General features: G+C 42.9%; 8 protein-coding genes across 11 annotated transcripts; 7 read left to right on the top strand and 1 right to left on the bottom strand.

Annotated features, from left to right (window-relative positions):
• The first annotated feature begins 67 nt into the window (after positions 1–67).
• Positions 68–7,664, top strand: LOC146628109 (netrin-4-like). 2 transcript variants are annotated; one of them, XM_085357583.1, is made up of 10 exons: positions 68–372; positions 500–1,047; positions 2,676–2,948; positions 3,720–3,846; positions 4,062–4,250; positions 4,882–5,089; positions 5,210–5,322; positions 5,470–5,538; positions 6,201–6,374; positions 6,787–7,664. In XM_085357583.1, exons 1-10 carry the CDS (start codon positions 261–263, stop codon positions 6,927–6,929), a joined length of 1,956 nt encoding a protein of 651 aa, XP_085213709.1. In that variant the 5' UTR covers positions 68–260; the 3' UTR covers positions 6,930–7,664. The 2 variants fall into 2 exon arrangements, with proteins under 2 accessions (XP_085213709.1, XP_085213708.1); XM_085357582.1 differs by having other exon boundaries at positions 325–1,047.
• Positions 7,665–9,161: 1,497 nt separating this feature from the next.
• On the bottom strand, positions 9,162–14,712 carry LOC146628108 (methionine aminopeptidase 2-like). The gene is made up of 11 exons (XM_085357581.1): positions 14,538–14,712; positions 13,714–13,827; positions 13,437–13,499; positions 12,796–12,898; positions 12,325–12,486; positions 11,967–12,148; positions 11,624–11,718; positions 10,908–11,004; positions 10,703–10,806; positions 9,582–9,697; positions 9,162–9,465 (listed from the first exon to the last, which is right to left on the bottom strand). The coding sequence occupies exons 1-11, from the start codon at positions 14,680–14,682 to the stop codon at positions 9,213–9,215; spliced, it is 1,434 nt and encodes a 477-aa protein (XP_085213707.1). The 5' UTR covers positions 14,683–14,712; the 3' UTR covers positions 9,162–9,212.
• Positions 14,713–15,392: 680 nt separating this feature from the next.
• LOC146628107 (uncharacterized protein C3orf20-like) lies at positions 15,393–22,494 on the top strand. Its single transcript, XM_085357580.1, has 16 exons — positions 15,393–15,449; positions 15,530–15,624; positions 15,740–16,176; positions 16,498–16,536; positions 16,629–16,728; positions 17,466–17,672; positions 17,808–17,957; positions 18,106–18,220; positions 18,970–19,095; positions 19,173–19,244; positions 19,456–19,627; positions 19,909–20,128; positions 20,842–20,922; positions 21,011–21,368; positions 21,495–21,611; positions 22,183–22,494. The coding sequence occupies exons 1-16, from the start codon at positions 15,393–15,395 to the stop codon at positions 22,492–22,494; spliced, it is 2,658 nt and encodes an 885-aa protein (XP_085213706.1).
• Positions 22,495–23,665: 1,171 nt separating this feature from the next.
• LOC146628106 (FYVE, RhoGEF and PH domain-containing protein 6-like) lies at positions 23,666–38,295 on the top strand. The gene is made up of 20 exons (XM_085357579.1): positions 23,666–23,678; positions 24,309–26,130; positions 29,127–29,265; positions 29,529–29,596; positions 30,866–30,896; positions 32,431–32,582; positions 33,063–33,219; positions 33,328–33,415; positions 33,947–33,997; positions 34,126–34,184; positions 34,276–34,347; positions 35,071–35,139; positions 35,432–35,515; positions 35,617–35,696; positions 35,866–35,968; positions 36,091–36,237; positions 36,331–36,519; positions 37,800–37,928; positions 38,021–38,160; positions 38,259–38,295. The coding sequence occupies exons 1-20, from the start codon at positions 23,666–23,668 to the stop codon at positions 38,293–38,295; spliced, it is 3,630 nt and encodes a 1,209-aa protein (XP_085213705.1).
• Positions 38,296–47,716: 9,421 nt separating this feature from the next.
• nr2c1 (nuclear receptor subfamily 2, group C, member 1) lies at positions 47,717–56,224 on the top strand. Of its 2 annotated transcripts, none has more exons than XM_085357577.1 (14): positions 47,717–47,803; positions 50,041–50,175; positions 50,332–50,565; positions 50,709–50,787; positions 50,902–51,081; positions 51,163–51,313; positions 52,841–52,937; positions 53,161–53,348; positions 53,691–53,844; positions 53,956–54,077; positions 54,315–54,457; positions 54,818–54,955; positions 55,046–55,151; positions 55,378–56,224. In XM_085357577.1, the coding sequence occupies exons 2-14, from the start codon at positions 50,104–50,106 to the stop codon at positions 55,547–55,549; spliced, it is 1,836 nt and encodes a 611-aa protein (XP_085213703.1). In that variant the 5' UTR covers positions 47,717–47,803; positions 50,041–50,103; the 3' UTR covers positions 55,550–56,224. The 2 variants fall into 2 exon arrangements, with proteins under 2 accessions (XP_085213703.1, XP_085213704.1); XM_085357578.1 differs by lacking the exon at positions 47,717–47,803 and adding an exon at positions 47,969–47,996.
• A 3,651-nt stretch (positions 56,225–59,875) lies between these two features.
• Positions 59,876–72,798, top strand: LOC146628104 (transmembrane and coiled-coil domain protein 3-like). Its single transcript, XM_085357576.1, has 4 exons — positions 59,876–60,089; positions 70,776–71,749; positions 71,953–72,088; positions 72,357–72,798. Exons 1-4 carry the CDS (start codon positions 60,006–60,008, stop codon positions 72,660–72,662), a joined length of 1,500 nt encoding a protein of 499 aa, XP_085213702.1. The 5' UTR covers positions 59,876–60,005; the 3' UTR covers positions 72,663–72,798.
• A 9,776-nt stretch (positions 72,799–82,574) lies between these two features.
• Positions 82,575–102,695, top strand: ccdc136b (coiled-coil domain containing 136b). Its single transcript, XM_085359354.1, has 9 exons — positions 82,575–82,742; positions 89,239–89,556; positions 93,717–93,791; positions 94,343–94,645; positions 95,641–95,758; positions 96,218–96,494; positions 96,578–96,709; positions 98,367–98,479; positions 100,522–102,695. Exons 1-9 carry the CDS (start codon positions 82,691–82,693, stop codon positions 100,532–100,534), a joined length of 1,401 nt encoding a protein of 466 aa, XP_085215480.1. The 5' UTR covers positions 82,575–82,690; the 3' UTR covers positions 100,535–102,695.
• Positions 102,696–104,996: 2,301 nt separating this feature from the next.
• LOC146628102 (filamin-C-like) lies at positions 104,997–129,050 on the top strand. 2 transcript variants are annotated; one of them, XM_085359352.1, is made up of 47 exons: positions 104,997–105,821; positions 108,101–108,349; positions 109,856–109,953; positions 111,120–111,270; positions 111,709–111,827; positions 113,296–113,373; positions 113,483–113,645; positions 113,734–113,934; positions 114,099–114,215; positions 114,871–115,008; positions 115,174–115,300; positions 115,402–115,538; positions 115,644–115,837; positions 115,927–116,040; positions 116,140–116,283; positions 116,462–116,585; positions 116,859–117,019; positions 117,112–117,202; positions 117,330–117,499; positions 117,624–117,741; positions 117,828–118,090; positions 118,187–118,784; positions 118,952–119,125; positions 119,884–120,046; positions 120,204–120,532; positions 120,626–120,749; positions 120,917–121,073; positions 121,153–121,342; positions 121,439–121,462; positions 121,575–121,816; positions 121,919–122,018; positions 122,112–122,252; positions 122,377–122,505; positions 122,600–122,773; positions 122,894–123,058; positions 123,198–123,401; positions 123,483–123,635; positions 123,728–123,850; positions 123,971–124,219; positions 124,324–124,593; positions 124,698–124,835; positions 125,014–125,129; positions 126,019–126,151; positions 126,274–126,450; positions 126,559–126,777; positions 127,254–127,475; positions 128,405–129,050. In XM_085359352.1, the coding sequence occupies exons 1-47, from the start codon at positions 105,446–105,448 to the stop codon at positions 128,590–128,592; spliced, it is 8,235 nt and encodes a 2,744-aa protein (XP_085215478.1). In that variant the 5' UTR covers positions 104,997–105,445; the 3' UTR covers positions 128,593–129,050. The 2 variants fall into 2 exon arrangements, with proteins under 2 accessions (XP_085215478.1, XP_085215479.1); XM_085359353.1 differs by lacking the exon at positions 114,099–114,215.
• The last annotated feature ends 12,175 nt before the right edge of the window (positions 129,051–141,225 follow it).

The following is a 141,225-nucleotide window of genomic DNA, read 5'->3' as shown; positions in this document are numbered from 1 at the left end:
GGTGCTAATCTCTTCATATTCCCAAATGTCAATGAAAACTCTCCACAGCAAAGTTGAATCCTGAGGGGTGGAGTGGAAATAATTGAAGAATAATGCGTGCCGAGGATTGGGATGAAGTAGTCCAAGCTAAGCCTGCAGAGGATTTAAACACGACAAAAGGCGGAATTAAACTCAGCATTTCTAAATGTCTGTTGTAGCAGTTTTATAACAGGGAAAGAGGACGTTATTAGCAAATGGGCATCCTTAGATAAAGCACTTGAATGCGCCTTCTTGCCTTGTTTTACCTTATGCAGACTTACAGCGCAGTCAGGATGAGGCTGTGGATTCTGCTGCTCATTTTCCCGGTGAGCGCATCCTCTCCTCTGTTAGCCGGTGAGTATGAACCTGCTTGGTGTTTCTTTTCAGTGTCATTTAAGAAAGTTGTTTAACTGTTGGAAAATGCTAGCTGGATCTCCAATTACTAATATCCCAAAAGTAAACACACACTTTCTCTCCCCAGTAACGTCTAAAGCCAGGGATCACCGCTGCTCTGGACGAGCCTGCAACCCCCGCATGGGCAACTTGGCCCTGGGTAGAGTGCTGAGCACTCGGTCGGTGTGCGGCTTCAACTCCTCGGAGCCCTTCTGCTTCTACAGACAGACCTCCGCCCCCCGCAGCAGCAGGGGGTCTTGCTCGGCGGCAACGTGCAGCCGGTGTAACTCTGCCATCCCCAGCCAGGAGCACCCTCCATCTGCCATGAGCGACTCCTCTTTCCGCCACCCTGACACCTGGTGGCAATCTGCGGAGGGGGTAAAGGAGGAGACGCTCCAGCTGGATCTGGAGACGGAGTTCCTCTTCACCCATTTGATCCTGGTGTTCCGCTCCCCACGCCCTGCTGCCATGGTGCTGGAGCGCTCCCAGGACCGTGGACGCACATGGAAGACCCTCAGATATTTTGCCAGAAACTGCGACGAGACGTTTGGCCTGGTGGAGGGGTCACCAGTTGGCGAGGGTGGGGCAACTTGCACCTCCAAGTATTCAGGAGCTTATCCTTGTAGCAGAGGAGAGGTGAGTGTTGTCCTGAAATCTGAGTTATGTGCTTATGGAGTTATGGAACGTTTCGGATTTACATATCTAATCAAACAAGTCATCTGAAGTCGAATCATTTTGAAATAAGCCTTGAAAAGGGGAGAAGAGTGATGTACTGTAGCTCTGACAGAGATCTGGAGGGCAGATCTGGAGTGTCATTTCTGAGATATGGCAGTGATCACATCAGTGCTGCCAGACATCCCAGCACTTCACAGCAACTGCTTCACCTTTGTGATTTATTTATTGGCACTTTATTAGCTGCTATCACACAAACTACCAACCAAACAGTTGACCAAGCTTTGTAAACTAATCTCCCTCTCATGGGCCGTGCCTTCAAGGCCTCAAGCTGCTGTGATATGCACAGCTACAATATCAGAGTTCATTTTGACACTTTTTTTTTTTACACACACAAGCCATATGCTGCCTTACCACCAGCTATGTTTCATTCACAGATCGACTCTCGCTGGACTGAGTAAAGATTTGTTTTGCTCTAAATTTGCCTAAGAACATGTTGGGAGGTTCTGGTTGGATAACACAATGAATATATGGCTGATCTCATAATTGCAGTGCATTTGCCTGAAGTGTGTGTGTTGCCAGTATGTGAGCTCTGCTTCTCATCCTTTATAATTAGCGTCCCTTCTTCTGCTAACACTCAAAGAAGCCCTGAAATGTTAATTGTTGAAATGAATATTTAGAGTCAACCTTTTTTTTGTTGTTGTTTGTTTTTGGTAAAGAGATGAAGTAAAACGTGCTCCTTATAAATCAGCCTTTTCAGATTGCACATCAGATTCTGTATATTTACCAAGTGCGTGGTGCCACAGTGTTGCACAACCATTCTGACACAGCAACAAGTCTCTCTCATGCTCATGACTTGTACAAACCTTAGCAAAGTAATCACTCCCTCATTTTCAGCTTCATATTTCTATTCTTGAGGTTCTCTAGAGTTCTCATTGTCTCATGCTGGGCCTCGGTACGAGCTCTCAGTTTGTTTGCTGTCCTTTAGTTCCACTCCCTCAAATGGTTTCTGCAAGCGTGCCCCTTGCAAACAGACGGTTTAAACAGCAGGTGACTGTGTGGGTTTTGAAGGAAAAGTGACAAAATTCAAGTATGCTTCCAGAAAAACATATAATTCACTTCCAGTTGGCTCAACATGTTTAAAAATAATCTATATGGGCTGGAAAGGAAAGGCCATTTGGAGAGGATATTGTAGTATATAGTGTATTTTATACACAGACTTGGTCCATAGATATTAAAAGTGAATGTTTTGAGCCTGTGATAACTTCCTTCTCCTCTGTGTGACTCACAGTTTTCATCCCTGTTCTTAGAATTCAGAGGCGGGCTGAGATTATTCGTCTAAACAATCAACATTTAACAAAATGTAACGAGGGAGAAGAAGAACCATACACTGATGTTCACATTTAAGCTACTCATGTATTGCTGTAACAGCAGCTGTAGCACAAGCGTGTGAGGAAATCCAGGCTGGTGCCTGCTTTTACAAACTTAATTTATGTTTGGTCATGATCCGTCAGTGCATCTAAGATTGTTTTTTTAATACTTGTTAGAGAGGTTTTTGGAGGTTTTCACATGTGCTGCCCTTCATCCTCCAGGTGATCTACCGAGCCTTGTCACCCTGGCACTCAGTGGATCCCTATGGCCCGGCTGCTCAGGACCAGCTCATGGTCACCAACCTGAGAGTCCGTCTGCTGCAGATTCAGCCGTGCCCCTGCCAGGCCAAGCATCCTGGTGCCTCTGCCCTCCCCACGGATCATTACGCCATCTATGATTTTATAGTCAAAGGCAGCTGCCTTTGCAATGGACACGCCGACCACTGCGAACCGGCCCGTGCCCACCTTTCTGGCACACAGAACATCAGCAACATGGTGAGCACTCATTGAGCTTGAGTTTGTGAAACGGTTTGCAGGTACATGACAACCCACTAACAAAAATGCCCCGTTGTGAGAATGTACTCAAATGTTGTGTCACATTGAAATCTGCTGATGCCCCCAGTTTGTCTCGAGGTTTGTGATGTGGTTTGGGTTTGGGGTTTTGTTCCCACCACTCCCTCGTTACCCAGCTGTGTGCTGGTATGTGCTGCTGAAGTGGAGGGCTGCAGTGAAGACTGAATATTAAGCCACAGCTTTACCTACCATTACAGGGATTTAAGGGGGTGGAAACCTTAATTATGGTATTCGGCCTAATACTTTAACAGCCCATAGTCTCAGTCATGTTATTCTCTTAACTGTAAGTGGAGAATAGAAACAATAGTTTATTGCCAACACAGCCTAAGAGGTGTAGACATGTTGCACAGTGTGTAATCACTGTCAGCGTGCATTTAGATGCCACTATGTTGCGATACTTAAGAAGGAGGTTGGTTATAAGTACATTAGGTGCTTATTACAATGTGCATGGTTGTTTATGTGCAGCATCAATTTTAGAAAATGGATCAACAATGACTCCAAAATACACATTTATTTAAAATGGCTATTATTGTGTATAATTAACTATAAACAGCTAAATTAACAATTTCAAATTGGTCACATGACACATGAAGTCATAACTGATCTCTAAGCGATGTTCCTTTAGTGCATGCAGATACAATAAAACGCTCAATAACTGTTAAATTCTCACTGTCTGGTGCGTTTGTCCGGCAGGTCCACGGCAAGTGTGCCTGCAGACATAACACGGCCGGCGAGCACTGCGAGCGCTGCGCACCTCTCTACAACGATCAACCCTGGCAGGCCGCCAACGGCATCACGGGGACGGCGCACGAGTGTCAGAGTGAGTGATGGGGCGAGAGAGTGAGATGCATCGTAGGACACGCGGCTCGTTGGCTTATCGGGAAAATTAATTTAGCGTCATAAATCACACGCACACCTTTTAGATGCTGATGCACCGCTTAAAGAGTGTCACTGGGGTTCAAAGTTGAGAGGTGAGCTGATTAAAGCGTCACACTTGAATGTTTCTTTTCTTTTCCCACGCTCGTCTGAACAAAGAGTGCACGTGTAACAGCCACGCCAGGAGCTGTCACTTCAGTCGAGGGCTGTGGCTCGCAACGGGGCGACGGCGTGGCGGGGTGTGCGACGACTGCCGCCACAACACGGAGGGCCGTCACTGCCAGAGCTGTAAGAAGGGCTTTTACAGAGATCCCAGCCGACCAAAAATGGCACCTGACTCCTGCAAAGGTAAGACCCCACAGTGTGTCTTTGTTTTTTGGCCTTAAACCAAAACTTTAAACTCTATTTGGAGCAACGCCAGCTGAAAAGTCCAACTAAGAGTTGCAGAATTTGCTATTTGGAGGGTTTTGATTTTTCTTTTTTACCCTCTGGATTAAAGCACATTGATCTCCTTGATAAGGGGATTTTGCTCCAGCACCTTCCTAAGTCACTGATGAGACACAAAGCAGACTTCCAGCCCGCTCCTTAACAGGAGTCTCTGTAATTCTTGCTTAAGTTGCATTCGAGGTTTCAGAGTGTGGCTGTAATTGCAAACAGTGGAGGAATGTCTCCACGTTTTTCCCCATTGTTGCCCTTCCATCCTTCCAAGCATTCTGCAACATTCTTTCTTACACAAACTAGAAATGAAAAAAAAAATCAATCTGTCATGTCAACGAGCCTTCAGACAGCGAGCCGAGGGAGTCCTTCACTGTTTGTTTTTGCTGCATCTGCTCAAAGCACACTGACTACATAACATACTTCCGACTTGTTGCTTGTAACGAGTGCAATGATAAAATACAGCTGATGTGGAAGTTCAGAAGTGTTTGCTACAGAGATGTTAACACGCAGTTCTCTTGTTCTGTCACTCTCTCCTGCACAGCCTGTTCTTGCCACCCTGTCGGCTCAGTCCACTCAGGTGGCAGCACTCTCTGCAACCCTAACACCGGGGAGTGCACTTGTAAGCCCGGTGTCGGAGGCTCCTACTGTGACAGCTGCATGACGGGATACTGGGGGCTTAATGAATACGGCTGCCGTCCGTGTGACTGCACGGGGGACTGTGACCCCTACACTGGTGACTGCATTTCTGGGTAAGAGCCAAGACTCAACCATATGTATTAATGGAAATAAATCAGGTGATTTATGCTGGGGAGTTTGAGAGCATACTGGGTTATTAACTGGCTCTGACTGGTTTTACCTCTGCGGCACAGCTCAGATGTGGAGGTCTTCTATACAGCCAGTGGCCACATGGGACACAGCAGCAAATATAGTGAGACGGCACTCTTTAGGGTAGAGGAGCTTTTCTCTGCACTGCACCACTCCGGTGAGTCACAGGTCACATCACGCCAAACACTCTGCGTGCTCATCGGCCCACATAGATGCAAATAAGGCTGCTTTCATCTAACAATCTATACTTCACGGTGAAATTATGTGTATTAATCTTGTTATCTGTTTGACTTTCATTTTCCAGAGAAATGTGAATGCATAGAGGTAACCCTTGGCAACCCTAAACTCTTCTGTGCTGCAGAGTTTGACTATGGTAAAAAAAATGTTTACATTTATTGTAAACCTGTGAGAGTCAATCTTAACAATCTGAATGATTTATAATGAAATGCTTGATGTCTTGAGGCCAGGATAGGGTTAGGGTCTCATATTTTAAATCATTTTTGCACATGACCTGTGGACAGTGTCAAGATAATCAGGTCCTGTCTCACAGGGAGCACACAACAGGACAAAGTCCGCTTCAGACGTGCTCTCCTGACTTGAAGTGATCAGTTTGGGTTAGGTGAGGCTGCTACCTGGAAAGAATGTGCAGAAGGCAGGACATATGACACCCGATGGCTCAGGGGGGAATTCACTAGATAATTACCTTCACCTTTGATGCAAGACACCATGCAAATCAGTAAAATTGGACATCGTGTGGACTTTGTCTACGGAGCTAGCAGGTTAAACATTTCATGCTTATGTCACATCTGACTGACCACAGGTACCACCCCATATCTTAAATTACATGCCTTAAAAAGAACATATTTTCATAAATGTGAGGAAATGTTCCTTCAGAGCCAAAAAACACATTAGAAAATTCTAATTAGAGTCTTATTAGTACTACTATTAGTCAACACTTATATTCTAAACGATTAGAATGTTTCTCACATGGTTATTATTTGTTTACTTCTTTTGGTTGTTTTCTTGCCTTGGCAGTACTGGTGGCAAAGGTGATGTCAGCCCACGACAAAGGCTCTCACGCAGAGGTGAAGGTCAAGGTCAAGAAGGTGTTGTATCAGAACCCTCAGATGAAGATCCAGAGGGGAAGTGTTACCCTTTACCCAGAGTCCTGGACCACCCACGGCTGTACCTGCCCCATCCTCAACCCAGGTCAGCTGCAGCCGGCTCCAATGAGAAACTTTATTGCTCACGATGCAGAAGTGTATAATTAGTCGACTCTTGAGTGCACAAGAGTGCCGGCTTTGTGCAGAGTGAAAGATCCCTGTCGCCTCTCACAGAGGCTTTGAGTGAGTGCCAACATCCAAGCATTACTCATTTAAATTGGACATTTACAACTAAAAGATTAGACACACTTCTCTGTTATGAGACTATTTCACGTCTAACACTCCACAATAATCGCTTCTGCTAAGCTAGCCAGGGAAGCGCGGTAATTAACTTGTTATAGCTAAATGATGTACATTTCCATAGTCATTTTTTTTCTCTTTTTTCTTCACCCTGCTGTAGTGGCATTCTCAGCAGATCTGAAATACATTATTGCTTTTTTTCCCCTTCTCCAATATAGGATCTGAGTATGTGGTGGCTGGTCATGAAGACTGGAAGAAAGGCCGACTTATTGTTAACACCAAGAGCTTTGTTAAACCTTGGAAGGCAAGCCTCGGACGCAAACTCCTCCACATCCTCAGAAAACACTGCGGCCACTGGTAGGGAACCGCCGAGAAGTGCAGTGGACGCAGCTGGCAGCAGGACTGTCTGAATTAGGCCTCACTTGGACATGAAAGTGAAACCGCTGCCTATTTCTTTTTTTTTTTTTCCACGGTCCATGGTCTCAGAACAAAAGGGGGGAAAAGCTATAGGACTGAGGTTGTGAACCTGTGATAAAAATAAGCATGTGAGAGCAGATACCTTCCAGACTACAGTCACTGTAGGATCAAAGAGAACAAAGCAGACCGTAAAAACCTTCATCCGCACAAAGCTGTCTGAATTGTATTCCTGTTATGCTGTGCCTCAGCTCATAAAACTTTCAAGATTATTTATAAAGCAGCAAGAAGTGCATATTAAATACTCAATTATACTTCATTTCCTGGCTCGATTTCCTCGCTGTCGGAGCTCACGAGCCAAAAAACAGTCGCGTCCTGCTGTATCCACTTTATGGAAGACTGTTTACTTTGAAATTTCGCAAAGGCACAGACTGAATGATCCGTGTCGTCACACAGATATTGCCGATAAATCATGAACGAGTAAACATCAGGCAGCGTGTGTGGAAGAGTACATATGCTAGATGTCCTTGGTGGTGAGTCTGGGACTGTGCAAGTCAGAACAAGTAACTCCGGGATGAAGGGAGAGGATGAAAAAACATTAAAGGAATCAGACGGCTTAAATCTGAGCAGCTCCACTTTACTCTGGGCCACTCGCCCCCCTGCTGACTGATGAGAACAAAACCCTCTCTGCATACAACAGGCTAAAACACTTGGGATTTGTTTGCTCTTATAGCCAGCTCGCTACGAAAGGATTTCACCTTCTTTGGAAGACCTGCTTCCACATGAGGAGGATTCGCTTGACAAGACCTCCCTTAAGTCAGCCCTGCAGGAGGCGGTGCGTGTTTGGGTGTTGCAAATGCTCTCTGAACATATGCTTCTCTTTTTGGCCTGTGACTCCTGCTGCCTCAAAATAAATATGTATTAAAAGCCGGGGTATTAATGGACATCACAGTGTATCAGATCCGGAGTCCACAAGCCACTTTAGAGCCAGCCCCCGGTTAAGAATAGGCCTGGTCTGCTGTCTCCAAGGAGAAAGGACAAACTTTATGAGGGGACACGATGCATTCCTCAGCCATAGCATCACCACCCATGCCCTTGTCTGAAAGACTTTGCCAAAATAAGAGAAATGGGCTGGAAATTTTCTTTTAGAGGACAAGGTGGTGATTTTTTTTTATTTTTTAGGGTGAATGAATGTGCTCTGTCGTCATCGTGATGCTTGCAACGCTGTTTCTGTGTCCTGTCCGTTCTGTTTCATCTAAACTGCATAAACTAAACATCAGTGTGCTCATTCTTAATGCTTCTGGGAAAAATCGGTTTCATTCCTCGGTCACATTATGCAGAAGCACCAGGCTATGAATAAACAGCCTGATGTGCCTTACTGCATCATCTTCACCAGCAGAGGTGGCTGACTGATATTTAACCCATGTTTGAGTACCGCCCTCCGTTGGTTAAAAGAGAGAAATACACATGTACGTGGTTAAAGTTTGACATCATTTGACATTTTTGCTTACTAGCTAAGAAAAGAGGGAGCAATATAAGTGGAAACAATAAACATTCACTGTTGTAATGTTTATTTTTGGTCAAACTCTTTCTTAAGACGGAGGTTCTTCCTCAGGTTTCAGCACTGCAGCACAGCCTGCATTAGGTTTTGGAGTAGTCTTCCTAATAAACTGTAAAACTGCTGTGTATCGGTGATGTCTCTAGAGCTGCCAGAGAGCTCCATGAACTTGAATGCAGCATTGGATGCAAGATTTATAACAATTTATTTCTTATAAAACTGCCTCAAATTAAAATAAAGCAAAGAAATGTAGAAGTATAAATATTTGATAGCGGTTCCGTTTTCCTCACATGAGCTTAACAAGGCAATAAAGCACAGCATGTTCAGGCAAGGTGCGAGCACCTAAACCTCCTTTTTTTTGCATGATTCTTTTGCATAAATCTCTTTTGCATATTACCTAAAAGCAGCACATCAAAAAAAAGCTAAAATGACAACGCTGAATCAGTTAAAGATATGCCCTTTTTACTATTGGCTTGATCCTTTGGAGAGAGAGAAAGAAATGAAACAAAACTATCTCAGCTAACTTCATGAGAGTCTTTTTTTTTTTTTTGCTAAAACAATTATCTAAAGGTATTCAAGCACTGGAAATTTAGGTCAGAGAAATATTGCATATTTGCTGTCAGTCTGAAGAAGTCTGTCGTCTCCTGGTTCGTTGTGGATTTTGGCGCATGCTTAGTAGTCGTCGCCCCGGCTCACCACCTCTTTGCATGTGGGCCTGAGTAGGATGGTGTGCTCATACTGGGCGGTGTAGCTGCCCTTGATGTCGCAGAGAGGTGGGTACGGGTCTATGATGCCAAGGTCGCACAGATTCTTCAACGCCATGAGGTACTTGCTCTCTCCCAGGCGGTCCAGCCAGCGGCGGCAGAATGCCAGAGTGCCAAAATTCTCATTGATCACGTTCAGCAGATGTTTAGCCCTCGGAAGTCTGCGGTGTTGGTGGCGACACGGAAAGAGAGGTGAGAGAAACGTGACAAACTGGAGATCGAAGAAAGCCACCGTATAAAAACATAAAGCACGAGGCGATGAGGTGAAAACAGAAACCTTATTGGCACGTGTCCCACGTTGAAGTTTTTCATGTAATGCGAGCACTCCATGTCATCGTGGACAGCACCTCTTCCAGTGCTGCCAAATGTCTCGATGGCATAAGCTTCACCTTCCTGAGAAGCAGCAAAAGAAGCAAAAAGAGACGAGGACTTTAAAGTGCAGAAATGAAAGACTGTTAGAGCAGGGCAGGTGTCATTGAGCACTCATAGGACAAAAGCACTTTAGAGGGAGGAGGGGAGGCTGAGAGCAAATTTAACAAAAACCTCAAGTTGTCAGCCGATGACATATTCGTGTGGAGTCTATTAAAGGGCGGTAGTGCTCTTTTCAGCTGTTGATTGGTCGGATCTCACTGGCACTTTGCTTCTCTATCAGCACGTGACTGCTGTCGGAGTCCCCCGTGGTACGAGCTGATAGCACTGAGACGCCCTTTCTCGCTGCACCGATAATCAGTCAAAGTGCTAGCAGTCCCCGTGGCACACCCAGCTGCCACTCTCTGATCACAAAGAGGGTAATTGCCCTTTTACACCAACACACTTTAGCTAAAAATACAATACACAAAGCTGCCACATCAGCATCAACCCCTCCTCAACTCTCCTGGAACCATCAGGTGAAAGGCTTGACGCAGCAACTTCCCAATTAAAATGCCCACTTCTGTCCAAGATAAAACCCCAGCCATGCACCACAGCTGTGCAGCCAGGCACAGGCTCACTTTAGTTCCCTGCATAATGCGAAGCCGTCTTTCTCCTTGGCCCCGTTAATGAACTCTTGATGCCCACGATTGAAACGAGTGGCTGGTGTGCTAACACGTGTTGCAACTCGATGGGGCCGCTAATTCCATTAAAAAGTGTAATTAGGGTGCTTAGGAGGGTGACCGAGAAGCTGTTAAAGCGGCGAATTGGAACATTTCTCCAGACCCCGTCGTAACCCTAACCAGCCACATGTTCGTCCAGTTGCACTTAAGAATTAAAAAGGGTCCATTTGCATTCACGCAAGGTCAGTCAGGTGGAAAAGGTTTAATTTCAAACGCTTTAGTAAAAAAAAAAAAAGAGGTCTGCAGTTTTTTAATTTGGGCCCCACAGTCTAATCCACGTGTAATCTGTGGTAAATGGTGTACAAACCTCCATCCTTGTGGCTTCTCCACCTTTTACGATAGGGACCGTCTTCCCTGAGTGTATCCTGTATTGTCCAATAGAGTGGCCGTTGAGATTCCTTACCGGCTTCACTGTCAAGAGAGCGGCACACAGAGGGTTTCATAAACAGGAAGCAGCTCTAAGCCTTGTTCGTGATTAAAAAGGATGAAGCATGGCATCATTTTTATTTTACCTTGATATGTTTTCCCATCTATCTCCACTTCATAAGACTCCATCACCTCCTGAATGGTCTCGCCAACATCGCACAGGCGCACATCAATTCCGGCGAACTGGGACAGATCAGAGTTTGCACACACACGTCAGTAAATAACACGCCATCCATCGCACACTGAAGGTCTGGAGAGTAAGAATCACATCCCACTTCTTTTTTTTCTGATTTTTGAGGGGGAACTAACTCTGAATAAGTGAATCGTATACTGACAGCCTTTAATATATCCAGTCTGAGCATCATCAGGTAACATCAGGTACCAAAGTAGTCACATTTAAGTGAGACATCATCTTTTTCCAGCCACATGTTTAATAAAAAAATATAAATTATTGTTTTTTTGCGTTATGCGCTGTTCAGTTGCTGTATATCCATGCATTTCTATTTTACACTTGATTGCTTTTATGCTTTCTCACTATAAGATTACATCAGATTTTAACCGTGTGTCCCCTGCAGCTGGCAGGAATTCAACAGCGTGCACATTTTATGTCACCCTGAATTATTACACGCCACTGTACGTTATGATTTGTGCCGTTATTTCAGAGTTATCGTCACCCGTTATCACAGTTGCATTTCAGACTAGATATGAATTATAACCTAAACTGTGATCTGGTTTGATGATTCTCGTTTTTTTTCATAAGTCTTTGTGTAAGCACGGTGCATGGGAGGACGGGCCCTATTACCCTGATGCCAGTGTTGGTTGCGTCTCTCACAGCCTCCAGCAGTCGGTCGTACTTTGGATTGAAAGTGACGGTGAAGGCACAGTCTATTATTCGACCTGAAAATACCAAACAGTTTGGTTAGTGCCGGCAGCGGCTAATTATTTTCATTTTTTTGCACTTTTTTTTTTTTTGCAGAAACATTCAGCATGTATTCATCCAGAAAAAGAGGACGTTAATTAACTTATGAGAACAGTTTATTCCAGGCGGCCAGAATCATAAGGCAATCATCACTCCACCGTGCCAAATGGGGAATGGGAGACCGTAACTTGAAAAAGCACTTAAAAAGTTATTAGCGAGCTCTCACCGTTGATGTGCGTTCCAAAGTCAATTTTGCAGACGTCGTCGTAGCGCAGCACAGTCGGGTCTCCGGCGTTTGGGGTGTAGTGGGCTGCGCAGTGGTTGATGGAGCAGCCTGTGGGGAAAGCCAGGCCCGCCTTTAACTCATCTTCTTTGATGAGCCGCCTGGAGCAGTCTTCCAGCTTCTCACTGACAGAAGCAGAAAGAAACACAAAGAGGCAGCAGATGTTAGAGAGAAGCCAGGTAAAACATTCAGAGGAGAAAAGGTGGGAGCAGATCCTCCCTTTCTTTCAAGGTCTTAATCACATTCTCATCTTCTCAGACCATATCAATAACTCTCAAAGACAAATCAGCGTGTTTCTCACCAGATCTCTATCATGGTCATCCCTGGTTTGATCCAGCTCATGACATACGCACGGACCTGCCGGTGTGCCTCGGCCGCCTGCCTGAAATCATTCCACATTTCCTCGTTAGCCCTGTCCAGGGCCCGCTTCTCCTCGCTGGTGGTCCGCCACGCTGCGCTGCGCCTGGGGGTGGGTGCAGGGGAGCACCACGGAGAGGAGGCACTCATTATTTTCTCATTATACAAATGTTTGTAATGAGGCTATGACACATGCTCCCTGAAAAAAACACTGCACAGGTGAAAACAGTGCTGATATTTTTAACTGCAGCAAAACATACTAAAAAAAAAAAGAGAATGGATTTACATCTTTACTGGAAACACGATCAATTAGTATATTATAGCCTGTATGGATAGGCGGAAAGTGGGACCTAAGTTAAATGTAGGAATGCCACACAACGGAAGACGGAAGGAACAACGTAGAGGTCACACACACCCGTCTTTTGATGGGGGATATTCACACTCCTCTCCCTTTGGAAAGTCTCCGTTGGGATACAGCTCACAAATAGGGACTGAGGGAGGGTCAGTCTGTCCCTTCACTGTGGCCCAGATACAGAAAAGGCGGAGCAGAGGAAAAAGCAGCAGGAGAGGGGAAATAAAACACGTTAAGAAGTTATGAGCCCTTGTGCTCATGACATTGATATTTTGACTTTAAGAGAACAATGCCTGGCATTCTGGTACAGAAAGAGAATTACAGTGCTGGGGAAGTCATTCATATCGTCCTGTCTGAACAACATGCAGTTTTGTCCGACTGCATGTTGCAATACTGACGACTAATGACATGGATTTAAAAAAGACAAACTGCTGTTGTGCTCTGTTTGCAATCATCTGGTGTTCCAAAGCGCTTTCAACGCAGTGACGTCTGTTTTCGAATACACGCCGATGCTCATACACAACCGCAAAGATTTTACTGAACGATCTTTCAATGCTATCAAATGCTACATATCTACTTAATATCTTAAGTGTGCGTGTGTTTGCTTTTTAAATGAACAAACAATAAGAAAAATCCTCTTGCTGAGTGAAGAATTTAAATTCTTGGTGCATTTTGGTGCGCTACGGGAAAAAAAAATAGCTTACATCCTTTCTTCTTCTTCTTCTTCCTCTTCTTTTTTCCAGCTGAGTTCTCTCCCTCGTCCCCATCTGTTGAAAGCATCATTAGTTTCAATACAGTTTGCAAAGTGAGAAATATCGACAGGCGTTTGGGCACAATTCCCGGAGTGCTACTGAAAATCAAATATCACATTGCAGATATGATCAGCTGAATTTCACAGTGCACTTTCTGGGACTTGAAGTCCAGCAGCATGACCGCTGCAGACAATGATGCTGATAGTGGGCGGCTGTAATAAGAAGATACCTTCTTCTCCATCCTCGGCCCTTTCTTTGTCCTCCAGCGTTTGCTGTTCCAACTGTTTTGTCACATCACCAACACCTCCGGCGTCTCTATCCCCCTCAGCCTCGCTTGTCCCTGCTGCAAAGTCACACAATGCCGTGCATGCATGTGCAGGTGAACATGCACGTGCATGCACGCACACACACATACACAGAGGGAGTAAATTATCTGTGGTTCAGAGTCCATTCAAGAAAGTGCATCTACCATGATCTGAACTTGGCAGGATGTGTGAATAATTTCTTGCCTTGAGAAGTCAGTATCCTCAAGGGCATATGCAGCTTGCAGCATTATGACATTTAGCCCTTCATAGACAGAGCTGTGAGGACCACGCTTGACTTAGGGCAGCTTCAGCAACTTAACCTTTTGGGATTTTACTGCTGATGAAGCAGTAATGCTGCAACTGGCAACATGTCATCGTATTGCACTACAACTGTGGGTCTATTACATAATTTCACGCAGATTATGTGGAGAATTATAGGATCAAACATATTTAATCTGGGCAAGTTACATTTATTCCCCTCATATCTTCAAGTGACAGCTTCCAATCCATTTTTGACGTTACATTTCATTTTCGGAGTCTGTCCCGTTTCCAGATGAGCGCCCTCAGCTTCAGCAGCAGCCGCTGAGAGTTGGGACATCTGGACAGGAATACCCTCTGACAGGTTGAAAAAGTCTCATGTCCAGTACACTTAATGCTCTGCACAACACCGAGCAGTAAGGGGAATATTTTTTTTTTTTTGCGCTATTTTCTTTAAAAGGATCCTCTAACCGCAAAATGCGCTCCTTACCTGGCGCTGTGGTTCTGCTCCTCTTCTTCTTTCTTCTTTTTTTCTTTACCGATTCCGAGGCGTCCGCTTCTTCTCTTTCCTCGTTCAAGTCATCCCCATTGAGAAGTTGAGGCTCCACTTCAGCCTGGAACTGTAGCTCCGCCATGATCAGCTGCTAAGAGACGAAGTGACGCATAAGCTGCTGGGAGCCTCCAGTGGTCAAAGCAGAAAAGTGTGCTGGAGGGAGCTTCAGCCAATAACGAGCTATTAGACGATCTCTATGCAACAACTTAACCAGAACAGAAGAAGACGATCCTCCTGTGCGCCAAGCAGCAAAAAAAAAAAAAAGAAAAAAGAAAAAAAAAGTTTCAATCGTCATCAGATTTTTAGAGTTACATTGTTTGGACTCACAGTTCCTGTGATGCTCAGATGTATGTGACAGTCCTGTCCCGGTGTGTGGCCTTTAAAAGCTGCACTGTGCTGGACTCATCACTTTCTCCGATCGTCCAGCGGCTGAGTTTCAGGTTACCTGGCAGCCCAGCGCACACCTGACTGCTACAGCTCCTCAGTATCAACCTGCGCGCCCTTTCTTTCTCTTTGTGTGTCCACATTGCCAAACGCTCGACACCTTATCTGTTATTGAGAGTAACGTATTGTTGTTTGCACTGTCACAGATTCAATTTGATGCCCAGAGTCGATCATTAACGTGCGTAACGCGAGAAGTGCGTATCCAAGCAACAAGGCGAGAACATGAACAGAGAGGGGGGTATTTGCTGGAGTGAAATGTTGATCTTGAAGCACTTTTTCTCAGCTAGGTTACTTTTGCTTTGCTGCAAAGAGATACAGTGTGGGGGATTTCTCCCTTTGTAACGGGAAATGAGTTCTTCTGGTGGGACAGAAGGCAGACGGGGGCCCTTTTATTTCTTTGATCAGGTGAGGTGAGGATGCGTTTTGCTGACTGTGTAGTTTAAAAGAAAGAGCACAACTTTTACCGTCCACTTGCCTCTCTGCAGCCAGCAGGACGAAATCGAGTTAAAGGAGAGCGAGGAAACATTTTACATTTGAGTGTGATAAATGGAGGAGCACAATTCGAGGGCAGGATACGAAGGTAATTAGAGGCTTGCACATTCTGACAGAGATGATCTGCTGTGGGAGCATCCGAAAAAAGGAGGAGGAGAAGGAAACGTGGTTTACTGTAAATAACCTGTCTTATTTTCTCATAGTAATCTGGAGGAGAACGAGGGAAGGGAGGAAGAAGGCGATAAACCTGGCACATCGTCTGCTTTAACCCTGAACGGTTCGATCGAGGCATACAAGCAAGCAGCGCCTCAGTTATTAAATGAATTGGCTCGCCTGCTTTGGCAGCATAGGTGGGCTGATGAGAGGCGTCTTCCTCACGGGGTTGTAAATATTCTGAACTGCTCCTGGCACGATCTGACTGCAGGGGCGCTGCGTTCAAGTCCCAAACTGACTGACAAGCTACCGAAGTCTGTGGGCTCCCCGAAGCTGCAGCAACCTCCCCGCCAGGTGTCAGCCAGCGGCCGGGAGGAAACGGCAGAGGAGAACCCGTGCGCAGCAAGAAGTGCTGGTTTCACAGGGAGAAAGTCGCGAGCCAAACTAAACCCACATGTGAAAAAGAGCGAGCCAAGATGCAGTAGAGGTAAAAGAAATAATTTCAGGCACATTTCTGTGGCCATAAAAACACTACAAGGGAAGATAACATACCAGGAAGGTATCCATCTAATCCCCCCCCCCAAATTGGACCTTTCCAACAGCCCATACTTGTTCAGTCTTCTTTTGTGAGGCATGTAGAAACTGAGATGTAGCTCTTGTTTTTTTTTTGTTTGTTTGTTTGTTTGTTTTCTTTTTGCAGTTTCTCTGAGCATTGCACTCTGAGTTTGGAGTGCATTTACGTGAAATTCCTTGGAAATTGTATTATAATCCTTCTAAGACTAAGTTTCACATTCTTGCTCTTAAACAGCTCGCAGCTCCACAGCAGCCACTCCCTCCATCTCATCCAGTAAGTGTAAACATGCAGGTATGACATGCAGCTGCAGCACTGCGTAGATGACTCTGTCACTGCCTCCGCTGTGTCGTGTGTTTTGTGTGCAGGTTTGATCGCTCAGCCTAATCAGGCCTCCAGTGATGTGCTGAACAGGATCAGTTTGTATCAGTGGGTGGTGGAGAGACTGCAGGGAGCAAAAGATCCAGAGTGAGTTGTCAGCGTCTGTTTCTGCATTAATAGCATTTGCATTTCCAAATGATCAGATCCTGTTGGTCGGCTGATCTGATGAATCCATTTTGATTGAATTTCAGGCTATTTTACATTTGGTCATCAGTTACTGAAATCCTTATCTGGTTAAAGCAATATAATCCAGTACTTTCACATGCATTGTTTAATATACGTTAAGGTCCATAGGCTTTTGGACAGTGACACATTTATTTGTAATTTTGCCTCTGTACACAACACAGGGGATCTGAAATCAAACAGTCAATATGTGGTTGAAGTGCTGACTTTTAGTTTTATTTCAAAGGGTTTGACAAAGGTTGCACATAAACTGTTTGGAACTGTTTGATGGTCAAATGAGGTCGATTCCCTCTTTATCTCATGACTAATTGGGCAGATAAAAGATCTGGAGTTGATTTCAAATGATGCAATTGCATTTGATAGTTTTTCATTTAAATTCTCAATATGAGGTCCAAAGAAAGGTCAGTAAAAGCAAAGGCCATCTGAAGATGGGGAAAAAACAAACCTATCAGAGACGGAGCAAAAACTTTAGGAGTAGCAAAATCAACAAATATAACAACACCAAAAGATGACGGCTTATTTCCATGGTTCAAAAAAACCCCTTCACAACATCTAACCCAGTCAAGAACACTCACACGAAAACGACAAAAGTCACATTTGTCCAAAAACGTTTACACTTAACCGTATTTTTTTTAACGTAGAAAACTGCCAACAACTGAGCTGGATCCGAACGAACAGCTTATCCTCCGTCACTATGGGGATACGAAGGCTAACGTGACACGCAGGAGAAGAAAGGACCATCCTTCCTCTTTAGTCAACGGGATGCCACAGATACCAGAAGTGAAACAGCAGGATCCTGCCCGGCAAAAACTGCACTACAGGATCAACGATGGCTCCTCATTCATATAGTATCATCTTTTTCTCATCATGTTTATTCATAAAGATTTCAATTTTAATGAGTGTCCAGAATTAAAGGCGGATTTGGGCATATGGAAAATGTGTCACTGCTGCTGACCTTATGACCTGTAATTGTGGCCCCTCAGTTACCCATCTGGTTGCATGGCAGTGTGCCAGAGTCACTCAGGCCTGCCCTGCGGAGGCTTCTATACCAATGTGTTCACTGACAGCCAATTTCCCACCATCCTCGCGACTATTACAGCATTTGGGCGCGGGGCCGTCACGCGTCCTCTCAGGTGAGTGCATGCCAGGTGGCTTCCATTCTTTTCATTTTTTTTTTCTTACTGAAAAATATGAAGTAACATGTAAAAATACACGTATAACAAAATTCTGTTGCACATGCTTCGCCTGTTTGTTTTAAATCTTTTGTAACTGTTAATGCAGCTCGGCCGTCACAGCACTGTGGGACCAGAACGGTGGATTCGTGTGCGATATTTACGGAAACAAAACTAAGGAGTGGAGTTGGAAGCCATATCACAGGGAAAAGATTGCAATACAGGTGGGGTCTACGAATTAATCTCCTCTCGATGTTGTTGTTGCTATTCTCTCATCAATAAACTGAAAAATTCGGAGCAAAAGTAGCCAGAGACACACAGGAGGAACTGGCAGTACAGTGTGTACTTATATTTCTGGGGAGGCAGCTGATTGATTTTTTTTTATTGAATTTCAATGAAATAATAAAAACATTTTATGCAGCACTCCTCATTTTGTTAGGCAAGAATGCTTTTACATCTGAAAAACCTTTAAAAAATTACTAAGTTGAAAATAAATATGAATATTACTTTTTTTTTTAGCAAACTATCTAAATGATTTTTGGTCCCTGTGGTTTTTGCCTTTGGAATTACATATGCTAAATCATATGTTATGGTACTATAACCACAAGAGACTTGGAAAAAAATCATAAAAATATGATGGGGGAGTTTTGTTGTCAATGTTATACTTTAGGGTTCAGGATATATAATCCACTCTCATGCACATCAGCTCACTTTGTAGGGTTTCAGTGGGGTTTGCGGTTACGATGTAGCTACGGTGTAGATTTCCTACTCATGCATAAATCCCAGCAACACTAACTGTCTCTGACAGGACGTAGAGATTCATATTTTATTGTCTGCAGGGTTTCTTTGCTTTAGATTGGATCGTTTCAGGCGACAAAGACAGGAGGACTTGCTAACTCTTTATGCCACTTTGCTGTTCTTTAGGGTTTTCATTTTCTAATAACCGATAAAAGTGTTTGCTTGTCTCCTGCAGATTTCTGATCACGTGTCTGTGAGTCTGTCCAGCGGTACGTCTGCAGTGCTCACCTTCAGGTGTGAAAATGAAACCGCCCAGCTTCCGCTTTCTGCTCGGTCTCACCTTAATCAGCCAAAGGAAACAGTAAGATTACATTGTTTTTCACCTTGATATTGAGGAAGCTAAAATATTTCTCTGTAATATCAGTTCTGCATTTGCAGTCTTATTTGAAGACTCGGGAAACGTTTATCTCTGATGCTGCTCAAGACCTCCTGTATCCCCCACTGACACATGTAAGACACTTTTAATGATCAGATGATTGTGTCTGAGTGGAAAAGTGACACAAACAGTGAATCAAACAGCTGATTAGATAAAGAGGAGCAGTTAGCTTAATAGCCACCAGTGCGTTTGTGCACAAATAGTCGGTGGTTGCTGTGTATAGAGCAGCTAGCTAAATGCTTTACATAACATAATCTACCATGCGCACATAATGTTGTGTGGCAGAAGTCGGTGTGCTCTCGGGATGCTCTCCAGATGGTGAGAGAAGGGAAGAGGCAGGAGGAGTCGTCAGCACACTGGAAAAGAGGAGGTCATCCTAGCGGGACACTGATCAGGCTTCAGCAAAGAGTACACAAAACCGTGGAAGATTGGTTGGACTGTTATCGTGTGGCTGTCGGTACTTACACGCTCACAGCTTCCAAACATAGCCTCTCTAGCTTCTCTGACATTCACCCTGTTCTCCCCACATGTGATAAAACTGCAACAGCTGGTTGTAACATCAAGAAAACCTGACCTGGTCGGAGCTGCTTGGAATAGTTCAATGAAGCAAAAAGTTACAGGATCACTTTATCCTGCAAACTCGACATTATTGAATAGTTCCATGAGGATCTTGTTCACGGTCATCTGTGCAACTCTGTATCTGTGTGCATTTCTGAGTGACCTCTTCCTCTCCTTCAGGTATCAAGTGTCCTGGCTCAAAGCGGATGCCAGATGCCCCACCGAGGACCAGGCCGAGAAAAGAGGCACAGTCAGCTGCTCTGCCCTCTGTGAAGCTACCTGAACGAGTAAATGCTAACCCTGTCCAGCCGGAGGATAGCAGAGATGAGTTTCGGGAGCTTCACGGACACCTGTCGCAATCAGCCGAAAGAGCGCCGGACTTTCCCGTTGTCCTGCCTAGGTGCACGCTAAAGCCATTTCCACACACAAACTCTGAACAATGTTATGTTAGGAGGATCAGGTCAGGACATTTTCTGACATTTTCAGGAGATTTTGCTCTTCAGTCGATTTCCAAAACTGCTAGAAACAGGACACATGGCACCCGATGGTGCTCTGTAAATTCACTGGGCAAATACCTTCGCTACTCTCACAGAGATGAAATTAAACATTACACAGTCTTCACCCTGAAGATGTAGCAGTTTGAAAAACATTTAATGAGTTGGACATTTTCCTCCCGACATACAGCTCCACTGGGCGACATTTAGAAGGGCTCAGTGCTCCAGTGGATGTGTGAAAATGATGTGACATACAGCGATATTTGGATGTTTCTACTCTGGATAACTTAACCAAGTAAACACACTAAAGAGAATTTATATATATTATTTATTTATCCAGGTAAAAGTCTCATTGAGATTTTAAAATATGTATTTTTCATGATGGACTTAGCCGAGAGGCCAGCGGGGACAAAAACTGCTTTACAGTGTATGGATTACCTGCTCAACCAGCGAGTTATAACGGCACCTGCTTTAGTTATTCTTGAGCTGCAGTAACAGAAACACATTGCGGAGCAGTTTCAGTGCTTCACTTGTGCTACACTTGCACTAGATCTTTGCTGCATTATTGAAAGGCACACTAAAGAACAGTTTAACTTTTTTTTGACCTGTTTGTTGTCAGGACACCTAGAAAGCCTGAAAAGAAGGAACGTGGATTCACGCAGCTAGGACCCCTTCGGATTTACGGGAGCATCAAACCAGAGTAAGACCAGACGCTCTAGTTTGATGAAAAAAGTCAATTGCTACATGTTTTAGTAGCCTTATAAAACATCAGATTCCCTGTCTCCCAGGTCAGTTTTTCTTCCAAATAATCCCGAATTGCAGATGGCCGCCGTCACCCTCCTTCCTGCAGTGGCACCGTTCCCCCCCTCTGTCCCCCTCACAGTGTGCCCGGATCTACTCAGAGCGGCACTGCTGGGGGAAGGGCAGCGGAGGAGCTGCTGCTGCAGCACTAAACTAATGCCGGTAGTGACAGACCTGGAGTATGATGCTCTCATTATGGGCCAGCCTCCACAGAGTCAACAGATCCTTGTTGTGTGTGTGACTTGTCCACGTCAGCCTGTCGACACGCACGCAACGCTTGGCCAGGACTCGCTGGAGTATCTTTACAGGAGGAAGAACAAACACAGAACATCGCCTTGCACTCAGGTGTGAATCTAGGCAAAATAAGAGTTATGTTAGTGATACTGAGGCACATTTTCAAGGGTAAAAACAGTGTTGCTTAGAGCCAGTCAGATTCAGTAACAGGTTGATTTTTTTTTTCTTAAAATCCAGTGTCAGATGGACTCTTTTCGTGTGGTGAGGTATGAAATAGAAATGGAGAATCCCTGCTACGAATCCAAGAACATCCTGCTGCGCCAGCGACACAGAGCTGCTCCCGGCACGGTCCTGGTCAGTAAACCTACTGCAGACTTGTCCAAAAGCTGCATGCTATGCAAAGTGCACGCCTTCATGGTCCCCACTGGGTGGCAGCAACAAGCACCGCTCCACTACTTTCCCCTGATGTCCAAACATTCCTGTAAAAGTATTAAAAGTATTAAAAGTAGGAAATACAAAAGGGAGCTCTAATGACAACTGCTTCAGTGACGTTTGCTAACGTCCTTCACTATCAAACATAAAGGTCTGAGTTATAGTCACATGACACACTGTCAGCACTTAAATAATGTAGGTCAGCAGGCCCTACTCAGAAACTCTGAAAGCACATACATTACAAATAACAGGATGTGGTGTCGCATCAACGCCAATCTGTGTTGAAATCTAAAGCTTAAAAATAACCTCATGATGTATGACCTTTGTTGTGAAACGTTTTTGTAAACCACTTCTCTGCAGAAAAAAAAAAAAGCCCTCCCTGCTTAACATTTTTACATGTGGGGAGGGTAAAAATAACTGCAGTGGGGGACTGCAGAGGCGTTTTCTTCCACTTTCAGACGTGTAAAGTACTTTTTATATGCTCATGTGATAGATGTATATCAGAGGGAAGCTGCTGTTCGCGGGCTACATATGCAGCGATCACAGCTTCTCAGCCAGGGTCCTTGAAAAGCAAATCTCCAGAAGCAGAAGAGACTACAGATTAGGTCTGATTCTCCCTTCAGACTACAAGTTCAGGTATTACTCCACAATCCCCTCTGATTTGATGTCCTGTAAGCCAATGAATCAAACTGGTTATTGCATACTGGAACACATCACCACAGAACCACAAATAACAGAAGTTGGCTTTCTAAAGCTGAACACTTTACTGGTGTTCTTCCAATCTTTGCACACAGTGATTCCGTGAACACTCCTGCGGCTGCAGACACAGCACTAACCTGAGGCGACGACATCACGCCGAGCCCTTCACAGAAAAGGGAAACGGCGAAGGCAATGTAAAATTGTCATCAACATTTACGTGAAATTCGGATGGATTTCTCTGTGGAATAAAAAAATGAAACTGAAACATAACATGATGCTTGAGTCCTTATTTATATTATCAATTAAGTCTTCACTTTCCCTTCTTTAAGATATGTAACCCCTCTGCAGGGACGGGAATCACACTGCATCATTCCAGCAACAGACCAAAACGCCCTCCCTTCCCTTGTCTTGTCACACACTCGATATTCCTCCATGAAATAAAACATGGATCAGGGGCAAGAGATCTGCCACAAGTTCCTGGATTCAGTGAGTTTCGACTTGGCCAAATAAACATGGCAAAAAGCAACAACTAATCCATTATTTATATTCAATCCTTCATATTATTCACCAAGTCAAGCTGTCAGTCATCTGACTTTCTTTGTGACTTCCTGTAAATAACTAAATGCAGAATCAACCTGCTGACACAAGGAGGGAACTGATGGGAAATATATATATATTTTTCAAGTATTTCTTCCTCTGCGTAAAATATGTGTTACAAAGGAGCTGCTGGCTTCCTGGCATAATTTTGGCTTCTTAGTCATACCATTAATAATAGAAAAGATGATGTAGGAGGAAAGATATGCGTGCATGGCACCTTGCAAAATTCCTGAGCAGTCATGAGCCAGCGTTAAATCTTACTACAAGTCAGTGTTTATTGTTTCCGCGTGGAGAAGAGATTTTACAGTGTGACAACTCATAATAATGCCAATTTGTGGAAGATTTGGATGCAAAGATTGACTCTGGCCGTCTGTGGCTCCTGGGGGGCCTCTAGTGGATCGTCCTCGGAAACAAAAAGGAAGCTCGCGGCTATTGGCTGGCTACATATCGCAGAACATCAACAGCCGGTGCGCCAGAGAGAAGAACTTGTTTGCGGAATCACGTGTGCCGCTCGGGTTAAAATCAAAGAAAATGTCGATTATTTGACACATTATGAATCGACGATCTGAACTTTATCCGGATATGAAGGACTTTTGTCTTCACTGATTTATTTATTTATTTTTAATATAAGGACCGGAAAACAATAAAGAAAGAAAAACAGAAGCGAAGTGAGTGGAGCGATGATGAACTCAGGTAAGTTCCCCGTTCGATGACTTTTCTGGTTTATACGTGAACACGGTGAGCTTATAATGGCTAATCGGGAAATAGTAAATGCTCAGAGATGTACTTCTATACTGTAGTTCAGCATGTTTTTTCTTTCTATTCCTACACAGTATAAATCTCACCTGTTTAGGTTTAGCCTGCTCGGTAGTCATTTAAACAGCATAGCTCTAAATGAAGTTACATTTGATTATCTCGAGTTTTGTATTGATTTTGTTCGCAGTCAGCAGTTCAAACTGTGTCTTGTTGAACAGGGAAATATTTGAAAACAACGCCTTGAAAACCCTGCTTGTCAACAGGCTTGCCTTTTACTGCTTCTCCCACTCTTCATCTCCCACCTGCTAATCCCCCACTTTTGCGTGTTGACGCGAGCTATTAGTTGGAGTAATGTGCTGCTACATAGAGGGGCAAACATAAATCATGTGATATTTGAACCCTTGGAGAGGTTGTTTATGATGTATACCAAGGTTAGGATCAGCAGTGAAAGAAAACACAGTCATTACATTATAGTCAGGGTTACAGTCATTTAGATGTTGTTTTCCCTCAGAGGAAATAACTTTACCTCAAGTCCCAACTTCATATATTTCATTTCTCTATTCCCAGGCATGCATAAGCCACCTGTGGCCCCTAAACCAAAGCTGCCTTACTACGAAAGTCCACGGCAATCTCCTTTGATCCCTAGAAAAGGTGGCCTCTCGCAACCATCTCCTGGCACGCAGATGAAGGTGAAACCGGCGCTAGCCCCCAAACCCTGCCCCTCTAAATTCAACACTGTCTGGACGAGCCCACGTCAGACATCTGCGTCGGATACCCCCCAGACTGTAGGTCGCCTTGCTTCCCAAAATGGACTGCCGCACGAGAGCAAAAGGCCTGACTGGGATTACGTTGTTCCTATTTGTCTGTGCAGCAGTGACAACTGCACGTGCGTCAATTCTCAAGGCACCCGCAATCATAGCAGAGAGAAAATAAACAATGAATACTTCAGAACAACGAACGCCTCTCCCACCCATACTCACTATCAGTCTGTTCAAGACGAACATGCTATTTACCAAAATGTCACTGTAAATACTAATATTTCCCGTCCTAAGGTGGCTTTTCGGCCGACTTCTCCTCACAGAACGCGGGGTGATGAGGCAAATGATGGAATTCTTGACGGTGTACCTGGACAAGTACCAGAGGAAGATGCTCTCAGTGTGCCACGACCCAAACTAATCCCAGCTCCCCCTAGGAAGCCCAGTCCTATCCCTGTACCACAGAAACCCAGGCAAGCTGTTCAGGACCATAAGGAAAAGGGGGAGAAGGGGAAGGAAGAGTCTGTAAGCCAAGATGGCAGAGAAATAAACACCAAAAATGTGGCGGTGTCACCAGACAGGAAGGGCACATCATCACTGTCTGTCAGTGCACCTGAAAGTGAAAAGAAACTGCCAGCTTTTCCGTCAGTGAAAACTTGTCCCCCTCCAGCTGCTCCACCCAAGAAAAAACCTTTTCTGTCTGAGCTCGAAAAAGTACTGAGCTCGGCTCCTCAGGCAATTCCAAAGGACGTGAAAGGGGAACATCTCGATTGGGGCCGTGGCACTTATGAGATGGATTTCTCCGCTAAAAAGATTCAGAGGAAAGCAAAGGGTGATGAGGAGGAAGCTTGTGGCATTTTGCATAGTCAGCAGGCCCTCAGCCAGCCTGTTGCCACAGTGGAGAAAACTGGGATGGGTAAAGTACCTCCAAAGAAGCCCCAGAGAAAGAAGCTGCTGAATCAGAATAAGGGATCATCTGAGGAGAGAGCAGCAAGGGAGTTTGAAGGACACGGGAAAAAGAAGGAGCCGCCTCTGCCTTCCACTGACAAATCAAGCGGTAACCATCCAGCAGCTGAAGTTAATAGGCATTCTCGCTCCAGTGTGAGCAAAGCCAAGTCCTTCTCCGGCGCTGACATCATTCGCTCTAAAAAAGTACAGAAGACAATTTCTTTCCGGAAACAACCCTTGAAATTATCAAAGAGTAGGTTACCCAGGCAGACGGAAAAAGAAGACCAGTTCCCAGACTACACTCCCGATGATAATGAACGAAGTGTTGACAACGACGAAGACCTATGGCAGAACTATCCCGAACGTAAATTCTCCGCTCCATTTACTGAGTTTGAGCAAAATGTGGACGGAGAAAATGAAGGAGAAGTTGTCCCATTTGAGGACAGCCCTGTGTATGAGGAGATATCAGACTTCGCCAATGTGGAAAATTCAGGGCCATATCCTCAGGACCCCTACTCACAGCCTAAACCATGGCAGAGCTCAGTTTACACTGACCCACAGGGCTTATACTTACACCCTGACTCCTCGGAGAGCTCGGTGTATGATAATGAGGGCATTTATGAGGAGCAGGATCCATATATGTCCCTGGAGAAAGACCACCAACAGACACCAGCACTCTGTGACAGGTAGACCTGATGTACTCGACTACCTCTAAACCTGATTTATTTTTAACAGCACGTTCTTCATTGTGTCCTGAAATTTCTTTTAAACAACCATTCATCTGCAAAATATGTTTCTGATGACAGAGGGCGAAAAGGAAGAGCGCAGAGGGCCTTCGCATTGTTTGTTTTTCTAATTCCTGTCAGGGTAGTTTGACAGGTATGGTGTGCTTGCATAGCCTTGACACACTGACTTAAACTACACAAATTTAAAGTATAAACATGTTGTTATTATTACAGGCAGAGACAATCTTTAGCCAAGAAGGGAAGAATACATACTAGATCAATGCAATCCACATTTCTGTGGTTTAAGAAGCGCTTTCACAGTGTCTTTGTGTTTGCAGCTCTGCGGTTATCTGGTGTTAGGAAGACGCTAAAACGACACCTGTTTCTCTTCTTAAAGGCTCAGTTCAATAGAGTGGAGGTGATAGAATTAAAAATCTGCTGCTTAAAGAGGAAACCTTTCATCAGAACTCAATATAAGACTTTATTTTTCATTTTACAATGATTATCCGTTATCAGTCCATTATCAGGGACTACAACATCTAGTCCTTTTACTGAATAGTTAGATTTGTTTGTTTTCAAACCAAAAACCTACAATCCCAACTATAACTACCTAATGCTAAAAAGTATATATGTTTATAAAACTGTTAGTGATGTGTGCATTAGGGGAACAAAAGGAGTTTCTGGCCTTTGTTCACAAATGTGCGGGTGGTGACGTGCTTATGCTTCTCACAAAATTCCCGTCAGATTCATGAAGCGTGTCCACTGGCCAGTTTTGTTCTGTAGTGACTTAGAATAATCTGCAATCTGCATGCCATGATCAACACTAAGATGTAATGAAGAAAGTGATGATGGTGATGCATTAAGTTAGTAATAAATAAATAAGGGGTGAAGAAATGGAAACAGTAGTGTCAGAGGAGGAAGCCACAAAAACAGCAACACCTTTCAAAACTGTTTCAGATAATAGAGCTGATGATTAGTATTTTCCTGGAGACTAGGGTTTAAAAATCAGTCAAACAATAAACATAGAAAAGACTTTGCATGAACAGACCAGAACAAAATGAAGGAAGGAACGTGCGATCTATCAGCTCAAGATTAAAAAAATAAAAAAAGGCACTACACTTACTGGAAAAACAAAACGAAAAACATCCTCCAGCATGCACGCGACATTGCCAACCATCATCTTATCATTCATTGAGAAGAAGTACCTGACCAGGATAAGATATACTTAAATAATCATAGTAACTGGAACATTTGTTCCAAATGTGTCATGTGTGAAGGACGAGTTTTGTTTGGTCTTTGTATTGGTTTGTTAAACTACTATATGTTGAGTCACTGTCTACTCTTGCTCCCATTTTCTTAACATTTAATCTAATTATTGTCCTCTGTCATTAATTTAATTCTATTAGTGTTTTATTTTGTTTCTGTCATTTTGGAAAACTGTAAATAATGGCTAATGAAAGTGTTACCGTGGCACGGTGTTGTGCTGGACAGCACTGTCATCTCATAACAAGCAGCTCCTGTGTTTGATCCACGGGCTGGCCGCTCTTTCTGTGTGGAGTTTGCATTTCCTCTCCAGGTACTCCGCCTTCCTGCCAGAGTCCAAAGACATGATCTTAGGCTATTTAGTGATTCTAAACTGGCCATAGATGTGAATGTGACTGTAAATGGCTTTCTTGCAATATTTTAGTGACTTGTCCAAACAATTGCCGTCTCCCCTCCACCTTCAATCCTAAATTGAATCAGTGGAAAACGGATGGGTGAAATATTTTTGATCATCAACATTATTAGTGGTAGTTGTAGTAAAGTTTTAAGATGTGCTTTCTATTATTTGTTCCTGAACATGTTCTAACTTTGTTTGCAGATTATGAACAAATTCAGCTGAGAAAATATCACAGATTTGTGCATTAAATCTGTTTATGTACAGATTTGTGTTTGCACTGTTAGATATTGCGCCGTTTCTGCAGATCTACATACATTCATCATAAGAAGCAGATCAGTGCTAAATAGATACGTTTTTACTTTTTTGCACTTTTGTTGAACTGACCCTTTTTTATTCTTTTCTGTTTTGTTTTTTTTAAATGTTTCTGAGTTTGCGTCTTCATTGGCTCCAGTTTTTAATTTATTTTTTTTTTTCCTGTGTGTATATTCCCTGAAGTAATCTTTGTAGTAATCCTGTTAGTAGGCAAAGAATTTCACATGTCTGGTTTTGAATGAGCAGTTTTGCAGAAGTCAGCTGGATAACAGGATTACAGTTTGTGTAACTGTACACGCTGCCTCCAACAGCTTAGCATGTCGCAGCGCTTTTCAAACACTCACATGTTGGAAACACGTTGGCTCATAGCAGAGACCGCTCACTGCGAAGTACTACAGCGGTTGTAAAGGGGGCACAGACCCTTAGCTTTGTCTGCTTTCTTTCTTTGTAAGTTTTGTTCAGGGAGGTGCCTTCTGAGAATCCTCTGGGAATTGTGGCATTTTAGACATGCGGCGCATCTTTGGCACAATTTCCTGTTAGCTGTTCATGTGAAGTCCTGTTAAAACTGCTGACGATGACGGTGCCTTATTTCTGAGTTCTGTGAGCAGATGTAAAAAGATGCAGTAGGAGTAGGCTTGTGATTGTATTGATAATTAGATTTAACATTTAAAGGTGTCAAGTCCTCCCTTTCCTGTGTGCATTTCTATGACTTTTAATAATAAATGCTCCCGTATAAGAAATTCTTGGGATTAAATGCTGAGGAGAGTTTTTTTTTTTTTATATCAGAAATCTTCCTCATTCTTCTGAAATTCCCTTCCCCTCGCTCGTGTGCCATGTGTATTTTAAAGGTGTGTCAGCGCCTTTCAAATGCAGAATAAATGCCTTCAGATAGTTGTGTGTCAAGACTACCTGCCCTGTTTGTGTTTGTCGGTCCCTGTTTTGCTCTTTGACTAACACGTGTTTCTGACTTCTTTTTTTTTTACAGAAGCTCCTTTGAAAAAGACATTGTTCTTGAGGTGCCGTTTGATGATGACTTTATCCAGACCACCTCAGAAGACGAAGGCGAGAATGACAGCAGCTCTGACTCAAGTAAAGGTGACCCTGAGCAGCCAGAGGAGAAAACGGTGAGGAGCAGAAGCTGTTAGATCCTGACAGGGTTTGCTCATTGCAGGAATTTCAAGGATGCAGGCAAAATAGTCCTGCAGGGGAGAACACGCCTTCCTTTAACAAGAAAAACAAAAACATTTATAGCATCATCCTCATGCTGTTTCTAATAGATTAATATATTATTATTGCATCTTGTACGTCTGCTGCGAGCAGTGTGTGTGCTACATTTACTGTACTGTTTTATTCAAACTGTACTGTTTTTATTGATTGTCTTCATCAGACGGCGAGTGAAAAGAAGAAAAACAAGATATTCAACATTGCACAAGAAATTATGACCTCTGAGAGTGTGTGAGTGTCCTTTTTTTCCCTCATTTGCATTTCTTGAACTCCACGTGTGCACATAGTCTAGGATAATTTTGCCCAGATTTTGGGATGTCTGTCTCTCAGGTTTGTTGTGGGTTTTTGTAGATTAAAAGTTTCTCTTGGTGTTTGCAACATTAACTTACACACTGGGGGGAAAAGACTGGAGAAAAAGCCATTTAACTAAACATTTAATTGTTAAGAAGTGCAAATTCAACAGTACATCTCAGTTTTTCTACATGAAATATTAAAGAAAAAGTTCTAGTAGCTCATCATCCAGATCATCTGGTGTGTGTCTTGTATTGTTTAACTATATTATATGTTGGAATTAGTCGGACCTGCCTTGCAAGACTGCAGTTGGTCCCGAATGCTGCAGCTCGCCTTCTGATGCAAACTAAAAGATGTGAACGTATTTCCCGGTGCTTGCCTCTTTCCACTGGCTCTCTTTTCACTTCAGAACTGATTTTAAAATGTTATTGTTGATTATAAAGCTATGAATGGACAGGCTCCTGGGTATTTGTCTGACCTCTTGCAGCCTTATGCGCCCTCTAGATCTCTTAGAACAAATGATCTTTTGCTTTTAGCCATACCAAGGTCTAGGCTGGTTCACAGAGGCGATCGAGCGTTTGGGTCGTAGCGCCTAAACTGTGGAATAATCTACCCCAACACATCAGACAGGCTCCTACTGTCAATCAATTTAAATCTCATCTAAAAATACATTTGTATCCACTGGCTTTTAATACAGTATGAGAGGTACTTGGTGCTAATAATAAAAGTTACTTGGTACTAGTTATTTTGTATTTCTGTACAGCACTTTGGTCAGCGTTGCTGTTGTCATTAAATGTGCTATATAAAAAAAAAAAAAAACTACTTTGGTGTAGTATGAATGGCAGTGGGGGAGGTCTTTCTCCATAGGGAAAGCTGTAAAACGTGAAAGTACAGTTAAATGATCAAAATCTATGAACTCCTTCACATTTTGCAAAGCCTTCCAGCGGGCCTGACTGGAATCTTTGTCAGGCTGATTCTGGCCCCTGGGCCATATGTTTGACACACTGGTCCACTTGCACCCAACAGATGGTAGAGTCTTGCAGAATCTGTGTGTAAGCGCCTGACTGGAAAAAAACAAAACAATTTCCATTCACCTTCATTGTAATGGGTAGACACACATATATGTCAAAACCTCACAAAACATGATGATGTATTGTTGTATGGAGGCAGCGATTGCGTAACCATTATAACTGTATTTTGTTTTTCCAGGTTTGTTGACGTCCTGAAGCTGCTTCATGTTGTGAGTACTTCCACATGTCACCTTTTAAACAAAAGCAACCACTGTGTTTGCCATGAAAAGAGCTGTGGGTATATATTTGAGCCAGTGCTGGTCTAGTGTCGGGGCCCACATTCTCCATATGTGTTTGATTTGATCCTCATAGAAGGGCAGAATAGACTTTTCGCCGTCCTTCTGGCAATAAAAGGTTCTTATTGTAACACTATACTTGCTCTGAATGATACACAGTCGCGTTGTTTTAACCGCTGCCAAAAAAATGATCTGATTCCTATGCTGTACTTCCCCTGCAGTGTTTGCTGTGCGACAAGAAGGGAAGAACAATATTTTTTATGTGTCGTCCAACCAGTCTAACCAAGTCTTTGCCAACCCACTCTTAGATCGGTGAAGTAAAGCACTCCCTATCTCTACGAGAATCTCCACATCTGCTTCTGTTTGTTTGTTGAGTCGCTTTTTCTTGACAGTTCATCATATCTGCTCAGGAAGAGGAGATGTGGTAAATTCAGGAATTGCAGTGTTAAGTGTGAGGAAATTTGATCAGGGCTGGTACGTAAGATGTAGTAGCCTTGAGTGACGACTCCCATCTATGACTGTATAGCATACACGGGAAGCGCTCGAGTCTCCGTGGATTGCACATTTGTGAAGAACAGATCAGATGAAGTTCAAAGCAATGTTGAAGTGGCTTTCTATTTTACCCAGCTCTGTCAGGTACTCAAACGGACATCAGCACTCACCACAGCATGTGTATTCTATCTGATTTATCTGGTAATGCATATTCTTAGACGCTCTCGTTTTCGGGATCTAAATGCAGACAATAAAAGCTACTTTGATTTAGCTGCTTTGTTTGTCTAACCCATGTGTTATAATGGAAACGAGATAACCAAACTGGCCTTTTTCTCAACAAACGTCACACGTTTGTTACCGCTGACTGTCTGCAGCGTAGTCTCGTGAAACGTATATGCTTTTAATTTTTTTTTTTCTGCTACATCCTTCACCATGTGAGCCGCCTCCTACACTGTCAGCTGTTTTTTTTTTTTTTAAGTAGGAGGAAATCGCACGTTAACCACAGGAGCTCTCTGCTGGGTACATGGTCTGTTGGCAGTTTTATTTGCCATGTGTCGCTATAAACCACCAGAAAGCGAACCATAAATGGTACCCTCAGTGTTTGCTGCTCTGTATTTATTATTTCTTTGGTCCTGATTTTATTTTATAAGAATGACAGTGCGTCTTTTGTCCTGTCTTGCCCCTTTAACCCCTAACCGGTCACAGAGGATGGCCGCCTCTCCCTGAGCCTGGTTCTGCCGGAGTTTTCCAGTTAAAAGGGAGTTTTTCTTTCCCACTGCCACCAAGTGCTTCCTCATATGGGGTCATTTTATTTTTGGGGTTTTCTCTGTGTTATTGTAGGGTCTTTACTTTGCAACATAAAGTGCCTTTAGGCAGCTGTTGTGATTTAGCACTATGCAAATAAAACAGAATTTATTTGTCTTTTAAGAATGCGCTTAAGCTGTGTCCATCTGACTTTTTATCTGTCTATCAACAGGACTTCCGTGATGCAGTGTCTAAAGCCTCTCGCCAGAGTGGGAAGCCTGTGATTGAGGACCGTCTTCTAAACCAGATCCTGTACTCCCTCCCACAGCTCTACGAACTCAACCAAAACCTCCTCTCCGAACTGAGACAAAGAATAGCTAAATGGTATAACAAAGTTTTTTATTTATTTATTTTTTTTACTGAGAGCTTTACATGTGCTCTTGTTGCCGATTGGGAGCTAAACCATGCAGTAATAACTGATAGTCTTCAGAGGAAGAGGGATGTTTTTATGTTTTAACTCCATACTAATGCCCACGGTCTTAAATCAAGTCACGATACCTATGTGGTGCTGTTAGTGCCTGTTGAAAGTGTGGTTAGTCGGGTAAAGAGGAAACTCAGAACATTGGTGATTTTTTTTCTGTTCATGATCCACAAGGAAGTATTCAAGCTCTGGGTAAGAATATATATTTTCACATGTTTTTGATTATTCATTTACTCTATAGGAGAAAAAATAGATACTATAAAACAAAAGTATGGACCAAAGTATGCCCCCCCCCCCCCCCCCCCCCCCCCCCCCCAACCTAATCACATAGATGGATCGAGGAACTGACCAGTGTTTTTCTTTTCGCTCTGTTTTGTTTACAGGAACGAGAATCCCCAGGTAGCAGACATTTTCCTGAAACAGGGGCCCTATCTGAAGATGTACTCGACATACATTCGTGAGTTTGACAGGAATGTGGTTCTCCTGGATGAGCAGACTAAGAAGAATCCAGCATTTGGCGCAGTAGTACGGGAATTTGAGGTAATGGTGCTCAACCTGTTCTGTGTGTAAGTGTCTTTGCTCCCTTTTTCAAAAACAAAACAAAAACCATTAAATGTTGATTTGGTTTTGTTCTCTTTTTTTGTTAAGGCTAGTCCACGCTGCGCCAGCTTGGCTCTGAAGCATTACCTGTTAAAACCTGTACAGAGGATTCCTCAGTACCAGCTGCTACTCACAGGTAAACCTGTAAATAAAGAGTCATTGAAATAGATCTTTTATGTTTCTTATTTAATACTTAAAGGTGAGTTTAACTTAAGTACAAACTCAGCTCACTGTTGTAGTTTTGGACTCCTAAACTGTACACGTTGGCGCAGCCTTTGATGTCTCATCTCAGGCATCATGCTGCCCTCTGGTGCTTATTATGAAAATCTTTTGTGCTCCTTCTTGACTCCTTGTATAATAAGGCTTTTGAAGTAGGGTCCGAATCAGATTTGGTGACATAACATAAGCTTCAACAAGAGTGAGCTTGTGGATTCACGAGTCTGGTTAATCGGTCAGTGCCAACATATGATGAATGTTTCCCACGTCACTCTTGTATAGCTGCGTTACGTAAACACCTGAAGACCTTTTCATCCAGGATTTAAGTTCTGAATCATTCCAGGAATTGGATATAGAGACTGAGCCCTTAACACCCATTTGCGTACTTATTGATCACTTGTTGTGGTTACACTGTTGATAGCAAAACTTAAATGTTTTTATTTTGTTTTAGATTATCTAAAAAACCTGCCTGAAGATGCAGACGACTACAAAGACACAGAAGGTAACGACATAACCTTTATTTTATTAATTTCTTTAAACCTGCAGATCCGTAAATATTCTTGATGGTGTTAGTGGAATGGAAATATTTCATGTCATGTGTGTGACAATTACAAATTTGTGTCCATTCAGCTGCCCTTGCTATAGTGAAAGAGGTGGCCAGTCATGCAAATGACTTCATGAAACAAGGGGTGAGAGCAAAATAGAAATTTCATGATAAGCAATCACATGGTAAATCCCTAATACACGTTACTTACACATTCCACTCGTTTTTTTTCTCAGGATATCTTCCAGAGTTTGATCCGTGTCCAGTGCCGTCTGATTGGCAACCATGAGATTGTCCAGCCTGGCCGGGTGAGGTCATAAAGCTTTTGTAAGATTTTGTACGTACACAGGCAATGTCAATGTAGGACAAGCAAAGGTTGTGCTAACACGGATGATGTCTCTCTGATTCTAATGTCCCAGTGAGCCATCACGCTTTTCCAGCATGAAGGACTCTGGGAAAAACTGAAGCAGCTAAACTGGTTTCCCGTTAGGCGATACATACTGTACTCAAGCAGGTGTAACCACCAGAGTCTGGTTTATTTGACTATGCTTGGGCATATTTAACTGAGTTGTTCCACTTGGTGAGAAAGTGGGAACGCAATGTTTCCTCAGTTGAGATTAACAATATGTTTTGCAAGAGTTTCCGGGGCTGACGTAGGCAGCGTTAACGTAGCATGTTATTTATTGATGGGCGAAACTGAAGCTCCCACACAAGCACTGGGACACCATGAAAACAGCACACGGGAGTGTGCCTGAGTCCAGGATGTTCTTGCTAACCACTGAGCCACCATGCTGCCACGTGATTATTAAGGCGGGCTGCTAATATTGACCTTCTCTAGGCCATCAATTGGAGAAAATAATGAACTTCAAGCTCTGCAAAGTACTTTTCTTCACATGTTGCACGAAGAAGTTCTGGATAAAGAAAAGGCAGTGAGAAGAGTGATAAAGTAAAATATGGGGAGGGATATTTTTTGCTAATTTACACTTTTGTGATTTCTCTCCCCCCCCCCCCCTTTTTTTTTTTTTTTCCAGATATACCTTAAAGAGGGGATCTTGATGAAGCTGTCGAGGAAAGTTATGCAGCCCAGAATGTTCTTCCTGGTATAGTCGATATTTCCTTTTATGCTTTCATAACCAAATCACAATCGAACAGCAGTGTTTCTGTCATGTGCCTCCACTCATGGTTCCCTTCCTAGTAAAACATGTGGTCATACATTCTGTTGAGCTGATATAAGGAACTTGGCTTGATTAATAGATTTAGCTTCCATGGTGCTCAGATGTCTTTCGACATTTGTTTGATATTTTCCCCACATTTTTATGATCTTATTACTGGTGTATTTGAGACTCGATGGTCATGACAGAATGAAAATGTTTCATGTCATTTTCCATTTAGTTTAACGACATGTTGCTGTACACCAAACCCGTTCAGTCAGGCCAGTACATGTTCAAAAACACGCTGCCCCTCAGAGGAATGAAGGTGAGAACTCATTCTTATTCTGTTTGTCAATTTTCACATTTTCTCACATCACGAGATCATCTTTATCCTGGCATCACGGCTCACAGTGAAAATAATTACAGGTTAGCAAACCGAGTCAAGAGGCCTATCAGAACGAGCTGAACATCGTGAGCGTGGAGCGCTCTTTCATTCTCTCCGCGAGGTAATGATCAGAAATGAAAGAGGCCTTTGTAATTTAAGATGGTGTGTTGTTGTTGTTGTTGTTATTACATTTTATTTCATTAGTGTATGTTCTTCTTTTTTGTTTTTCTTGAATCTATTTTGGGGTTTTTTTGTTTTTTTTACATATGCTCTGTTTTCTCTTTCTGTAGCTCGGCCGAGGAACAGGACGAATGGCTTGAAACGATTTCCACAGCGATCAGTGAACACATCAAGAAGACGAGCAGCTTTACCCCTGGCAAGCCTCGAGATGTGGTAAGATCACTTAAAAAAGTACATCTCCGGCTGTTGCAATATGTGAGCAACATTTAACATTGTATGAGCAGCCACTGAAACTCCTGTGTGCCTTCATTTTTTTTTGTACCACTCATATTCAGCTGGATGGCACTGATGTTGGCGATGGTGCTCCTTTGGGATCCAAAGCCCCCATATGGATCCCTGACAAGCGGGCCTCCATGTGTATGGTCTGCACCTCCAAGTTCACCCAAACGTGGAGGAGACATCACTGCCGTGCGTGCGGAAAGGTGAGGCATCAGTTGTACAACATGCTTACTGTCCAGAATGAGGGAGAGATGGAAGGGCAAAAAAAGTAAAACTTGTGCTTTATTCTTCCACAGGTTGTGTGCCAATCTTGCTCCTCCAATGAATTCCCTCTCGAATATAAAAAGAACAAGTTTACTCGAGTGTGTGACCAGTGTTTCCAAGTTCTTTTGGAGCAGAAAGGCGAACAGACCCATCAACTTGGAAAAAGAACTGCGTTTACTTTCCACAAAAAGCAGAAGTTGATACCCGCAACCCTCAAAGAGGTAGTTCATATGTCGCCCTCATCTGTATACACTTTCCATTACAACCTTATTACTGCAGTAGTTTATTTATTATTCACAATAGAACAATAGAAAAAATTTTGGACTGCTGGACTTTCAAGAGAGGGATGTTGTCCCATTTTTGTCTGATATAGGATTCTAACTGCTGAACAGTCCTGGGTCTTCTTTAACGTATTTATTGTTTTATGGTGCTTGAAATGTTTTCAGTAGGGGACTGTTGATGTATGCAGTTTAGCATTTTCTTGCTGAAGTATACAAGGTCTTCACTGAAAAAGATTTCATCTGTATGGGACCATATATTGCTTTTAATACCTCTCAGCATTAATAACGGCTTTTCAGATATGCAAGCTGCAAATTCCATAAGCTCTTGTGCGACCCCCCCCAAACCATCAGAGATCCAGGCTTTTGTACTGAATGCTAATAAGGCAGGGGTGTCCAACTCCAGGCCTCGAGGGCTGGTGTCCTGCAGGTTTTAGATGTGTTCTTGATCCAACTCAGCTGATTTAAAATTACCTCCTCATAAAGTTCATAAAACCTGCAGGACACCGGCACTCGAGGCCTGGAGTTGCCTACCCCTGGACTAAGGGAAAGCAGAAAACTGTTCCGTGGACCCCACCAGAGGACCAGAAGACCCCTTATTGCAGGGGTGCCCAACTCCAGGCCTCAAGGGCCGGTGTCCTGCAGGTTTTAGATATCACCCTGGGTCAACACACCTGAATCAAAAGATTAGTTCATTACCAGGCCTCTGGAGAACTTCAGGACATGTTGAGGAGGTAATTTAGCCATTTGAATCAGCTGTGTTGGATCAAAGACACCTAAAACCTGCAGGACACCGGCACTCGAGGCCTGGAGTTGGACACCCCTGCCTCAGTCCATTTTAAATGAGTTTTGGTCCAGAGAAGATGGCAGTGATTCTAGCTCATGTTCACATATGGCTTCTTCTTTGCATGATATATTTCTCCAGAATCTCTGAATCTTTTGAAGACTTTATGTATCCAGGTTAATTAGTTATAGAAAGTTCTTTCCAGCCTTTATTTCCCCCTGTTCCAACTTTTTGAGAAGTTTTGCTGCCATCAAATTTAAAATGAGTTAATATTTTTCATTAAATAGTAAAATTTCTAAACATTTAATGTTTTCAATTCTTGTTATAAAAATTTGGATTTAGAAGATTTGCATTCTGTTTATATTTACATTTTACAGTGTCCCAACTTGGCTTCATATAATGTTCAGAAAACTCATCAGACTGCTTTTACTTTGTAAAGGTGACGGCCAGCACAGACGACTCCTCTATGAGTGGGTACCTGCAGGTGTCCAAGGTGGCTAAAAAGCACGGGAAGAGGTTATGGTTCGTCATTAAAGACAAGGTCCTGTACAAATACGCAGCAAGTGAGGTAAAGTCTTCTACTTGTATTAATAAAAGCTCAGTATGGCAGTTGGAACAAAGAGAATTATTGCAACGTTTGTTTTTCATTTCTTCATGCAGGACGTGGCAGCTTTGGAGAGTCTGCCCCTGCTGGGATTTGTTGTAAAAGCTGATTCCTCACAGACGTCGCAGTTCAAACTCTACCACAAAAACAAAGTTTACTACATTTTTAAAGCTGACAGCCCAGAGACTGCCCAAAAGTACTGTAGAGAGAGATGCTATTTATTATTGTATATAGTGACAATATTAATAATATTAAAATATTGTAATAATATTTTCTTTTTTCTTTTTTTAACAGATGGATCACGTCTTTTAAAGAGGCTGCTGTGCTTTAATATCTGCTGTGTGAAGCTGCTGGCTGTGCTTGCCTCGGCTGAAACTGTTTTACCTCAGTGCTCCCAGAAATCTGTAAACAGCATCTGGAGTCACCAGTTTTGTGCGTTTTGTTTTTATTGATTTTATTGTAATTACTGTAACTACTTTTTACATTGTTTTTAGAGCTCTCTTGTGGAGATGGGATTTACCCATTTTTATTTTTGCACAGTCACATGAATCTTTTCCACATGCATTTAAAAAGTTTAGGCTTCAATGTCAGAAATCCATTTTTAGACTTTAATTTTGGGTTATGCTTTTAATGCAATTGTCTAATGTCGTGCTTGGATTGCCATAGCACAGATTTGGTGAAAAAGAGAATTATCCATTAGTTACTGTGGACACGGCTGCTGTCATAACATGTGAACACACGTCTATCCAGCAGATTCCTAAATAAATTATGTGGGTATTTCTTGTGGTTTGAGAATGCTTTTTTTTTTTTTCTTTTTTCTTTTCACACTTCATAAGTTACCATAGAGCACGTTCAGAGCAATGTTAAAACAATGTTCACTTCCTGCTTGGGTAAGAAATGTTTACTTTATCTTCTTAGACTGGAGTCTGCAATCTAAAGTCTCAATGATGTACTGGTGGAGAATTCACTGTTCAAACTGTCCCATAATGGGTTCTGCACCTAAGTCAATCAAATGGCTTCATATGATTATACCCTAAATATATATCTATGTAAATAGAAGTGATTGTAATTAGATTGACAAGAAATTAATTTTTACTGCTCAAATTCTGTCATTGTAATAAATCTTTATTTTCATGTGTTTATTGTTGTTGTATGTATGTTTGCTGAAATTATTCTTTTCCAACGTTAACGCTATACTTTACACCCAAATCACTTTTACTTTAAATGCTGCAAATTGACTGTACAGTTTAGTCACTTATATAAGTCCTCATGATGGATCTTAAAGGTTTATACTAGGGGTGCAACGATACTCGTATCGATATTGAACCGTTCGATACAGTGCTTTCGGTTCGGTAGGCATATGTATGAACAATACAAAATTTGTAATTTATTTTATCAACTTTCCTTCTGACGATGCTGTCTGTGTTGAGCGCTCAGTGGATCTGCGCTCGACAGTGCAGCCTAGGCGGAGTAGTCGAACGCAGATTCACTGAGCGCTCAACACAGACAGCATCTTCAGAAGGAAGAGCGCAGGGCAAGCTAGCGAGACAGAAGTTAAGCTCTCCTTGCAACATGGCAAATTGAACCTCCCCCACCCTCATTCAGATCTGGCGTTTAGAATTATTTTGGTTTTCATGTGAGGTATGACCCTGAAGGTAAGCGCGTCATGGACTAAAGTAAAACAGTATGTTGGATGTGCCAGCAATGCTCAATTACATGGGTGGGAACTAGTGTGTTAGCGCAGTTAGCTCGTTAACGTATTGGCCGTCTAGCCCCACGCAAGGGCGATCAGGGGTAGCTCGTTAACGGAAATTTGCCGTGTTGTGGCGTTAACGTCATTTCAACGAGATTAACGCTGACAGCACTAGTGGGAACACAACGAATATGACTGCGCGTTTACGCCGACATCATCCTAGTGCAAAGACAAGTGGAAGCAGACAAAAACAACAAGCATGCATGCTACAAACTTTACTCGAGTCATTTAGACAGCCGTTAGCACATGATTCTCCTTATGGGGACCTGATATGTTTAATATTGTGGCAAGTTCAGACAAGGTGGAGACGGAGGTGTCGTTTGGTCTTGCTTCCCGTGAGCTAGCCAGGGAGCACAGCCATTTATTGACATTTGCAGAAGAACACTGCCGCTAGCTAACTGCTCAGTGCGGCAACCGCACAGCAACAACAACACACAGGGCGCCCTCTGACCCCGGAAGGACACACCGTCGCAGCGAGAGGGCGTCACCCATCACTATGGCAACATAAACAAAACATAACTGTACAAACAGAACCCCGAACAGCCCTGACCCGCTACATAGCCCCCACCTATGGGGTCAGTCGTCCCCGACGACCCCATTACCCCACACAAAGTCCTGCAAATGTCCAGGTGCCGTCTTTTGGCGCACCGGCCGGTCAAGACCCGCGGGGGAAAAGTCACTCGGGTCAGAACATGGGGTGCCACCATCATCCCACTTCTGACACCAATGTGGCGAGCTTAGACAAGGAGGAGACGGAGGTGTCGTTTGGTCTTGCTTCCCGTGAGCTAGCCAGGGAGCACAGCCGTTTATTGATGTTGGATTGTGTGTCCACAGGTGTTTGTACTTTGCGTCGTAATAAAATGACGGTAAAAGGCTCCGCCCACTTCCTATCCATGTCTTACCATGCAACGACTCTGTGAATGGACTGGAGAAGTGTAGTGGTAGAGTCCTCCGTCAGGAATGAGATATGTGTGTCGACTTTTTATTCTCCCTTAAAATTATTATGCCATAACGCTGCACAGAGCAGCTCTGCTAACAGGTTATGGGCCCAGAGCAGCAGTAAAGAGATCCTGTAACTGCCAAAGGAAGGGCAGCGTTTGCTGAAACCGCAAGTTACCGGCAGGTGTTAAAAGTTTGGCACGATTGAGTGAGTAAGCGTTTTTGTGCATCATGAGCAGACACACGGCAGAGTCGGGCAGTCGATATTCCCGTTTGCAGTTTGATGGAGATGAAAGGAAATATGAGATATGGGAAACGAAGTTCCTTGGTCATCTCAGACTACAAGGTTTGAAAGATGTCATCTTAAAGGCTGAGGGTGATGAAGAAGCCGATGGTGAAGATGATGACAAAAATGCAGAAGCATATGCAGAGTTGATACAATTTCTGGATGACAAAAGTTTATCGTTAGTTATGAGAGATGCAGTTGATGACGGACGGAAAGCCCTAAAAATTTTGAGAGGTCATTATGCAGGAGTGGGCAAGCCAAGGATCATAAGTCTGTACACCGAACTTACTTCTCTCACAAATGAAAAGAATGAAAGTGTGACGGACTATATTATCCGAGCAGAAGCAATTATCACAGCGTTAAAAAATGCGGGTGAGTCATTAACTGATGGACTTCTGATCGCAATGATAATGAAAGGTCTACCAGAGACATTTAAACCCCTGATTGTGCACGTTACACAGAGCGAAGCAAAAATCACATTTTCAGAGTTTAAAGTAAAACTCAGAAGTTATGAAGAAACCGAGAGAATGCGTGCGGCTGTAACTGATGACAACGTAATGAGGACAAAAGTGCAATTAGACCAGGATTCTACTTCATGGCGAGCAGATGACCGAAGATCAAAGAATAATGAGATTGTGTGTTTTAAATGTGGACTAAAGGGACACACTGCAAGAACGTGCCGATCCAGAGTATGGTGCAGTTTTTGCCGGAGTAGTACACACAAAGATGCGACCTGTAGAAGGAAGCTAAGACGGGATGAAGCGAGAGGGGTTGTGGAGAAGGACTATGTGTTCAAGACGGGCTCCGAACCCCAGAGGGTCCCGGACGGCGGCCAAGAGATGCTGAATAACCAGCTACTGGTGGATACGGGAGCGACGTCACATATCTTTACGAAGATCGAGAGTTTTAAGACTTTTGATGACACATTTCGACCCGAGGCTCATTGTGTAGAGTTGGCTGACGGAAGGCGGAGCAGAGGAGCTGCAAAGCGGCGAGGAGATGCTGAGATAAGTATGATTGACAGTAAAGGACGCAGTCACAAGGTAACATTGAAACAAGCACTCTACATTCCATCGTTTCCACACGACATTTTGTCAGTAAAAGCAGCTACTAGTAACGGAGCCACTGTGGTTTTCAAACACGGGGACAGTTTTCTTAAACATGTTGATGGAACAAAATTCCCTATATATGAACACGAGAGACTGTTCTTTATAAACACTGTGCAAGAGTTTGAAGAGAAATGTAATGGATGCTTTGATATGCAAACGTGGCATGAAATTCTAGGACACTGTAATTATGAGGATGTTCAAAATCTGCAAAATGTCGTTGATGGAATGGAAATTAAGGGTAAAATCAACAAAAATATGCAATGTGAAGCCTGTATACAAGGGAAGTTTACTCAAACTAGGAACCGAGAACCAGATGAAAAGGCCAGGGCAGCATTAGAGTTGGTACATACGGATTTAGCTGGTCCGATTACGCCAAACTCTAAAGAAGGGTTTAAGTATGTTTTGTCGTTCGTTGATGATTATTCAGGTGCAACATTTGTATATAATCTGAAACACAAAAGTGATACAACTCAAGCAACTGAAAGATTTATTGCAGAGGTGGCGTCATATGGGAAAATCAAGTGCATTCGTTCTGATAATGGAACTGAATTTACAAGCAGACAGTTCAGAGATTTATTAAGTAGACACGGCATTAGGCAGGAAACTTCGGCGCCATATTCGCCTCATCAAAACGGAACAGCAGAGAGGAACTGGCGTACACTTTTTGACATGGCGAGATGCATGTTAGTTGAGAGCGAATTGCCAAAGTCTTTATGGCCATATGCAGTACAAACCGCGGGAGTGATTCGGAACCGATGTTTTAACAAACGCACAGGTCAGACAGCGTATAAGATGTTAACTGGAAAAAGACCTGATCTTTCTAGAATGAAAAAATTCGGATCATTGTGCTATGCTTATAAACAAAATAGGGGAAAGCTGGATCCAAGATGCGACAAAGGTGTTTTCTTGGGATATGACAAAAATAGTCCAGCATATTTGATCTATTTCCCAAAAACCGGGAAAGTTGAAAAGCACAGATTGATAAAAATACTAAATCCCGCGACAATGGATCAACAAACACAGAAGATGAGGTTTATGAATCCAGAAAAGATGGTGAACCCAAACAGACGAAGGATGAGGATATTCCAGATGGTAGTGAAAGCAGTCAAACTGAGTCCGAGGTTAAAACTGATGATAAAGTAGATGCTGGAGCTACACGTTATCCATCCAGAATCAGAAAGAGACCTTATTATTTGAGTGATTATATCACGGATGTGAAAGAGTGTGAAAATGAACAGATGCAAACCAGTGTTGATTATTGCTACAGATTGTTGTGTGAAATACCCACATCATTTAGCGAAGCTATTGTGTCAAGTGAGTCAAAAGAATGGGAAAAAGCGATGAATGAAGAAATTCAATCCCTTAAGGAGAATGACACATTTACTTTAACCACTTTACCAGAGGGTAAGAAAGCAGTGGGGGGTAAATGGGTTTATGCCGTTAAAAAGAACTCAGACGGATCAGACAGATACAAAGCTCGATTTGTGGCTAAAGGTTTTAGTCAAACAAAAGGAGTTGATTATGAGGAGACTTTTTCACCGACTGCTAACTTATCGAGTGTGAGAGTTTTGATGCAGAAAGTGGTTCAGGATGATATGTTGGTTCACCAGATGGATGTAAAAACCGCCTATTTACACGCACCAATAAATGAAGAAATATATATACAACAACCAGAAGGTTTTGAGACAGAATCAAGTGAGACTAATAAACTGGTGTACAGACTAAAGAAATCACTTTATGGGCTGAAGCAATCGGGTCGTAACTGGAACCAAACCTTACATGACTATTTAAGCAGTTGTGGATTTAGACAAAATATTGCTGATCATTGTGTGTATTCAAAAGAAACTGAAAGTGAAAAAGTAATCATCATAGTGTGGGTGGATGATTTACTCATTGCAGCTAACAATGAAAATGTGCTTTCAGGCGTGAAAGAAATGCTCTCTTCTAAATTCCAAATGAAAGATCTGGGGAAACTTAACCATTTTCTAGGAATAGATTTTATTCAAGAAAAAGAATGTGTCAGAATGTCACAGAAAATATATATTGAGAACATTTTAAAGAGATTTAACATGCAAAACTGTAAGCCAAGGTTAACACCCTGTGAACAGAAATGGACTCATTCTGATAAATTCGAGACATTACCAGATGTGAGGAGATATCGTGAAGCGGTAGGATGTCTTATTTATCTGAGCTATTGTACGCGACCTGATTTAAGCTATGTTGTCAGCAAACTGTCACAACATTTCAATGCGCCAACTGTTGATGATTGGACAGCAGTGAAACATGTTCTGAGGTATCTAAAAGGTAGTCGAGGAAAAGAACTGTGTTTTAGGAAATGTTCAAGTGGAAAACTAGGTCTACAAGCATACAGTGATGCAGATTGGGCATCCGATGTTTCTGATAGACGCAGTATGACAGGTTATTGTGTAAGCCTAAATAAAAATGGTCCTTTGATATCATGGAAAACCAAAAAGCAGACAACTACAGCACTATCAACTTGTGAAGCCGAATACATGGCATTAGCAGCAACAATTCAGGAATGTATGTATTTGACTTATTTGATTCAAGATCTTGATGAGTTTGAGTATGAAATACCTATGATATTGGAGGACAATCAGGGAACAATCGCTTTGTCAAAAAAATCCAGTGAACAGACAAAGATGTAAACACATTGATGTGAAATATCATTTTATAAGGTCAGCTGTACATGAAAGGAAAGTGCTCATTGATTACTGTCCAACTGAGTCAATGGTAGCAGATATGATGACGAAACCAGTTTCAAAGTCTAAGTTAGAAAAATTCTCTGTATTTGTGTTTGGAATGTAAGATGTTTTTTCCGGAGGATTGTTTTTCCCCAACCTGTGTACAAGTGGGGGTGTTGGATTGTGTGTCCACAGGTGTTTGTACTTTGCGTCGTAATAAAATGACGGTAAAAGGCTCCGCCCACTTCCTATCCATGTCTTACCATGCAACGACTCTGTGAATGGACTGGAGAAGTGTAGTGGTAGAGTCCTCCGTCAGGAATGAGATATGTGTCGACTTTTTATTCTCCCTTAAAATTATTATGCCATAACGCTGCACAGAGCAGCTCTGCTAACAATTGACATCTGCAGAAGAACACTGCCGCTAGCTAACTGCTCAGCGCGGCAACAGCACAGCAACAACAACACACAGGGCGCCCTCTGACCCCGGAAGGACACACCGTCGCAGCGAGAGGGCGTCACCCGTCACTATGGCAACATAAACAAAACATAACTGTACAAACAGAACTCTGTAATAAACTCTCTTTTCCAAAGATGAGTGATTCCTCAATCAGATAATTTATTTTTTTTAATTACTTTTGTTTCAGCAACATTCAATTTAAAAACTGTACTTTTGAGTTAAAATATATATTTATAATTTTAATAAATGACAAATTAAAAAGGCATGAACATTTTTTTGTATCGAAAAAATATCGAACCGTGACACCAAAGTATCGAACCGAACCGAACCGTGAATTTTGTGTATCGTTGCACCCCTAGTTTATACAGTCTTTTGCAGATATCTTGAGTCACCCCTCATTTCATTACCAGAATTGCTCTTGAGCCATAGCTCTTCAGGCTTTCAGAAGGTCTTTAAAAGTGTCTTCTTTGGACATGTCTGCTTTTTCATTCATTTTCCGTCCAGTCCTTGTACCTAAATTTTATCTTTACACGCTGTGTTACTAGCAGCCTGTTGCAAAAAGATTAACACCGTTTGGCAGGCATAAAAATAGTAGTTTTGCGCCAACAAAGTGATTCTCAAAGAGCTACTAGTAACATTCAATTCAATTTTATTTATATAGCGCCAAATCACAACAACAGTCGCCCCAAGACGCTTCAACATCAGATGGACAGTATCTGAAAGTTATGTCCTTAAGAAATAGGAAAAAAACAAGCAAAGACCTGACACAGGACCTGAGAGATGCATGTGGTCTTTCAACTGATTCATCTACTTTTCATTGAAGCCACATCAGAAATGGTCTCAGTGGAAGGGTGGCAGGCAAAACATCATTCTTAAGGGATGGAAACAAGAAAAGGATGAGATATGCCAAAGTACACAAGAACTGGACTTAAAATCAGTCTTATGAGGTGATGACCCCAGATTTTGTTAATGTGTCCAGAAGAGGCCTGGAAAGAGATACAACAGTGAGTGTCTACAGTCACCTGTAAACATGGTTTGGATTTGGAATTCAGTCAGTGGTGTGGGGGATTTTATCTAAACTGATGGAATGAATACAAAGAAGCACTGGCAGATTTTGATGTGCCATGAAACATCAAAGCAACAGTGTCAGTCATGGATTGGTCTCACCAGAGATCAACACTATTGAAGCAGTGTGGGTTCATCCTTTTTTAAAAATAATGTCATTCAAGAATCCTCGAGAACTGTTCCTGAAAATTTCTTTAAGAAATTACAAGAAAGTTTAACTACGAGAGTTCAAGCTGTGTTGAAGAAACACATGATATGATGTTATTAAAATTGTACACACTCTGTTTCTGCCTTATAGACTCTATTTCTAATTATGTTTACATGTGCCAATAAGTTATTGCACCTATTTCCTACTTTGCTAGCAAAATAGGGGCAGCTCATGACATGTACAGCATTGTGAGACCATCCATTACATAACATAAGTTACCAAAGCATAGTTTTAGGATTATTCATTTATCTTTACAATTAGAATTCTTCAAGTAATGACAGCAGAGCAAATGGCATCACTCATTTTTATGCTACTGTTATATGGAACTAAATATTATTTATTTATGTCACTTTATTCACTCTCAATTATAATAATATAGAACCAGTAACCAGTCAAGAATATACTGGAAAAGACATGTAATGAGACAATTTAAAATTGTATTTATATAGCACCTTTCTAGATAAAAAGAGCACTTTGTGATCTTTTTAGTGCTTTTAAAAGAGCACTTTGTGATCTTTTTATCTGCACTTTATGTATCGAAAAGCTGGTTATGTAAAATGAATTTATTTGCACTTAAAAGAGGGCGGTTCATTTTTTGTCACTGTGCCCCTTTTTAGTATAAAGGTGCAATATTTTCAACATTTGATTATGAAATTTCAAAAGGCTTACAATGTCTTCATAACAGTTTGCTGAATTTTATCGTAATCTTCAATGTAAATTTATCAGTTTGCTGCGAAGACACCGTAACCCAACTGATAAGAAAAATGTTGTGCAATATCTAATCCTCACTAATGTGATATGTCACAAATTTAAGCCCAGTTGTGTGTACTCTTGCTAAATCATTCAAGTGCAGGGATTGTGAGAAAATGGTTTAGGACATTGTAGGCAATGGAATAATAGCTGGTGTGACAGAAGCTGTTTTAAAATTTCAGAATTAAACTTAAACCTAAAACTATGTGACAAAAATGACCAACAAAAAGATTTAACAATTTAAAGTATATTGTCATTGAGAAAAACATTAATCAAATGAAAGATTTCCTGTTCATTTTCTTTGAGTTTTGATTTTTGTCATGAGTATAATGAAAGGAAGACTACATTATGAACGGTTTACCAGGAATGTGACGTCTAAACATGACAATTGCTGTAGGTTTTAGTGTACACAATATGAATCGATGTTGCCCAAATGCGCATGTGCGAGTCTTATTTATTGATAAAAAAAGGTCACGAACTCTGACCCTCCCACTACCTGCAGCAAACACTTAAAAATATTAATTTATTTAAGGCAGCAAAATATCTGACCCAACAGCTCGTCGAAAGGTAAGACTTTATTAGTTATGCGGAGAGGAGAGGTTAAAGAAGGATCCGTGAGCGGCCAGTAACACAGGAAGGGAGGGAGTGTTCAGTAGGTCTACAGTAGGGAAGCTGCCATTAGCTACCAACTAGCAAAAAGCTAATTTAGCTCGCTAGCACTGTCGTGTGGAGCTGGGAGCACAAGACATAAGATCGGCAAGTATGTAAAGGTGCTGCTATGTTTGTGAGACTCTACAGACAGTTATAGAGCTAACATCATAGGTTAACGCATAACGTCAGTAATATCGTCAACATATATGCTATCTAGCTATGTTAGCCGCTTTAGCTAACCGTGCTACGGCTATCTAATGCTAGCGTCGCAAACCACACTGCGTAAAGCAAGCAACAGCATCCTTTCCGTAAGTGTGAGTATAACAGCAGCAATTTAAAAGTGTTAAATCGTGAGCTGTTCTCAAATGCCGACTCGCGTGGAAGTCCGGTGCCAGAATTATTGCGATTTTTGGTCAGTTGTGAAAAACGGAGCGCAACTGTTCACTGTACGATTCGGCATCATGGGCCTTGAACCCTAGCATGCTTTAACCCTTCAATGTTGACCTTTCACCCACAGGAAAAGAAATACCTTTATCTTCCGTATCGATTTTAAATAGTTGGCTGTCAGGAGGATGTATGTTTTCATACAGTGTCTTTGTCGTTCATTTATTGTTACTTTACCGCGACATTAAGCTGTCTTTTATCGCAAGGCCACCAATAGTGCATTTTCGAGCTAGCACCGGCTTGATTGGTTAGAACAGGCCACAAATTAACATGTAGTTACTGACACTGTACATAACAGATTAAATACCTATATTTTTATATTGGTTTAGTAAAAGTTATTTCAAGCAATGCATGACTTATTAGCTTTTGACATAATTTAAAAATATAAACAGATGTCGGGCTGTAACTACAAGGACTGGAGAAAACTGGAGTATGAATAATTATTGGTTATGTAAGTATAAGTTCTGCCAGACTTATTTGCTCTTAGTTGAAATATATCACGTTGTCCCAGCTCCCTTTGCAGACATCAGATTATTAAAAAACACTAATTAGATCTTTGGTAGAACCTAAGAAATATTTTTTGTGATTAAAAGATGAGTCTTCTGCTATTTTACATTACTCTTTCTATTAACATGTTATCAGTTGATTAATCAAGTTAACTTTGATTGTGTTTGTTCCTCCTATTTATAGACTAGGGCTATTGTCCAGAAATATGAGATCGAGCCAACAACAATAATAATTATAACATTAACTATAATAATATAATGATAACAGAGGAAATGTAACTCCAGGGTGACCTCTTCCTGCATTATTTGCACTGTTCATTGTAAAACACTTAGAAGCTGAACTGCGTTTCAACAAGTGTGAACTGTGAACTGAGGGATTTTCCTGACTCAAACTGACCTGTGGTGGTGTCGACTGAACTGCATATAGTTAAGTCAAAGGGCAATGTGGCCTTAATTAACAGAGGACTATGCATTTTTTTGGCCATATTAAAATCAAACTCCAATTATCGAAAAAAATTTTTTGAAAAAATACTTTCATCAAGTTCTCGTGATTTCACTGTAGTAGAAGGCCAAACCCTCTTTGGTTGGCAAATTTCTGCTTACTTAGGACAAGTCTGTGCCTTTTCTTGTTATTTGATGCCATTTGATGAACACAAACATATTTTACAATTGAGTAAAGAAAACTACTTTGAAAAATGTGTTACATTTTTTTTAAATTTTTATATCACAGTTCTATATTCCTGGGAAATCCCTGGCATCTGCTAAAAATGGTCTTAAAATGTATTTGCTAGATCTCAACCTATAGAATATTATTGAGGTTGACTTTAATGTTTATTTTTAGATAGGAAAGCATTTCTGTATATCAGCTGAGACTGACTTTATTTAGCCAGTCAATCAGTGTGTTGAAAAATGAAATGACTGGCAGTTTGTTTTAAGAACTATTTGGCAATTTACTGTGAAGCCACTGCTGACTTTGCTTTTCTGTTGAATTTTTGTGCAAAACAACCAGTCATGCATATTTTTAGAAAAAGCCTCAGCATTAGAAAAAACATATTTTTATCGTGGGGGAAAGGATGATAAATCAGAAGTGATGATAAGTGATTCGGGGATTTGTTTACTGTAAGAACATTGTGAAGTAATTGTTTTGTTTTTAAAGGATATTCTCTGATCCCAACAGAGTAATACAGATGTTTAATTGTACAGGTGTGCCTGTTTCATGGGGCACTGATGTGAACGGTGGTGGAGGAAGGTGTGTGCAATATCAGAATGGATGGACAGGCTCAAAGGATTCAGCTTGTGTCTGCAGACAACAACATGGCGTTAGGACACAGAATCCAGGTGACGATATGGCCCGTTCTCCCCCAGAGACTGAATTTGTGTGAATAAATAAAGATGCGCAATTTGCTTGTAAAATGTGTCAATTCCACTTATCATTTCAGCACATGCAGTAAACACCTGCTCATGTTTTTATATATATATATATTTTTTTAACAGATTGTAACTGATCAGCAGACTGGACAGAAGATCCAGATCGTCACAGCACTTGAGCCATCTTCCCCTGGAAAGCAGCAGTTTATCCTTGCAAATGCTGATTATTCTTCTGGGGGGAAAGTAATTCTGGCCAAGCAGGAAGGCTCACCCAACAAGGTCATCCTCACTACTCCAGATGGTTCTGGGGTTAATCAGCTGCTGTTTGCCTCCCCCGAACTCACTGGGCAGCAGATTCAGGTATTGCCTGAAGATGTTATTGACTCCTTCCAGTTTTGATAAACAAGCTGAAAAGTCTAATGACTGGGGCATGAATATGTTTAGTCAGCCTGCTTGCAGTGTTTGCTGTATTAAATTATTCAATTTCTGGGGTTGTTTGGCAGTTTGTGACTGAAAGCTCAGACCAGTCTATTGTGAAGCCTGTTGTGGAGTACTGCGTTGTCTGTGGGGATAAGGCCTCAGGTATGCATTAGGTATATATATATGTGTGTATAGAGAGAAAGAGATTTTTTTTATAATGTTGGTATTGAAATGACACATAAGCACACCTGATTACATTTCCCTTTCATCTTTCAGGACGTCATTATGGAGCCGTTAGCTGTGAAGGCTGTAAAGGCTTCTTCAAACGCAGCATAAGGAAGAACCTGGTGTACACATGCAGGGGCTCCGGAGAATGTGCTATTAACAAGCTACACCGAAATCGCTGCCAGTACTGTCGACTGCAGCGCTGTATAGCTCTGGGCATGAAGCAGGACTGTAAGAAACTGTAATACTATATTAAGTTATTAAGAACCTGCACGATAAAATACTGACGTGACTATGACTTTGATCTCTTAGCTGTTCAGTGTGAGAGAAAGCCTGTTGAAGTCACTGCGAGAGAAAAATCCGTCAACTGTGCAGCCTCCACTGAAAAGATCTACATCCGCAAGAACTTGTGTAGCCCTCTGGCTGCTACACCTACTTTTGCATCCGACAAGGAAACTGCTCGGTAAATCTTACTTAAACTCTAATATACTGATAAGACAGTTGTTGTTATTATTAGTTTTGTTGAATTCTGCTAAATGTCCACAGTGTAAGAAAACATAATAAATAAAATGTGCTGTACATGTTATTTTTCTACATTTCCAATGCCTTTGCTTAGTTATGTCTGTGAAGGTTCTCAGTCATCCAGGTCATCGTAGTCAAAGGAGCTTGCAAAGAAAAGCGTCTGGACTTCTTTAAGTTGCTTGAAGACGTTTCACCTCTCATCCGAGAAGCTTCTTCAGTTCTAAGGTCAAATGGTGGAGAGTCCCAGATATAAACCTAGTGGGAGTGACCCCCCACAGAGGGACAAAAGGACCCCCTGATGATCCTCTAATCGCCTGAGCCAAGGTGGGAAACTGGGCGTGGGTCCCAATCAGCCAGAGTTTCGGGTGTGTTCATTGTGAAACCTGGCCCCACCTTATCATGCGAATTCCTGAGGTCAGATGGCCCAGGATGTGAGTGGGCGTTAAGGCGTCTGGGAAGGGATCTCAAAACTGGATTATAGATGGCAGAGAGTTGGTGTCGTAAACCCCCGCCTCTGTTCAAAGATGGTCGCTCACAGTGGACATAGATGGCTTCTTTCACTCCTCTTTCAAACCATCTGTCCTCTCTGTCCAAAATTTCAGACCCAGCAACACGCTCAGACAGAAACTGGTTCACCCGAAAGACAAAACGCCAAAACACAAACTTAACAATGTGGTGTATGCTGTACAGTGCAGCGAGGAATGCTCAGACCTCTACATTGGAGAGACCAAACAGCCACTTCACAAGCGCATGGCACAACACAGAAGAGCCACCTCCACAGGACAAGACTCAGCAGTCCATCTGCATCTTAAGGATAAAGGACGCTCTTTCGAGGATGCCAATGTTCACATTTTGGACAGAGAGGACAGATGGTTTGAAAGAGGAGTGAAAGAAGCCATTTATGTCCACTGTGAGCGACCATCTTTGAACAGAGGCGGGGGTTTACGACACCAACTCTCTGCCATCTATAATCCAGTTTTGAGATCCCTTCCCAGACGCCTTAACGCCCACTCACATCCTGGGCCATCTGACCTCAGGAATTCGCATGATAAGGTGGGGCCAGGTTTCACAATGAACACACCCGAAACCCTGGCTGATTGGGACCCACGCCCAGTTTCCCACCTTGGCTCAGGCGATTAGAGGATCATCAGGGGGTCCTTTTGTCCCTCTGTGGGGGGTCACTCCCACTAGGTTTATATCTGGGACTCTCCACCATTTGACCTTAGAACTGAAGAAGCTTCTCGGATGAGAGGTGAAACGTCTTCAAGCAACTTAAAGAAGTCCAGACGCTTTTCTTTGCAAGCTCCTTTGACTTTGCTTAGTTATATTGAACTTACATTGGAAGTCTTTTATGTAACGTTATATACAATTAGAAGCTCGATTAATATTTCTGCCTGGAAATTATTATTTTGCTACACGGCCTTGTAAAGTATAATGCAATATGTGATGTCAAATCTCTTAACATCAGATCTACAAGTTTGCTTGAGTCAAGCATGTTGCTCAACATTCAGCAACCCTTCTCCAAGCTGGAAAACACCATCTTGATTCCAGCTTCACCTGAAAAGGTAACACGGATGCAGTATAACTGTATTATGCTTATATGTTTTCTACCTTATATACAAGCAGAGAACTTTAGAGTGTTTAGGATTAAACAAACAAACGAAACTCATTGCACATTCACTGATGAAGACGTGTCCTAATAAGTTTGCTGTGAACCAGTTTTGTCCCTGTTGTTTCTGGGACCAGTTCAGTGACCAGACTGTTCGATAACAACTGTCCCCTCCTCAGCAGGAGGACCCATGCCAGGGTGACCTTGGAACACTGGCAAATGTAGTAACATCCCTTGCCCACCTCAACAAGAGCAGAGAAGCGAGTGACAGCGGAAATGATCTGATGGGAGCTGAAACACTTAGCAACGGTGACAGCTCAATGACTGATATCCAGGGAGATGAACAAACTGCAAGTGATATCTCGAGGTGAGAGCTGTCGTAAGAAATCAAGATGCTTTGATGCTGATACCGAGGCCTAAAGAAGCACCAGAATGAAACTCACGAAACTCTCTGGCTTCTATTTTCTGTTTGTCATAAAGCTGTAATTGAATTTCCTGCAGGGCCATGTGGTTTCTAATTCGATCTTAAGGCTTTAATTAGACTGGCACTCTGCTGATCAAAAGTATAGCATTTTGCATCTGTGACAGTGGTGCTGTATTGCTTTGTGATGAATCTCCTGTAATATACAACTTATAAATGCAAATGTGAGGATTTTTCAGTGCAAGCATTTTTCAAAATATAATAAGTGTATATGTTGTGTATCATTAGAGCTTTTGACACCCTGGCCAAAGTCCTGCACCCTGGTGATGGCTCAGCAGGAGAGTCCTTGGAGGCTACAATGCAGCTGATATCAGGGGACCAGTCGGGCCCTGTGGTGGAGCTGGAAGGACCTCTACTTTCTGACAGCCATATCCCTTTCAAGGTAAAAGGACAGCCACTGATTGTGACTCTCCCCTTTGATTAAAAACACCTGATTGTGTTAAACAGAGCTGCATTGTTAGCATATTTTTGTTTTCTTTCCCCATTCCTGCAGCTTATGATGCCTTTGCCTGTGCCAGAGTACCTCAATGTCAACTACATCTGTGAATCGGCTTCACGGCTACTTTTTCTCTCTATGCACTGGGCACGCTCCATACCTGCCTTTCAAACCCTCGGGTAAGCCTGTTGTTGCAAGAATATTCTTTGTGGATAATGTCTGTTAAATCACGTGTCTTTGAAGTGCACCGTTACATGTGCACGCACTGTCCTTTGTAGTACATTTGTACATTTGTAGCACTTCTGGATGGATGCAAACTGCATTTCGTTGCCCTGTACCTGTGCATGTGCAATGACAATAAAGTTGAATTCTATTCTATTCTATTCTACATTAACCATGTGCATTTTGTTTTACAGCGGGCAAGACAATGACATTAACCTGATGAAAGCCTGCTGGAATGAACTTTTTGCCCTGGGTCTGGCACAGTGTTCAAATGTAATGAATGTCGGCACCATCTTAAGTGCTATTATCAACCATCTCCAGACCAGCTTACAGGAAGGTAGGAGAGCTCTGCTGCTGTCTTCCTGAGAGGTTTAATACTTGTTTACAGTTTGAGAAAGAGGAAAGCTGTTAAGCTAGACAGACTCAGGGGACAGTAACACAAGATGTTCAATGAATCAAACAAATTTTTATTTTGAAAATGGAAGCAACAAGTGCTAATGCATATAAAAAAACAAATAAACACAAAATCATTAAAAGCCATCCTATTCACAAAGAAAAAAACAAAATGTTGACAGTTTCCTGTTTGAAAAGGAGGACGAGGAAGCAAATGCTTATCAATTCCTACCCCTATCTTGTCTTATTCACTTTTGTGGCATGTCTGTTATATCATGCCCTTTTTTCCCCCTTGGTCTCACAGAGAAGCTGTCCCCAGAGAGAGTGAAAATAGTGATGGAGCACATTTGGAGGATGCAGGAGTTCTGTAACAGCGTGTCCAAGCTTTCCCCCGACTCGTATGAATATGCCTACCTCAAAGCTATTGTACTCTTCAGCCCTGGTGCGTAGACAATCCCCCCCGATTTGCACAAAAGCAGATTCCTTGGTGTACTCAAGTCTGACTGTGCATATACATTATTTTTTGTAACAGATCATCCGGGCATAGATAATATCCCACAGATAGAGAGATTCCAGGAAAAAGCCTACATGGAGCTGCAGGACTATGTAACCAGAACATATCCAGAAGACTCTTACAGGTTTGTAGGCTTCACCTCTGTGCTGCATAACGCCGGCAATGCTGGAAACGCACCATAAGTTTTTTAACTCTTAAAAAGCAGGACAGAGGTGTGTGTGTGTGTGTGTGTGTGTGTGTGTGTGTGTGTGTGTGTGTGTGTGTGTGTGTGTGTGTGTGTGTGTGTGTGTTGTTCTCGTAGATTTACTTGTTACATGTTGAATTTGATGTCTGTTTCTCATCAATCCCAGGTTATCCAAGCTGTTGCTGCGTCTCCCTGCCCTCAGGCTGATAAGTGCAGCTGTCACCGAGGAGCTGTTTTTCGCTGGGCTCATTGGCAACGTGCAGATTGACAGCATCATCCCTTACATCCTCAAAATGGAGTCCACTGATTATAATAGCCAGGCCGCCTCTGCTGTCTGACGCGCAGCTATTTATTATAGCGACACGAGACTGAAGATTCAGTGGCCGCCTATTCACGTCACTGAAAGGTCATAACATAATGACCCAGTTTAACTTGTGAATTTTTTTTTTCACATCTTAACTTTGTCCTTCATCTGACCCCTTAGGAACCTGTCAGTAGAGCGCAGCTCACAATTAGGACAAATAAAATCAACTCCCAATTGCAAGGAAGCCTATCTGTATCTGCCTGTTCAGGAACAAACCCTTTGAAACTTGGATGGTAGGCTTGGTGCGTGCTTTTTATTGTACATAATATTTTATCCTTAAAAGACTCCAGGCCTTGTGTTTTTTTGTTTTGTTTTGTTTTTTGGCAAATCTTGTTTGTACTTTTGACGACATCAGTATGGTTTGTTTTCATACACAGCTTTTTTTATAGTGGTAATTATTAAGTAATTAAGAAAAAAAAAGTTGTCATAATGTGAACTGAATTGTGAGATCAATTAAAGTTAAAACTTTTATTTTTCATTTGTTTGCCAGTCCAAAGGATTGGCAACATCGCTTTTCAAAAAACTGACGTCATCTGGATCTGAAGTATTTGTGTATATAGCTTTGTATATAGAATTGACCAAGGCTAACGGGCAGCACTTGGTAGTTCGTGGGTTTCATCTTTTTTTGGACAAATTCACACGAACAGAAAATGATGGTCATATCATTTGAAAATAAAAACATCTTTCAAACATGATTGTCAGCAGGAGTTGACGGCACTGATTATTTTGAATGAATGATACTTTTATATAGCGCACACAAATATAACACGTGTTTTGCACCATTACCAGTCATGTTAAGAAAACTTTGCACATAAACAGGTTTTGTTTTCATTATCATTCAGTTTTAGGTGAAAATATTTTAGTCATAACTGCAAAAGTGCTTTAAAAATACAGCCTCACTGGAGAAAGACAACAGCTTGTGAATTGTGATAATCTGCAGATGGATGAACATTCATACTTCAATAAGAATTTAATAGTGTAGTTGTTTACATATTTACCTAACAAGCAAAAGTTCCCAGATTCATTTGCAGGAGGAGACATAAATCCCTTTGGGGTTGCATCCAGTGCACAAAATCATGCAGTTGCCTGCTATGGTGACCCCGTATGAATAAGGCAGCATCTGAAAGTAGCTTTCTAGAAGTAAATGAGACAAATGTTCTTGAGCATGCAGAGACAAAGCTCAAACACCATTTTAAACACCTTTCTCATGAACTAAATCATTCTCAGAACGAAACTGGCTCAAAGTGGTTGACCACAAGGGGTTTGTAAACCCACTGTCTCATGCAAAGCAGAAAAGCCCACTTCCAAAAGGCCATTTAACTGAGATCTATTCAGAACTTCACAGAGAAATAACGCTAACCCTAGCTATGTACTCATAAGTGCAGAGGGCTGATCAGGTGATATTTGTCACATTTATATTTTCAGTGGCTTCCTCTCCGCCACAGCGCTGAAAGCATCCAGTTTGCAGCCAATCCCAGAGCCAGCCTTCCTAATCAGTTTATTCAGTCTGTTCAGTGTCACCAGCTCTGATGCTGTCCCCCAGCAGAGTACACAGTGCTTGCCACAGCTTAGTGATAGAAAATCTCCCATCATTTTGTGGCACACACTGAGAGATATCATCTTACCTGGGAAATCAAACTTACTACTCCCCTTTCTGTACACAGCTCTTTGTGTTGGTCCTGCAGTTCAGCCTGTTGTAAACAATGATGATGACGATGGTGGTAAAAGTATAACTTCCAGGGGGGAATAAATGTATTTTGTCAGACTTTTCTCTATATAAGTACATTTAAGTAATGCTTCAAAATAAGAATTTCAGGATGTCTCCTGAGTTGCAAGACCTGTTTCTAGCAGGACTTTGGTTTCACTTAGTCTAAATGCTAATTCTTGGACGCTGAACCGCTTCTATAAACACACCAGATTGTTTACATGTCCCTTCTGAATTAGTAATACAAAATCTGCATCCTGCCCAACCGACTTATTGTTGTGTTTTGTGTCAAATGACATGACGGTGGAAGATGTTGCAGGGCGCTGTGCTTACAGCTTGTGTTATAAGCTCATCAATGTTTAATCAGAGCTCAGCGCATATACGTAACTGAACGGAGGACAGTGTCTGCAGGCTTTGTGGTAGTTACACCATGGGTGTGTCCAGCTAATTAAAAGCACGGATAGGAGCATTAAAACTTGATGAACAAATGAATGATGTTGTCTGCTGCTATTTTTTGGAAGTCTATTGTCCAGTGTATCCCAGAAGCTTCTTTGTGTGGTTCTCCTTAGTCCTGTCAAACTAGTTCATCGCTTTAGTCACCACCTTTGAACTGCATAAGCTCCTGCATATCAATGTGTGATGCAAACCAGTTAAGAAATGGGAAACAACACGGTAACTGTTAAGGTTCGGGGATTTGTGATGCAACACGAGCCTGAGTGTTTATGGTGGATTAGCTCATTCTGAGCTGAATCTGAATGAAAGAACCAGTTGGGTTGTTCTCATGGCCTCTGGGGTGTCTGTGCAGCTGGGAGGGGTGAGGAGGGGGAGGGGGGGTAGTGTTGAAAAACAAGGTGACAGAACCGGTTATATGTAAGCCAGATTCTTTTACATCAAATTGAAATACTTCTTGGAGGGAAACATCAGCACGATATGTCAGTTATGCTGTCGGTTTATCTAAAATGATCAAACTTGCTGTGAGTATCATCAGGCCAAACCTCCTTCCTTCCTGTTAGGCCTGCTGATTGTCTGGTTATAGATACATGCAATCATCACCCTATTTTACAACATTTTTCACTTTGCAGCGTGTACTGCTTAGTTTTCTTCCGCATTTTGACTGCCACCCTGTTTTTCACCACTTAAGCTGAAATATTATCACGTAATAATGGTCATCACATTTTTTTTGTACTTTTGCACTTTCATTTCTTGTATTTATTTTTGCACAGTTTTAAAAATGACCGCATCGTTCAATGGCATTAACCCTACAGTAAGAAACAAAGGGTTTGTTCCCCACAAGTAATTACTTTAATAGTTTATATAGATTGGTTTTGAATACATGTTCATCGGTGTATTTTTTACAACGACACAGTAAGTAATATCTGAGTGAATCCTCATGCACTTTGTGATACTTAAATTGTCAAAACTTCATAGCTCAGAGGAAAAAAACACTTTTTTCTTTTTCACACCACAACAACACCACATTAACAGCTGGGTACTAGTAACCCAGTTTCAGTACTACTTCTTTTTTTAACTGCTCCCTTCAGTGGCCCCTACTGCAGATCATCCGCACCCTTCTCCACATGTCCTCCTTCATGACATCCATGAGATTCTTTGATGTGTGTTGATCCATGCTCAATCATCCAGCTCAATCCCACAAAACTCTGTTCACTTTTGGTCGTAGGAACATTTTCATCACTCATCCAAGTGACTTCTTCACCCTCCTCTGTTGTCCTTTCTCCCTCCATATACTATATTGGACATCCTTTGTCCAATATAGTCACTCTCCCTCCTCTGCACACGTCTGAACCAAGTCAGCCAAGTGTGCCTCCTTAACTTCGTCTCCAAACCACAGTCTCCAACTCATCCTTCTATCTTTCAGTCAGTGCTGCCACCTCCAAAACACACATAGAATAGAATAGAATAGAATTCAACTTTATTGTCATTGCACATGCACAGGTACAGGGCAACGAAATGCAATCTGGTAAACCTTCCCTTTCACACTTTACTAAATTTAAAAACTCAGCCCTTCAGAAAATGTATGCATTATTCAGCTTACTGAATGACTTAGGTAATGCTCTGTAGGGTAAGTAGAACCCAATTCAGGATGTGCACTTTGATACTTCAAGAGCAACAAATGAGCTTTTAAACTGATATTTGCAACAGTAATTTTAAACCACAGTCCTTCAGCTTTTACTCTAGCAAATGCTCTCAAGAGTTCAATCGATGATAACTAGATTGCCTGCTTATAATGCATTTTTTCCCCTTTAATAACACATGTAGGCTAAGTGGTTTAAATATTCATAAGTTATTATCTACTTTTACTTTCCAAAACGAGATTCCTCCATTTATAATATATCTAAAACCGTATTTAATGCGCATATTTCTAACTACAGTACCTTAAATTGTTGTGGTAATAGAGAGAAAGAGAGAAAAAGAGTTTCAAGGCTGTGTTATCTTCAGCAGGCAGGTACGTGTGTTTAAAGAGTTAACCCCTCCTCTTTCAGCTGAGCCACCCTTCAGAGAGACGAGTGGGCGGGGTTTAGGTTCACGCGCAGTTTTGTTGAAGGGAGCAGCCAGTGCACGGGTGAGTGAGTGAGTAAGGGAGTGAGAGAGAGAGCAAAAAAGGGGGGCTAAACATGGATACGAGTTTAGGCGACAGTTGTAAACTAGTCCTGACACCGAAGTGACGACCCACCAGCTCCTAACTGGCCACTAACTGGAGGTTATTATGCCCAGCGCAAACGTGTCCGTGCGAAGTTTGTCCGAAGTCGAGAAATACCTCAGCAGCAGCACCAGCAGCAGCAGCCGGATGGTGAGTGTGTGAATGACTGTTTTTGCAGCATTGTTGTGTGATGAACGGCAGGACCCGTACTGTACCGGCGATGCATTGTTGCCTCTCGAGCTCCACGTCATGTGAAACCGACAGCTGCGCCGCTTTTAAAGCTGCGTGTTTCCCCGAACAAAGAGCTTTCAGTGAGCCGCTCTCATACAGATACCGTAGAAAAGGGCATGTCTTCATGGGGATGTGAAGGGACTCCGAGGATGTGAACTCCGGGCTACCGAAAGCGGTTGATCCTATGGTTTAATAATAATCTGAAAAGTTTTATTGATTCTTAGAGACACACGCCCACCACTCCTAAATATGGTTTCTAAACACAAGGGTGGTAAGTTTAGTGGAAGCATGCAAACATTAAACCAAACAAACACGTGACTCCTTAATACATATTCCATGCATTTGTTCATTTTCGAGGCTATGGTTTGTGATCCTGCTGTGTTGCTCACAGGTGTGGAGTCTGCCCGATATGTGAGTCAGCCTAGGCCAATATTGGGTAAATGTTCAGTAAGGCCAGCTGGTATGAGGACCAGCTTTAAGTTGCGAACAAGTTTATGAAACGTATTGTTGGAAAGTAAATTATGAGCTGGCCATTTTCCCCCATTGTTTCCAAGAATATTGGCTGGGTTATCAGTTTTGCTATCAGCAGAACTAATAGTCTGAGCGGAAACTTAATAGCTTAGGTAGTGTGTTTGTTATAAGCTACTGTACTGCGCTGCGTCTTACAGGTGCTTCTGTGTTTGTGCTCAGTGACTCAGTTCATAACCTTGTTTTTAAAGGGTAAAAAAACATAAACTCTCATCCATCCCCACCTTACTGTCATGCACAGCTGTGAAAAAGTAGTAAGTAGAACCCACGGAAAGGGTTAACTTAAAAACAAAAAACAAACATATTTGGACACGTAAACAGCTTATTGTCTTTTAAACAATCAAAGAGATATACTCAATCAAGTGATACATAAAATCAATATTTTCTAGTGATTTCTCCCAATTTAAGCAAATAAAAAGCAGGTCAGTCACACAGAAAAGGTAAATACGCTCCCCGCATTTATTCGACTTTCAAATCAATTAGAATCAGTGCCTGCTGTTCCCTTTGCAAGTCTGTCATGATGATTGCTCGTAAATTTGAAAGATCATCAATTCTTTCTTGGAAAGATGTTCACTTTAAAGAAAAAATCTAAAGTACTGAATATTTAACATGTAATATGCGCACTCACTGCTAATTTTCCCAGGAAGCTGGTGTCAGAGACTGATAAGAAACTATGCAAAGTACCTACAAGAAGTCGGTTCCTCTACAGGGGACAATACAAGTTTCTCAGGCGAACGGCTTGCTTACTGACTTTTTCCACCAGGGAATATTTTTGCTGAATCGGTCTTTGTAAAAACAGCTATGGTGTTGTTCAAATACAAACCTTAATCACGCAAACACTGTATCAAATATTTGCTTGTTCAGAGCAACCTATTCTGATTGGATTTATTTACTATTTCACAACCATATGAGGATCCCAGCTCATCTATATTAAAGCGATAACAGCAGATATTTAAAGGAAACTATACCATAATATATTCTTTTGATAGCGCAGTTGAGTTTTCTTTGTGGTCAGCGACCACATAAGTTAGGATTTCAGATGTAGATGAAGGGTAAGGAGGATTATATCACAAAATCTCCTGATGACTCATATTACAATTTCATGAAAGTAAGGAAAAAAGAAAGTTTTTATTTATATGCTTATATCCTCAAAATCTTAAGAGTACACAGTATCAGAATGGCACTTAACTCAAGTCCCATGACAAGTCTTTTAGCTGAAAGAAACTTGACAAAAGTAGCTAACTAAAACTGGGTGGTTAGGGGGAAAACCACACGAGGAGTCAGAAGTCCCCTAATGGCTGGGGCAGATCTGTTATCTGTTAAAAGCCAGAAACTTTAACACATAAAACGTGTGATTCTTTCGCTGCTTCAGTAAAGTGGCATGAAGCAGCAAACTGTTTCTCATTTTCAGTATGAACCTTTACATCTGACACCCAGTCACTAAAAAGTGCTATTACGGGTTTTTTCCCCCCTTTTTTTAGGTTCCTGTTAATAGACTGAATTTAAACTGAATTAAGAGTATAAGTAATTGAAATCGATCACTTCTCCCCTGGAGTACAGCTTGAAAGAATCATGCGGAATAACTTTATAGCCGGATTCTTATATAAGCAGTCAGACCAGTTTTGTTATAATCGCTAACACAGTAAAGTGGATCAGCTCATCTGACTGTTAGCTGGTTTATTAATGCTGTGCTGTGTAGTTTTGCTTTTCCTCATTTTGTTGCCCGTAAATGGCATTCCAGTTTTGTTTCTCAAAAAGCCATTGTGCAGCAGATATAGTGGGTTAGAGGCCAAAAATGATGCAACTTGGCTTTTCGTGGCTGGCTTCCAGAGACTGCCTTTAACCCTTACTGAGTGGTGGCTCTGCTGAGATTGTGGCATTTCTCCGTGACCCAGCTCTCCATATGTGAACTGTGCCCTTTACCTGTAATGCTATTCTCGCATGCGTGTTATCGTGCAAAAGGTGCACATTGACCTTCACGTCGGCATAATATTTACATGTTGTGCATTGTATGCCAGAGTCCTTAAATAAAAGTTTTTAAAGTAGGTCCTGTGTGTTTCTTTTTAAGGCTAAAGAAGTGCTTCAGTCCTCAGTGGCTCTGTGATGTAGTGCTTTAATGAAAGATCTCCTGTTCGATGCCGGGAGGAGACACGAATCCTTTTAGTGTTGTTTCAGGAAGAGCACCAGTGTTATAAAAAAAAAAATCTGCCAAACCAAACATGCAGAGCTACCTGCCGTGACACCTCGCGAATAAGGGAGCAGCCGAAAATATCTTTTGAAGTGTTCGAGTCCTCGCCAGCCTCGTTACATCAACGGTTTTGGTCACTTGAATATAGTTGCGTATTTATCTTAATTGAATCCCGCTCAATACTCTCTCAGTCACTGGAGGCAAGCAGGCACTAGTAAGTGTTAATGGACTATTGATTTAGTCCTGGAGCAGCTTGTCTTCTAAGATAATAGTGAATATGTCTTAAGCAATTAATTCCCCTGACCCCCTGGGGATCATTCATTCAGGGAATTTAAGACTTTAGACTCTGTTGCAAGTTTCCCCATTCCTTTTAGTCCAATAAGGTGCACAGTTTGGCCCCTCAGTAAAGAAAGCAATCAAAGTTTGACCACATATGCAGCTGTGGGATGCAGATGAGAGGAGAGGGCGGAGGGGGGAGACGCCGGGTCAGGTTTCTTTAAAATGAAAGATGTGCTCCTTGTCCCTCTCACGCTCCATATCGCTGGTTTTCTTCCTGTTTCCCTGTGTGAGCCCTGAGTGGGAGAGCGTCTGTATCCATGAGGATCAGCTGGAGGGAATACCAATAAGCATCGAGGGCTTCTTCCCCTCTGTGATTCTGTTCTCGGCTGAAGGGACGGTTTTGTTCCATCTCTTCAAGTGTGCCAGCTCCGTTGCCTTGTTTGTGCGTGTTTACTTGGGCGTGCCAAGAGCCAGTGACAGCACACCAAACACCAAATGTTTTGTCATTTGGATCCAGTTACATCAAACTGGTGCAAACACCTGTGCTTGTATTTGAATGTGCTTGTGCACTTGCATGACCAGGCCCTGTGAACTGATGGTTTCTCTAGATTGCAAAAGGGATTGTGAGTACTAGCAAACATTACTTCCTGGTATTGGGGACAATGTGTTCCTGTTTGCATAAGAAAATGTCTGTGGTTATAATAATGTTCACTCAAACTGAAAGGGGCAGTGGGTTCAGCAAGATGAAAAGAAATCAGCTGCACGTTCAATCAATCTAAACCAATATTTATTTTATCCATACTACTCAGAATTTAGTAAACATCCCCTGCATATCCACCCAGTTCTAAATAATTTGTGAGCTCTCACCCTTGCTCTTCCTCAGAACTTAAATGCTGAATTGCTGCTCAGTCTGTTTCTCGTGGTGGTGCAGTGGGCAGATGAGTGCGAGGCCTGCCTTTGCATGAAAAATTGAATCACTAACTAGATCATTGATCCAAGAGAGAGTACACTTCAGTGCAAGATAAGCAGCATCTGCAGCGACTTTGCCCTCGAACTGTAGCTAAGTTTTGAGTGGGTTTTCTCAGGCCTAACAACACACAGCGTTTCCTTGTTGGGTTAAGATTGAGGCTAATGCAGATGGATCTTTATGTTATGCTGTCAAGCGAGGTCAGGGCTTATTAAATGGGTCATGGTGCTGGACAGACTGTGTGCTATGTAGGACAGCGTGGGAGGGGGAACAGGGGGCTCATGCAGGGTTGAGTTGTGAAGGAAGCACCCTGAGGGCACGGATGACTCCTGCTGATCCTGCTGTTGGAGATGATGATGATGATTGGGATGATGTGTGCTGCTGAGCTCTGTTTGGGGGCAACCTCTGTTCCTGTCCTTTTTATATCTGTTACAGTTCTCTCTCTCTGCCTTGTCTCCCGCTCTCTGTTTTCTTCTTCTTCTGCTCTACTGACACACTAAAATCTATTTGTGAGTCAAAACACCAGTGGGTGTATTGCCTGGCTTGCTAATTCAAAAGACAGCATCTCGAAGACTTTATTTAGGGTGAGAACACACCTCATTTGTAGTGATAAAACATATTTTAAAGGCACGATTAGAGGGGATCAAAAATGTAACCGGGATCTCACCGGTCTCTGGCTGCGCAAATGTTTTTGGAGAAAGTGAGTGAAAAGTAGGGCAGCTCCTCAGCAGATTTGGGGAGGACATTTTCATCAGCGTGAGCCTACTTCATTTAGCAGGACCACTCATCCGCAGAGACCTTCAGATTGCTCCTGCGGTTATTCAGAGTGGTTCGAAATTTTAAGTAGCAGCAGCAGTGGTGGTGCAGATGTGCTTATTAAATTGAAATGATACAATTTCATCAATCTCGTGTGAGGAAATTGCCAGCTGTCATACTTGCAGATGGTTTCCAGAATGTAAAAAATGTCTGGGTTATGTTATTTAGGTCGCTCTCACGATTATGGCCTCATCCAGTTAAAAGACACTTGTGTTTATATCACAAAGTTCCTTGTTTTATCATTTTTAAGCTTGAAATTCAGGTGCAGTACAAGTGTGGAAGTTTTATCAATACCCTTTACATAAATCTTACTGCAGGCCTCGGCAGTGATTCACCAGTGGTTGCCAGGTTTCCATCTGATCTATTTTGCACTTGTTCCATATTTATGTTATCTCAGCACATTGAAGCAACAGAGTAAGACCCCTGTGCTCAGTGTTTAGCCCCTAATGGTGCAGAGGACAATATTGAACATTTCCAAAGTAAATGCTAGTGGTGGGAGAGCGCCTGAGGAGCTAGCTTTGTTCAAGCACTGCAGAAATAGCATGCAGTCTAAGCTGTCTGGTGGAACAGGCAGTTCTTTGTGACTGTCATATGAACTCTGAAAAGATTTGGTAATTTGAGTGAGCAATACAGCAGCTTACTTTACACTTCCTCTTAAGCGAGGCAACATTAAGTTTCTCATTGTTTTGTATGGAAATCAGGTTTGACTAAAAGGTCGGTTTATATGTGAAACCTATTGTTTGGTGGAGAATTAGAGCCTTCACAGCCGATGGGGCAAGACCACAACTGGATGCAGGGTTCGTCTGGCTTTACGTCAGGCCAGTGATTCCATATGCAGTGGCTCAGTCCTGGACAGGGCAGAGGTAGAACATGACAAAGTAAGCTTTTTTCTCTGCAGAGAAAGACTTCTGTGTTCAATAAGGACAGATGCCAGAGAGAGTGTGAGAGTAGGATGAGGACAGAGGCTGAAAAAAACCCTGGCTTGCTTGTAGAAATAAGCGTGCTGTTCTCCAGTTACACACTACACATAATGAAGAATATACTGTGTAATTACAGACAAATATATATATTTATATATGTGTGTGTGTGTGTATAAATGACATTAGTTTAAATCCATGATGGCAGCTTAATGCTGATTTTGCCTTTGCAACAGGCTCATAATGATGTTTAACAAGTGTAATTGTTACTGTTTTCACAATCTTAGCTGAGCCTGTTAGCATTCCAACATTTGCTGATTTGCACTAAATCAGTGATTCTCTAATAGATGGATGCTGTGGAGTTAGTTTGTCCTCTTCATTCCTAGAGGAAGTAATGGATCTGTCAGCTCAGCCATCACAGTTTGCCACCATGTTTTGTTTTGTTTTTTTTGAGCTGATCATGTTATCCCAGTGGTGTCCTTCTTAGAGGGCTCAGTTCAAGGGGAGCATCCAGGATGGGTGAAATGGTCTGAAACTAACATGGCTAGCTTGAATCTTATATTATAATAAATAAAACAACAGTTTAACTTTAGCTTTTAAGTTTTTGTTTGTGTATTATTAAAACATGATTAGTTTGCTGATTGTTGATTAAAGTATACTTGTTTCTGGGGTGGAAGTAACTTTTTGGACTTTGAAAGCAGAGACCGAACAGAACACGTTTGAGGAACATGTCACTAACCATGCCATTAGTGGCATTGTTGACTTTTTGACCCGATGATGGCATTACAAAGTCACGATACATATTATACATATTCCTGGGATCACAGATATGTATATATAAATTATGTCACAGTTCATCCAGTGGCTGCTGAGGATTGCAGTCTGCACCAACGTAACCAACAGGTTCTTCTAGTAATAATCAGTTCTTCCCTAACTTATCAGGCTATCAAACAAGTTTGACTAGTTGAGCGTGAAGTCATAGTGCCAGCAGCAGGTAAATGGAATTTACCTCCTTTACCTGACCTCATACTCTGTTTACAGGAAGTAAACTGAATTTACTTGTGTAATAGGATACCTTGAATGAATAGCAATGAATAAAACAGCAGCGTGACCTCACTTTGTATGTTTGATTGCATATTATCAATGCTTGATTAATTAACTGGTAGTTGATTAAAAGTCTTTTTTCCTGGTGTGGAAATAATTTTTATTTTTGGACTTCTAAAGTTGCTGCCAGAAGTTCCCTTTAAGAACAAGGCACTGAACATGCTATTAGTTGCGTTGATAGTTAGGTTAAATATTGGGGAAAATTGCCTTGTTGCCTGATGATGGCATTACAACACCAGTAGATATATATTCCTGGAGCCATAGTTATGTGTGCTAAATCATGCAGCATGTCATTCAGTGGCTGCAGACTGATTACAGTCTGCATCAACGTGACCACAAGCATGGCTACAAATATACGTGAAGCTGTTTGTGCTTGTTCACTGTGGTACAAACACAGTGCGCTGCAGTAATAATCATGTCATTAGATTCTTGCCTTCACATTATTAAACAAGTGTGGCTAGTTTGGTGTGACATCATAGAGCCAACAGCAGGTAAATCCTATTCACCTGTGTAATTGGATACCTTGAATTAAGCTGAATTCAGAAAGATGGTCCCGCTGACTGTGTTTTTGTTTTAGTCTGAGCAGTGTTTTTCAGTGTGTTCACCAGGCATGTACTCATACATCATCCTGTAAACCTTCTCTCGAGGTTCACGTGGGAGTCATGTGTTGAGAAGTTTCATTATGTGGTTAACTGTGGGTGCATTTGCTGATGTCAAGATACTTAGCTTGCAATAAGTGACCATTACGTGGCGATGCTGAAATGCTAAGCAAGATTGAGCCTGCTTGAGTTAGCTGTTTATTTACTAACTAGCGGTGTTACATTTGTTAAGGATTAGTGCAGTTTTGTGCCGCCTATAGTGCTTATTGTACAACACTTAGTGTAAGGCTTTAATAGCTTACACCCTCTTTCACTACAGGGGTGTTGCACTGTGATCAGCTTGCAAGACGAAATGGTTTGTTGAGCCACCGATGGGCTGCAGTTTTTTTTTTACACTTTAAGCGACACTTCTGCCCTTTAAAGTGCAGCTTAGAAGCATGATTACATTTTTGCTTCTCTGCTTTCCTACAGTTTCCTCATAACGGGATGTCTTCTAGTTCCCTAGTAAATGCAATCTTGCTTACTCAGCCTGTATATATTATGCTTACTTCCTCAAACCTACAACAGAGTACAAAAAGTGAGCATAACGTTCAGCTTTAATCACAAAAAACAGTTATTAACTGTAAAACTAGGGTACATTGTCTGGAATAGGGATTTTCTGCTGCCTTGCGCCTTTGTGTGACATTATCACTGACCTACATTAGATGTACATGCTCCACTTCTTTCACACATACTAAGAGTAGTTGTATGAATTTTGTCAACTGTTTTTTTAATCTATATTATAAACAAACAGGATTAAATTCTGGCTCTTAAAATGTAACAGATTTTCCAAATAAGAGCATTATAGACACACCCAGATGGCCTCACAGTGTGAAATGCTGAATAGTGCTCGAGCCAGAGATTACTATGTGGAAATGTTGTATTTTCTTGTATGTATCTAAGAAAATAATGATGTTTACCCCAATTATTTAAGCTAGTAATTTGAAGCAAATGAGCACCTGAAAACATCGGATTCATAGTATGAGCAGTTGGTCACATGTGCTTTTACTTTACAGCTGCAGCTGTAGATTGTAATGCTTAGTTAAAAATGCTGACCTACTTTTAGGTTGTTTAGCATAGCTGTGTCTCTGTGATAATGATAAAGACCCTCTGTATTAAAGACTCGTACCCAGGAAGTGTACATGTAATTTTATTGTCGAATTAGAGCTGGGCGATATGAGATTTTTTCATATCACGATATGTTTTTTTCATTTCAGGCGATAACGATATCTATCACGATATAAGCCAAATAACTATATTTGTAAGATTTAAATGTGCCGTTGCTCACAAGTAAAATGTGAAATAATCAGCAGCTTGTTTTTATTTAAATATTTATTTCCCATAATAAGTTCAACAGGGTAGATGTACTTAAGGAACATGAGACTTTTTCAGATAAATAAAGGCAAATATTGCAAACTACACAAAAGGCAGCCGCTAAAGCGTTTAAGTTTCAAAATAGAACAAACAAAACAGACTAAATTGTCAATTCCACTTAGAAACAAAATATTAATTCTAAAAATAAATCTTAGTTTGTTTTACAGAAGAACAGACAAAACTGACTAACTTTTGTCAATATCAAATAAACTGAGAACTAAAAGGAAATTCTCAATCTCTCCTTGTTGTATAGCTTAGCTTTTCAAACAGTTTTAACAGTTACTTTAGTCTGACAAAAGCCGAATGACGAATTAGCGCTTCCAGTCAGAGACTGAGGCTACGTCCACACGTACACGGGTATTTTTGAAAACTGAGATTTTCCTTTTTCGTTTTAAAAAAGAATCCCGTCCACACATAAAGGCAGAAATGAAGGAAAACGCTGCTATGAACATGCCAAAGCAGCAGGTGGCGCTAGATTCCTAACCGTGCAGAAATGTTGGCCAATCAGAAGTCTAGAAGCCTCGGTGGGAAAAAGTAAACAAAGCTGGGGCATAGAAGCAGAACCGAGTCGTATGTGTGGAGGGACAGTAACTGTGTGTATATGTAAGCATTTAAACACTGCAGAGAGTAGAATTAACAGTAACAGTATTGTAGAAATTCATTTCACCGAAACAATAACGTGGCGCAGTGTGACGCATGCACCAGTTTATTGTATTTCCAGACTTGCTTTCGGCACAATTTACAGTGCACGCTACTCTGTTTTTTGTCAGACTTGAAATAGCCGAAATACCTTCACACTACGGAACTTCTTTGGCTCTTCCGTTCGACAATCTCTCCGGCGTTGGAACCATTATCTGTTTTCTCTTCGGTCACGCTCGGTTGATTTTTCTAGTCGGCACACCCATTTCCTCCATTACCCGCTGGCTGCTTCCCAAACAAACACACCTGCGGCTTGGCACTTGTGCTGTACGTAACAAGTCACGCGACGTGACGCTGCGGCTGTGATTGGTTCGGCTCTGCGCTACTTAGTTTGGATTGGCTGACCTTTTTTTTTTTTTTTTTTTTTGAGGACAAGAGCGGCGAGGTCTATCGCGATAGCTTAATTTCTCTATCAGTAAAAGTTATATCGCGATACATATCGTTATCGTTCTATCGCCCAGCTCTATGTCGAATAAAATAATATGATCAAATTTAAAATTGGGGCCAAAACTAGAAAACAGGCCCTGATCTTAAAAAGGGGTAAAATAAAAACCTTACTTTTTGAATTCAGACTTTTTTAGTTGGAAGTCTTGATAAAATATTTACTTTCCCAGAATGCTGTGGGGTTTTTTTTTATTAAGCAGAGTAAAAGGTAGTAAAAGGTCCTTCCTGTAAATGCACCAGTTTAATACATTATTTACACTGAAAAATATATCTCTTGTAAATTACAGTAAAATGCTGTCATCTACATTTAAAAGCATGAAACAGTTATAGGATACCTACTGCAATTGAAAACAGTGGATTTGTGCGATGAGTGTCCGTAGATTATGTGCCTTGTGTGTGTGGTACGATGTGCGTTTTACTTTTCTTTTTTGAATTTTGGATGGTTGCTTTTAGTGACAAGCATGTATGTGTGTATATATTTTGGAGGTGGTGCAAGTCCAGTGTCTCTTAACTGAGAAAGGAAAAATCCTTTATTGTACTGTGAGATGACAAGTAGCTTGTTTCTAATAGCAGCGCTGTGGTATTGACTGATACTTGACTGTACCAAATTTCATATATTTTTGCTTAATTTTTGATTTTCTTCTTTTGTAGGACCGGAGTAGAGAGAGCAGTTTTATAGGCCTCCCGCTGTCAATGCGCCGGGGTTCTTCAGAGAATAATTTGGATCTGGAGCTCAGTGATGGAAGTCCCTATCCTGCTCTCGGCTTTGAGGTCCAGCGTAGTCGCTCGTGCTTGGACAGCCTCCAGCAAAAGATACTGAAAGTCACAGAACAGATAAAGATCGAGCAAACGACACGAGATGAGAATTTAGCTGAGTATCTGAAGCTCATGGACAGTGCGGACAAGCAGCAGGTGGGGCGCATCAAGCAGGTGTTTGAGAAAAAGAACCAGAAGTCAGCTCAGAACATTGCCCAGATGCAAAAGAAGCTGGAACAGTACCATCGAAAGATGAAAGACAGTGAAAACTATCAAAGCCCTCCCGCTCGCTCTTCCTCTGTTAAACACAGCACCATACCCCGGGAGTCACCCAGACAGCTGAGGGACATGACAAGCAGTGGCCGACACCCGACCATGGACAAGATTAAAACCATTGGACCAGGTGTTTCGCTGTCTCCTCCTTTCTTCTTCAGCAAGCCCAGAGAGTTCGCCAACCTCATCAGGAACAAGTTTGGCAGCGCTGATAACATTGCCCACCTCAAAACCACTCTGGACTCTTCTTCTCCACTGTCCACTGACACTGAAGTGAAGGGACTGAGTAACAGCACCTCTATAGTGGGCAAACCCAAGTATCCCAGTGATGACGAGTGCTCCTCAGGCAGCGCTTCTGTTTCAGACAATAATGGAAACCCAGCAGGGGCAGGAGCGTCTGCAGGGCCGTGTCAGAGCCAAGCTAAGGGGGATCAAACAGGGGAAGACAACCAGGGCAGACTTGCCCTGACCCTGGAGGAGGTGAGGGAGATTAAAGATGCCCAGAATCAGCTGGAGGAGGATATAGAGGAGTTAAAGGCACAGTTCGAGAGAGAGTATGGCATTATCAGCCAATCACTGCAGGATGAGAGATACAGGTACGATTACACAACTTGGCATTTCATTATTGTTAAATAACAATAATAAGAACAGACATACCAATATAAAATGTTCATCTAAAATAAACAAGCATAACTCTAAGAGAATTTGAGATAACAATAAGCTTAATACCACGTGTCATTAACCACTTTAAAATCCGCAGTGATATGAATATTAACCATCCCCTTGTGTTGACTGGCAGGTATGAGCGTTTGGAAGACCAGCTGAACGACCTGACAGAACTTCACCAGAATGAGATGGCAAATCTGAAGCAGGAGCTGGCCAGCATTGAGGAGAGGGTGGCCTACCAGGCTCACGAAAGGGCCAGGGACATACAGGTAAATAGTGGTGGTGAATCTACTTATGTTGCGATGCTTCACACATAAGCAGCACGTAAGATGGATCGCAAAAATACACCATGCCTGTAAGTGTCTAATATCTCAGCACATGGCCATTGTCATCTGTCCAAGCGGCCTCTCTCTGCTGATGCAGAAGAATTCTTTTAGAGGAATTTGGGTAATTGAGTGTTTAAAGGTCAGCGAAATGCCCTTTAGCAAGTTGAGAGACGGTCTGACCCATAAAAACCCCTCTCCCCACCTTTCTCAGGAAGCCCTGGAGTCGTGTCAGACTCGCGTGTCCAAGCTGGAGCTCCAGCAGCAGCAGCAGCAGCAGACGGTCCAACTCGAGAGCCACGACGCCCGAGTCCTGCTGGGGAAGAGCATCAACGTCATGGTGGCCATCATCACCGTCATCCTGGTGTGCGTCTCCACTGCTGCCAAGTTTGCCGCTCCACTGATGAGGAGCCGGTATCATGTGGTAGCTACCTGCCTGGGGATTTGTTTTTTGACTGTATTTTGGAAGAACTGGGACCGTTTACAGTATGCCTTAGACAGGTTATTGATGCCTGCTTAGTAGGAAAGAAAACACACTGAAAATATCATTAACACAGATGCTGTAAGTTGTCAGGAGAGGACGGTCTGAGAGGATTGGTTGTACAATCGTCAGAAGACGTAGTCGCCATGCAATTACACAGATCTCTCTTTTTTTAGTCAGACTGAAATAAAACTCTTTTGATTTTTTTCTCCTCTAGAACTTGAATGTGTGTTACTAACTATTTCATATAACATTCAAATTATATTTACATAACAGCAAACTCTGCTAGTCAATAGTCAAGAGGGGGGAGGAAAAGTGATGTTTTATTATTGAGTTACTGTTGTAGGTAAATAATCCATAAATAAGATAAAGATGTGCAATTATTCTTTCTCGTTTGTCTTCAGCTTGACTTTAACATAAATCAAACTACACTCAAAAACTCAAACAAGACCTCGGTTGTCGTGTCTTGTTGTCCACGCCTATGAATTTCTAATTCCACTGAAGAGGAACGCTTCCATATTTAGGAATATTTGCATTTATTTGATATTCTGATTGCTAAATATGTGCTAGCAGACATTTCGTTTACACAAAACATAAACTGTTATATGGTTTTTAAGAGGTTTTGCTGCTGGTAGGTAGACTTTGCAAAGCTGTTCCTCAGTGTCCTCAGGCTTAGTTTTAAGGTACATTAACAGGTTGCATGAGAATGAATGACCATATTTTTCTAATTGTGAAAGTAATTGTTTCACTGGAGAATCTGCAGACAAAAATTAGCGACACTGGACATCCTATTTTTATGCATTCTCTTTCTTCTTACTTTTTTTTAAAACGTTGTCTGGCCTTGTTCTAAAGTGCAATATATTTGATTTCCAAGAGCACAGTTTGTTTTTAACAATTACTCTTTTAGGAGTGGGCGATTTTACATCAGTGACAGGGAGCTGGAAGGAAGGAAAACAACACTAATGTTAGCATGAGAGATCCATAACCACGGAAGTCACTGCTGAGCTCTGACAAGACCAGCTGTCTCTTCTCTCAAGGGCAAAAAAAAATCAATCCATCTGCATTAGCGCATGCTAGTAGTGTAATATCAGCACACACCAGCTCTCTAGCATAGACACACAGCACAGCCGCTCACTTGGTTCACTGTATATACAGTAAATAATGTCTTAGGCTTTTTGTTTTCCCTACTTCCACTTTCATGTTGGACTTTTACTAATAATGTGACAGAGAGATGATGGGGTATACTGTGATACAATGCCTTTTTCTGAGGAAAAATGCAATTCCCTTCTTAAAAGAGCAAAAAAACAACAAAAAAAGCCTTCACTACTCGCAGCAGAGAGGATGCAGGCGAAAAGCTCTCAGTGAAAAACTACAAGCCTATATATTTTTTTCTCTTGGACTTACAGTTGTGTTATTTCATTTTGTCTTGTAAACGTTGCCTACAAGAATTCCACATAAAGCCGTGGACCACTTTTAATGTCTGTCTGCCACAATAATCAGCTTTGCATTTATATTTGTCGTCATCTTTCTGTTTTATTGACTGTATGATTTTTTGTTTTGTTTTGTTTGTTTGTTTGTTCCCGTTTTGACATGTTTAAAGGAAGTTTTACAAGCAGAACTCAAATCTGGTTTACATGCTGTTTTCATCTCTGGTGCACTATCTGATCAATCAGTTGTATTATTATGCATCATGTGCCTTCGTCTAACCATTTCTGTTAAATTAAACCTTTTTAAATCAACTTGTTGATGGAATTGGTGTTGAGTGACTGTGATATTTTTGTTGTATTTGGTGTCATTCTGTAAATGTGGACTGCTGTTATAAAACAACAAAGTTCGGTAAAACGCCATCTGAGTAAGATATTTATATCAGCGGAAAAGTATCAGTGTAGTCCTTGTTAATAATACTGATTTTTATTTCTCATTATCTTATTTTCTTATGGGATAAATAAACCTAATTCAAGCAGTCCAAGTATTTGCATGGCTCTTCTACTAAACACTATCTCCTTCATCACCACTAGGGGGTGGTAGTGCTGCACTTTTGACATGAACGTAGGCAAGAACGGGGCAGAGCATTACACAGTCTGCATGGCAGTACTATACACGTTTATTCTTTTTTCTTTAATCTAAATGATAGATTCAGTCAAAAAGAAAAAGAAAGAAAAAAGCCATCACTTCAAACAAATATATAAACTACAAAGATTCATTGAAACAGTAATATTCAAACCAGTGTGGAGAAGTAGTGCCCTGTTCTGAAATTTACAGTTTACCCTGTACAATCACACTTTATTAGGTACACTGGGCTAGCGCCAGGTTGTCCCTTCTTTTGGGTTAATTCTTTGGAAACATTCCTCAGAGATTGTGGTTCATATTGTAATCACAGCATCACACAACTGATGCCGTTATTCCTGCATCCAAATCTCCTGTTCCACCACATCCCAATGATGGTCTATTGGATTGGGATCTGCTGACTGTGGAGGCCATTTGAGATGCTTCTCCATAAATGAGCGGTGTGACTCCCATCCGTGTGGATTTTAGCACCCATGGGGCTGATGATCATAGATGCCTTCAGTTTAATGAATGAGCACATTACAGCGATATCAATCAGGCCCGATAGAAAATCACATCACTGTAAAGCTACAATACCTCTGAAATATTCTTTCCAACCAGATTTTGTTTATTCACTTAACTTTGAATGAACATGAAGCTCTGTGGAAGTCATCCAGATGATTTTGTCTCCTGCCACATCATCACAGTGAATGATCATCAAAGTATTATTTTTTTTGATGAAGTCTAATGTGACTCTTATTTTTTTGTGAAAGTGTAAGTGCTCTTTGCTTGGCTAGATGGTCTGAGAGAGATTTTCTTTGCTACAGAAAGAAATCTGTGATTATCCACCATTGTTCAGCAGACTGGGGCTTTTAATCCTGTCAAACCAACCAAAGCATTTTCTGTTTTTTTTTCCCAGAACCAAAAACTGTTAATTAGGCTACTTCTAATGTTCCTGCTCTCCTTGGGACCTTTTTGTTTTTTTTAATTCAACCTGTTTAATAAAAATACTTCAGTAGTCAATGACACATTCTTTTTTTCAGCACCTCAAATTAAAGATGAAAGTGCACTTGACTGATTCGTTTAAATTCTACTGTGCTGGAACAGAGAGACAAAATCGCAATTTTCTCACTGTCCAAACATTTCCGGACCTAATGGTAAAGTGTAAATTAAAACCTTGTGATAACACTTACTTACCATGACAACTCACCGAGCAGCTGAAAATTAGGCTAAGCAAATAAAATGTAGCTCGCAATGTCCTCTTCCTGAGATGTCATGGACAAGGAAGGAGGAAAAAGGCATTTGAAAGGACCCCCCCCCCCCCGTGCCCCCACATGCCCCCACATGCCCCCACATATCACTGAAAAAAGTCTCCAGGAAGTGTTGAGTGGTGCTCTGTTAAACATTGCAACTTTATAGGACAAACACATTCTATATATGGATGAATCATCAACAATCCCTGCGACCTCGTCAACAATCTGACGTCTGCAAAGCAACAGCTGATTAAGCCAGACTCATTTAGAAAAAGAAGTGGAGTGGACTGATGAAGTTAACATTAAGCTCGCTGGGCACAATCACGAAAGGTGTGTTTGAGTGAAACGGGAAAAGCGCCTGATGAAAAGAACCGCTTGACAACTGTTAATCATAGGTGTGAAAATATTCTGCTTTTGGGGGTTTGTGTGGCAGTCAGAGGTACAGGAAACACTGCACAGTTAAGAGGGAAGAACAGATTTAGTGCTTACTTTATGGGCTTTGCTTTTGCAATATGCCAAGACTACTGTTTGTTTGTTTTTTAAGTTTAAGTTTGTGAAACAGTAGCAATGTATTAGTATTTAAAGGATGTTCAGTGTTTGACACAATACACCCGAAATGAAGCCCAGTGCGTGGTTAAACTCAGATGCAGTGCAATACGGTTCACCTGGCTCAGCATGTGCATGGTAATGTCTGTGTGATTAGCGCCTGCCTGCCAAGCAGAGATACAGACACATGGTGAGACACAGGAACAGGAATGCTGATGATGGACATGTTGCTTAACCGGGGTCCCTCTGGCTCTGGTTCTCACTGAAGTTCAACACTGAAATGGTGACTTGCTTATGCATAAGTCTCTCTCTGTCTCTGAGTGTGTGTGTGTGTGAGAGAGAGTGGGAGGACTGACTATGTTTCATGCATTTGAGGAGCAACTAAGGCCTCCGGAGGGGGGAAAATTCAGATTGGAGTGACGCAGAGATCCTAACACACAAGCACACACACACGTACACCCACCCACCCACACGCGGAAGCTTAAAAACTGGGATTATGAGCTATATTTTTAGGTATGAATCGAGAGCAATATTTTCCTCCCCAATCTTCCTTCTCCTCTTTATTACGTGGTCTAAAAAGTGGGCGCTTCCCTTTGATGTGAGCCTCTGTCTTGTGTGTGTGTGTTTTTTTCCATTGTTCTGTCCCTTGTGGCTCCTGGAGCCCGCTGGCCTATTCACTGGGCTCCATAATGAGGTGCTAATTATCACAGGACCTCATCAAGTCTCTTTGGGCCCGCAGCTAAGACTCCTCCTCACATAGGTTGGCATGGTGACTGCAGGGGACAGGACCTGGAGGAGGCCGCCAAAAAGGACTGCCGCAGCTTCACTCCTGCTTTCTCCTCTAGTGAGGAGGAGGAGTGAGAGGGACACTTTTTTTCACTTGCGGGAAAACAGAGTGGGAAGTGTGTAGATAGAATTAGCTATAAGTACCGCTGTCTTTTTGTTTACGTGCGTTTTATAAAAATGTGGGTTGAGTGCGTAGAGTCCGTTCACTTCCAAATAATCCCATAAATAAAAACATAGGCTGGAGTTTATAGAGGGCATTGCCGACGTAGGCCTCAATTAATTTGAGTGAAGAGAGCTGAAGGCTTAAGTGATTGTGTAAATCTGGTTCAAATCAAAAGAAAAACATTATTTTAAGGGTCCTTAGTATAGCCTGTTTTACACATAAAAAGAGCACCCATCAAATGTATGTCTGTGGTGATTGGTCTGTCAGGGATTTAGGATGGAACATACTTTCTTGATTGCACTCATTTCCAAACTACACCTAAAGTTGGGAGCATATGTAAACCACTATCAGGTGGCTAGAGCTAGAAATCCCATGCTCCAGCTCATTTCATTGAAAATAAATGCTGAAAACAAAAATCCCCAAATGCAACACTTTTTGGGCTACAGGCCCATCGGACCTCCATTTGAAGCCAAGGGTGGAGGCGCTACTCTTCAGAAATCCTCTGGTGTCGTTCGTGCATTGACTGAAATTATGGGAAAGTTCTGACCTCTCTGCTAACTTCTTCGGTGATTTACGTAGACTGCTCTGGCAGCACTGGGCCCTTCCTATTTCCTGTTTATGGTGTCATGGAAACAGGCCATGTTCCCTTCCTCTGCTTTTGCACTATAACATGAAAATGTAGCCTGCATCTGGAAACGAGCCACAGTCTCATAATAGAGCCAGCGTGAGATCTGCAGCCCCCGTGACGCTGCAGTGTCTAAAACCAGAATTAGAACCTCCAGCGATTAATTCATAGAAATAGAAAGTTCCAGATTTATGGAGGCATTTATCATCAAGGTCTTCATATAAATCTCCTCTTAAAATGCCCTAATTCAAAGGCACCTCCAATTTCCTTTAGTTGCTAAGCAACCATAGAGCGCCACAGTGATGCTTGGAGTTAAAGGCTGGCAGCCCAGTGGTGTAAAGTCGATTGTGGGGGTGAATCACTGTCTTTTATGGCTCTGAGGTTCCATTACACGGCCTGCAGACAATGACAATGATACACTGTCACTGCAGAGTAATTATACGTCCTGTTGATCCCTCTGGTGTATCCGCAAGCAATTTATGCCAGCTCAATGGCTGTAGTGAGGTTTCTGCTGGTTGACCAGTGCCACAGGACCAGCAGTTGGTCATTATGATCATTTTTGAGAAATTTAACAAGCTGTTGGGCAGTTGCTAGATCTGTGAAAACAACAAAAAAGTGTTTTTTTGATAGTGTGTTTTTAATTTGCCATCAATGCTTGCAAAGTTCCTTTTAAGGTCGGCATGACACTTGTGATAGCTCTTCTCGGCGCAGCTGCGTCTGTGTTAGGTTTATTTTGGTTTGTGATTTAACTGCTGTTAAAAATGTGCTTTGGACCCATTTTGACTCCCACCCTGTAACTCCAAACAATGTCTTTACTTTAAATAAATGAGTGAATTTTAACTGAAATTTCTTATTTGCACTTCTTGCCCAAATGCTGAGGAGTATTTGTGCATACGTAATTAATTTTATAATGTGTGCTTGATTTGTTTTTAATACTTCTGCAAGTCTAGACTCATCAGACTGTTATTGTTGACATTGTGATGATTATTTCACCAGATGTGTGATGTGGTGCCAAGCGTTTGTGTGGGCAAGAACAGTGTAAAGGCTTCGCTGGCAACGGACCACCATGTCTGAGATTTCTGGAGTGATGCACTGGATGGAGTGAAAGGCTCTTATGCATACTAATAAAATCAGCAATCCTATGACTGTGTAGCGTATGAGGCTTATGCGTGTAACACGGAATTGGATCCACATCTTATAACACTTAATGTAAATATTGTGCACGAGTACTCTTGACTTGACTAATAAATATAATAACCATTTATAGTGACATTTTCTGAATTTATTGCCAAAATATTCACTAAAGTTATAAAAAATACAACTCTATAGACTTTTTAAAATACAGTTTTAACTTCAAATTGTGGCTCTATACTATCCTTGGTACCCTGTTAAGTAAGTATAACTTACTCCTCTTAAGTTGAGGTTACTTTTTCTTTGAGTCATCAATTTTGCATTTTCCTTTTTTTAAAGTAAAGCCAGCTCATTAAATTTTACAGTGTAGTCCTCTAGTGCTCGGTGCATTGCGGTACACAGTGTTTCAGCTTACAGCGCTGGTGAAAAACATCTACATGCCCCAGATCTGCCCAGAGTTTAATGTTATTTACCAGGCCACCTCTAAAGCTGGTTTTAAAGGTACAGAAGCATCCAATGGAAGCATTAGCAGATTTTCAATAACATGTGGTTTGTCTTTATTTTCTAGCTTCACCACTAATCACCTCTCTGTATTTTGCAGCACCCAGCTGACAAATAAAATTAGTGACTGTTAAACAGGGCAGTACTTAGTGCGTAATCTATTAAGGAATGTCCACCAGTTAAGGACCTCTTTTATGCTACAGCCTCACGGTTGTGTGGAGGGGGGGTACAAAGGTTACAGACGCACGTCATTACAAATCACAAATGTTAATAGCTGAAAACAGTAGGATTTTTTTCTCTGGGGACCACAGCTGTGTACGTATGTTTATGGAAATTTTGCAGCAAATCAAATGAGTTGGTAGTGAGACATACTCTCAGTCATTGCATGAATTCTTCATGTTGTTATGCACGTTTTTATGTAAATCCTTTGTCAACGCTCGTATTCAGTCGCTACACTAATGCAAGATGCTTAATGTGATGCCGCATATGAGGAATAGTAAGAAATAAGGGGCTTCTGGACGTGTGTGTGTGCATGTTTGTGCGTATCTGTTCTTTTGCTTCATGCCAAATATAGGCTCGCATTCCTGACGTCTGCACTGTGGCTGTGGGCACAGTAACTTGTTGAATCTGGACAAGACAAAGACCACAGTCTGAGCAGATTGGACAGATTCCCTTCATGTGACCTCACACTCTGTAGGACTGCTCTCTGCAGCAGAACAAACAACTCATCTCTAACAGTTTCACTGCAGGACGACCAGATCTTGATCAACAGGCACTCGTAGAGACATTTGCTGCAATAAAATGCTCGCGATTTCCCACCAAACAACATTTCTGAGTGATTTTTAAGCCTCTAACAGTGCAGCAGTCAGCGCTATCCTCACTGCAGCTTCATGGCTGAGTCTGTGGGGCCTGTGGTGAGGCAGGTACATGACATCGATCTGGTTCAACTTTCTACTAAAAATATTTTGACCAAGGTTTGACAGTATCTGCATTTCCTCTTTGGCACTTCTACTTTGCAGCCCGGCTGCTTCTGCCACACTAGAGTGACATTCGTGGATTGAAGCCAGACATTGTCAGCTCATTATCAACACCCTGTCATGTGTTGTCAGCCTGCGCTTTCCACAGCTCTCCCTTCCTGTGTATGTGTGTGTGTCTGTGTGGGGGGTGTTATTGTGTGTGGTGAGGAGACTGTGGGATGACTTAAGAGCTGAAAGATGTCTCCCTGCTCAGGCTCCTTGTCTGAGGATTAAGGCTGCCCGAGAAAAGCTGCACAAGGAAGTAAAGGAAGTGCTTACAAGGAGACATCGGTCTTTTCCAGTTTTTGTTTTTTTTCTTCCTATCCCTTGTTTTGTGTTGTCGACCTCTCAGAAATCACTTGCTGTTCATTACAGATACAAACAACAGGAACATGCTGCTACTCAGACACGGGTTTTCTGCTTCCTTCTATTTCCGTTCCGCTACAGTTTTTTGTGCCTTTTTTAAACACATTTCCTCTTTCAGATGCTGATTGCACATGAGAGTGCATGTGTCAAACGTTGTGTGTGCATCTTCTGTCTGCAAAGCACTTCCTGGTTCCTGACAGTGCAGTGTTAGAAATATCCCCCTCCTGGGCCAGGGAACGGTTAAGCCTGGCCCCCCATTCCTTTCCTCTTCTTTTTCTCTCTCTCTCTGTCTGCTGACATATTTTCAGGCTTTCACGCCACACCTCAAATCTCTGGCTCCTTACTGCACAGAAGTTGCCAGATGTGATGGCAGCTGAAACTGAGTGTGAGAAAGTGTGTGTGTGTGTGTGAGAGAGAGAGAAACTGTGTGTATGGGTGGTGGTGGGGGGCTGAAAGACAGACGGAGAGACAAAAAAAGCTGTGTGTGTGAAAGTTGTGATGAAAATTGAGCGAGTGGTGTTATGGTTGAGATGATGTATATATTTATAGCATAAGTGACACTGTTCATTAGCAGCGAGCGAGAGAGAGAGAGTCAGCAAGGGGAGGGGAGGAAATGAACAATGGAGGGGAAATGATCAGTAATCTGCGACGCTAGCTGTCAGCCTCCACTGCAACAGCCTGTCTGGATTCTGGATCTCATTATAGGTAAATTCATTTGGCTTTGGGGCCACGGCCAAAATATGCTCAAGCAATTGAGAGAGGCAGAGAGAGTGTATGTGAGTGTAAATGTGTGCACAAAAAAGGGAAGCACGGGTCGGTGTTTTATTATAAGTAGGATTTGCATATATCTTGGTTCTGTGATTGTCTGAACTACTTTTAATGCATTGCCAGTGATGCCTTTCACACTACCTGTTATTAGGGCTTCTAAAAATGAATCACCAAGATTCCAACTAAAGCTAACATTTAGCAAGCTAGTCTAAAGCATCACCACACACATTTGGACCTGTGAAAAGACTTTTGAAAAAAGGGGGCCTTGGTGATCATTGTTGTCCGCGTCTGTGCGTAGATCTGCGTCCCAGCCTCGATGATCGTGAATCCGTAAACAAATGTAAAAAGTCAGCAAATGCAAAAGGGGCACAAGTGGAGGCATTGGTGAGAAGGATGGTGCAGGAAAAAAAGGAGTGCAAACATAGTAAACAGAGCCTGAAGGGAGAGAGAGCATGTGAAAGACAGAGAGAGAGAGAGGGCAGGGAGACGGAGCTTGCCATCTGGAAAACAGCATCTTTCCCTGCGCTCCGCTCCTCCCCTCTTCTTCCCTCTCGGCATCTCTCCCACGCTCCAGAGCCCAGCCTTCAGCTCCCGGGATCTTTCCCAAACTCTCCCGAGGTACGGGCGGTTTGTGTGTGCATGCGCGCGTGTGTTTGCGTGTGCCAAGTTTGTGAGATTCGAAGCCTGCGCGCGCGCGCGTGCTGTACGAGTACTTGACACGCGATCAGTACTTTCCGTGTGTTTGTCTCCCTCCTCTCCTCTCCGCGCAGCAGCAGCGGCCGCTGAGGTGGGCGTGCGGACCCTCTGACCCTCTCTCGCCCACTCTTCCTCCGTCTCTCCCTCTTCGCAGCAGCGACAGGGGGGCTATGGATGGACTGCGTTTACCTCCACTCATAGAGGAGGCTTTGGACTCCACAGGTCTGTGTGCTGCTGTGTTGTCAGTGTGTGTTCATCTGCGACTCCGCGTAGCTGGATACAGCCGTGTGGCGGTGTTTTTTTTCACTACAGATTATATAGACAGCGATCAGCCGGGGAAAAGGTAGATGGTTAATGTTTATCTCTCTCTCTCTTTTCTTTTTCTTTTTTTCAAAGAAAGAGCATGCTCTCTAAAAGTGAGTGATGTAAAGTGGGCAGGATGTGGAACGGGAGAAGGGTGGTCTGGTGTCGAGGTGTTTACTGTGGGAGCGTGTTTCTAAAGAGCTGCAGTCGAGCTGACAGACTGACTGAGTGAGTGAGTGGACAGCACGGTAAGATACGGCATCTGTGGACGTTTGATGGAGGCGACACGCTGCCAGGTAACGATTTGCTGGCAGCCAAAGGCAGGAAATAATTTAGGCCTAGCGTTTAGCACTGTTGAATTTGTTGCATATGTTATCCCGATGGAGAACTGATGGAATCTGGAGTCATGCAGAGCTGGGTGTTATTTTTGTTAAAGATTGAATCTCTCTCATGTTTTACACAGATTATCATCTGCGGAGGAATGAGACGTTGTTTTAGTGCACATAGTGGCTTGGAGCAGATGAGCAGCTGCACTTAGGCTTGCTTGGTAACTTCATTCCACTGAAAGTTGCTGCATGACAGCGAACACAATGCATCTTTATTTTATGTTTTCGCCTCAGATAGAATTAGTACTGTTCAACTATGCAGAGAAAATGTGTGGTATTTCTCTCTCTCTTTCCATGATTCTCAATGAGGAAGGAGTATGTGTTTTGCAGATAGAGTGGCCCTGTGTGTGTGTGTGTGTGGACGCTGGAAGGAGGATGTTTATTGGTGTGGAGGGGCTCGGAGAAACAGACACATACACAGGTCAGCAGTTTGCTCAGAGTCAGGTTTCCTTTTCCTCTGTTAATGTCCTAAAAGTGAACTTTCAGGAGCAAGGACTGGGTGGCTCATTTCTTTTAATATGCTCACCATAGATGCCCGTAGACTTATCGAACCACTTGCATTTGTGAGCAGTTTTGTTTATTACATTTGTTGTGCTGAAGCCTGATCGCCGTAACGCGGATGCTGTCTCAGGAGAAATCCTTCCTTACCTAACAAGCTTGTTCCTGTTATCTAGCCTCTTAACTCCAGGGACTCTTTTATTTTTTTTCCTTTCATCACAACCTGAGGCATGTTTTTAAAGCTGGGAATTCAGTGCTCGTGACGGCCAACACTGAGCTTATGGTGGTGTCAGGGCTGACTTCTGGAGAATAAAAAGACCTAGAAAGTGGATTGAGCTGAGTTGATAAGTGATATAGTTTTGAATTATGTACCTTTGGGGGATCTAAAGGGATTTAAGTGCATTTATTGTGCCCTGGCTGAGGTCAGCCCTAACTCTCAGCATAAGTCTGGGTTCTTCAAAAAAGCAATTTTATTAAAAATCAACAGCATTTCTCTGGTTTTTGCACTTTTGCTGAGGATTAATTCTACGCTGCCTTGCCACATCTACCAACAGAGATTGCAGATGCTCCTGTGCAAACACATGCTGCCGCCGAGCAAGATCACAGGCACATCTGACATTTACAAGGTGTCTGCATACGATGCCGCCACTGGCCACCATATTGTTCCTCCCTCCTACTTGCACGAGCTGCCGAACACTTCTCTCTCCATCCTTCTCTCAGCTTTTCCCACTCAGTATCTCGTCCCCCTCTTTCAGATGGAATCCTTTGCTCTCTTCAGCACCCACGCACCCTCCAACACACACACACACACACACACACACACACACACACACACACACACACACACACACACACACACACACACACACACACACACACAAACCTTTTGCACCTGCCAGCGCGTCAGCCCACGCAGCATTTCTCTCCTGTTCTTTCTCTCCAGTGTTGTGCCCTCATGCTGCAAAAATTCACATCAGCAGTGATACTCCCCAAAGATACACAAACAGAATTTCTCTCAGCTCTCCGGAACTAATAAACAGCAAAGTTGCTGCCTTGGACAAACTTTGTAGATGTGGGAGCTGCTTAGACCTTTGAGAAAACCAAAAAACCAAAAAGCCAAGAACAACAAACGAAAACAAATCTCGCATGCTTTTCTGTCCTCAAGCATCCCTGATCCCTGTTTCTCACTGTCACATGTTCCCCCCACCCACTTCTCTGGTCTCTCTCACCAGACTTAAGTGCTTCATTTAAAAAAATAGGGGGGAAAAAGGGCTCTTAAGGCACTCTGCAGGTCCCTGGCTAAACCAAGTGTGCCATGTGTGCTTTACTCTTACTCGGCTGTATAATGGAAAAATTCTTAAAACTTTCAAGTGAATGGAGAAGGTTCATGAACTCCCGCAGCTCCTTCTTTCAGCCCCCCTCCCGCCCCCATGGCTTTAACTTTTTGTTTCCCTCGCAGAAATGCTTGGCATTGTCAACCTATCATTAGCGCACCCTTCCTCGCGCTCTGGATTTATCTTTTTTGAATTTTGGCAGATACACAGTGAGCTGTGGTATCCCCTATTTTTCAAAATAAGACCTAAGTGATTAAAAAAAAGCTTTCCATAGTGATTGCTTTGCTGGGGGTGGTGGTTTGGGGGGAGGGTTCATTTGTGATGAAATGGGTTATAACTGCATGACTTGTTTTCCGTTCTTCTTCTGATGCTATTCAAACCCCTAATGGAATAGCTATGCAACAAGCTTATGCACACACTGCACCACCACAGATTCGTATTGAAAAAACCCCCCCCAAAAACACACATTCCCTGAATAAATCACCTACAGCATGCACACACTGACACAGATTTTGTGCGTACTCATCTAATGAGGCCAAATTATAGCACATCCTGCGATGCTTTTCTATTCCATTGACCCACTTTCCCTTATTCCCCTTTGAAAGCGCAAATACGAATTTTCCATTTAAATAACAGAACGGCTGATTAAGTCGCTTCAACTTTCTTTTCTTCTCCTGCTGCTGTTGTTCCTCACTCTCCCTGGACTTTTCAGCCTCTGAAGTGCAGTACAGAGAGAGAGCAAGGGAAAGAGATAAACTCACTTTAACCTCACAAGACCTCCACCTCTGTCGCTTGCTGCTCATCTGGAGTCTCCACGCAGCTTGAAAGCAGTGCATCTCATATGATGGTGACCTCACCGTGTGGGCTTCGTGACAGTGCACCTGATACAGTTGCACAGACTCTTCTCTGGGGGGGGTAAAGGAAAGGTTTCTATGGAAAGCAAAGCAGTGGACCAAAATACAGCTTTATCACCATGGTGATTCTCTATATGTTGAAGCTCTGGGTTGTTGGTGTGCTGACCAAGGGTGCATGGTGGATGTGGAGATGCGTGGGGTTAACGTCGTAAATCTTTCTCCTTCCTTGTGTGTCTCTAATTGTTTTTTCCCCGTCTCCCTTTCACATATGCTCCTACGGTGGCTCCTTGTTATTTCAGCTCCCCCTCCCTCCTCTGTATTATGTGTTGCTGAGGAAGTGTGCCAGTGCAGGGAAAAAGCTACAACATCAGAGCAGGGCTGATTTCAAAGCTGGGGTAGGAGGGGGTGTTGTGCATTATGCATGGCCTCCTACACGTACATCCGTCACACACACACACACACACACACACACACACACACACACACACACACACACACACACACACACACAGAGCAGATCACAGACATATATGATCATAAATACAGTATGTTGTGTATATAGACTCATCAGAAGTGGGGATCTCACTACACATGTATGCGTGCTCATATTCTATGTATTTACACACATGCAAAACCAAAGAGAAGTGGTCACTCTTGGCGTGTATTCATATGCAAATGCAAACTCTTGAGGCATATGCACAAATGAACCACTGACACCGCAGCACACACCTGTTTGCTCAGTCTCAACACACCCAGGACACGACACCCGTAGACAGCCTCCTCCAGCGCCGCCTTTCAGCGAGCAGTCGTTTCTTTTATTGGCTGATTTGACTCCAGATGTTCCTAACTACCTAACTAGCAGTCAATTCATTTAACTAGCAGCAATAGGGAGAGACTATTCTCTCGAAAGCACTTTGCTCCACATTTCCTATTATATTACACCTGATTGCATGAAGCGGTATCATTAAAGATAAAGACTGTAAAAAAAAAAGGTGAGCGCATAAATGCTGTTTTTTCCAGTAAATTCCTGTCTACTTAATTAGACTGCGAGGCTGAGCTTCAGATTTCGCTGCCCGTCCCTCACCCACCCCTCTGCTGGCTAAAAATCCCCGCTCTGCTCTTCAATTTTGCAAAGTGCAATTTTCATTATGCTCCACGCTCCATCGCAGAATGCCAAATCAGAAGCAAAACAAAAAGGCTGGTGTTGACACATTAAATGTATGAATTAAATCTCAGGCAGCCTTTTTGAGATGCTGACAAAGACTACTTGGCTCTGCCTGTTGCCTCTCTTCTAAAGTGGCACAGTGTGTATACCAACATACTCAGAGTGCTGTGCTGCAGTGTGATTATGAAAGAATGTGTTGTGCATAGATAAAAGGCGTCCTCTCCCCGGAGCTGTTGCACTGCTCCTGAGATGACACCGCTGTCCGTCGCCTGCTCTTGTATGTGCGCGGCGTCCATGTCTAATGCAATCCCAGCGTGACTAAAAGAAAAAATCAAGCACAGTGGAGTGAGCACAGGTGTCACTGCAGCTGATTTGGCTGCATAATGTGCTCGATATTCACCCACAAGGTGAGAAGATTAAGCTTCTTTTAAGAGCGATACGATGAGTAGAAAGGTGAAAGGTGGTGGTAAGGGTTTGCACACGATGCATCATGCAAAGCCAGACTCTTTCTCCTAAATATACCTAAAAAGTGTTTTTTTTAAAGTGAGGACAATAATGACCGTCTATACAGAATAGACATTTACAAAAGAAAACACTTGATCCAAAGCCTTTTGGAGTTGCCTACCATGAGCTCAACATATCCTGTAAGAGATTTGGATGTGAGTGATATTCAGTGGGAAGTCTTTTGTCTCTTGATGGCCTTTAGCCGCCCCTGGCTATACAAGCAGCTCCGGCTAAAACTCCCCGCCACAGAGCTCCGTCTCTCTCTTTCTTTATGACTAACTCGTTACACCAGCATCAAAGTTTAATGACAAAATAGCCCTGCGCTCATGAAACCTCTCGCATGCCTCTCAGGGGCCGCATTGTTTAAATTAACATCATTATGAGACAGGAAGGAATAAGGCTGTCACAGATGCATGATAAAATATGCTGTGATGTACACGGTTACATCTAGCGAGCAGAGAAAAAGAAAGAAAAAATAATTAGCACAAGAACCGGAAGCATCCCCAGAGCCGAGATTACACCGGTGAGCATCGCTCTTAATTAGGGTAGATCTTTAGTTAATGCTTTATTCCGTCCCCTGCTGCAGCCTTCTTCTTTTTTCTCATCACGTCTCTCCATCTTCTGTCCCTCAGTGAACACTATTCCCCCTCTCCCATCCTCACATTGCTTTCTGAGTACAAACAGCAATTTTTGGCCACTTGGAGACCACTCAGACATGAATGCGCAGTACTACATATTGATTTATTTCTGAGAAGGACTTGACCCAGGAGGGCATGCTGTTGAGAAGTGAGAGTGAAAGGATATTAGGTCAGTGTGTGTTTGCGTGTGTGTGTAATGCTAGAAGAACTGCCGGGGATGCCTTCTCTTCTGAACTGCTCTGACTTTGTCTCAGTAGCTGCAGCGAGACAAAGAGCTGTAATGCAAAATCAAGTTCACTCTTATTGGTCTGCCTCATATATAATGTCTCATTTTTGGTTTTAGAGCTTCTGATTGGGCCTGAGCTTATTACTGAGCGAAATCTTTTAAGAAGAAGGCAAAAATGTGACACAAGAGCACGTGAAAGAGCTGTGTGTCACATCTCTCTTACTATGAGTGGTAGCTCTGTTGTTGTGGACTTTGAGGTGCATTGCTGAGTGGTGAGTCATAGCGATTGCTTCACCTCCCCACTTCTGTTTCCGCATTGTGTCAGCTAACCTGCTCCACCTGCTGGCCAAACATTTAAATCCACAGTGCGGATACAAGGATGCGTGTGCCATAAACACAACGAAGCTTGAAATGCGGTGAATAAAGAGAAATATGTTGCGTGTGAATGCTGCTACATTAACATCTGCTTATTACAAAATTCTGACATTTTAAGGCACGTGTGATTTTCTTCCTTTAATCAGTGGAATCGCTCAAGAAAAAGGATTGCGTCTTAGAGTTAATCACAAAAGAGGATTTTCAGTTATATTGTGGGATTGAACAGCTACGCTTAAATCAGAGTGAACAGGATGTGATGTACAAAGAAGTCGGTGCCACTTTAATCACAAGATGGTGCTGTTGATTCGGGGGAGAAGAGACCATTTGCTCTGCAGCCAAGCGTGACTGAGTTTTTAGGCGATGACAGATGGGTTTGTCACCTGTAAGGCTCTCCATCCCTTTTCCTTCTCGTAATGTCTGCCATCTCTCTACCAGATGACCCCTGTGATCTGAAAGCCGAGAGCAGCCCCAATATGGACAACGAGATAACCGCCAAGGAGCGAGGAGTCCTGGAGGAGAACAACGAGAAAGAGGAGATGGACCAGGAGAGATCTCAGGAGGAAGAGGGGGAAGAAAAGAAACTGAAAGAGGAGGAAGGTGAAGGGGAGGAGAAGAGGAAGAAGGAGCAAGAGTCGCTGACTGAGGAGCAGGAGCTGGAGGAGCTCAGGGCGCAGGTGCTGCAGCTGCTGCTGGAGCTGGAGGAGGCCAGAGAGACCTCCAACAAACATCAGGAGAGCTTCCACGAGCTGCAAGGTGAGAACTCTAGCCTTGAATACCTCTAGGACTGTATCCCTTAACTGTAATATGTATGTTCATTATTTAATACCTTTAACTATTAATTTATTAACATTAACATTAAAGCATCTCCCATAAAAATCAATGCAAATGCACTAATCATCCATCAACATGCATTAATTCTGTAACATTTTTTCTGGCATTTATAGAATATGCTGACTGCCATGATAGTCCCCGTTCTAACATTTCTATCTGTCATGTTCAGTCACAACTGGAATCGGTAACAAAAGCTGAATAAAAAGCACGTCACATTTGAACACACGTAGGTAATAAAACACAAATAGCTGGGCCTCTTTCGCCGATTTCTCTTCATAAAATAATTTTTCCTTCTTTTAATTCTGGGACAGCTTTGCAAAAAGCAATGCTACACCAAGCGCTTTGCTTAGAAATGAATCTACATTTTGCAATTAACCATCATTTTTCAAATCTGCAAATTGTTTGCCAGCGCCGCTCCTAAATCGCATTTACAAAAGCAATAACCCTGGGCTTTCATTCGTTACATTTCCAACACATGCATATTCAGTGAGTGGAAAAGAAAAATAATGGAAATAGCTAAGACCAACAAGCAAAGTTGAAAAAGAAAAAAAAACCTTTCATTTAATTGCGGCTAAATTTTCTGTGAGCTAAAAACGCTACCTAACATTTTTAACTAACCTTGTTTTTGGCCTTTCCCTCGCTGTGAAAAAAACTCCATTTGTGCTGTAAGACACATGATTATAAAATTCCTGTTACAATCTCAGCCTGAATTTTCTTCAGAGTACTTTTACATAAATGTTTGCACTATTTTTTCCCCTATTTCTACACTGATCAGTAGAAAAAACCCTCTCTTAACTTTGTACCTGAGGCATCCTTGTGAAATTTTGTTAGATACATATATAGAAGGCGAACTGTTTATATGTGGTTACAGACAGTCTGTTGCTCATAGTCATTAAGAAGAGCATAAGCTCATACCTTAGAAATGATGAGCATAATGCTCAGAGACACTAGCAGTGACTAAGGCCTTGGGTATGAGGTTACACTGAGCTCAGTGTGTGTGCGTTTATGAGTGTGTGCATTTAACAGTGTGTTATTCTTAGAGACATAGCATGGTGAGCTCAGCAGTTTGTCTGGCAGCGGGAGGAACCATTCCTCAGACAACTGCGCTCACACTGCGGGAAGTTTCTAGACGGAGTGTCCTAGACCTCAACCAGAATTCAGTATTGGTCGAGACCCTCTGGGAACAGTCAGCTGTTCGGTGCGTTGGCAGCTGATGCATGCAGATGCGGTTGTCTCGGTTTCGGGTTTCTACGCCCACACCAGTAATGATGTAGCTTGATGAATGGATTAATCTGAGGGCGTTAAAAACCAAATTTAAAATGGAAAAAGTTATAAATAATATTGATAACAATCTACTAACTGTAGCTTAAACATTATGAAAATAAAAAAGTGAGATTCTACATCCATGCAAGTGGCACTGTGAGGTGATACTGAACAGCTGATGTTCAGCAAGTAGATTGTTTATGAATTTCATGAGCTTGGTGAGAACATTCTGGGAAGCGACTGGTGAGTTTGGTGAAATGGCACAATGGCCTGTTATGGAGGGCTTCCTGTGTAGTCAGCGGTTATCTGTCTTTTTTAAGAAGTCACCCTCTGCTGAGAGGGGCCCAGTGCAGATAGATGAGACCTAAGTGACCCCAACCCTCTAAGAAGAGGCCAGCCCTTATCTTAGCTTTAGCCAGTGACTGGCTTGCTCCTCATTTCAAGCTTAAAGTTGGCTTATCACAGTCTTTTCCATTTGGTATGATAGTTTAACCGAACAAAATGTCACAATGCTAAGCTCCCTGTTTAAACACAAAACATGTTATATTGTTAAAGCTAAATTGAATCAAAGACTTCTTTCAGTCACTGAACAGGACATAAGGAAAGCGAAACAGTGAAGCAGCAGGTGATCAAAAAACAGACAGACAATGTCTCAAAATCTCCAGTGACAAATGAGAGTTATCCAGCCCCAGTGATAATCACATGGACTTCAGAGACCAGCACTATCAAGCAGGAATAAGAGTCAGTAAAGAATTTCAGGGTTTAACTGAGTTTTCTGTATTACAAGGATCATTCATAATGAAGTATATTGCCAGGCAACTTACGCTATACCTACCTACCCTATTTTCAAACTTGTACTCGTTGACCTTATATAAAATTTGCAAGCAAGCCTTACCAGGTTGAATTATGTGTTTATATTTACTCTCACACCATTTAATGCAACCGGGTTGCTGCTTAAATAGTAAGGCTAAAACTGGCTTATACAGAAAAGAAGCAGCTACTCACATTTAGGCAGCGAGTGAATTCAGACGTATTTTTAGTCAGATCTTCCCGTGCACATTTTTTCCAACTTTCCTCCCGGCTTTAAATAGATTTTATTCAGGCCGTCTCACGCTTTTCCAGTCTTGCTGACCACCAAATCACTTAAAGCGCATACACATGCTAGTACAGCACTTTTCCTATCACACACACTCACACACCTCTCCTTTGGCTGCAGCAACTGTGCATTTGGCGTGTATGATGAGTTTTCTAATTTTATAGTTTGCTCTTATTTTGTAAAATATTCCTGCGTGCTGCCAGCAGACTGGTCACCTTCTGCCAATGCCTTTTTATGTGAATAGATTGGAAAACTCAGGGTTGATAGCCACCTTTTGCGTGACTGCATAGCAGGAACCCAAACGTTGGGGTATGAAAATATACCCCGGGTCTGTTGGTCTTGCTTCATATTACAGACCGCAGGTGTTGGTGATCAGGCGCCTGGAGGGGTGCCGCAGATAGACCTGAAACACTCTTCCAAGCAGCAGCCTGAAGTCAGTGGGCATAACAGGCACTTTACATGTTTAGGTTCTTATGCAGGACACAACACAACGAAGAAGGCATTTGATCTGAAATTTGATCTGTAGATAACTCACTGCCATTAAGTACACAAGCCACAAGAAGGCTAAGGCGTCCTCCAGCAGATGGTACAGCCCCCACAGAGACCCTGATCTTAGCAACATGGAGTCACCCTGGGATTACACAAAGAGACACAAGCAATTAAGGAATGTGGCAACTTTTCCAAAACACTTGGAGCAACCCACTTGTTTCCAAAAATGTATAGAAGAAGTTGTACTAATGAAAGGTGCACCAAATACTGATTAAAAAAAACCCTTTTTTTACAATTAAATTGTACTTGTGAAAGTACTTTGTGTGTGTGCATGTTTTTTTACAAGTATCTTAATTCACTCTAAGTGTTTATAATTTAGCCATCGATCCATTATCTTCCATTATCTTTATTGTGGATTGGATGGAGCCTATCCCAGCTACCATAGGGCGAGAGGCCGGGTACACCCTGGACAGATCGCCAGTTTGTCGCAGGACTAACACATAGAGACATCTCACCATTCAGCTTACATTACCCCATGGGTAATTAACCCAATTAACATAAAGGAGGTTTCTTCCTGTTAAAAGGGAGTTTTTCATCCCCACTGTCACCATGTGCTTGCTCATAGGGGGTCGTCTGATTTTTGGAGTTTTATCTCTATTATTTTAGGGCCTTGACCTTAGAATTTAAAGCACCTTGAGCCAGTTGTTGTGGTTTGGTGCCATGTAAATAAAACTGAATTGAATGGACATATGATTTGATTTAAGAATACGCTCTCGCTATCCTTCTAGCTCCTCTTGCTGCTATATAAAAGCCATCAGTGAATCTGCCTGAAGTATGTGGCAGAAAACATTTGGCATGAGACATACTGATAGGGACCAAAAATAAACAGAAATTCAAAAATAGCAGCAAACCAAAAGCTGTGAAACTGGCAGCCAAAACACTCTGTGTTATTTTTCTACTGCTATCTGTTAAGTTTAGAAGAGAATTTTCCAATGAAAAGGATCATTAGGAACTCGCATACCAGAAAGAAAAATCCTGCTAAGTAATATTGACGGTCTGCTCACGTACTGTTCATTGCTTTTAACAGAAGCAGACATACAAAGCTGCTTGTGTCATCCAGTCATGCCTCAAGGTTGAACAGCTTATCAAGTTGTCATCTTTCTTCTTTTGGCCTGCTGCACTTTTTCCCTCTTATCTCACTACACACTCCTGACTCCCCGTCTCTCCTCTTCAGGTCTGTTGGAGGATGAGCGTCTGGCAAGTGCCCATCAGGCTGAGGCATTCACACGGCAGATCCAGAATCTGCAAGGTATCAACACAATATGCCTAAAGATCTCTAAAATAACATTTTGTGTCATTTTTTCCCCTTGGATTAAAAAAATCAAAAGTTTTACATCCCTCAGTGCTTAAGGTCTCTGCAGATTTTGATCTTTAAGCTGCTAATTTATTAGCTTGACTTCTGTTTCATGCTACCACTTATGCAGATTTTTTGTTCTCAAAGACAGAAAATCAGAAGGGAAATTTTTTTTTTTTAAGTTGCGAGGTGGAGAAAACTCTCCATTCCTGAAATGACTAAACTAATAATCCCAACCTGACCCTGAATAAAAAGCATGCCAGTTACCATCAGTTACATCAGCTCCTCTTTCAAACAGCACCCGCACAGACACACACACACAGGCGTATGCAAGTGCACACTAACCACCTACACACACAAACACACACAGGCCCACTACTGCAAAGCCTCAGGTGAGATCATACATATACACCCATACTGACACTGCAGTCTCACCCACACATCTGCCATAAAGAAAACCTAACGTTCTCCTCCTCCTCCTCTTCCTCTTCCCCCGCTTGCCACAGCCCAGCTGCGCTCTGTGCAGGAGGAGATGTACAGCCTGGAGGAGGAGAAGGAGAGCGAGCTGGCCGAGGCCCAGGAGGAGCTGCGCACGGCTCAGGAGGAGGTGCTCCTGCTCCAGCAGGCCGCTGAGGAGGCAGCGGCGGAGAGGGAGAACGACATCGCCTCACTGCAGGAAGAGCTGTGTCGCCGGCGGGCCGAGCTCCAGCGCCTAAGTGAAGAAACCCAGGAGTACGAGCTGGAGATAACCACGCTCAGGGCCGAAATCAGCATGAAGAGCCAGCGCAGGGAGGCTGAGAGGAGAGAGGGTGAGGGATGAGGAAAAGGGGGGGGGGGGGGGGGGGACAGATGTCAGAGAAGAAGTGACGTTGCATCACGTGTGTCTTATTAGGTTCTTAGTTACCCAAGTCATTGTAGTCTTACAAACTTGAGAAAAAAAGGCGACTGGTCATCTTTAAGTTTGTGAATTTAACCCTACTAGGCATTAAATCCACCTTTTTTCTCCATCTTAACTCATGTGACGTAGGACATGAGAAGTAGTAGGTCAATGACCACCTCTCACAGGAACAACCCCCAGTAGGGGTTAAATACCTGGGACTCTTACTGAAGCCTCTTGGATTAGAGGTGAAAACATCTTCACAAGCTTAAAAATAAAGTTTTCTTCTTTCTTCAAGCTTTTAAGTTTAGCACAAAAAGCCTGTGATCAGTCTTTGCACGAGGATGGTCTCGTTCCCTCACAGCATGTTAGTAAACTGCAGTCAAGAACATCTGTCACTGGCGGGTTCAGTAAATGCTACAAAATAGGATTGCTGGGAGTTGAAAAGGGAGTGACATGTGTGTGTATATTCAGAATACCAGGGACATGAGGTCACGACAGGGAGGGACCCACACTTCCAGCGCATGATGTCACCGCTGGGGTCTGGAGCTGGGTGGGACCGAGGGTGGGGGGAACATCACCCAAAATGCACAAACATTATTGGTGAAAATGGCTTTTCTGCTTCAGTTCTTGCACTTACTAAAACATTTGTAAGCCTTAAAGGAACTGCCAGTCGGATTTTGATACCAGTGAGACAGAGCTGGCATGGATGTGTCATCCTGCTGCCAATCCAGGCTAAGCTAACCAGCTGCTGGCTGTCGCTTCATCTTCAGCAGACAGATATGAGATTGTTCCAAAGCTTCTCGTGCTCTGACAAGAGAGCGGATGACTAAAATTTACGTTTTACACTGTCTGTACTATAAAGATGTGTAGGAGTATACAATGTCGTTTTAAACATCCTCATATGTGCCCTTCTTGCTCCGACAGGTGACGTTGACCTGCTAAAGGAGGAGTGCCGTATGCTGAGGGAGGAGTGTCAGACCCTGAAGGAGGACAACAGACGGCTCTCCGAGAGGCTGCAGCTGCTGCAAAGACAGAGGACATGGTGAGAGGTCAACGACTGCTCGCTCGTCAGCTGTGCTCACTGGATCAGCTGGAGGGGATACCCTCTGGTATCACTAGCTCCCATCACAGCACCGACCACCTGTTTAAGCACTTCAGTAAAGTTGTAGCATGATATGAGGGATTACACATAAGCAATTAAGAATTAAGAATGCCTTTGAATTGTAAGGTTGTTCTATATGATGAGCATTTGCCAATATTGTCTGGCCATTTACTGGGAAATTGAAAAGAATAGTTGTTACTGTGCTATAGGGTGTAAATATTTTAACTTCAGGTTTAAATGTATGTGTAGCTGACAAGCAGGTTGACAAAACAGTGTCACCATTTGATATCAACATTTCTTCTAAGGGTTAACACATCCTCCCATCCTCCCGTTTTTACAATAAGAAATAAAAAAAATGGTAGAAGCCGGTTAATTTGAAGCCGCTTTTTGATCTCGCAGCTCTAGCGTCTACCTGTCGCTGAAAGAGGAAGACGCGGGGGAGGGCACAGAGGGAAAGGAGATGGAGACCGGCTCAGATGAGGTCATGACAGAGAGCTACATGACCATGGCCCAGTCTGAGAACTGTCGTCTGGTGGACGCCTCCATCCAGAAGAACATCTCATTCGATGGGAAGCCGATGACGCCGACGAGCTGGACCGGAGGGATCGGGGAGATCTTCTCGCTGAGAGACCAGCTGAAACAGGCTGAGGAGAAGGCCTCACAAGTTCAGAGAGAGGTACAGTGCCCTGCTTTGCTAGAAAGTGGCACAGATTTGGTACACGTTATTCTTCTGATTCTTTTGGCCTCTGTGTCCTCCAGTGTGAGGGTCTGAAGATGGAGCTGCAGGAGTTGCAGGTACTGTATGACAGCAGTCAGAGGGAGAGGGCAGAGCTGGAGGAGGAGCTGCAGCGCTGCAAGGCAGAGCTGGAGAAGCTGTCGGGGGGGACGCAGGTGAGGAACCGCAGAGCTCAAGCCCATCACGGGACAAACTATAATAAAAGTATAGCGCCGGCATCAGCAGAGCAACTGATTGAAAAGCTGCACAGCTTTCTGCGATTACTAATAATATATTTAGTAGATATTTATCATCGCTTTCTGAACTTGTTTTTAAATGATATGAATTTATTCTAAAAGCAATATTCCAGTTACACAATGAAGAAAATGTAAAGTTGTTTTTGTTGTTGTTGTTTGCAGTCACACTATCTACTAACACATAACGAACCTCACATTGCTCCTCACTGTATCCTGTGTCTGTTGAGCCCACTTTTTTATGTGTCCCATACTGCAGCGATACATGTGTTGATATGAGCTGACCTGGCCTGTCAGCCCATATCAGTATTTACTGTGTGCTTTGGGCTGGGGAACGTTCCCCCCACTGTGTCTGTGTCCTGACTGCTCAGTTAGAGCAATGCTTAAATACTGTTGTTTGACAAAAACACAAAATCTCTAATAAAACGCATTCAGGCGCCTTGGAGCTAATGCACTTTATACCACTGAAGCATATAAGCAGACTTGAGATCTTTTTAAAACAGTAAATGTAATTAAGCTGCTTTTTTTTTCTTGTTTAGACTTTTTATTTAATACCAGACTGGTTTCTCTTCCTTCTAATAAAGTTACATATGAAAAATCTAAATGAAATGAAATGAAAGTGAACACAATTCATGCCATATTCATTTAAAGCGCGACTATTCTTACATAATAAGTACTTGAAAGCATCCAGCATGGTTTGTACATTGAACTATGAGTTATAACTTCTCAGTTCAATGTATTTTTCATGACCTCTCAGCCTTCCAGGTGCCACTGAATGAAAGCATAGGTTGTGATTTCCATTGCAAAGCTCCCGAGGAATTAGAATGCACTGACGGTAGAACAGTCTGTGCTTTCACCTGCATTGCCATGCAAAGACAGTCGCTACTCTGAAAGTCGAGTATTATCAAGTTTTAAAAAGAGCGCATAAAAACTCAGTGAAAAATCTAAACAAAACCTCAGAATTTGGATCATATGCTTGCGATGGTTGAAATCATCCAGTGAAAACAGAACTGTGTTTTGTCTGCAACAGCCATGATGAGATGTCTCCACATCGTGTCAAACTGTCTACCCGTGCCTGTCTCTGATGCTGTCCTTGTTCTCTGAATGTCCATGACCTCTCAGCCTGTTTGACGACAAATTTCTTACGACTTACGAACAATTTAACTTCAAAATGAGGATAGAGAGACTAATACACCTTCATATGCTAAGTCCATCCTGCGTGCCTTTCCTTCTTTTTCTTTTCTTTTGCTAGCATGATATCACACGCAGCCAGGAAATGCCACACAGGACTGCTCACGCATACTCACACTGAGTTGATGTTTATGTCACCGTAAAGTTATGCATTGTTTGTTTAATAGGAAATATTAAATCACTCCACCACAGTCCTTCCCCCCGTATATCACAGCCACAGGCCATTTCACACTTAGAATTGAGTGATTTGTGTAGTGTAGTGGTGGTCCATTTGTGCCGTTGTCACACATCCTTATCTGTTTGTTTTATTATTTGGCTACGTCGCTCCATCATTCATTCATCCCCTTCATTGCCATGGTCCTTGTGTTTGTTTCTGTTCCCTCCTCAGAGATTCATCCATCCGTCTGAGCACGCTGTTCTCTCCATCCCCTTCATAGGAATGATTGTAATTGTGGCTGTGGTCTGGTGCTGGTTGTCGGAGCTGGCGTCCCAGAGAGCAAGGTATGGGAGGAGCTTATATCTGTCTGAAGCGTAATGCTACTTATGGTTCTCGCAAAATACGCTATGGATTAGTTCACCTAAATTACACAGAAAAAAATTTCAATAATATGCTAAACGAAAGAAAAACAAGAGCACTCAGAGAGCGTAATCCCCCCTCCCCCAGAATGCAAGGGCTATACTAAAACTTTAAGGTTTTATGATGTCTTATTACAACATGCTGACATCAGCCTGCTTTTATAACAACAACTCTGATGTTTGACCTCAGACAAGGAAGCATTACATATTAAAATTGTGCATTTTATTATCTTTACCCAGATGATTGGAGCAGAACTGGCTGAAATCTTTGGCTTTTAAGCTGTAAAAACTTTTTTTAAGATATATTCTTGCGGCGTGTCATTTGCAAAACATTAAGCCGTCATTGAAAAAATGAAACATGTTGTACAGCTCTCTCCATGCCCTTTCATATGATATCTTACTCATTATAGTTTCATGAAATTTCTTTCAAGGTCAGCTTTGAAATCCTGGAGTTTCAAAGTGTTTAGCTGGCTCGCTGTGAGCTGTCTGGAGATGGGAGGGTTGCACGTCTAATTTGCTGACAATACGTAATTGGGTCAATAATAAATAAGCAGGTTTTTATGTGTTAGAGTCCTGACTTCAGCTGAGAGAAGGAAGAGGAAGAGCAAGATGTGGAAATAAGGGAGGAGAAAGTGCAATGGTGGAGGAGGAAAAAGACATAATGAAAATGAGGTGATAAAAATAAACATGTACAAATGTTAAATGGTCATGTGTAAATATATATATTTGGATATTTGGGATCTTGAAATTAAAACGAACTTGCAAGGAGTACTACATAAAAAGTGATTAGGTGAAATGGCGCTGTCTGTCTTAGCCACTGTAATAAAGATGGCAGGGCTCGAAAAACTACTTAAAACTACTCTCCTTTATTCATAAATTGTGTAATATAACAATAGTCCACGGAATGATAGTGCATGGCTAATAAACCACACAGCTGACGAATGATCTTTGGAGGTATCAAAGATGAAATTTAAAGAATACAAGCATGTCCACACCTCGTTATGTTGGGAATCAGGTGTTTTCAGTTGCATTGCAAAGCAAATCGAGCAATGCAGTCTGGCTTTACAAACATTTGTGAAAAAATGGGCCAATCTAAAGAGCGTCTACTGTTAGATATGTAAAGTTACAGAGCAGGGTCAACAACACTCTGCTGACTCAATAACTGCAGAGCTCCAAACCTCCTCTGGCATTAATGTCAGCACATAAACTGCACCAGGAGCTTCATGGGATGGGTTTCCATGGCCGAGCAGCTCCTGTAGATGTAAAGTGTTGATAGCCTAGTGCTTTTAGTCCATACAGTCAGAAGTAAATATGTTTTTCTGTTATTTTGGTGAACTAATCCTTTATTTGTCAGGAATCTTTGTGTTTAGTTGTTATGGGAGAATATAAACTGAAGAAATTCCAAATACGGCCTTTAAAATCTGAAACACACTGAAAAACAGATAATATGAACCACTGTGGACCATTTATGAAAGGTCAACATGGGACGGGTGGGCAGTTTGGCAAAACTGAAAAACAAGAAATCTTTGAGCTTCACTGAATGAATAATGTAAAGAAAAAGCTCAACCATTTTATTGGGAAATATGATTTACCGCTTTCTTGCCAAGATTTAAATGAGAAGATTGTTACCATTTATTTGTGTCAAATGTGAAACTACAGCCAAATGATATTTAGCTTAAATTAGTATTTATTTTAAAATGTGGTTTGTAAATAGTGAGCTTTGGAGGTGTGAGTTGGTGTTTCCCTAACCAACTACCCCCTGATTTGTTTACACTGACATTAAATCAGTAACAATCTTCTCATCTCAATCTCCTTTTTTTTTCCCCATCTCAATCTCTGAGAGAAGCAATTGTGCCCATTTCCCTAAACGTGGAACTATTCTTTCTATAAGACATCTAGTTTGTATCTATTGGTGACAGTTAACCTCTGCTGACTCCTGACACTCTTCTTTTCGTGTCTTCCCTCAGGGGAGTGAGGTAGGTTGGAGCTCCATTGTGACTATCACTGCAGCCACAGCTGTGCTTCTAGTGATGACTAGCTTATTGAGAGCTCTCGTCCGATTCTGACTGGATGGGTAACAACCGCACGGGACGGACGTCTGCTTCAGACCAGCCCTCACGTCTCCTGCCATGTCTATATCGAGTCACCTGGAATGATCTAAATGTGATAGAAGTGACAACTTTGTAGTAGAAACACCTACGGGGAAACCTTTATCTCTAACGAGACGGTACTACATGCACGCACAGGCTGAGAAAGATGCGCCCGGCATCACTCAAGGCTGAAGACGACAATGAGCTGACCTGCAGACAGTGCACACAAGGACTGTCCTTTAAATGTATGCTAGTGCTGTGTCATTCCTCTTCTGTGCCAGTGAATATGATTTTTTTTTTCTCTTTTAACAATGTGACAAATTATGTTTTTCAGTAGGATGTACTAAATTGGTTTTAGTTTATTTAACCATTATTTATTTATTTACTATTTAAACTGTTGTTAATAGGTGTCTCTGATCATAAGGACAAGCATTTGATTTGGAGTAATGCGCTGAAACCCCCAAAAGTGTACATAGCAGAAAGAATTGTTAACAATCAGTTACTGACCCCCCACCCACCCGCCAAAAAAACAATGCAATATATGCATGAACAAAAGTTAACAAGTCTTCATGAATTAGCAGTCTATCATATCTATTATTGTGTTATTTTGCCCTTAAGTTAGATATTAGACAGCCTTCATTACAAAGTCTGCAAGCATGAGAAGGCTGATTGTGGTCAGCCCCTCTTCACATTCCCCTTAATTTATCAATGAACCAACACACCAGGAGGTTAATGCAGAGCCACTTCACTTTGAAATACCCCAACAATATGATTTCTTGTTATGTACCAACATAATAAAGCAGCGTTAGGAGCAAATCCTGGTGGGGAGGGTCTATGTAGTCATTGTTTCGTATACTTTAAGCTAATGCTAATGTCATTGTGAAGGAATTCATGTTCGTTTTCCTCTGTAAGGCTTTAAACTGGCTTTTGAGTGTTTTGTTAGTGATTTTTTTAGGCGACTGCAGATTGTTCAAGGTACACAGTGTGAGAATGTCGACCTTCAGCTTTACCTACTACATGCTTTATGGGGGGAAAAACCCCTGCAGGTCTGATTACTACCAGTTGATATCCAGATATTGACAGATTATAACACTGATGCAGTGAAATGAGCGAGCACAGCTATTTCCGAAGGCATTACAGACGCAGTTATGGGTCCAAAATATGTAAATAAGAAAGTGTCAGAACGAGTTAGGCTAAGCATCAGTTAGGAAAAACTTATGTATCTATGGCAGGACTCTGTTTACATTTGTGATATATGTTATTTTCTTGGTGAAAAATCTTTTAGAACTGAAAACGGCATGCTAGAAAAACATAGAAGCACAAATATATAATTTATGTTGTTTATGTGGATTCTTTGTATTTCATGTATATAGATGTGACATATAGTACTATGGGAGAGATATTTCTTAAATCCATTTGTACTAGCTTTGTAGAAAGTCTACTCTATTTTGAAAGAGCATCGTATATTTGATAGCCGAAATATATGTCATTTTAATGTTCATTATTTATGGTGATGTCATTCAGGAGGATTGATAGCATCGCTTACCATTTTCAGTACCTCCGTGTCTAGAGGTGGTGTAGCCGTTGCATGCGTTTAGATTGCAGTTGACCGTAGGTGCCAGAAAGTGCAACTCCTGTTTCTTAAAACCTGTTGAGTTTCTGAAACGTATTGGAAGTTTTTTCTGAAGCCTCAACCTTCATTAGCAATGCCTGACAAGTTTTATTTCTGCATATGCACAAGAAAACAGAAAATGTGCCGCTGGACTGCAAATGTTGTCAGTGTCTGTTGGATCAATCGTACAATAGAAATGGAATTCCCATTACTTGCATTAGTATAGAATACTGTCTGATTTGATTCATGTGTCACTCACTCTGAGTTTCCTTCATGAATACTGACTTTTATCATAGTTTCACGAGCTTCTGTAACTGCAGTGTTTCTCGGCTTACTGCTTTACATTTGGATAGCATTGTTGTTTTCAATATAGTTGTGGCTATTTTGTTACACGGAGGTCTATTTTGCACTGTACACGACTTGAGAAAATAAATATACCCGACCCACATGATGTCTGAGAGCTTTATTTTTTCCTGGGTGGTGGCCTCACTCGGCATCAGTCACAAGGTATAAAGGTCTTACGGAATCCCATTCATGAAAACATAAGTCCAGCCTGAGTAAGAGCAGTCTCCCTGGTGGCGTCACATTACATGGGTTGTATGGATATTAATAAACTTCCTTCCAACGGCGTGACATAAGCTGACAGACATGGCTTCCTTACAGATGGCACAGAGGTTACACTCATGACTCCACTGCCACAGCTCATGGTTTACTGAGTTTGAGTGCATCCAATTATCTAAAAGTAGCCTACATGTGCAGCTCTATAGAAAACTAGTGCCGGTAAAACCCTTCACTGCACGGCTGTCTTTCACTTTTGGTTCACATGAAATTACTTTTCCAAGTTTCAAAATATTTCACTTCGGATTGTGAACCAGGTTTCTATTTTGCTCTGGCTCAGAGTTAGGGCTAAAGAAGTGTCAGATCCAGCAAAATTTAATCAGCTGGCCTTTGGCCTCAGGCCTATCTGTCCTGCAAATTCACCCCAAATCCCTTATTAAATATTTAATATATTCACCTGACAGACTAACAGGGAAAAGCTAATTAAAAAAGGTAGACCGCTGACTGTGATAGCAGCCATGGGCAATCTGGTGGAGATATAATGCCAACTCAACAGAGTCCAGGTCAACAGATCTTGCTCCGTGTTACGGTTCTTGCTTGAGTTTAGTTATTCACCATTCTTTATAGTTCCTTATAAAGATGGGAGCTGGAGTTGAACAAAAATAAGACACTTTATACCAACAAATTAAAGAAATACCATTGTAGAATTTGAATATTTGCAATGTTTTTAGTGATTAAAATGTAGAATAGTGCTCTGTTTTTTCTGTAAATTCTGATTCATTATTTAATTGTATTTTAAAAAATTATTATATTATGATTTGATTTTGTGTAAATATTCAGTGATGTTGTAATTTGTGCGAATATATATAATTTTTTTTTTTTTTTTTTAAAGATTGTAGTTGAAGTATCAGTTCACTGTGCCTGTGTAAAACCCACTGACACAACTTTTCTGGACAATGTTCTGGATGAAGCTTAAAAGAATGTGCATTTCTCCTGCAGTGCTATGGTCCACCATAGATTTAGCAGAGTAAAGTAACACTCCAGTATCTCAGGGACACCTTGCTTCCATCATAAAGGAGAGAAATCCTCTGTTCAGAAAGAAACAAACTCACTTTGGTGTGCTTCGTGGTCAGCCCTGAGAGGTCCTGACAGGCTCTGACTCTTTCAGCTGCAGGAAAATGTCAAATTTACAGTAACTTCACAACATATGTCATTTATATGAAGCGCTGGAACACGTCGTTGTTGAGTGGAACAACAGTGTTAAAAGGTATCTTACTAGCAGGTGGGAGATCACCATGGGCACCCCGTGCTGTGTCCATACTGAGTATCTTGTAAATGCCATCTGCATGTGTCACAGTTATACTTACCTCCCACTACTTCATCAAGGCTGGTGCTGGCATCTGGTGTCACTGCCATGTCAGTGCTGAGTCACAGCACCACCACAATCCTTGAAGCCGCTGCAAGCCTGGTGTTTATTCTGACCTACTCATTTAGAATACAGATAATCAATTTTTCAGTGAGCTGATGCTGTCCACACACACACTCCCACTCTCTCTCTCACAAACACACTGTTCATCAGGTGCTGATATCGTGCTGTCACTGATCAGAGCTGGAGATGAAACTCTACTCATGTAGCTGGATAACCTTGACCCACAAAGGGGTTGGCTTTTAAAATTTGAAATTTGAAAGCTGAGAGAGACAATAACTCAAAACCATCATCTCACGAGCTTTTCTGAGCTTTGCTTGCCTGCACACAGATGTATTTCACTCAGTGGTGGCAGATAGCAGTCAACCCCACGTAATGCAGCGACTTCATCTTCACCTCTGTGACCTCATCCTTTAAGATGTTTTGTCCCAGGCCACAATGAGGGACTTTCAGGATGTAAAGCCCTACTTTTCTGTATCGTTAGAAAAAAAAAAGAGCCATTGAGACACTCAGGGCACGTTTCATTTTCTTTTCTTAGTTCAGTGGTTCAGCCACTTGGACCCCGAGCTGCATAACACATTCACAACAATCTGCAAGCCCCAGCCGCCCCCCCCTCAACAGCCCAAATAGGAGCGCCTAAAAATAAGCAGCATGCCACAACTGTTGCGCTGCCTAATGTCTGACCAATCACTGGCCCATCTTCCCCGTAAACCGACTCCCGTTATCCGCGTGGATTAGCAAATAGACTATGATCACAGACGCTGGGTGACGTGGCCCGGGGGGTCCTTTATAAACCCATCTCTCTCCTCACCCGACTTTCAAGTTAAAACAGAGGGAACTCTTAACGGTGCTGTTCCAGCTCACCTGCCACGAAACTTGAAAAAGCGACATTCTTTCCCCCCGTGGGCCATATTAAAAGGGACGACTTATCAGGAGGGTGCCAATTAAAAAACAAAACAGACGACCAGCTGTCTTGCACGTTGTGATTCGGATCATTTAATCCATCACTGACACCAGAGGCTTCTTCGCACGTACATCCGAAAAATCTCTAAGCTGCTTTTTTTTGTGTGTAACTCATCCGAGTTTGAACTTTCCTCCGCGAGAGCGCGCTTGCCACCGAGCCGCTAAAGTTTTTTTCTTTTTTTGCGCACAATTCAACACACAAGTGTCACCGAGGTATAAAAGTGGACGCGGAAAAAGCCATCATGATGAGCACCAACTACGGCGACGACCAGCTGCCCCCGCAGTACTACCAGGCCACTGATTTCGGGGAAGAGGAGGAGGACGAGATGCCCGCCACGGAGAAGGACTTGGCCGAGGACGCGCCGTGGAAGAAGATCCAGCAGAACACCTTCACCAGGTGGTGCAACGAGCACCTCAAGTGCGTTAACAAGACCGTCACCGACTTGCAGAAGGATTTTAGTGATGGGCTGAAGCTCATTTCGCTCTTGGAAGTTTTGAGCCAGAAGAAAATGTACAGAAAGCACCACAACAGACCCAACTTCCGTCAGATGAAACTGGAAAATGTTTCTGTGGCACTAGAGTTCCTGGACAGAGAGCATATCAAACTGGTCTCAATAGGTAAGCCAGCCTTGGGCTCTATTAGCTGTTTGGAAAGTTCACTGTTGTCCTAAAACCCTAACAGGCCACTATTACTTAGGAACAAGTTATGAAAAAGAAATTTATGTCGCCTAGATCCTAAAACATACAGAGGACCATGGCAAACACACTCTATTTTGGTATGTTATCAGGCCAGGTGTCAGTCAGCAATAACATGGCTTTTGCAGGCCCCTTGAAGGCAGTGCTGAGAGAGGTCACCAGCTCACTGGAAAATTATTGTGGAGGTGCCACTGAGGTCATTAACTTGTGCCAGGGCCAAAACCCGGCGCCTCAACACTGTTACTTTTGCTTACTCGCACTGCAGCAGTGTGGTAAATTATGGGCTGGAAATTCAGTAGGACTGCGCTAATGAGAATGACACACTTCATACATGCGGACAGCAGCTACACACACGGACACACAGGCAGCTGTCTCCGTCAGGTCAAGGTTCAGAAAGAACTCACAGAGGCTCTCTACTGATAGCCAATTTCTATCCAGAGCCATCAGCAACGTATGTGAGGTGAGGATTAACTGTGGTGGGATCTGAGGATCAGACAGTGCTGCAGAGAGCTGAAGGTACAATAAATTGTTGTGGATTTGTGGATGTTTTTGTCACGTCGACAGGGTCATAATAGAAAGACTTTTCTCCAGCAGAGTGAACAGAAAGCCACCTCTTAAAGATATTTAACAAGCAGGGAGGAGAATTTTAGGTCTAAATGAAAACTAAGATGACATATGGCTTCACCATACTGACAGTAGACAACCCTGTGTTTTATAAATGAGAGTATTTATTACATTTCTGTGCTCTGGTGTCTAATGATCCTTGCCACACACTTGAGTGAAATTCCTGGCATATCTGAAGCTTTGGCCGTTGGACTGTGAAGGCCACAGCGTGTCCAAATGAAAGAGCACTACGGGTGTGCGCGATGACACCGGGGGAAAACACTCATCTCTCAAATCACAGGAGTTCTGTTCATCACAGGGAAGAACAGGCCACAATCACAGGCATTACCTCAAAGTCTAGCAGAGTACATGTCCTGAATATTGTGTCTAGGAGTTAATATGGTGGTGTGTGTCTGGCACAGTTGTCGCAGCTGTACAGACACACTTTAGGTCAGACTGCTTTGACAGAAACAGGGCGTGATAATAACAGCCCTGGCATTTTGCTCCCTAGCACCATCTCCCTTCATGCAGCGCTATGGGGTTACTGCAGCCGTCTCGAGATAATGTCTCAGCCTCATTACAGTGACCCAGAGACACAAAGAAAAATATAAAATAACATAAAAAAACAAATCACCTCGGGCTTAGATGCTCATGTGTCACCATGTGTAACTAGATGCCATTTGATGGCTGTCTCTTTGACCACGCTGGTGCCGGACACAGCGGGATCAAAACCACACTGTGCCACATTGTGCCACCTGCTTCTGTCAGTCAGACAGCGACACATCAAACACTGCCTTCTGACAGGGGGGGGGGGGAGAGGGGGGTCGGGGGGTGCAGATCTATGAAAAGTTAGAGTCTCAATAAAACGCTCTTGTGATAAACAACTGGCATCAGAGGCGCCTCGTTATTAAAGCCTCGGTGAATTAAGTGGGGTGTATCAAATGAGATTAGTCGATTACACATTAAAGTCCTGCCTCTCGTCGGAGGTTATTTGGCTTAAATGGCTGAAGTTCGAAAATTAGAGTGGATGTTATCGGGAGCTATTTGACAAACTTTCCCGTCATGAACTTCAGGAAATGAGCCGCACGCTAACTGTCAATGAATCTAATCTCCATCTATTTGATTTATCGCACTCTCGCGCAACAAGTTCAGGAGGTAATTGAAATCCAAGTGGTATTTATGCAGAGAGGGATCCGTTTCCACATATCCTCAGCTGTCACTATCTTCAGACTACCATTGTGACTGGATGACAGATTGTCAGGGGTCCTCAGCCAGACAGCTGTCTGAGAGAAAGGGACTTGGGGGGTGGGGTGAGTGGTGGGGGACAGGGAAGAGCATTAGATTCTTGTCTTCTCAGCAGTCAATCATCATTGTTTATATTTTTACCCAAAATAGCCTGGTCAACTCTGCAGAATGCCAGGGGAGCACTATTTGATAGATTACACTTATGCTTACATCTTACTATCCTAAAATCTATCTAGTATCTTATCAGGATGGCCCATAAGCATGAAAACAGAGATTGAAAGTTTATCGTGTTGATTTTTTTTAGCAAGTTCTAAATCCTCATGAACTCCGCTGTCACTGTTGTCCAACTACAGATAGCAAAGCCATTGTGGATGGGAATCTAAAGCTGATCCTGGGTCTTATCTGGACTCTCATCCTCCACTACTCCATCTCCATGCCCATGTGGGATGACGAGGACGACGAGGAGGCCAAAAAGCTGACCCCGAAGCAGCGCTTGTTGGGCTGGATACAGAACAAGGTGCCTCAGCTGCCAATCAACAATTTCAACCGTGACTGGCGGGATGGCAAAGCCCTGGGAGCTCTGGTTGACAACTGTGCCCCTGGTAAGAAGCTTGTAGTGGCATCGACTGACTCTACAGGTCAGGTCGTGCAAGCGCTGAGTCAGAATATGCACAGCGTCTGTTGACAGGCTTGTTGCGTGGCAGTTTTTCTTAGTGGAATTTGAGGTCGGGCATGTGCCCATTTGAAACGCTATCACTTCCTCAGGAGAATTCGTCTCCTCATTTAGAAATCGGGGCCTGGTTTCTCTTACTCTTTCTCTGTCTAACACTCACACACACACACACACACACAAACACGCATCTCGTTTCAGATTCAGACGTCAGCCAGTGTAATCTGTCTCTGGAGAACAGGTAGTGTCATGGGGTTGCAGAGAGGTTGCTGATGACCGGAGGATGTCCCCGCCAGCTGTCCCACAGTCACTGAAGCCTTCAACCTCACTGTATCAGGCCCTGAGGCCCAGGCCCAGCTTTAGTGTTTATAGCTTTGCTGCTACACAACACCCCCAAATTTGGGCATCATTCCTCCTCTTCTGTCAAGGGGGATGCTTGGCCCTGCATCAAAATGCAGAATAATCTGTCACAGGGAGGTGCCTAAGCCACAGATCCAAAGACCACAAGGCCGCAATGTGAATCTCTGCCAGTTAAGGCTTCTGTGTCCAGCAATGAACACTAGAGAACCCACTTCTAGCTGTGCTTTACAGAGCGAAAGGTGGAGGAGTAGCAAGAGAAGTGTACAACACCATGTTTAACTGTGTTTACATGAGCCATTGATCTGGGGAGACGCATCTTTCAAACACTGTGCTGCAACACTGACCATACAAGGTCCTGTCAGCGAAATACAGCAGGGTAGCTGATGAAACTAGCTCTGTTCTGAAAAACCAAAACACAGAGGCTCTGCTTCCACTTCACGTCCCAAAGTACAAGGAGCTGGTTCATTAGTTACCTTGACCTTGACCTTGAACAACAGGATATCCTGTTTGACATGCAGTTAGCTACAGTTTCTGTTACTGTCCAGTTTTCATACAACTAAAGCATAGATGCTCTTTTCTCCTTTGGTGTTAAAATGGCCTTTACGGCATGGCTTAAAAGCATCAAGCGTAGCATGGTGGCAGGAACTCCCTGACATCTCTCACGTGACATTTTTATAAAGGTTTATTTTGCGTTGTGCTGAAAAAAACTTGCTTTTAGACACATGTAAACTCAACCCTGTTAATACAATAGTTCTTTGTCCATACTAATTGGATAATGGTATTCTGTGGTGTGCCTGCGTGGGCCTTTTGAGTGAGTGGCCACTCCATTGCCAACACTAATCCAATTTAGGCATTAGCGGCACAGAGCAGGCTAGCCACTGCGTCTGTCGAAGCTGTTTCTTTTGAACAGTCCTGAGAGATTGTAGAGCAGAAGTGCGGGTAAGGTCAGTCGCTGTTGTAGTTAGAGGTGTTGGAGAGATAGTAGTGACAACCCAAATGGCCCTATTATACCATGTGCAGTTTAACACCGCCTACGTCAGTCATTCCAGAGCTAAATTGCCTTTTTGCGTCCTGTCAGGTTTGTGTCCGGATTGGGCAGACTGGGACCCAAACAAGCCTGTGCAGAATGCCAGAGAAGCCATGCAACAGGCTGATGACTGGCTGGGTGTGCCACAGGTAAGATGCATGATAGACGCCAGTAACAAACTGCCTTTGAGTGTACTGCAGCTCAGCTGGGTGGGGCTGATCTTATGAAACAATGCAACATGAAAAGCAAGAGTGTTTCTTCAGTTTTCTGATTGGCAACTTAGCTATACTCATGGGACATAGGTTCAGAGAGAACAAACCAACTACTGGCAGATTAAACCGAAGCCTAATTTGCAAATGCAAACAGATCTCATACACATGGAAGGCAACACTGAAGTGGGGGGAAAAACAACAGAACTATAAAGAGACCAAAGTTTTTTCCAGGGAGATTATGTTGGAGGATGCCATGAAATATTTATTACCCAGCTCAGGTCTAATATTTCCATTTAGTTTATTGTAGCTCTTAGTAAGTGAGTGTGTAGGAGTTTCATTTTGTGAATTTGTGGAGGTGTGAGATTTCTTAACACCTTCCGAGCCAGCCTCTGAAACTGAGGTGTAAATATGCCTGCGTTCATCAGAATAACAATGTGAAGTGTGCGATATTTTCAGTCCCGTCTGTAAGACCCAGTCTCCGTATTGAAATGTGCACCGTGCGCGTTGTTTACTTGTTTGTCTAAGGCACAGGGTTAGTTACTCTCCATGAGGCTTAGCACTGGCCAGGGGCTGTATGTCATGGCGTTGCAGGGCTGGGGGCTGGATTCCATTGTGGTGTTGTTAAGGAGATGTGGGAGAGGTCTGGCTCAGAATAAATCCCCCCCTTGCTGGCTTATTGAGGGCAACAATCCTTAACCCTGCTGTCCTGAGGTTAAATATAACCAGTGTGGCGCAGGGCTTTGTGCCAGTGTGTGATAGACAGGCAAACAAGTGCTAAAGGGGTGGAGAGGAGCAGGGGTGAAGGGAATAAATACGTTTTAATCCTCATTAAATCCCACTGCACTATACTTAATAAGGCAAATGTGTATAAAGAGTAACCCAAAACCCTTGTTGCAAAAAAGACAGTATGTTTAATTAAGACATAAATAAAGCCGTGCTGTCTTTTTATGGTCACAGCTGTCATCGTGGTCTTTGCTTAAAAGCGAAACCGTGTCGTCTGTAATTGAAAAAGTTTTTTAATGAACACCAAATTTTTCCCACAGAAAAGGTCAGCCAGTTTGTGTGACTAACCGCTTTAACGCTGGCCGATTTCTACGCTTCAGGTGATTGCCCCCGAGGAAATTGTCGACCCAGATGTGGACGAGCACTCGGTGATGACCTACCTGTCTCAGTTCCCTAAGGCAAAACTGAAGCCTGGAGCTCCTCTCAAGCCCAGACAGCTTTTTCCAAACAAGGCCAAAGCCTATGGACCAGGTGGGCATCCCAACATGAATGAATGAACAGCTCACAACAGTTCGTACAAGTACTATGACATGAATAATGAATGTTCACCTTCTCAGTCTTGAAAACAGTGATGCTAGGTACTGTTACTGTATAGATAATTTAGCAGTAACACAAGTGTGTTCCCTCAGGGAAACCTTTTAATACTTCTTTTTTGGTGGTGCATCACTTTGTTGCATTTGGTTGTCTGTAAGTGTTGCATTGCCCCAAGCTTTTGTGAAAGAAACTCATATTTTATCCGATTGCATTAAAAAATTTATTTTCTGTACTCTCACTGCATTTGCCTGCCTTGCACAGCAATGTAAGCTCAATGCTTTATATTAATTGGATAATTGTAATCTAGAGGGGCCTATTTGTTTGCTCTGATGAGAAAGAAAAAACATGCCTCGTGTTTCTATATTTATATCACAGGCATTGAGCCTCATGGAAACAAGGTACTGCAACCAGCTGTGTTCACTGTGGAAACTCTGGAAGCTGGCAGTGGTGAAGTCCTGGTCTACGTGGAGGATCCAGAGGGACACAAAGAGGAGGCGAGTCATACATGATACCCAAGGGTTGTTTGGCAAGCTCGTCAAGCTCAGAGCCCCAAATTCAAAATTTGATTAAAGGGCTGGAAAGATAGTTGGCATGCCCCCTTCATCATCCCTCCAGGAGGTATTTGAAGAGTCAGTGATAAAGCAGGCTCTGAAAATTACTAAGGACAAAAATCACATCCTTCATAACGAGTATGAGATGATGCCCTCAGGAAAAAGGTACAGGGTACCAAACTGTAGGTTTACATTTTCTTTAGTGCCATTATCAGTCAAATTATTGAATTATTAACCCTAATGCTAAATTTAGACCTCACTTTGTCAGCCCAGAAATGACCTAATCCAGGTGACACTGGGGCATTGGTTTGAAACCAAAAAAATGGGTGTTGTGTATGACTACTGCTGCGTCTCATCATAATGGACCAAAACAAAAGCTGCATCCCAGCAGAAAAACATAGATGGGAAATATTTTTAGTTTTCCGTGGAAGTTCTGTCACTTCTGTGAGATTTTTTCTACTGCTTGTCTGTATACAACTGTCAACATGCCAAAGCAAATTAGGAACGATGTTCCTGGTGTAGTTAGGTGAAACTGTCAAATGGAATAACACACGACAGCCAGTATTATACACACGTACGTGGAAATCACTAACAAGCATTAGCAGCAGGCAGTAAGCGTGATTAATCAAGGAGAAGTGTAAAGCCTGTCATGCCTCTCAGTTCTGGAAAGGCAAGATTTTCTAACTCTGTAGATGCCTAATCTGACTATAGACTGTATATAAAAGATGGGTGTAGCTACAGTGACTTCACCCATATCCTGTCCTGTCCTTGTCCCGTCTCCCTTCCCTCACTCCAGCCAGTGTCGCTAAGGGCTTGCTCATAGAGGGTTGTCTGAATGTTGAGGTTTCCACCTTACAATATAAAGCACTTTAAGGAAACTGTTGTGGTGTATATAAAATTGAACTGAATTGAATATGGACTCATAGCAGACAGAACAGTAGGTCGTAGGGGCAGGGAAAAATATTTTGTCTGGCAACTTTGTGTCGATAAAAAACTCGATATTTTATCAAATACATTTAAGTTCCCTGGAAATACAGTGAGCAAGAGGGCTCATCTCATACACCACCATCCTGAGATGATGCGAGCTGAGTAAACTTACATTGAATCAGCTCGAATGCACACAACAAACACTGGACACACTTAGCTTTAACCGTTATCCTAATCATCCATTGCAAAATACTAATAACTGCAATATGCTGAGTACCGTGGGTTGTATGGGTATTCCCACCTCTAGTAATCAGAAAGAGCGCTGGTTGAAGGCAGACACATTGGTGTCACTTTTCAGAAATTGAAGATATGGCCAGCTTTTATATACAGTTTATGAATATTACATTGTGACCATTGCAACAACACAAAAAAATTGGCTCATCTTTGACTAAATGTCTCTCACTTTGACTTTTTTGTTCTTCAGGCAAAAGTAAAACCCAACAATGACAAAAACAGAACCTACACTGTCACCTATGTTCCTAAAGTTGAGGGAGTTCACAAGGTGAGAGCCCACTGGCAATATTTATTATGTGTTTTAACTATAAACACGGTCACGACAGGATAAAACGGACTCTGTATTCAATTTGTCTTGTTTTTTCCTTCAACATTAGGTGAAAGTGTTGTTTGCAGGCCAGGACATTGACAAGAGCCCGTACACAGTGAATGTGGCAAAAGCTTTAGGGGACCCGAGCAAAGTCCAGGCCAGGGGACCAGGTCTGGAGCCCACAGGCAATGTGGCAAACAAACCCACATACTTTGACATCTACACAGCTGGTAAGCATGAAAAAAACACCCACTGCTTACTGAAATCATATAGAAAACAACAGTCCTCCAATAATCAATGGTTTTCTGGCAAACGTAGGTGCTGGTAATGGCGATGTCAGTGTGGTCATCGTCGATCCTCAAGGCAAAAAGGACACGGTGGAGCTCATGCTGGAAAACAAAGGGGACAGTGTTTTCCGTTGCACCTATCGTCCTGTTCTGGAGGGCCCTCACAAGATTCATGTGCTCTTCGCAGGCCAGGAGATCCCCAAGAGCCCTTTTACTGTCAACATCGCAGAGGGTGAGCCATCTGTCTGTGTTGTAAATTAGTGTCACACAAATCTGATTTCTTACCGTGCTGTAAGTGTCGCGGTGATCAATCCATCACAGTCTGCAGTCAACTTTATTTATCCTGGAAACAGCCACCCTGTAAAGTCCATAATCCTTCCTATTTGTCATTTCTAGCTCCAACTGTTGCTCCTCCCAAGGGAGCGCCACTGCCGATAACTCCTCAGTCAGTGCGCACCCCTCCTGGAGCGAAGGGTGCGACGGGGGCTCCTCCCCCAAAACCTGACCGTCCAAGTTAGTATTGTCTCATTGGAGGAGCTTGTGCCTCTTGCCTAGCCAGACTGACACAGTGCAATCCTGTGCGCCAGGCCCTGCAGATGCCCCTCTGTGCTTTCCTCTGAGTTTTTGGTGCCGTGGCTTTATGCCATGCTTGGCCGCCTGCTCTATCGTCCCGTGTCCTGAAGCTTGGTGGTTTAGTCATGTTCAGAGAGAAAGAGAGAGAGAGAGAGAGAGGAAATGCAGTGTTGTACACATAGTTTGCAGTTTTTCCCAGTTAGAATTTCAGCCACTTCCTGCCTGTCTTTGCTCCTCTCTCTTAAAATATCTGTGCTTGTGCTGTCGACATGTTTGTTTTCATCATGGCTGCATTTGCCTCAGCCAATATTCCATTCAAAGCCTGCCCTCAACATTTCAGAGTGACTGACTGAAATGTTGCCGGATGCTTTCTTGATGCCCCGTAATGTGTCAATATTTTGTGCAGCACTGCACTGAAATTTGTGCGGCAGAAAGCATCATTCTCATTTACAGGTTCAGTCTGTCAACATTTGTGGAATCCCACTTCAACACTTCAATTGGAATTTGCTACTAACATTGCTGCAATCAGCTCTTGGCTACTCTGCTTTTTTTTGCTGCTGAATATTTTTCTCACACTTGTTGTTATTCCTTTCAGCCATAAACCCAAACGCTTGCAGAGCTACTGGCAGAGGGCTTCAGCCTACAGGTGTGAGAGTAAAGGAGGTTGCAGACTTCAAAGTTTTCACCAAGGGAGCCGGCAGCGGTGCACTGAGCGTCTCAGTCAAAGGACCAAGTGAGTCAGACAGCTCTGTTCTCTGCATCGCTCCTCCTCGTGCATTTTTAGAATGATTTCCTTTGTTTGGGCCCTTTGTCTGCATTCACATACGCGTATGATACGGCACTAAACAACAAAACGAAATGCATAAAATGCGTCTGAGCTGATATTATTCCTTTTCAGCTGGAGCAGAGGAGCAAGTGAAAGTGCGAGATGTGGGGAACGGCGTGTATGAGTGTGAATATTACCCCCTTAAACCTGGTAAATACACAATCACCATCACCTGGGGAGGCCAGCCCATCCCACGCAGGTAGGGTCCTATTGTTGCCTTCAGCGATTCATTAATAATGCGCGATCACATTTGTGCCAGGTAATATTGTGTATACTTCTTTTTCTTCTTGTGTGCCGCAGCCCTTTCGAAGTTCAGGTGGGTGCGGAGGCAGGTTTTCAGAAGGTGAGGGCCTGGGGTCCTGGTCTGAAGACTGGCATGGTGGGAAAATCTGCTGACTTTGTGGTAGAGGCCATTGGCACTGAAGTTGGAACGCTGGGTAAGATGTGTGCAGGTTATGCAAGCTCTTATGAAAGAAAAGTAATACCATTCTTCAGTGCTTTAAATCTGAGCTTTATACGTGTGAATGCTTCATTTTTCTCAGGCTTCTCGATTGAAGGCCCATCACAAGCTAAAATTGAGTGTGATGATAAGGGCGATGGCTCCTGTGACGTACGCTACTGGCCCACCGAGCCCGGTGACTATGCTGTCCATGTCATTTGTGACGATGAAGACATCAAGGACAGCCCCTTCATGGCTCACATTCTGCCCGCAGCCAATGATGTTTTCCCTGAAAAGGTAATTCTAGCTGATATCACTTATAAACTGAGAAAGTACAAATCACATCGCCGAGATCTTCAACTGCATCCCAAATAATGTATTTCAAGGTGAAAGCTTATGGTCCAGGCCTGAAGCCGACTGGTGTCATTGTGAACAAACCGGCCGAATTCACTGTTGACGCCCGCATGGCTGGGAAGGGTCAACTCAAGATCTACGCACAGGTATGGCCTGGAATCCTTGTTTTGCATTCATAGGAGTGGGTCACTTATATTCATGTGGGGTGTACAAGCCAGACCTGACAAGATTTTGTATCCACTAAGGATGCTGAAGGCTCCACCATAGACATCAAGATCACTGACAGGGGAGATGGCACATTTCACTGTGTATACACTCCTGTCAAGCCCATTAAACACACCATCATCATCACCTGGGGCGAGGTCAATGTGCCCAGCAGCCCCTTCAGGGTAAGAGACTTGTAGATGTACACACACACACACGCGCGCACACATGACTTTATACCGCTCTCGAAATTAAGTCTATTTAATAGGATGATACTTCACCAGATATAGACAAAATAAGAGGACTGCAGTGGTTGTACTTCAATCAATTGCATCTGCTTCAAGTACACTGTGAATTCATTAGGTGCTGGTTGGAGAGGGTTCTCATCCAGACAGAGTCAAGGTCTATGGGCCCGGAGTAGAGAAGACGGGGCTCAAGGCTAACGAGCCAACATATTTCACTGTGGACTGCAGTGAGGCTGGGCAAGGTGAGCCTGAACAAGGAGATGATGTGGGTGGTTACAAAAACACTCCTAAGTTTAGTCGACCCTAAAGAAACTAGTGCTGCACCATGCAAATGTAAAAAAAATGTAGAGCACAGAAAGAGAAGAATAAGTGAATCTGTGAAGCTGAATTTATTTGAAATGGATGACAGTATTTTATAAATAAAGCCAGAGGAGTTGAGTGACTGCTTCAATATATTCACACGCTCAACTTTTAAATAACCTTTGTGAACTGTGCTCATTGTTATGCACCGTTAGGGGACATCAGCATTGGAATAAAATGCGCCCCGGGGGTGGTTGGGCCTGCCGAGGCTGACATCGACTTTGACATCATCAAGAATGACAATGACACCTTCACTGTCAAGTACACTCCACCCGGTCCAGGCCGATATACCATCATGGTGCTGTTTGCAGATCAGGTAAGAAAACAGTTTTTGCCTGAGCTGAGGGGGCCGGGCCGTAAAATTATCAGTAGTTTTCATTTTCATTACTTGGTAATTGTATTCCCCAGGAAATTCCAGTAAGTCCGTTCAAAGTGAAAGTGGATCCTTCCCACGATGCTGGAAAGGTGAGAGCAGAAGGGCCTGGCCTCAACAAGACAGGTGAGCTTTCGTGACATCTACACTGTATAGGTATTTACATTCGCAACCACTTCCGTTACATTGCTTTAATGCTCTAGCTTTGATACAAAGTAATAGAACAATTTGACAAGACGCATGTGCGTTTCAGGTGTGGAGGTGGGCACTCCAACCCACTTCAATATCTACACAAAGGGAGCTGGCAAGGCCAAGCCTGAGGTGCATTTTGCTGCGTCAGGCCCAGGAGAGGCAGTTCGTGACTTTGAGATCATCGATAACCACGATTACTCCTACACTGTCAAGTACACGGCTCTTCAACAGGTACAGCGGACCTCTGCTCGATGTCCAGTTAGATTAGAAAAGGAATTATTCACAGTAGTGCCATGCATTATTAAATACTCATTCTTCTTCTGGTGTTTTTTAAATTTTTTTATTTATTTTTTAGGGCAACATGACAATATCCGTGACTCACGGAGGAGATCCCATTCCCAAGAGCCCTTTCCACATCACAGTGTCGCCAGCTATGGATATTGGAAAAGTGAAAGTGGAGGGATTAGATACCAGTAAGTTATAACCCATCACACATCTATAGTCCAGTTAACTGTATAATTACATGTTTTATGTAAATTTATTGTGCTCTTTCATGCAGAAGTGGAGGTTGGAAAGGATCAGGAGTTCACAGTTAACACAAAGGACGCTGGTGGGCAGGGCAACGTAGGTGTGAAGATGACCTCGCCCTCTGGCCGACCAATCCCGTGCAAGCTGGAATCAGACAAAGCCAAAGGCGTTCACAGTGTGAAGTATATTCCCCCAGAAGAGGGGCAGTACAAGGTTGATGTCAGCTATGATGGGAACCCTGTGATGGGAAGCCCTTTTGGGGTTGAAGCAGTAATGCCTGCTGATCCATCAAAGGTAAAAGATCATGAAAATTGTATAGATTTCTGCACTATGTATGAAGACATGTTTCTCTACCATCTCCCGCAAACTAACTTGACTGTTGCATCACAGGTGCGAGCCTTCGGCCCAGGTCTGAAGGGAGGGGTTGTGGGTAAACCAGCTCCATTCACTATTGACACAAAAGGAGCTGGTGCAGGTGGGCTCGGCCTCACGGTGGAAGGTCCCTGCGAGGCAAAAATTGAGTGCCAAGACAACGGTGACGGCACATGCTCAGTCGCATACCTGCCCACTGAGCCCGGCGAGTACGCCATCAACATCCTGTTTGCAGAGCAGCACATTCCAGGCTCTCCCTTCAAAGCTGCAGTCCGCCCAGCCTTTGACCCCAGCAAGGTGACGGCTAGTGGGCCCGGTCTAGAGAGGGCCAAGGCGGGTGAACCAGCGACCTTTACTGTGGACTGTACCAGAGCAGGCGACGGCGAGCTCACTATCGAGATTGTGTCAGAGACTGGGGTTAAGGCGGAAGTGCACATCCAGAAAACGGCTGAAGGCACCTTTTCTGTCACATACATCCCACCCTTCCACGGCACACACACCATCACGATCAAGTACGGCGGAAACGTGATTCCCCACTTTCCAAAGGTCCTGCAGGTCGAGCCCTCTGTTGACACCACGGGTGTTCACGTCTACGGGCCTGGAGTGGAGCCCAGAGGTACACATGACAAAATCACCTCAAAATAAATCACTGCATTACATTATAGACATAAAGGTTTGTTTTATTGGTCGTTACCGCCTTAACATATATGCCAACTGCCCAGAAATAAGTATTAGTAAAGATATCTAATATCTCAGCACCTGAAGGCCTATTTTCTTCTCTAGGTGTTCTCAGAGAAGTCACAACCCACTTCATTGTGGATGCGCGCGCCCTCAACAAGGTTGGAGGAAATCACGTGAAGGTTGACATTATCAACCCCTCTGGCACCAATACAGACACCTACATTACTGACAAGGGAGACGGCACCTACAGAGTGGAATATACGGCGTTCGAGGATGGTAGGAGCAGTCATTATGTTAGATCATACATAAACTGTGGTGAAAAATGTCCAGATTTGACCCGATGCAGATAAATGGAGGATTTTACATGGACAGGGCATGTGAAAGAGTTCATACAGACAGAAAAAAATCGCTAACAGTTGCTTGCATTGGGCGCCATTTGGGAATAAAGCTAAAGAGATGGAAAAGAAAGAGCGAGTGAGAGAGAGAGGGGGGTATAAATACAGAATGATGCAGTGGTGCAATGATGTGAGGGGCAGAGAGCAGGGAAGCAGAGAGTCAGACAGGCTCTGTTTTATAAATAGTGCGCACAGAAGCTCTTAACCAGGTATGTATGTGTGCTGAAGGCTGCCTGCACACAGCAGTACAGCAGGGGAATGACAGGGGATATTAATAGAGACCTATAGCACAAAGCAAAGATATCACAGAGCACTTCTCTACCACCAGACATGCTCTAATATCACAGCAGTGTGGCTGGGAATCTGGTGTGTAGGCCTACTGAGAGGGCTCTGTCAGAAAAATGTTGTAACAGAATAATGAATAGGGAACAGATGTAACGCCTTGTACATTCACCCGAGCGTCTGCGCTTTTGATAGTGTCTTTTATAAATAAACAGATGTTTACCTACCTAAAAGGGAATTTGTCTGGCCCATAATTTAAGAAGCAGTAACAGAATATATATATATTCTTGTGTTAAAAACAAGCAGACACAGAGGTTTGGCGTCAGACCTGTAAGTGATGTATTCGTTTGTGTGTAGGGATGCATCTGATTGAAGTGCTGTATAATGACGCGCCGGTGCCTAAGAGTCCCTTCAGAGTGTCTGTGGTGGAGGGATGTGATCCAACCCGGGTCCGTGCCTTTGGACCGGGTCTGGAGGGAGGAATAACCAACAAACCAAACTGTTTCACCGTGGAGACCAGGTACTGCTGAACCACATATAAGACAAAAGAATATAAAGAATATTTGCATGTTCTTTAAAATGTTTTTCTTTTTCTGTATTTTGTGGATAAAACACAGAGAGAGAGTATATTAGAACCCCAGTGTGAACATTTTTTAAATTGTCTGCTTCTGTCACAGGGGTGCTGGTACAGGAGGCTTGGGTCTGACCATCGAAGGAGCCTCAGAGGCAAAAATATCCTGCAAGGACAACAAAGATGGCAGCTGCAGTGTGGAGTATGTGCCCTTCACTCCTGGAGACTACGATGTGAATATTAACTACGGAGGTCACCCGATCCCCGGCAGTCCGTTCCGTGTGCCAGTTAAGGATCCCGTGGATCCCAGCAAAGTAAAGTGCTCAGGTCCAGGTCTGGGCGCTGGAGTGAGAGCCCATGTTCCTCAGACTTTCACTGTGGATTGCACCAAGGCTGGACAGGCCCCACTGGATGTCAAACTCTATGGCCCAACAGGTGTGAATGGGCTCTATTAATAAGAAAAACTGTCATTAATGCACCAAGTGAGTGACAAATAGCAGTAATTATGTGGCATGTCTTTATTTCTAGGGACCGTGGAGCCTGTTGGTGTGAAGAATAACGGTGATGGAACCCACACAGTTCACTACACTCCAGCCCAGGATGGCCCGTACACTGTAGCAGTCAAATATGCTGACCAGGAAGTCCCACACAGGTAGAGTCTGAGTATAAGAGTAATCCAGGCAATTTGTTTTGATGTCTTGTTTAAATCTCTGCTCTTTGTGTCTGGATTTAGAAGCGCTAAACACATTTTTGTGTCCCATTTCTACCTTTTTGTCACACTGAAAATGTAATTATATTTGCTACTGGCCTCGCCAACAGTCCATTCAAGGTAATGTCTCAGCCTGGGCACGACGCCAGTAAAGTACGTGCCAGTGGCCCTGGTCTCGATACCAAAGGTGTGCCCGCTAGCTTGCCTGTTGAGTTCACCATTGATGCTCGTGACGCTGGAGAGGGACTGCTCACTGTGCAGATTCTGGTAGGTTTTCCTTCCTATTACACAGTATTTTCTAAACAATAAGACACTATGTAAAATAACATGAAATGTCTGGTCACAGGACCCAGAGGGAAAGCCAAAGAATGCAACCATCCAGGACAACAGGGATGGCACATACACGGTCTCCTATGTGCCTGACTCTACTGGCCCCTACACTATCACCATTAAATATGGAGGAGATGAGATCCCTTACTCCCCATACCGTATCCAGTCTCTGCCCACAGGAGATGCCAGCAAATGTCGCGTCACAGGTAGGAAAATACTTATGATAAATAACAATATTATCAGCAATTTTAATTTAATGTTCATGTTTTTTTAACCATCATGCTCTTTTTTTATTTCCGCAGTTTCTATTGGAGGACACGGCGTGTGTGAGTATCCAAAGCTTTGCTTTTATATCTGCACTGCACTGCTGGAAGACTTTACAGGAATCAATGCAGCACATTTTACCACTTATCCTTCTTTCCTCTCTGTCCTTAACAGCAAGTCTGCAAAAGCTGCAGACCTCTGAGGATACAGTTATAACAGTGGATGCCAAGGCTGCTGGGAAAGGCAAGGTGACCTGCAAGGTTCTGACCCCACAGGGGATGGAGGTGGACATGGATGTGGTGGAAAACCACGATGGCACCTTTGACATTTACTATACAGCACCTGAACCTGGGAAATATGTAATTACCATCCGCTTTGGGGGACAAAACATCCCTAAAAGCCCCTTCCATGTGATGGTGAGTAAAGGATTATTCGCTAGCTGCCACAGTTCTGTGTGCTTTTAAACTGACATTCAGTCGAATGAAACCAACAGTTCATTTTTTCTTGCTCCTTGACAGGCCACAAATGAGCCAGTCGTTCCCCGGGATACTGTGGATCCTCTCTTCCGTCCCGTTAACTTTCTCGTCCCCTTCACACCACAGCAAGGCGAAATCACAGGTGTGACAAACACACACAAAAAGTCTGCACACACATGCCCACAAAATATCTTATTTTTTAGGTCACTGACATTTAACCGTCTTGCCTCTGCAGGTGAAGTGCGGATGCCTTCTGGCAAGACTGCTCGCCCACACATCACTGACAATAAGGATGGCACAATCACTATTAAGTACCAGCCCACGGAGAAAGGCCTGCACGAAATGGACATCAAATATGATGGAAACCACATACCAGGTCAGCAGCACACCATGTTGGATGGATGGATCGGAATTTAGTGCTATTGATTAATTTTGCTCCAGATTTAAAAATATAAAATGCAGTATTAATCACTGGTTGCTGATGGTTATGCACTCTTTAGGAAGCCCTCTGCAGTTCTTTGTGGATGCAGTGAACAGTGGAGTGGTGACTGCTTATGGCCCAGGTCTGAGTTATGGCATGGTCAACAAGGCTGCCACTTTCACAGTGGTCACGAAGAATGCAGGAGAAGGTAGCAGAACATACGCTTTTTTTTTAGTGATATTTATGAGACAACTGAAAAGAAAAAATACATAGCGGAAGTTTTTTTTTTGTGTCCCTTTCAGGTGGTCTGTCGCTAGCAGTGGAGGGCCCCTCCAAGGCTGAGATCACCTGCAAGGACAACAAAGACGGCACCTGCACTGTGTCCTACCTGCCCACAGCACCTGGAGACTACAATATCATTGTCAAATTTGACAACAAGCACATTCCTGGCAGTCCCTTTACTGCCAAGATCACTGGTAAGGAAGTACATTATAATATGTATACACTATACACATAGATGTATATATTGAATCTTTAAACTATCACTTGCATTTATGGCTCGACAAAGATCTAAATCATCTCTTTTTTTAATTAAGGGGATGACTCCATAACCAGAACATCCCAGCTGAATGTCGGCACAGCGGCCGATGTGTCCCTAAAGATCGCAGAAACTGATCTGAGCTCTCTGACTGCCAGTATCAGAGCCCCATCTGGCAACGAAGAGCCGTGCCTACTTAAGAGACTGCCCAACAGACACCTCGGTGGGATATTAATTTTCCTGTTACACAAAGACTAAGAAGAGTAGAAGATTGATAAGATTCACCTGACGGATTTAGGCTTTTTTTCCCAGGTTGGTCGCATTGAATTTCTTTCCTCTGACCCTTCTTTTTATGCCCACAGGCATCTCTTTCACTCCTAAGGAGGTTGGTGAGCATGAAGTGAGCGTTAGGAAGAATGGCATGCATGTGGCCAACAGTCCTTTCAAAATCATGGTTGGCCAGTCAGAGATTGGTGAGGCCAGCAGGGTGAAGGCTTTCGGTAAAGGCCTGGTGGAGGCACACACTTTTGAAATGGCTGAATTCTTTGTGGATACTAGGAATGCAGGTATGCTTTTTAAATGGTACATGACACACAGACATAGTTTTACAAAAAAGAAGCAAATAAACAGTCAAATCTGTTGCCTAGGTTACGGAGGTCTGGCACTGTCAATTGAGGGTCCGAGCAAAGTGGACATCAACTGTGAAGATGTGGAGGATGGGACTTGCAGGGTGACCTACTGCCCAACAGAGCCTGGAAGTTACACTGTTAACATCAAGTTTGCAGAAAAGCACATCCCAGGTTAGAATCTTTTACTTTGGGAAAAAAAGAGGATATTTTTTTATCTTAAAATGAATTAAATCTGCATATGTGTGTGTGCGTGTTCTTTCCAGGAAGTCCTTTCACAGTGAAGGTGACCGGAGAGGGAAGGATCAAGGAGAGTATTACTAGGAAGAGACAGGCCTCATCCATTGCGTCAGTGGGAAGCACATGCGGTCTTAACCTTAAGATCCCAGGTGAGCACAGAAGCCAGTTAGAAATGGTTAGAGAGCAGAGGAACAACGGGGAGCGATTTTAAATAAATGAAGCTACGGTATTTTTACATTTATACTCTCACTGCTTCTTCCTTGCTCTAGGAAACTGGTTCCAGATGGTTTCAGCTCAGGAGAGGCTAACGAGGACATTCACTCGCAGCAGCCACACTTACACCCGCACCGAACGCACAGAGATCAGCAAAATCCGCGGTGGAGAGACCAAGAGGGAAGTACGAGTGGAGGAGAGCACTCAGGTGGGAGGAAGAGGAAGCCCATTCAGAGATGTTTTTGGAGACTTTCTAGGCAGAGAGAGTCTCAGCAGCTTCGCCGGCATCACTGCCAGACCTGAGGGTGAGTCTAGCTCTGAATCCAGCTTTAGCTGCCTGCTAAATCACCGATGTACTCTATGCCTATTATATATATCCTGGATTGTTTCTGATCTGACGTTTTACCAGTTGAGAGTGGTTCCCAGGCCATGACAGCTCAGGTGACCAGCCCCAGTGGGAAAACAGTGGACGCCGACATCGTGGATGGAGGCAGCAGCACCTACAGTGTGCGCTTCATCCCTCAGGAAATCGGACCCCACACAGTCAACGTCAAGTACAGAGGCCAGCACGTCCCCGGTAGCCCCTTCCAGTTCACCGTGGGTCCCATGGGGGAGGGTGGAGCACACAAGGTCCGCGCAGGCGGTCCCGGGCTGGAGAGAGGCGTTGCTGGAGCGCCTTGTGAGTTTCCTGTTTGTAAACAGCCATGCTGTTAACGGGAATGACTGTGTTTTGACATTCTTCTTCCTTAAGATTAACATTCTCCTTTACTTTATCATCTTTAGCTGAATTTAGTATCTGGACCAGAGAGGCAGGTGCTGGTGGCCTGTCCATTGCCGTGGAGGGGCCCAGCAAGGCTGAAATCTCATTTGAGGACAGAAAAGATGGTTCCTGCGGTGTCTCCTATATAGTGAAAGAACCAGGTAGAACTTCTATCACACACAGCCGTGGTATTTTCCTCATGCATGTTTTAGCAGTGCGACTCGTGTGTGTGTGTGTGTGTGTGTGTTTGTTTCTGAGCTGCTAAGCTTTTCAGTAATTCCTGTGAGCCTCCTCCACTTCATTTGATGGTGGAAGTAAATAACCTGTCTGCCTCCCCAGGTGACTACGAGGTGTCAATCAAGTTCAACAACGAGCACATCCCTGACAGCCCCTTCATCGTTCCGATTGCTACACTGTCAGACGAGGCCCGCAGGCTCACTGTCACAAGCCTTCAGGTTAGCTCTCGCACACATATGCACACTTCCACACACACATACGCAGCTGTCAATAGTCACATTAATTATTTGTCTCAGCAGCTATCACAGACAAAATAGATACGCAATCACAGAATATCAAGGTAGAATAGCAGATGGCATGTGACATAATGTGCGATTGGTTGCAGATCTTTCTAAAAGCACTTTGCCCTTGAAGTGTAATTGAATGCCAGCGCTGGAGCAGTACCCATGAATATAATACTGCGATGCTGGCCAGTGATGAAGGGCTGGATTAACTGTCCCTCTGTAATGTGGGGCATCACAAGCTGTGCTATGTGAGCACTCAGTTGCTCTGCTGTGATTGTGTTTCCGTCTGAGTGAAAGCAAGAAAGCAAATTGTGAGCTGAAGATAAAGATACCTCTGACAGCTCACGATATCGGTGTCAGTGGCAGACAGATGTTGTTTTATTTGCTTTCATAGTCTCCGTAACAGCTGCCAACGATGCTAAAACCATGTATTTTTAGTTAACTGAAATGCCACTTCAGAGCACTTTTTCTCGCACTAGAAAATGAAAAAGGCAGGTAAAGTGCAACAGCAGCATTTAAAATGTCACGCTATCTCTGTCTGCTAGGACCTCTTGTCCATCTGTGGGGCAAAAAACGCTAAACGCCTCGCTGTAATCTTTGACCTTTTCTGCCTCTCACACGCAAATGCTCTATCTATTCTCGTTCAGGCATGATGAGTCACACACATTGTGTCCCTAAATGTGTGGGCCGCACGCACACACACACACACACACACACACACACACACACACACACACACACACACACACACACACACACACACACACACACACACACACACACACACACATTTTGTGATCCTATTATTACCTGTCTTTTGCAGGAGAAAGACTTGAAGGTGAACCAAGAGGCATCTTTCATGGTGCAGCGCAACAGCGCCCGAGGTGTGGTTGATGCCAAAGTCCACACCCCCTCTGGCTCTTCTGAGGAATGCTATGTCACCGAGCTTGACAGCGGTATGCACCACCCTCAGCTTTTAGCATTAAGTAGGCTGCACAACAGAGATAACTCAGGTTTTTTCATTTCAACGCGTCATCTGTGAGCATAAGAGCAGAAATGTCTCCTCTTGTGTTTTTAGACAAGAGTGCAATCCGCTTCATTCCACGAGAGAACGGAGTTCACTCCATAGATGTCAAGTTCAATGGATGCCACATTCCTGGGAGCCCATTCAAAGTGCGAGTGGGAGATCCAGGGCTTATTGGAGACCCTGGCATGGTGACTGCACATGGCCCTGGACTGCAAGGGGGAACCACAGGTGCATTTCACTGCCATTCACCACCATGTGCTCCTGCTATTGTTAATATTCTTGCACAATTGCAACAAGGGGGAAGCCCTTCAAACATCTGCATCTTTCTTCTCACAGGTGTACCCTCAGAGTTTGTGGTCAAAACCTGTAATGCAGGCTCCGGCACTCTGTCGGTCAACATCGACGGGCCGTCCAAGGTCAAGATGGACTGTCGGGAGTGTCCTGAAGGCTATAAGATCACCTATACACCCATGGCACCCGGCAACTATCTCATCACCATCAAATACGGCGGGCCACAGCACATAGTGGGCAGCCCTTTCAAAGCCAAAATAACAGGTGTGCTTGACAGTATATATCTGCATGATAGGTCTTCGATTGAGAGATAAGTGCATCTCTGAAAAGTGCAGAAGTAATGAAAATGTCACGTCTTCCACGTGTGTGCTTCTCCGTGTTCATCTTAGATAAAAGCTGTTTTTCTCTTGCACTGCAGCAATATATTCCTGTCACTGGCTGACGGAAAAAAAACATTCCCATTTTTTTTTATTAGTGTTACATAAAAATGCTTTCAAGTTTGAAAACAACTCCCAAGAGTCCCTGAAAGTTCACTTTATTTGAAAGTGGTATAAAATCTTTTCCAATTTGGGCTTCCTTGAATGTTTCCGTTGAGGAAAAACTCTCCCTATAAACAGCAGCTTTTCCTCCCTCATATCTTTGTCAATACCCAGTGTGTTATGTAATGTCTGGATTAAGCCATGATGGCTGGAGATAACTTTTTTTTTCTCTTTCTCTTTCTCTTTTTCTCTCTCCCGCAGGCCCGAGGCTTTCTGGGGGACACAGCCTCCACGAGACCTCCTCCGTCTTGGTCGAAACGGTTACCAAAACATCCAAAGTGGGTGGTGCTTACAGCTCCTCCTCTTCTACCACCTCATCCAAAATGACGTCAGATGCTAGCAAGGTGGTTTGTCGTGGAACAGGGCTGTCCAAGGCTTTGGTTGGGCAGAAAAACAATTTTACTGTCGACTGCAGCACAGCAGGTGAGGCGATAGAGATCGAACATATTTTGCGTGAATACAGAAAAAAAGCAGGATTTGAGCACTGGTATATACAGACACCAAAGTGAGGTTTATTAAATGATTCACACTGTAACCGTATGTTAACACGTAGTTTTAAGCTGCTATGACCTCAGTAATCTCAGGTTTTTTATGCAGTGAATGAGTGGGATCTGGATTTACATATTTCACAATATAAAAGTCCAAATTTAGTTTCAATTCCCCAAAACAGTTGCCTCAAGGTGTTTTATATTTAAAGGTGAAAACCCAACAATCAGGTCACCTGCCTATGAGCAAGCACTTGGTGACAGTGGGAAGGAAAAACTGCCTTTTAACAGGAAGAAACCTTCGGCAGAACCAGGCTCAGAGAGGGGCATCCATATGCTGTGACCGGCTGCTAGTGAAGGGAGGAAGAAAAGACAAAAGACAAACTGTGGAAGAGAGTCAGGGATTAATACATTAATAAATCATCATAAAAACCTAAAATTCTGATACAATCAAAGCTCTCTATATTTTTTTACACTACCTCCCTCACTTATTTCGGGCTCAACCAAATAATTTGTTAACATCATCATCATAGATGGCTGGTAAATGTTAAATTGCTCATTTTCTTTCGGCAGACAGCTGCAAACTTAGTGTAATATTCGAATATTTAATGCTACGCAAGAAACATAAAGTCTAATTTCCTGAAAAGAGTATAAAAATGTATAAAAAACACAAGACAATGTGATCACAGAGGTCATAATGAACTGCAGAAACGAGGAATATTTCTCTGTTACTTTGTCATTTTAGGAAACCTCTCTGACATCATACATTTTCTTTTCATTGGCTGAATAAAAGAATATTTAAACTTGCACAACCACCAGCTTTTGTAGACCACTATCATTAAATCTCCCTCTTGCCGCTCCATCCAGGTACCAACATGCTGATGGTGGGCGTGCACGGACCCCATGCTCCCTGTGAGGAGGTCTACGTCAAGCACATGGGCAACAAGCTCTATAACGTCACCTATACCGTGAAGGACAAGGGCAGTTACACCGTCATTGTTAAATGGGGCGACGATAACGTGCCAGGAAGCCCGTACAAAGTGGCTGTACCATAAAAACAACAGCAACAGTGACAAAAAGACTCCATCCCTTTTGACCCTCCACGCTTTCCTCCTCATGTGCATGCATCATTCAGTGCTTCATTTCCGGCACCGCTGTTTGCTCTTCAGCAGGGATCACAATCTACTAAACATGCAAGAAAACCTGCAAGGACATTTGCTTACAGAATTACTGATGGCAGAGAAGCTATTGTGCCAAATTATTGTTTAAACTTCAGATGATGTGTGCGTGTACACTCACAGGTATGCATCCACATTCAGACGGGTGTGGGGGCAGCACTGTGGTTCAGAAGTCCTTGAGCGACCCCCAAATGGCACAAGTACACGAATGTTAAACAGATGCTAGAGTAACAGTGTTTAGAGTGTGATACAGTATGGTTTTGTATGATTTAAGAATGACAAAATTGACTTTTTTTTGTTATATTAACCTTTTTTTTTTGGTAAGTCTTTGCAGACCTAATAAAGATTTAATTGCTAACTTTCCAGATGAAAATGATTTGGTTTATTTGATTTCACGCTGTGCTGGCAGATGCTTCGCGGGCTCTGCAAGAGGCATCTCTTACGTTTTACATTTCCATAGTTTCATCATGCAGCTATTTTCTGACCACTGCTGGTTCCTCTGTCTGAGCAGCTGTCAGGATTTTTCTTTTCGATCACCGCAGCTCTCAGCTGAGTAGCTGCCCTTTAGATATTTGAGAGCTGAAAACTTTCTTCCCGGCAAACTTCAGACTGTGCAACCAACATTTAAAATCGACTCTCCTAAAGGTCTTCATTTACCTTTAACTCGATATCACGATACAGTGTTGCGTCAAATAAATAATAAAGGGTTTCTCTTCGAGTTCACCTTGTTTGCATCCTGTACTTGTCCAGATGCAATCACAAGATGGCAGCATAGGCAAGCTCACATCTGTATTCATATCTCCAGAAAATACACCATAATGCAATCTCCATTGTTCCCAGTAAAGATTGACTACACCATGCTCAACACGAGGAAGCCCGCGGAGCGTAGAAAGCAGGGGGAAACGGCTTCTGTTGTTTGTGTAATTAATCCTGTTGGATCAGAGATGGAACACAAGTGGATTCTGTTGTGGCGTCCTCATGGTGGGGCGCAAACCAACCAGCAAGGAGGGAGGTCTACCCTTTCGCTTGTGTGTATGTGTGTGTGTGTGCCTCTCCATGAATTGTGTGTGGTCTGTGGGCCTTGGTACGACAGTGAGTCAGCCAAGTAGCCTCCACACGGTGACACAGTTCACCTGAACCAATACCATTCTTCACAGAGAGGAGCCTATAATTAGGTGCTAATTTTCTCTGGTTCCACTGTGACATGATGGTGGGGGCCATGGCGAGGCAAGACAGAGCGCGTGGGTGCATCTGATGAACAGTGGCGAGAACTCGACTCGAGACCATCTGGCCGAGTGGCTGACGCTGCCCGCTGCTGTCTCTGCTGACGCTGGGACCGGGGCAGGGCCCACCCACGTCAGTCTGTCCTCCCCGTACCGCTCCTCCGGACCGGGACCCAGGCGTCTGTCCACCACAACATGTTTATCTCGAGTGGATGCCAAGTGAATTGGGTGCAGCGATCCAGCAGCATAGAAAAAAAGAGGAAGGGGGGCGGCGGGGGGGGGGTACAAGCATAGGGGGGAGGAAGAGGAGAGGGCAAAGAGAGGGGAAGAGAGTGTGGGAGGAAGAGGCTGAGAAAGATGGATTAGAGTAAGAGAATGGGATTAAAAGAATCCAGATGGAAGAAAGGAAGACAGGCCCACAGACACACACACACACACACACACACACACACACACACACACACACACACACACACACACACACACACAAAGACACAAAAACAGAGAAGCAGACAAACAAAAGTACATTAAAGACAACCTAAAAAAACTGACTGCAGATGAAGCAATCAAATCGCTGTTCTAGGTCATTGAGAGCATCCTAATGCAGTGCATAACTTTACCGTCAAAGATAGCACTGGTGTTCGACTATTGGAAGATGAGGGGGGGGGGGGTTTCTGCATCGAGATGCTTCTCCCTCTCTCTCTCTCACACACACACACACACACACTTACCGACAAACACAAAAGTCTGGATTATGTTAAAAGTAAAATTGTGTAAAGGCATGCCCCCAAAAGCTTTTGAAGATGGTGCTCTCGGGGCAAAAAACTCATTCTCCAGCGTGCCCCTATCATGCTGACTCCTGTTCTCTTCTCTCTTTTCCATCTACTCTGATCCAGCCTTTCCCACCCTCCCTTTCTTCCTTCCCTCCCCGCCTCCCCCGAGTTTAATTTTTCCTCCCGCTCCTTAAACTCCTATCAATCTAAGCTTCTGCAGTTTATTTCTCATCTTCCTTCCTCTGTCACTGAGAGCCTTGTCCCCAGGCCTGCATCTTCTACCTTTGACCTCTATCTGTCAATGCCGGCTGTCTCCTCAACTCAGATGGAAATCCCGGAAGATTGGGTCACAAGACATTGACATCTCTCGGAGCAAATAATGAAAAAAAAGGGGAAATGAACCAGCAATCAAACAGCTAAACGAGTGTTTGCACAAACAAATGGTTGCCCGGCCAGGTTAATGAATGAACATGTAGGGAGAGAGAGAGAGGGATTGTTGTAGCAATGCATCCATTCAATTTCCATCCAAGCCTGAAGATTCTGCTGTGTAATTGCTTCATGCATAGTTGATACACTGCATAATCAACCAAATATGCTGGATTTTCTCTGTTTGTGTAGATCTGGACTTTGAGGGCCACTGGAAAGTTAGGATTTGGAGTTGCTTTTAACGCAAAAACTCATTCATATCTGAGCGCTCAACGTTCTCCTTTCAAACACACAGGCACACGCGGGACCAGTGAAAGGTATGCTCTCCTGTAGTTGAATCAGGACCGCGATGTGTTTTATTCATATAGATGAAATATTCATTAGCCTGTTGTCGCTCTGCTTTTGTCTGTGTCTCTTACACGTAAGCCGATTAAAAATCAAGACGGACTACGGCCGCAAATTGGTTAGCTTCGTGTAGGGGTGTAAAAACAATGCAAATGGATGGACGGAGTTCCCAATGGGCGTCAGCAGATTGTGTTCATGCAGCATGCAAATGCGTAAAGCATGAAGCTGGTCCAAGCCCTCAAACCAGTTGCTGAATAGTTGCTGCACTATAGAGAGGGATGGATTTCTGTTGATGGAAGCCTCCAACGAGAGATGCATACCAAAGACCTCCCACCCTAAGAAAGCATTTTCACACAAAGCAAGAGGCACACATTTCTGCCATATACACACATACATATAAGCTTGGCCAGTCATTCATGCTCGAACAGAGCAGACTCGAACAGGCAGGCAGCACCACGCACACGAAAAGAAACAGCGTGATGTGAAATGGTTTAGCTTCATGAGGTGTATGAACAGCAACAGCCCGAGGCAGGAGAAATGACAGGGAGAAAAAGCGTCCTTTTTCCTCTGAGAAAGGTGTGTTCACACTTCTTTTGTGGAGCAGCAGGGACATGTCAGGGGCAAAGTCCCCATGTCTCCATCTCTAATTGGAGCGTATCCCTCTGCCCTGTCCCCATCGCACTATGGTGAATGCAGGATGCTGTGCTAATGGATAGCCCCCCTGCGGCTTGTCCTTGATGTGCGATTTGACGGCAGCCCTTGCTGAGGGTAGACTGCAGATTAGAGGCAAATCAGAAGATTTGTTTGTCCTCTCCAAGCGGGGTGGGACATTCAAGGAGAGAGACCAGCCGTGTGCTGTGATGGAGTGGGTTGGACCGGTACGACAGATGTGTGTTAGTGTGACTGATGTGTTTTGGGTGAGCAGGCTGCGCTGGGTCACCGACACCTGGAGAACGAACATAAGCCCGTCCAAGAAATGCCTGGGCATACTGATGCTGTGTTTGTTTCGATCACTGTCCAAATGGCGAGCTGAGCCAAAGGTAGCTTTCTGTGATAGCACCTTTGGTGAAGATTTAGGAGAAGATAACGATGTTGTAATTACCTGTGCTAAATTGGAACTGTGGCTGCTCAATGAGGTATAAACAAGGTTGCTCTGGTCCCCTTGGGGTAATTGTTTCAGAAGCCTGCAACAGCCCGGTCCAGTGATGGTGAAATTGGAAGGGGTGGTATCCTGTAATTTCTCAGACCACTGAAGCGTGCCCTGTGTGTGGGCTGAAACTCAGGCTGATTCCAAATGGAAGCATAACTTTTTGTTCCCTCTTACTGTAAGAGTCAAAGTCATTGGTCTCAATCAGCTTTAAACCTGGAGATGATAGGGGCCTGTGGGTCATTGGGCACCACCTGTGCTGTCTTTTGCATTTCAGTGAGTATCCCATTTCCTATTACGGAACACTTTGTTCGGTCACAGGCGCAGATTTTTTTGAAAATGCTGTATTAACATATGCGCACAGGTGGTTAAATCTATGTTCCAATAAGCAGAAATAGTTCTGAAGGGAAAAAAAGAAGAAGCATATCCTACTCGACACTCCTTGCAGATGGCTTGTCTGTTAATATTAGCATAATAGCATTCTGAGCACACTTGCAGAAATTCACTTATTCATCACAGCATCGGGCCAAGCTAAATAATACCGCGGCCCTTGAGCTTTCAAGGGGCGACATGATTTCAAATATTTGAAGCAGATTCACTGTGTACAGTCTAAACAAGTGCTCAAATTAATTGCTGAATGCTAATACAAGCAGACAGCACTGCACGGTGAGATGTCATGCCCGTCATGCAGGCTTGACCACAGGAAAACTGCGAAGCAATGGGTTATCCCTCTGATCTGGCTGGCTCAATCCTGGTCCCACATCACACCATGTAACCAGAATTCGCGGCCACAGCCTTAACGCTGTGAGCTCCCTCTGATTTAAAGCCCTACTTTTCATTTTATCTTTTGTATGCGACTGACCAGCGCAGCATCGCTTCAAAACATGAACCACAACTAGTTATATCAAAGTTTCATTATTCTACAGTCACCCCTTTTTTCACTGTACCACAAAACAGCCTGAACCTCATGGTGGGCTTTCTGTAAGACTGAAAGATAAGAGGGATCTGAAATAACACGCCGCAGCAAACTCGCACAGGTAATGTCTTTTTTGACTGCTGTAAGAGAAAATGCAATATAATGCATCAAAGTCACATAGATTAAAACACCCACCCACACACCCACACACACAAAAGCATAGGGCAGCCACCAAAAAGCATGCAGTGCAGCTTCTCGCTGACATGCTCCGGGCCATGCTTAATAGCGTGTTGCTTACATTATTTTAAAACTTTAAACTAGAGGCCTCTTTATTAACATGCATATTACATTATCGAGATGGTCCAGGCCACATTACTGTCATGTATGCCCATCAAAGTCCCCCATGAATTTAATTAAGCGTGTTGTCTTTAGTATGCTACGGGCTGCTCATAAAGACGTCACGTAGCGGAATACATTTCGTGCCCTTCCCCCATCTTCATCAGAACGATTCAGTAGATTTCACTACTTGACAGTGGACTGATGAAGGCAGAAGAATGAAAATATTGACTTTCTGGAAATCTGGGGGCAGATGTAATCATGACAATGATCATCACAGAAAATCAATCCTTAATATTGTCACGAAAGCTATTCCATATATAGGATATTATAATTGCTGCACTGAATATCACATGGTGACATTTACATACCACAGAGACATTGTTGTGCCTACAGGCAGAGAGCGCAACCATGCAGATTACAGATATTTATTCATGTACAGCAGAAGTGGTGATTTAACAAAATAAAGTGTTTAAATTCAATTAAAGATGAGTAAACATAAACCCTTAAAGGCACCCTCAGTTGTTATTTTGAGTTTAATCAATAGAAAAAACAATGTTGTACTCATGAATACACATTAATTAGTGGGTGATTATGTATTCTAACGAACTCGCACGTTCTCATAAACGTGCAATTAAACCATTATACACAGGAGCGAGCGCCAGTTTGTGGAAGCTGCCATGTTGTCCCACCATCTTGAATACAGGGGCCGAGAGAGACCAGTCACACATTTAGTACGCCAAAGGCAGAGGACAAGAGAACTCGTAAGTGTTCATGTGCAAATTTTTATGCATGTTTTAGCTTCAGATTCAAGCTATGAAAGAGCTTGTTTAATCGTCAGAGATGGGTTTCCCTTCACCACAGATGTGAAAGAAACAACTTGAACTTCCTTATTTTCACTTATTTTCACGGACCGGCCTTTAAGGTGTCGCGGATAAATACAACAAAATAAAACTAGTACCGAAAAAAAGAAGATTTATTCATAACACACGTGAAAACACCCAGGAAAACCGAGTTAACGATAAAAAACGTTAACAAAATAACGCTGAAAACCGATAAAAACCCTGAAAACCATACATTTCACACCTGAGCCTCAACTCTCGCGACCGGTACCAAACGACTCACGGACCGGGGGTTGGGGACCGCTGCTCTAGGACATTGAAACGTGCATAAATATTTATTGCCAGCAGATTAGACATGTGACCCCAATACCTCTGAAGAGCTGACAACAACCCGGCTGGTTTTAAGCTAACATTATGTCAGCTAACTCTGATAAACAGCTTGATTACATTCTCACAATGTACGAGAGTTTATTCACTAACGATCTAGGTTTAAACCTGGAAGCCTCGAAAGAATTACGCACTTAAAATGTGCAATCTACTGACATCTAGTGGTGAGATTTTACACACAGTTACTTTAAACATGTAGGCTTTCCCCTGACTGCTAACTCTTACATTCTAATCCACGAGTAAAGACAGACATCTTATTTGGGTATGAGTATCAACTATGCCTGTCACAACCCCGTTGTCTTCATTTTAAAAAAATACTTCTGGATTATGTGGATCATTTGCTTTTAAACCCTTAATAATTAACAGTGGGTTGGATGACTTTATGAAGTGTGAAATGAGCCACTCTTAAAGACAAAGAAGCCCACAGAAAATTATCATCTGATTCTGTTGTTTCCATTCAGAGCGCCGGACACTCTTGACGTCTTTCAGCTCACTGCTTTAGTTTTACAGCTCCCGAATTTACTGCTGCTGGCTGCGTGCCGTGGAAACACCAACTGCACTTGTAGTGCGAACTGAAACATAACCCCAGTGTTGCTTAAGCTCTGCTTTATGTGCAAACAGACAGCTGTTTGCTAGCACGTATCAACTTTACAAGATTATAATATGTCACTATCAATTCTGCCGGGCGGGCATTAATTCTACATCACAACAAAGCAATAAAATGTTGTCTTGCCGATGCCAGCCTCTCCTTTTTATCCTGTCATGGTGGAAGACTTTATAAGACATAATAACATGGATCAAGTGGGTAATGAGATGTGGCTCAACCTTGAATTACATTTGCAACATCCGGAGTCTCATTGTCATGTGCATATATTGCCCCTTTCTCTGTAACGAACATTTAATGGAGCATTTTTGTTTGTTTGTTGTGGGTTTTTTTTTTTTTAACATGACAGGGGAGGGGGTTAGGGAGAGCTTACAATTACGCTATTATTCCCAGTGTGCCCTGTTAGGCTAAATACTTCAAATCCATCAGAAAAGACATAATTAATCTGGTTCATTTGACAGGGATAATAAACCCTGTGTAATAAGAATTATGTGAAAGTGATTGGCAGCTTGTCGTTGGGTCTTTAGGTGAAGAAAATAAGAGGGAGCTCAAATATGTGTGCGCGCGCTGATGTACATGCCCAAATTATGTGTGTGTGTGTGTGTGTGTTTGTCTATATTTATGGTGGTGCTGGGGGGGTTAGTGTGAGGGGGTGCGATACAGTTTGTGTGTTGTGATCCAGTCCCAGCTGTGTCTCATTAACTGCTGTCATTTTAATCCTCTTAGTCAAATCCCATAATTTTGTCCATCAACAAAAACAGAAGCAACAGGGCAAGAATAAGCTGCAGCTTCAGCCATTGCGAACGGAGGAAGTCAAGACGGAGTCGACACACAAACGCAGCTACCCCGGTGTTATGTAAAACAATCAGGGAGGCTTTGCTTTTAAAATTTCATTGACTGTTTTTGGTGCACAGCCACTGTTAATCTGGTTTGGACTCCAGGAGTTCAAAGGATTTGTTGTTTGTGGCTCCACTCGGTTCATCTGCAGATTCCTCCCGGGGATCATCAGCAGATCAGGTTGCGTTACGTAGCACTCTGAATTCCTGCACATTCCCTTCTTCTTCCCATGTGAATTTATTTGAAAATGTATGACTGATTCAGTTTCTGCCTCCGAGTGGCCCGACAGTCCTCTCCCCTCTGCGATGAAAGCTATTTTCTTCTCTTTCCTCACACTGACAGCTGGTGTGTGCTCTTCACCGCCAACACTTCAGCACAGACCAGCTCTATGTATAGATCGCTGTCATTGAAAAAGCCTATTTCGGTTTGCTCTTGGTGCTATGAATATATGTGCAACATTCTCCTGCGCTTTATTTCCAATGCAATTGCCTCCTTTTTTCCAAATGAGTGCAGTAACGCTGCGACGCACAAGCTCTCGCCAGGGTACATAAAAAGCCGACTTTCTTCGCGATGAGAAACTTGACTTGATTGTCCAAATGTCAAGTTGTCCCTTGAGAGGCTTTGTAATGCACACAGAGCTTGTGGTTTGTTTTAATTGTGACATTTATGAGTTGTAGGAGAGCAGCATTTATGCCACCTTTCCCCTGTGCCAAAGCTACCCGGAGGAATTTATTTTCTTTCTTTCTTTTTTCCACGAGAGTGAGTCGTCCATTAATTGTGGGCACAACTGGTGAATCGATCTGTCAGGTAGTATTTTCCCGAGCTGCAAATTAGTTTCCCCAGCAGCTGTTACACTAAGTATAAGAGGGCTGAAGAGTGTCTCTGCCCAGTATAAAGTAATACTACACTGCATTGCCATAGCTTCCCATGATGTCTATAAAGTTCAAATCAACACATTGCAATTACCATCTATTCCTCAGTGAATGTCTGCCTGCAGTGGCTGCCTCCACCAGGAGAGTTAGGACAAGCTTCACTGCTTTATTCCCCTGTATGTCATCCTGGACTGAAAAACAAGATTAAATTGGTTCTGCTCAACTATTTGCTGTCAGCTAAAAGTAGATGGTTCAGCCTCGGAGAAAAAGGTATTCTGAGAATGTGCGACCAAACACTCGCTCGCGCAGACAACAGAGGTGTGTGCGGACGCAGATGCACGTGCACAACCTGACACTCGCACACAAATAAACGAAACAAATTCAAAGGCGAGCTCGAAAATGCGCACGCGCAATCAAAAATAAGGCATGCACAGGAAGACGATTGCACACACGCATGAAAACACACGCTGTGGAAACACACACACAAACGGACCACACGTTCAAGCATTAGTGGCGTGTCAGAAGTCTGTCATTTCTTGTTTGGAAGATGTGAAGGCATAGGCCAGATTTGTGACCTTTGTTGTGACTGTGAGGCGTGTTTCTCTCTCTTTGGAGAAGATGATTAATTTCTGTTATTTACATTACTGCCCTGAAGGCTTCTCGATAGGCCTCATGCATTTGTCATTTCCACTGCGCTGTTTTTCAAATGGAAATGAAATAGAATGTACAGCCTCCTGGGTGTACCTCACCAAGAGTCTTTAAAGCAGAGAAGACGCTAGGGAAAAAAAAAAAGAAAGGAAAAAAAATCGGAGCTATTTGCTTATAATAAAACGGCCGTGTCAACATGGTGCTGCAGCATTCACACAGTGCAGTCTTGAGGCTCTGGTAAACAATACATCCTCGCCATTTCCACCACCACTGTTCTTGCTTAATTAGAGCTCTGATTGGATGGGCACAGCTCATAAAGCAGCCATAACACTGGTTCAGTCAGCTGCAGATCTGCACTGCTTTTTAACATTATTTTATCGCCTGCAGGAACCAGTAGATCCCCAGATGTCTGCCTGTGTATTCCCATACATGCAGCTAACACACACACCCACGTCTCAGTGAAACACCTTGTGAATTTGTGTTCACCATGTTCTCACTTCCCATTCTTCCTCTCCTCCAGCAGTTCAGGGCTTATTTCTTTCACCTCCTGGGAGTGTGGCAAGAGAGTAAAAGAAAAGTGAGAAAAACTTGAAGGTGTCCTGAGAGTGCTTTTGCCATACGGAAAAAGCTGCGGCTAATCCTCAGAGTGTCACTCTCCGCATCCTAAATAAGAACAACCTTTCGTACGGTATTTGCAGACACTTCCCAATATGTGACTAGGCTCTAGCCCACCTCACACAACCTTGGAAAAATAAAACCAATCAACTCTTCATCATCATCGTCTTTTGTTCTGACCAACAAAACTGAACTGTATTTGCTGTTGGAAGAAAAACAGAAGCACAAAGTCACCGCTTTCATTACTAGAGCCTGGTGATTTTTACCTAAATGGTCTGATTAGAAAACAGCAACCACTGATGAGCCATAAATGAGTTATGGTCATTTATGCTAATCAAAGCAACACACACACACACACCATACAAGCACCTTGTTTTATGTTAAACAAACACTTTATTTTCCCAGTGAGAGACGCTGGCATTTGTTCCCCTGGGCTGTATTACTACAGCTGGTCTATAGCTATGATCATAACTTAACGTCTCCATAATGGGCTTGGCCCTCTGAGCAAGCTGACCTGTTAGGTCTGGGACTGCTTGACAGCAGTAATTACACATGTGAGCTATTTAAATGAGCATGATTAGCCAGTGACAAGCTGGAAGAGCGAAAGGAGGTGATTAGACAACGGCATGCTGATTCATCCGCCAGTGGGGGAAAAAAACCAAGCCGCTGCAGGTGAATATTTGTGTTGCTTTATGCAGCAAAAGTTGATCTAATGATGTTTATACACCTGGTGGTGAACTCAACCATAATGAGAAAGTTAAATTGTAATAAAATGGGGTTTTTACCACTCTAATTTAGACGCGAGGCACACCGAGGCAGGATGAAATGGAAGTGCTTTTATGGTGCCGCTCAGGCAGATCAGAAAGTGGAAATATATTTAATATCAGCAGTTCAGTTTGTGTCGTTCACCTTGTGTTTGTTTCAGCCTCTTGGTTAATTTAACCACATGCTTGAGTTGTAGCGTAGCCCCTGAGCTGCTCTCAAAGCCTCAGCGTTGCCCTCGGGCACTTTTTTCCCTTCTGTAGGAAAAAAAAAGATACCAATGTCTTAGCGTATCAAAATGTTGCGTCTTAATGTGGCAGCTTTATTTATAGAATGAAGGTTTTAGAATTATTTCAGCATCAAAAGGCACGCGCTGTGTCATTCTAAAGTCTGTATGTGCTCCTTGCCATCGTAACATCTGACAAGCAGCTCCAGGCACTTCACTGTGTGCACTGTGAGCAAGAGTCCAACTCTGGCAATGTTTTCATGTGATTTCAGTAATGCTCTCTGTCCAAACGTTGTTCCATTTAGATATTCATGAACAGAAACATCCCTCTTCAATTACTTTCTACAGCAGTAGCTCATGGATGTGTCCAAATATTTGATTCCCTGTGAAAGATAAATGAAAGCACTCAGTGATGAAGTTATGACAGGGTTCCTATGATCATGATATGAAAGTTAAAGGCATCACCACAAAAAAATGGAAGAAGAAGAAACATCCAACCATCCAACCATGCCTAAGTTTTAACTCTTTGGGTGACTAAGCTAGAACTGATGCTGACCTAGAGGTGGCGGCTCAGCATAAAACATAAAATGCCCCCCCCCCCCTTACAAAACGTGATAAAATGGTGCATTAAGCAGAACATGACACCGAATTCTACTCAGTGATTTGTGGCCCTGGAGTAGGTCAATAATAACGCCGGACACATCTTCAGTAAACGCTCAAAAATCCATGCTCCATGCTCAAACACACATTCCATAATGATCTTTCACTCAACTTGAAAAACTTGTACAGTAGCAGCCAACTTCCACCAGCCTCTGCCATTAATAACATGTTAACGATGTATGTCTGCTTTGAAATTATAATATTTTTGCAAGGGCTCCATTTGAAATCCATCACAAATGCAAGGAGGGGTTGGGGGTATTCTGAATATGTAGCTGAGGAATTATCAGAACAAGGCCCTTCGCTGTCTGTCTGTCATTAAAACACTGTCAGATGTGCTTCGGCGAGGGGTGGTGGTGGTGGTGAGGGAAGCGGGGGGGACACGACGACTGTTAAAGGGAGCACGGGGACTTATCTGCTCAGCTGTAAAATGATTTTCTGTCTCTTCAAGAGATACTGTGAGTGTGTGTGGGGGGGTATCAGTGATCTGAGAGTAATTAAGATATGGGCTCACATCACACAAGGGCTTTGCACGTGGGAGACGAACAGATAAAATTGAATGTGAAATAGTTGAGTTTAAAGGGGGACTTTGATCAATTACAAAACTCTCAAAGGACGGTCCACCCCCTCTTAAATTGAACTGCCATCCAATAGCAGCTGCTCAGGAGCTGACGACCTCAACACCTCCGCTTTATCTTTAATAGGCAGGTTATCTCGTTATTCATTGCAGCTCACCCATTCAGTTGTTATATTGCTCTTTCTGCAAGACTGAAATACATCATTATCTTTGTATCAAGCTGTTCCATGTACAGATTTTCTTTAAAGGGTAAGACAATCGTGTCTTCAATGGAATTTCAATTGAGTTTTATTGAGTTTATGACATATACCCATACT

Source organism: Diplotaxodon limnothrissa, linkage group LG7, assembly GCF_057381915.1.
Source record: "Diplotaxodon limnothrissa isolate DT_005_m linkage group LG7, D_limnothrissa_male_GT1.1, whole genome shotgun sequence".
Lineage (NCBI taxonomy): Eukaryota > Metazoa > Chordata > Actinopteri > Cichliformes > Cichlidae > Diplotaxodon > Diplotaxodon limnothrissa.
Note: the sequence above shows the minus strand (reverse complement) of the source record. Positions and strands in the feature narration are given on the sequence as shown.

Coding starts and splice junctions, on each gene's coding strand:
- nr2c1 (XM_085357577.1), top strand. CDS start 50,104: ATGGATGGACAGGCTCAAAGGATTCAGCTTGTGTCTGCAGACAACAAC. Junction 51,082..51,162: donor TCTGGGCATGAAGCAGGACT/GTAAGAAACTGT, acceptor TTGATCTCTTAG/CTGTTCAGTGTGAGAGAAAG. Junction 55,152..55,377: donor TATCCAGAAGACTCTTACAG/GTTTGTAGGCTT, acceptor CATCAATCCCAG/GTTATCCAAGCTGTTGCTGC.
- ccdc136b (XM_085359354.1), top strand. CDS start 82,691: ATGGATGGACTGCGTTTACCTCCACTCATAGAGGAGGCTTTGGACTCC. Junction 82,743..89,238: donor GGAGGCTTTGGACTCCACAG/GTCTGTGTGCTG, acceptor TCTCTCTACCAG/ATGACCCCTGTGATCTGAAA. Junction 96,495..96,577: donor CCTCACAAGTTCAGAGAGAG/GTACAGTGCCCT, acceptor TGTGTCCTCCAG/TGTGAGGGTCTGAAGATGGA.
- LOC146628109 (XM_085357582.1), top strand. CDS start 379: ATGAACCTGCTTGGTGTTTCTTTTCAGTGTCATTTAAGAAAGTTGTTT. Junction 2,949..3,719: donor CACAGAACATCAGCAACATG/GTGAGCACTCAT, acceptor TTTGTCCGGCAG/GTCCACGGCAAGTGTGCCTG. Junction 3,847..4,061: donor GACGGCGCACGAGTGTCAGA/GTGAGTGATGGG, acceptor GTCTGAACAAAG/AGTGCACGTGTAACAGCCAC.
- LOC146628107 (XM_085357580.1), top strand. CDS start 15,393: ATGAGTTCTTCTGGTGGGACAGAAGGCAGACGGGGGCCCTTTTATTTC. Junction 20,129..20,841: donor TTTCCCGTTGTCCTGCCTAG/GTGCACGCTAAA, acceptor GTTTGTTGTCAG/GACACCTAGAAAGCCTGAAA. Junction 20,923..21,010: donor TACGGGAGCATCAAACCAGA/GTAAGACCAGAC, acceptor CCTGTCTCCCAG/GTCAGTTTTTCTTCCAAATA.
- LOC146628104 (XM_085357576.1), top strand. CDS start 60,006: ATGCCCAGCGCAAACGTGTCCGTGCGAAGTTTGTCCGAAGTCGAGAAA. Junction 60,090..70,775: donor CCAGCAGCAGCAGCCGGATG/GTGAGTGTGTGA, acceptor CTTCTTTTGTAG/GACCGGAGTAGAGAGAGCAG. Junction 72,089..72,356: donor AAAGGGCCAGGGACATACAG/GTAAATAGTGGT, acceptor CACCTTTCTCAG/GAAGCCCTGGAGTCGTGTCA.
- LOC146628106 (XM_085357579.1), top strand. Junction 34,348..35,070: donor AGATTGTCCAGCCTGGCCGG/GTGAGGTCATAA, acceptor TTTTTTTTCCAG/ATATACCTTAAAGAGGGGAT. Junction 38,161..38,258: donor AGCCCAGAGACTGCCCAAAA/GTACTGTAGAGA, acceptor TTTTTTTAACAG/ATGGATCACGTCTTTTAAAG.
- LOC146628108 (XM_085357581.1), bottom strand. CDS start 14,682: ATGGCGGAGCTACAGTTCCAGGCTGAAGTGGAGCCTCAACTTCTCAAT. Junction 13,828..14,537: donor GAGCAGAACCACAGCGCCAG/GTAAGGAGCGCA, acceptor GTGACTTTGCAG/CAGGGACAAGCGAGGCTGAG. Junction 12,149..12,324: donor ATGACCATGATAGAGATCTG/GTGAGAAACACG, acceptor TGCTTCTGTCAG/TGAGAAGCTGGAAGACTGCT.
- LOC146628102 (XM_085359352.1), top strand. CDS start 105,446: ATGATGAGCACCAACTACGGCGACGACCAGCTGCCCCCGCAGTACTAC. Junction 105,822..108,100: donor TATCAAACTGGTCTCAATAG/GTAAGCCAGCCT, acceptor GTCCAACTACAG/ATAGCAAAGCCATTGTGGAT. Junction 119,126..119,883: donor ATATACGGCGTTCGAGGATG/GTAGGAGCAGTC, acceptor GTTTGTGTGTAG/GGATGCATCTGATTGAAGTG.